Source organism: Telopea speciosissima, chromosome 6 (genome assembly GCF_018873765.1).
Source record: "Telopea speciosissima isolate NSW1024214 ecotype Mountain lineage chromosome 6, Tspe_v1, whole genome shotgun sequence".
Taxonomy (NCBI): Eukaryota; Viridiplantae; Streptophyta; class Magnoliopsida; order Proteales; family Proteaceae; genus Telopea; species Telopea speciosissima.
Window position 1 is genome coordinate 55,925,594 of NC_057921.1, and position 110,657 is coordinate 56,036,250.

General features: G+C 39.7%; 10 protein-coding genes and 1 long non-coding RNA gene across 11 annotated transcripts; 3 read left to right on the forward strand and 8 right to left on the reverse strand.

Annotated features, from left to right (window-relative positions):
• Nucleotides 1–3,053: 3,053 nt before the first annotated feature.
• Nucleotides 3,054–4,902, reverse strand: LOC122664115 (bax inhibitor 1-like). The gene is made up of 6 exons (XM_043859819.1): nt 4,588–4,902; nt 4,132–4,275; nt 3,924–4,015; nt 3,554–3,740; nt 3,279–3,434; nt 3,054–3,141 (listed from the first exon to the last, which is right to left on the reverse strand). The coding sequence occupies exons 1-6, from the start codon at nt 4,702–4,704 to the stop codon at nt 3,091–3,093; spliced, it is 747 nt and encodes a 248-aa protein (XP_043715754.1). The 5' UTR covers nt 4,705–4,902; the 3' UTR covers nt 3,054–3,090.
• A 1,798-nt stretch (nt 4,903–6,700) lies between these two features.
• Nucleotides 6,701–13,235, forward strand: LOC122664844. The gene is made up of 5 exons (XM_043860855.1): nt 6,701–7,215; nt 7,517–7,960; nt 9,836–9,928; nt 12,100–12,239; nt 12,603–13,235. Exons 1-5 carry the CDS (start codon nt 6,805–6,807, stop codon nt 13,045–13,047), a joined length of 1,533 nt encoding a protein of 510 aa, XP_043716790.1. The 5' UTR covers nt 6,701–6,804; the 3' UTR covers nt 13,048–13,235.
• A 1,029-nt stretch (nt 13,236–14,264) lies between these two features.
• LOC122663667 (cell division cycle 7-related protein kinase-like) lies at nt 14,265–28,073 on the reverse strand. Its single transcript, XM_043859283.1, has 13 exons — nt 27,345–28,073; nt 27,111–27,177; nt 26,956–27,018; nt 17,874–17,937; nt 17,701–17,794; nt 17,547–17,630; nt 17,371–17,460; nt 17,231–17,258; nt 16,178–16,702; nt 16,022–16,083; nt 14,913–15,022; nt 14,739–14,826; nt 14,265–14,657 (listed from the first exon to the last, which is right to left on the reverse strand). Exons 1-13 carry the CDS (start codon nt 28,014–28,016, stop codon nt 14,367–14,369), a joined length of 2,238 nt encoding a protein of 745 aa, XP_043715218.1. The 5' UTR covers nt 28,017–28,073; the 3' UTR covers nt 14,265–14,366.
• LOC122665953 lies at nt 28,016–32,567 on the reverse strand. Its single transcript, XM_043862075.1, has 4 exons — nt 32,380–32,567; nt 31,538–32,254; nt 28,215–28,685; nt 28,016–28,084 (listed from the first exon to the last, which is right to left on the reverse strand). Exons 2-4 carry the CDS (start codon nt 31,703–31,705, stop codon nt 28,016–28,018), a joined length of 708 nt encoding a protein of 235 aa, XP_043718010.1. The 5' UTR covers nt 31,706–32,254; nt 32,380–32,567.
• Nucleotides 32,568–37,669: 5,102 nt separating this feature from the next.
• Nucleotides 37,670–41,530, reverse strand: LOC122664746 (vesicle-associated protein 2-1-like). The gene is made up of 7 exons (XM_043860712.1): nt 41,417–41,530; nt 39,746–39,816; nt 39,565–39,646; nt 39,014–39,129; nt 38,789–38,920; nt 38,285–38,359; nt 37,670–37,871 (listed from the first exon to the last, which is right to left on the reverse strand). The coding sequence occupies exons 1-7, from the start codon at nt 41,469–41,471 to the stop codon at nt 37,737–37,739; spliced, it is 666 nt and encodes a 221-aa protein (XP_043716647.1). The 5' UTR covers nt 41,472–41,530; the 3' UTR covers nt 37,670–37,736.
• On the reverse strand, nt 40,362–47,106 carry LOC122664744 (50S ribosomal protein L19-2, chloroplastic-like). The gene is made up of 7 exons (XM_043860711.1): nt 46,944–47,106; nt 46,455–46,835; nt 46,261–46,347; nt 46,027–46,160; nt 43,658–43,825; nt 40,837–40,843; nt 40,362–40,372 (listed from the first exon to the last, which is right to left on the reverse strand). The coding sequence occupies exons 1-5, from the start codon at nt 46,965–46,967 to the stop codon at nt 43,717–43,719; spliced, it is 735 nt and encodes a 244-aa protein (XP_043716646.1). The 5' UTR covers nt 46,968–47,106; the 3' UTR covers nt 40,362–40,372; nt 40,837–40,843; nt 43,658–43,716.
• Nucleotides 47,107–51,460: 4,354 nt separating this feature from the next.
• On the reverse strand, nt 51,461–54,027 carry LOC122665954 (esterase AGAP003155-like). Its single transcript, XM_043862076.1, has 7 exons — nt 53,725–54,027; nt 53,507–53,605; nt 53,368–53,409; nt 53,140–53,269; nt 52,191–52,292; nt 52,087–52,109; nt 51,461–51,589 (listed from the first exon to the last, which is right to left on the reverse strand). The coding sequence occupies exons 1-7, from the start codon at nt 53,956–53,958 to the stop codon at nt 51,461–51,463; spliced, it is 759 nt and encodes a 252-aa protein (XP_043718011.1). The 5' UTR covers nt 53,959–54,027.
• Nucleotides 54,028–59,872: 5,845 nt separating this feature from the next.
• Nucleotides 59,873–62,028, reverse strand: LOC122663786 (esterase AGAP003155-like). Its single transcript, XM_043859432.1, has 6 exons — nt 61,742–62,028; nt 61,524–61,622; nt 61,383–61,424; nt 61,122–61,251; nt 60,094–60,195; nt 59,873–60,000 (listed from the first exon to the last, which is right to left on the reverse strand). Exons 1-6 carry the CDS (start codon nt 61,973–61,975, stop codon nt 59,885–59,887), a joined length of 723 nt encoding a protein of 240 aa, XP_043715367.1. The 5' UTR covers nt 61,976–62,028; the 3' UTR covers nt 59,873–59,884.
• Nucleotides 62,029–69,757: 7,729 nt separating this feature from the next.
• LOC122664769 (protein mago nashi homolog) lies at nt 69,758–76,530 on the reverse strand. Its single transcript, XM_043860742.1, has 4 exons — nt 76,500–76,530; nt 71,777–72,017; nt 71,480–71,656; nt 69,758–70,028 (listed from the first exon to the last, which is right to left on the reverse strand). The coding sequence occupies exons 2-4, from the start codon at nt 71,990–71,992 to the stop codon at nt 69,969–69,971; spliced, it is 453 nt and encodes a 150-aa protein (XP_043716677.1). The 5' UTR covers nt 71,993–72,017; nt 76,500–76,530; the 3' UTR covers nt 69,758–69,968.
• Nucleotides 76,531–77,030: 500 nt separating this feature from the next.
• On the forward strand, nt 77,031–82,341 carry LOC122663703 (putative glycerol-3-phosphate transporter 4). The gene is made up of 3 exons (XM_043859331.1): nt 77,031–78,333; nt 81,010–81,561; nt 82,204–82,341. Exons 1-3 carry the CDS (start codon nt 77,304–77,306, stop codon nt 82,239–82,241), a joined length of 1,620 nt encoding a protein of 539 aa, XP_043715266.1. The 5' UTR covers nt 77,031–77,303; the 3' UTR covers nt 82,242–82,341.
• A 9,616-nt stretch (nt 82,342–91,957) lies between these two features.
• On the forward strand, nt 91,958–108,177 carry LOC122663852. Its single transcript, XR_006333234.1, has 3 exons — nt 91,958–91,967; nt 95,438–95,440; nt 107,869–108,177. It is a non-coding gene; the product is annotated as an uncharacterized LOC122663852 (long non-coding RNA).
• The last annotated feature ends 2,480 nt before the right edge of the window (nt 108,178–110,657 follow it).

The following is a 110,657-nucleotide window of genomic DNA, read 5'->3' on the forward strand; positions in this document are numbered from 1 at the left end:
TTATTTAATGTTATAACACGAGTGACTATATAACAGTCCCTGATGCCAATGTTCCACACCATTATTGATGATCAGCAGGGCTAGTTTTAGCCTTACTTACCACGGATACTAGCCAATAGATAGGCCTTTGTGCAGAATTTTAATATCTCATGTATTGGAGGAATGATACAATTCATAAAAGGTCGTTGGGTTTTTATTTGGGCAGTTAACAAAAGCCAGTTCATAAACACTTGGTCCCTTAGGGACATATTGAGGTTTTATTTAATTGTTAGGTTTACTTTTGTGATTTCATTTTATTTGTTAGATCTCAAAAGACTCAAAACAACTGGAATAGACATTATGTATACATGTAAATCCTTCAGTATAGATGTAGACTGAATATTGAATAAACTTTTGAGTTTGAATTTGTGTCTCTGTTGTAGATTTGCACGAGTGTGCACTTCCTCTTTCTATTCTTTTCCTTTCCTCGCCATCTGGTGCGATCCATCCTTGTCCTTCTTCCTTTCTTTAGTTCTCTTAAATCTATTTTTAGTTCAATCTAATCTTCTTCCTTTTCTTTCTCTGTTATTCTGTTCTGTTCTAGCGGTACTGGCAGTCCAAGTTGGTTGAATCAATTTTTACTGCTTCTCCTTTTTGAAACTTTTATAGCCAGTCTCAGACCAGGTTTCATGACTTCCGCCTGGATGAGTGTCAGGGATTCTTATTCTTTTATATAACCATTATGTGATCTGTGGCTGATCGGATTTCAGAGTGTTAATGAGTTGTGATCCTTCACCTTAATCTCAGCTTGAATGGATAGAGAGATCTCTCATTAGCAAGGGCACCCTATCTCTGCTGGCTTATTGTTCTATCGCGGGTTGAAGAAGATACTGATTATTAAAAATTACAGATAAGCCCTAACCCTCTTGAAATTGATTCTGTTTATTTCCATCTTTGTTTTAATTTCCAAAATTGTCCTCCACTTCAGTAATTATTCCCAGGTGAGTCCTGAATCTGTTTTCCTCTTTCAAAAGGATCTTATACTGTTCACAATATTTACAAAATTGCCAATGCTTCTTTATATTTGGTTTTTTATTGCTCTGGTGTTTCCATAGTGACCCGGAACTAAGATTTGGAAACGGTGCTGCACCAGATTTGCTTATGTTAAAAATGCTATCTAGATGGTATATTTAGGAGACTCCTCTGGACAGTCTTCTTTTTCTTCTTTTGATCCATGATCATGGTTGACTTGCCAATCCATAACACTCTAGTTGGAGATCTCTAAATGGTTTATTTGTGCATTGCTATTGTCTCTCAGTCCAATTACGTACCCTTTAGATATGTAGCGGTTATGTTTATTTACTAATGGGGAAGATGGGAGAAAGTGTTCTCCTTTTGTGCACTATTGTAGAAAGCCATAGTTGTAGAGTTGCAGCAGGTGATGAGGTCGCAGACATGTGGTTCCTAATGGGCTGTTCCCCAAGTCACCGTGAATAAAGCATACAGAGACAGATTACCTAAACTCATCTAGATCCCAGTAGGAAACTTGAGCCCTTGACTTGCTTATGCCTAATCAAAGAAACTTTATTTCTTGCTTTTTCGTTGTTGTCGCCCTTCTCCTTTTCAAAACCCCTTCACTTCCTATGCTTTATTATTATTATCATAATAATGCATGTGATTGCAGGAACAGAGGAGAAGATGACATTAAACTTTAAGGTCACATCCCATGTTTATCTGTTCTTTTATCTTTTTCCTTCTTCTCTGTTCAACTGATGTTAGTTTTCTATCGAAAAGATCTCTACTAAGCAACGGGTGCAAAATACATTCACATCCAAAAGTCTTGCGAGCAAGGAATGACTTGGGGGTGGGTGTCAGTTTGTCCATCAAAGAACCAGAGCATCTACGAACAAAAATTACGAGTAAACGATATGAATACATCAAACTTAAAAAAAAAACAATTAAGGTGCTTGTTGAGAACTTGAGCATTAGCTAGATCTGACGAGTCTATAGGATCAGAGCAATAGGTGGAGCATCTTACAATGCTTTCCCAAATATTTGGTGTGATCCATCATCGGCTAGATCCACTGTAACAAACAATTCTCAGGGTTGGAGCTTGGAGGTTAAAAGACGGCAAGCTTGATTATTCTGAGCGAGTTGTTTGATGAAAAATCCGATTTACTACGCTAGGGAAGTAGTGAGAGCAAGAAAATATTCAAAGAAACGTGATTCATAAATCTCAATTAAGGTTTTTACATAACCTTCATATATGAAATGGTAAGCCTCCACAATTTGAAGTGCACCCTATGAAAAACTGCAGAAGGATTAAATGCCCACTGTGAGGGAGGGGAGGATCAAATCAAGGATGCTTCCATTGCATCTAATGGTGCACCCTTTGTTAACCGTTGCAGTTGACGTCTGTTGCCGCAAATTTCCAATAATAGACCTTAATTAAATGTACTAGGAACCGTTTACGAAAGATTCTAGCATAATTCTATGATTCGTGGTCATTCCAGTGTCAATTTTTCCAAATTTCAGAATCGCAAGATTAGGGGTTTCTGATACAAGAATATTGCTACTGCCCAGAAATCATAAACTGGCATTGATGCGACTTTTGGGTTGTATTTCCTACAATTGATCAACTAGAATCCAACCACACGTCTTACAAGTGCTGATTATAACCTTTGTTTGTCATCGAGAACTAGTACTATAATTGTATCAAGAATGGACCAGAGTGACATGCATAGCTGCCAATACAGAATAAGCTTCAACAACCCACTGGGTTACTCCTTATTCTTGAGAATAATTCAACCACTACTGGCTCTCCACAATAGTCTGGAGCAAAAAGTTCTTTCTAGTTAAATTATAATCTCACATTGGTATTGTTCAAGATTGGCTTTTCAACCATTGCCAATTCTTCTCCCAATCCACAAGCTACTGTTAAAGTGTTTCAAAACACTAAATGTATGAGATATCAACAACTATGTACTAGTATTAAAGAAGAAGGAAAAAAACAATCAACTTGGAGAAGGAACATTTTTTGAACAATCCTACAACTAATTGGAATATCAGCATGCATCAGTCCCTTCTAAGTGCTGAACTTGGGGTTGGTTTTCAACTCCTTCGCTTCCTCTTCTTCTCGTCCTTTTCAGCTGCATTCTTTATCTGCATCAACAATGTCAACAGAGCGCACAGGTCAACAAATATGGCATTAAATCATTAGCTTCTACCAGATAAACTGGAAACAAAGCATATCTAATTAACTGGCTCATTGCCCAGTAAGTAACAGAGATTACACCCACCATGATTATGAGAATTCGGACGAAGACCGCAGCAAAATCAGTGAAAAGCGTCAAGGAGTGCTTCACATAGTCAAGTTCCCCAAGGTGTGCCCTCTCAATTATTTCTTGTGTGTCCACCACAATGTACCCAACAAAGAGCAACAACCCGAAATATAACTGCAGAAGTTCGTTTTTTTTTTTTTTTAATAGTAACAAAACAAAATTGTTAAGATGCCTCTCCTCAACTTCAATCATCAAAAAATATTAGTGCTACCTGGTTAGATTGTAATCTTTACCTCAAACTGAAAGAGTGCTGTGGAGCCCCCAAAGATAGAGGATGCAAAGTGCAACCAAAAGAGGATAGAGAGGCCGGAGGACAACAAGCCTCCCAAGTAAAGATACTCTCTACGCTTTGCCAACATCGCCGCCGCAGAGAAACACCCAAAGGCAATCGCAGTCCCCACAAAACAGCTAATCAGGATGCTGTAATCACAACAATATTAATAATCCATGTCATTGATCCAATCTCAAAATCTATTAAAAAACCCAGAAGATGAAACTGTACAGATTGATCCATAACTCTGAAGATCAGAAGGATTAAAATTTACCATCTAATAACTGAAATGAAGAAGAGACAGAATAATTCTCAACAGACAACAAACATACCTTGGATCAATTTCTATAGCCAAGTCAATCAGAGGACCCACGGAAGCTCCTTCAAAAAGGGCCGCTGCCATTAAGAGAGTTACTCTCTTCCTCTGCAAGTCAAGAGGGATTACAAGTTCAATTGAAGCTAATCACAATGAAGGAATAAGAGAGAAGTAGGATGAAACCAAATAGAAAGCGTAACCCCGGGGGTAGGGATTCGAATTACCTCTTCATATGGTGGTGTAGAAAGTAGCCATAAAATGCTTCCTAAGCATGCCAAAGTAGTTAGGAAGCCACCAATGTTCCATAAAAGATGCAGATAAACTCCTACAGCCGAAGCTACAAGAGCACATCCCAGTGCAAGATAAACCTGCAGAAGTAAACAATAAGTACCCAAAACAAACCCTATAAATTGAATCCTCTTCCCCCAACAACCCCTCCACACCACCAAAAGAAAAGAGACGACTATCCCCAAATTTACATGAATCAGATTTTTTCCATTATTGGAAAATCGCTAGAATATCGATTTAACCAGCAAGAAATTCAAAAGTTCCAAGCCCAATTGTTGATGATCTCAAATAGTATAAACAAAACAAGCTATTAAAACCTAAAAGATACAAGATTAAAATATAAAAAAATAGCGAGACACGAAAAATGACTCAAAAAATTCCTGGATAATTACCTGTTTGAGATGATTCTGAACGACTGGAGAGATCTGCCTGAAATTCTTCAAAGATTCGTAGCTCCAACCACTGCGAGAGGTGGATTGAGACTGGAAAAAGGATGAGAAGGTTTCCATTCTTCAAGGATCGAAATCAAATTCACAGAAGAAGAAAAACACAGAAAGGGTTCGACGTTTGACAAGAAAAAAACCGTGAAATCGACAATTGGAATTAACGATGAGAAAGAAAGGTAGAGGAACCAACAATATATATAGGATTCTTTAACCTTTGGGAGGTTTTCCTTCGTTATTCCTGGCAGTTTCTGATGGAATTGGAATGTAAAATATGTGAAACTTCTGGATTTCAGGGGGCCGAAACTTTCTGTACCCTTCTTTCGTTTATTTACTAAATTGTCCGTTGTTAGTATTATATTCTTCTGGAAAATACTGCGAATGGCAGTAATTTATCAAAATAAATAGGGTAGTTTGGGAAAGAGATAAAGTTTATTCTGGAAAGCTCGCGGAGCACGAAACTACGAACAGTCTCGAATGGTGACGACTTAATGACCATTCATAGAGGTCCATGTGGAAAGAGGAAAAATATCTCCACGCCAACGTGGACTTGACATCATAACCGAGGCCGTTGGAAACTTGAAATGGTGCCACCCATGCTTATTCAATTTCACCGACTTATCCACTTCGAAAATCACAAAAGTTTCTATTAAACTTTAGCCAAGATCTGTCTGGTCGTGTTGCGGGTACACCGGCACCGGTCAATGAGAGTTATCATCCGAAGCCCTTTCTGGGTGATTGCAACAATTCTCTTCGGAAGAAGACGATTCAAAAGGAGACAGCTGTTCATTTGGCCGTGAAACATGGCCAATTGGAAATTACTACATCCTTGCTGAGATGGATTGAAGAGCTTAAAATGGAGAGCCTTCTTAGCTGGCAACACTGTATTGCACCTAGGTCCAGATCTTCTACGGTGCAGGCTGCCCGTCCTGCCATGCTGTGCAGACACAAGGCGATGCGCATTGACCGCCTTACTCCTGTCCGAGTGCCTTGCCCGAGCAGGGATAAGGCGATCATTGCTCACGGCCTTGTGTTTGCACAGCACAAGCAGAACAGGGCAGCGTGCTGTTGAAGATCTGTGTTGATTGCACCTTGCAACCTCCTTAAGACAACATCAGGTAATCCCAATTTTTCCTTCCTAGTGTTTTTGAGAATTGATCGATTCCTTAAGGGGAATTCTTTGCATTTTTTTAGTTGTCACCTAATCAATAAATTTCAAAACCATTTGATGGGTTATTGTAACATTTTGCATGGGCTTGCATTTGGATCTTTATCTTCTCAGGTTCCATGTTTGGTACAATTCGTACGTTCCTCCTATAAGGGGGCGGGAACTGTACCGGATAAGGGACCTAAGAGGATAATTTTTCTATGTCATTTATGTGGGATCTAGCGAAAGCTATTAATCCACAGCTGATGTGAGTAGTCGGCTGATACCTCTATAGGTGCACTTAGAATTTGACCGTGTCTTTCAATTTCACCTTTTTCATATTCTCAAGAGATTTTCAAAATAAGGGTAGAACGGTTTTCATACGAAGCCTAGTCGGTTCTCCTAAAAACTTCTCATGGAACATGGATGGGTTGGAGGCTTTGAAGGCATGGAACTGAACAGAACTAGACAAACCCGACCTTGGGTTGGTCTTCAAACCCTCTCATTGATTTGTCTTGTTTTTTTATTGAACTATAATCCTGTGGTTAATTGTTTGAGAATGAATCATTTGCATGTACATCCTCTAATTATTTGGTCGTATTATTTGATCGTAAGGGCATTTTTATCATTTTATCCATTAATTTTAATGTTGTTAATCTTTTTGTAATTACGTCATACTTCAGGGCCTTAGAGATACGTGAAAATTTCCAAATTTAAAATTACAAGCACCCTTGTTAGAGCCTTAGAGGTTTGAAGTGGACTTCCTTACTCGGCACACGTTAGCCCCCTAGAGAAATCCCACGGCCGTAGCCCCTGTACTGCTGTAGATTTTGTGCTCCACGTTAACATACGCAGCGAGCTCAGAAAATGTTAACCGTCAGCTAAGTTCCCGCGCTTCTCTACTTCTCTCTACTTCTCCACTTCTCGGATGGAGCATTACCTTCGTTATCTTCCTCTGTAAAAGCTTCAATTCTCACTTAATAATTAAATACCTACGCGCTTCTCTCTCATCAATCGAAATGCAGATTCCATGTCTGGACGCGTGTAAGAACTTCACGAGCTCTCAATCATTTCTAGGGTTTCGTAATCGCGACCTTTCATCCTTCTCGAGCTCTCTTGTGGTCTTCTCCGATCGAAAGCCTTCTCGTGGCTTCTCCTGCAGCTTTAATGGAGGAAAAGGAAAGCCCAGAGGAGGGGTGAAGCCGAGGAAGGACGGTGGTGGCCATAGGATGAAGGTTAAGGAGAAAGATAATGTGTGGAGTGTCGACAACAAGCTTGCCAAGGATGCAGAAATGGCAGAGAAGGATAAATTAAGTCGGAGGAGGAGGAAAGGGAGGAGAGTTAAGAATTTTGGGAAGAGGAATACGAGTTCTAGGGTTATGGTTTCTGAAGCTATGTTAATGGAGGTCGAAACCGTTTTGCAGACGCAGGTACTTTCACCTTTTCTCTCTTTTTTCGACTATCGAGTGCGGCTTTTGTTGTTATTCTAAGGGAAAACAATCGCAAGATGCTTTTAATTCATCACCATTTCTTTCTATTCGTGCAATTTGAGATGCTCTGTAGAATGGATGAAAGCTTTATTGAATGTGTTCTCCCTTTTACTGATGAATGGCTTGTAGAAGAATTTGCTGATGATTGTGATATTGAGTTCTCATAATTTAACCCCGTGGGGAAGAAAAGGACTGCTATTTCAGTAATATCTATTTGATATGGTTTTCTTCCATCCTCTAGGAACCTGTTATAAAACCGGCTTGGAATACTTTTGCAAGTAGCGTCAGTGGGATATGGAAGGGAGTTGGAGCAGTATTTTCGCCCATTACTGCTGCGATGGAGCCAATTGAAGTTGGAAACCAAAATGAATACCTCTATGACTGCTACACTCTTTCCCGCATTGAATCGGTGCCCTCCTCTTCAGGAGGGCGTCATTCTCAAATCCGAAGAAAAATAAATTGGGTGACTTTGAATCCTCATGGTGAAATACAGCAACAGGCTGGAGGCAGCAGCAGAAGGACAGAAGCAGGTAGAGTTAGAGATGGCTCTTCTTCCATGAAGGAAGCTGTGGACATGAGTGGGTTTAATCATGATTTGTCTGCATTTGAATCATTTGACTTTGGGACGAGTGATATGATGGAAGAAGATTTCATGGGTATGGAGCCTGGTCTTGTTTTCTTCGAGGTAGGATATTCCATATTTTTCCTTTAGATTAAACGCTCCCAGATTTCCTTGCAAATTGGGATGCATAGGTCTCTAAGGCATCCAGTTTGAGAATTATCTGTGTTTTTACTTTTAGATTCGATACAATTTCATGTTTCAATTTAGTTAAGATCTGAAATATAAAAAAATATAAAGTATGGTTCTATGTACTATGAAGGCTAAAATGTAAGAGAACATATTCATGCAATTGGACATGTTTGGTAGCTAATTTTGGTCTATTTTTTGTGTGGTTAATATGTCAATAATTTAATAATTTTAGGTCGTTCATTTATAAGAATACAACTCAACTCAATTCAGCCTTATCCCAACTAAATGGGGTCAGCAACATAGATCCTATTTCTCCAATCAGCTCTATTCAAAGCCATACAAGATTTCAGTTGTAAGCTATAAATGTCTTTCCTCACCATTTCTCCTATGGTTATTATATGCCTACCTCTATCTCTTTTGGCACCTTCAATTTGAAATAAATCAATTTTTTGTACTGGGGCATTCAAAGGCCTCCATTGCACATGTCCATGTCACCTCAGACGAGTTTCTCGCAACTATCATGAATAGGAGCAACACCCAGGTTTGCTCTGATTTGTTCATTCTTTATAAGAATATCCTAAAATATTTTTGGAAAAATAACTAATCATCATGAGGAAATGTCATTTGGATTGGAATAAACATGTTTAGCAACATCTACAATAGCCATCAGATTTTTTTTTATAGCGATGGGGTTTGATTAATGCCCACGTTGGTAGGGTACCAGAACATACCAGCACTATGTTCCTCACTACCAGAGCTTATTGAAACCATAATAACCTGGAGTTGGTGTTTTGACTTTGTGCAGAAGCAATACTGTGGTTCTGATCCAAGCAGAAAACGGTGGGTTCCATACTCTCTGCTTGTATGGTTGAATGTCTAGTTGTGCTATTGTAACAGTCTCTAAAATAAACATTACAAATTTTCAGTAATGTTCCATTATTTTGAATCATTAGGATTAGATTTTCTCCAAATTTTCAAAACTCCCAGTGACAACACTATCTGCACTGTCAGAATTTTGAACCCCATCCTAGCTATATAATCAATGATTGACCTCATTTTTCTTGCTTTCTCATGTTTTTGTGTGTGTGTTTGTTTTTGGAGGTGGACTCTTACTGATTAATGCATTGTTAATTATAAGAGGAATGGATCACCAAGTTGGACATGTCCTTTTATGATAAATGTGGCATCCTCCCTGTTAAAAGATGATGATTTCCTAAGTTATTATTTTGCAAGTTCTACTTAGTAATTGGCAATTATGACTTCTCATGGCTGTATTTTTTTTTTCTTTTTTTTTGTGGGGGGGGAGGGGGAGGTTTATATAAAAGAGAAAGGGTTCCCAGAGTATCGGCTGAGGAATAATTAGATTGTTGTCCTGAGTTAATTTCTTGGGCCCCTTTTTAAGTAAGAGTAAAATAGGTGGCTTATGTCGCAATGTTTTGGATTGGATACATGAGATCTTCCTCCATTCCACCTTATTTTTGAGGAATTTTTATAGATGTAGTAGATATGATGTTATGATTAAAGTCATGTGGTTGGTTCATATGTGCATGATGTCATACTATGTGATGTCATTGGGGAGTTTTTGTATTGGAAACCATCTAATGCCTTCTTAAGGTATATGTTGGAATATTAGCAAATTGGCGAAAGTGAACTGAAAAACGAAATGGTTAACGTGAATTTCACATATTTATAGATAACTGTAGCAGGTGGGTGGCTGTGCTAATACCGTTTGCATTAAATTAGTGGTCCTTCATGTCTTTGTTGATCACCTGTTATCATGGGTTTGTGATTTATCCTGCTGATCTGCAGGACGGATCATATTCTAGAGGCCCAGTCCATGTACCAGTTGGAGAAGTAGATGATTCCACATACTTCCTTTCACCAACATTCAAGTTTGAACAGGTAGGTTCTTTGCTGTATTTTGTATAATTTAACATAGCATATCTTGACTTCCTTTCATTATGTCATATGTTTGTTATGCTCTATCTTCTGTTTGACTATTATTGACTTTCTTGTTGGATTATTTGCTTATTAGTTATGGACATTATCTGAACACTGTATCTTGGGTATGTGCAAAGTCTTAAGCTTCTCCACCAATGATTTTGGTAAGCATTATTAGGTTAGGATGTGAGACGTGTGTGAGTCACCAAGAAAACCATTGATTGAATCAGGTACACACAAATTATAAAATGAAGGTTACAAGATAAGTATTTGTAAGGATTAGGGACCAGATTCAGGAGGTTTTCAATAATTAAACAAAGACTGATCAGATGGGGCAACAATCCTGGATGTGGGCTTAGTTTAACAGTGTGAACAAATCTAGAAAATTTTATGCTGGTCTGACTGTCAGATTTGAAATAACTGAAGAAGTGTATTTGAGTTAGTTACAAAAACCTTAACAACCTTCCAGAATTCAATTGCTGGATTCTAAAGGTATTGCAGAACTAATCCCGAACAAGGGAAATCCACTGGGAGATTTAATTTTAATGAACCATAAACCACAAAATTGGGCTTATTTTGGTGGAAATAAGCCTTGGGTTGGGTTATATATGTGTTTGGCCTTTGGTCCAATGGGAATTCATCATGATGGGCCACTTTAATGGCCCTAAAATATTGCTAGGAGGTAGGAACACAGGATTTACTTCGGTAGTTTAATTAGGCTAGTTTGTTCTTCTCGGGAGAAAGAAGGGACAAAAAGGATGGAAGAAGAGAGGAGAACAAAAGAGAAAAGAAGAGAAGAGAATAAATCAGGTTTGGATACCAATCCCATATGCTTTGCTCAACAGCATCAAAACTCTTAAAAAATCTCATATTCTTTATTTAAATCCCCCTTAATTGATGGTGGTGTATTACATATATAAAGACCACCTAAAATTCCTAGTCAAATTTCAGACCATTAGACTGCCAACTGCTCCTTGGGGGCCTTTAAACTTGCACATAAGCATCAATACAGAATTAATGTCTAATGCAACTACATGACAAGGGGAACGAACCAGTAAAGTTAGATGGAAGTCTAATGGTTAGATTCAAAGATATGGAGCAGACCTACTGGGAGTAGGATATAATGTAGGACTAGGGCAAAGACGTCCTAACCTACAGGAGGATCGCAAGTTCTTCAATGGATAGCAGTAGATTTAGTAATTTACCTCAGACAATAATTCCAGCAGCAGCAACAGGCCTTTGAATGGTTTCAAATGTGTATTTCACAGGTCAATAAAGTAGAAGCAAAGGAATTGATAGAAAAGATAAGAAAGATAGAAGAAGGGATAGGAAAGGGAAGGATAGGGAAGGATTTCTCACCCACAGCCTCTCTCTCCGTAGTTTTATCTCTCACCAACGGCCTCTCACAGCACACAAAGCACAAAGCTATGCTTTCTCCAAACTCCAAATCATATGGGGATAGTCCCCCTTCCTTGTATTTATAATAAAGGAAATCATTCAAAACAAAACTCCCAATGTGTGGGAAGGCTGGACAAAACAGCACTTAACGATTTAGATTCCCTTTTGAAAAAGGGTGTACCTGGTGCATGAGGCTCCTGCCACTACGGCGTCTAGGGAGGGTCATAATGTATGCAGCCTTACCCCTGCTTTCGCTGAGAGGCTGTTTCCAGAAAGGCTGTGTTTTGAGCTTGAAGCCCTCCCCCTTACAAAATAGAAAGTTAAAGAGAAAGAAATCCACACAAATAAAAACTCCTAGACTGCTATGACAATAAAAGAAATCCTACTTTCTAAAACTGAGAATAGAAACTAAATAAGCTGAAAGATTTCAGCAATCACTTTTCCAAGCCAGCTGTCAAGGTGGGACCCATGCGATAGCTGTAAAAGACCTCAAAGATCTTCTAATTTCATGTCCATGCAACTGCCCATGGGACTCACCAAATCGTCTAGAAATCTTCTTTGTCACGCCTTGATTTTTGGTGTTGCCTTCGTCGCCTTGATTTTTACCCCCTCGCTCGCCTTGGTTTGCCTAGGCGCCTTGACAACTATATTTTGAAGTAAATTTAAGATGATTGAATTGAATGCTGTGAAATACACATAAGAATCCATATCTCATTTTTTGCCTTGTGGCTTAGTGTCTGGTTAAAGGATGCCACAAAAGACTGCGTATTGTGCACACCGTAGAATTCAGTAATGGAGGTTCAGATATTCAGATTCTGAGGGTCGCTGTATATGAAGAACAATGGATCACCCCTGCTGCTCTTGACTACCAAAGGTACTACAATTCACTAACATCCGCTTTTACCACCTAGTTTGTAAATCCTCTGTTGATTTAGTGGCAGATTCAGTTTGTTTTCTGGAAAAAAGATCATTCTTGTTTCTGATTTAAAGAAAAGTTGGGGGGGGGGGGGGAAGGGGAGGGAGATCAAATCTTGGCATGGAATACCTCCATGATGGGCCTACAAAATATTGTGCGAAACCAACTGCACATGTTTGGTGTGCCTTGGCAAGTCAGGAAATTGATTACTCTGATGTCATCCATTGGTGGGTCACTAGTCACTACATTGCCTTTTCTAAATGATGGTAACGAGTTACAGTTTTTGTCTTGCGAAAATATAATCGAACTATTTTTAATCAGTGATGATCCGGAGTTAGAGCTGAAACCATTTTCTCAGCGGAAAAGAACCCAACCATCAGATTTGACTGGGCCTTGGAAGGTGTTTGAAGTTAGTGCAACCCCTATCTTTGGGGATGACACTGTGATTGAGGAAGGCAATGGTGTCCCATACGTGTATCTCTGTACAGAAACAGTGAAAAAGAGGAGCCTGCCCGAGAATCCTGTCTACTTTGGGGAGGAAGAGATGCTAGACATGCAGGATGTGACTGTACTCTGGTTGCCAGGTGGTGTTACTGGTTATGTTGACATTAAAAAGGATGGAATTCTCTGCATTGGAGTTGGGTGGTACTCAGAGGAAGGACTCAATCTTGTTATGGAGAGGGATTATGGGATGGATGGGATGCTCAAAGACGTCCGATGGAAATCTGAGGTGAAGAGAAGATGGTCAGACCCATTACCTGTGTAAAATTAGTGTTTTCTCCTTTTGCTCTCTCATTTCTGTATGTAGATCCAATGGTGAAGGGAAAAAAATAAAATAGATGCTCAAGAGTTATCCTCAAATTAAGAATTGTAAAGCTAATTTTTTGCAGCTTTTGTACTAGTTCTTGAATACTTGTACTGGTGTACTCTATCTAGGTTTGAATAGTGCTCTCAAAACCTGACTAATGGCTAGTTGATATGGCTGACAGCCTCAACTTGGGTTACATTGTGGCATTGCTGTATATTGGTAGAGGTTGTTGCCCGTTAAACTGTCACAAGACTGAAGTTGCATATGGATTGTGGAGATACCCCGAAAGGGATTAAAATATTGTATCTGATTTAATGGGGGTTGTAATTCCATTGTGTTTGATTAATAAATAACCATCCTTGTTTTATGCAACCTAATAATATAAACCGACAGAATTCAAATCCGATAGGTACAAGGTCTTAAAGGATATGTGTACTGTAGAATAGCTTTAAATAGCAAGACAAGAGGTACGCTCTTGGCATACTCCTCGTGGCAATGATAATTAAAGTAGTTGTCTGTCTGGAGCGCGACCTACACCGGCATTCCATGTGTCTCTCTCCTCGACAAAATAAACAGCAAAAGTATCTTTTTACATGGAGTGTAGAGAGATAGACACATGGAAGCACTGGGCTAATTACAGTCTTTTGTGCAAGGAGTCTGAAATTTAAAGAATATCCGAAACCGACAATGGACTTAAACATGATAATCACTCATCCCATCATCAGCCCACAACCCCCAATGGACCTAGTAACAAGTTTTAGGTGATTAGGTCAACATGGATAACCAAGCAAATAAATCCTACAGTGATCATGTGTGATGGCAGTTTTGAACTAAATCTGGTTGATGTCTAATACTCCATAGGTGCAAACCCAATCCAAGCACGGGTGAGGTCAGGACATGCCCTCAGCTCTTGAAGCAGAACTGAGGGAGATCTGGTCAAACTCATCAACTGGCAAGGAAAACTAATTTAGATGGATATTCTGGTAGTTATGAATAAGATAACAGATCTTTGTAGCTCTCATATACTTTGGCTTCAAGTTTGTACTTTCCCCCCCAAAAAAATAAAATTCCATGCAATAATTTAATTACGAAACAAAAGCCACTGGGATTTACAATTTACTCAAACGAGAGAGAGAATGGGAGATTGAGATTAACAATTTACAATATTCTACAATCAAAAAATGAAAAACAAAGGTTAGTACTACAATTGATGTCAGTTGGGACTGAGCTGACCTCAAGAGCTCTCCAATTAGACTTGCCATGTGAGACTGAAACTATCACAGAGCAGTTGACACTTGTTTAGTTGAAAGGCAGGGGCTTCCCGAGTCCAAGCTAGGCCCTCGCCTAAGAAGCCTATGCTTCCTCAAATTCTCGTGGCATGAGGCAAAAAAGTCATGCCTCAGAGCTTCTTCTGCACTGATCCTCAGTCTTGGGTTCACAGTCAAACACTTGTCCACTAGATCAAAGAGTGATCTGGGGATCAGCTCAAGGAAGTCTGGTCTCTTTGTGTTCACTTCACACCACTCCCTCAGTCCTATCGATGGTAAGGCTTGTATATCAAACAGTTCCTGGAAGAAAAAGGCACACTTCTTAACATAGGGCATTGTTGTTCAAAAATCACATAAAACAAAATTTGATGTAATGGGTACCACGGGGAATGAGGATTCTCGGTTATGCAACTTGGCTACTTCCCATAGATCTTCACTGCCCCTCAACTTTGCAATATCCTTTATGTTCCTGCTGATGAACAGTGCGGTCAGTGAAACAGAGTTGAGGAATAAAAAAATTAGCATTTATCTGTTTGTCAAGAGCAAAGATTTTACTGTTCAGGGTCACCAACAAATGGTGTTCTTCCAATCATCAGGTAAAGTAAGGTTACCCCAGCAGACCACACATCAACTTTGAAGCCTTGGTGAGCAGATCTGAACAAGACCTGAACAAGTCATTCAATACTGTGATCACTTTTCATTTAATAGCGCTGTATCTCTGTGCATGTGTGTGTGTTGTAGACATGTTTGCATGCATAAAAAATCGTTGCAAATCAAGTATAAGATATTTGTTGGTGCTGGTGACTATGGAAGACCCCCATGAACCAATTTCAACGAACTTCTCAAGCATATCAAGACACTTCTGAAACTTGAGTTAAATCAATCACCTAGATAGTGCCAATGGAAATATTAAACCAGATACCGTACGACAGATTTTGTTTTTTATTGGATAGTCAAGTTCAAGAAGTAACAGCCCTCCTTCCCGAGGGGAGAAGACTCTGGAAAGTTGGTAACCACTTAACTGCATGTTCAAGTTGTATGTCAGAATAGCTCCATAGCCTACTTGAACAAGTAAAGACTTGGTCAGTCACTCTGATATCCCTATCACATACTATGAGTCCATGACCAATGTTGGAGAACCCCATAAGACTGAATGTTAGTATGACATGATGCTCCATCACATATAATCAGAAGACAATGGAAGAATGCATGTGGATGAAAAAGTGTGAAAAAACCAAATGCATTCCTTTAGGCACTGTCCAAAACATCAAGAAAGCTCCAAGTGATCTTTTACCTTTCCTGAAAGGTCCATTATTTTCCTAAACCTCATTTCTTTTCTCTTCTGTGACCTGTTATCTGTTATAACACGCTTAGCTTCTCTCGTATAATCAAGTGAACTGCTTATTTACTGATGATTGTGAAATAGGAAGATGATTTGGGATAAGGTTTGGTATGATGAAGTTGAGTTGATCTTTATTTTTATATACAAATTTTTTTCTTCATAATACTGTAATTGTCCTTAAGATAGACACAACCATATGTCTGTGATACTGTGATAGTGATGATAAAGATGTGTGCCAAACATCAATGGTTTAAGAACAGTAAAGATTTAGGCTAAAGTAAAGATCACTACATTCACATGCAAAGGGCAAATGCCTTGTTACCTCTGGACCCCGGAAACCCTTGGTTCCAACACAAGGACCTTCTCTTTTATGTATTCCATCCCCTAAAGACAAGCAAACCATGGTCTGTATTTGTTAGAAAAGATAGAACTATTAAAATAAGTACTTCCATTATCTAATACAGGAGACAAGACAAACCTTTATTCTTTAATAAGCCAACACCAGCAACACCAGTACAGTGAAGAGGCATTGGAGTCAGGTAAACAGTTTTGCCTTCCACTTTCCCAGGAGGAGGAGCTACCCTCCTCCTTTGAGAACCTGGAATGCCTACAGCATCTTGATTCGGACTTTGCATAGCTTCCTGCACCAGACTGATCAGCTCCTTCCTTCCATGGCATGGAAGGGGTTCCCTCAACCTCTCTGCTGAAGGAGTTCTAGCGCTTGTTGCATCCTTGGTTGAGGTTACTCCAGAGCCATCTGCACCTTGGCTTCTGAATATAGTTCTACTACCCAAGTCAGGGTGGGCCTTTGGATGACCAACATCAGCCCTCTTTTTCAATTTCTTGTGTTCAAGAGATGTCTTAGTGTCCTTTTCTGCTTCTCGATTGACAGCTTCCCAAACTTTACCACTCAGCACTTTCCTATCTTTGGTAATTAGAGCAGATTTGGTACTGGGAATAGGAACGTGATCGAAGTTTATGTTATGGCTTGTCTTTGATTTGCCTGATCATGAAAAACAAAACTCTAACCTTTACTCTTCTTATGAGAAAGCATGAACTTAGAAGACATGGGAAAAGCAAATTTTAATCATCAGAATATATTGTTCATAGGGTAGGCACACATGCATGAACACAAAACACAGAAAAGCACACGTAATCAACCCTGATCCTTTTTGGTGACTAGTTAAGGAAATGCACCGGTAAGGAGTGATATGGTACAGATTAGAGGAGTCAGAAGAATAAGGAGGGTGTAGACTGAAAATGACTCGGGGAGTAGTGAGAAAAGATATGGATGGTTTCCAGTTAATAACAAAATGTGAGTTCAAATGGAATGCTAAGGTAAATAGGATCGAATTGTAGATGAGTTGGGAGTTGGGAGTTGGGACAAGGCTTAGCTGAGTTGAGATGAGTTAGATAAATATGAAAGAAGGCTCTAGTTATTTATACCAAATTGTGACACCATTGAAAAAACAAAGCAAAAGAAAAGGGGCAAGGAAGGGGGTAGAAAAGGAAAAAAGTATAAGGAACTTACTACTGTGGCCATACTTCTGCTGTAGATCCTGCAAAATATAAGGACCAAGGGAGCCATACATCACACTCTGATCAAGAGAAAATAAGCTTAGAAGAGCACATTTAAGGGGCTCTAGAGCAACCAAGAAAAATAGCACTGACCATGGCTAGGTTAAAATCAATGAGGTAACCTTTGTTATGTTTACGGGAGAAGAGGAAATTCCCAGGTTTAACGTCTCTATGCACTATTCCCTGCAAATTGTGAAAACAAAAATATAAGGTAAAAGAATACTTTTGAAGCTAGCAAATGAGTTAACCAAGACTGCAAGATTTCCTACCTGCTTATGCAGATTTGCAAGGGCTCTGAACATACAATAACCATACCATTGGAGCTGAAATATATCTATTTCTCTTTTAAGTACCTACAAATTAGGTAAGAACAGATGAGAGGGAAGATTAGCAAAGTTAACTAGCAAGCTATTCAATAATTACCTCAGGTCTGTCATGCTCAACATGCTCAAGAATGAAGCACTCTGAGTTTCCACTCTTGAAAGAGCCCTCATACCTTATTACAAAGTTCCTACCCCTGCATCAAAAGAAACTACAGATTAAATTTATAAGTTCTTGACTATATATGAGATACCCAATATATTTTGCATCCCTACCCAAATCGCTCCAACATCTTCAGCTCATTGTTCACATGATGTATGTGAGCATTTGCATGAGGACCTGCAGAATCAAAACCATGCATTATGGTATGATTTTTTTATGGAGACTTTCTAACATGTAATATGAGACTTTTTTTTTTAATGGAAGCAGTTGTGATATTTCTCCAAAGATGTTATAAGATCTTGAATATACTCATGAAACCACCAATGCAATACTAAAGAAATAACAAGATTGATATCCAATAGCATCTGAAGTCACAAGCTGCAATGTTCATCTCACCATCAAGGATTTTCTTCTATTTAAATTATTTCTACAAAATGAGAAAATTGCCAGTCTTGCAGAATTAAGACATTACGTGGTGTTTATATGGAACCATTGTTTGTTCTAGATCAACCTATTGACCCACTACTCGACCTTCCCTAAAATAAAATATTAAATTATGCTCCAAACCCGAGTTTCATTTGTTGAATGACCTATAGCAAGGCCCAAGCCAAATGAATGGAAGGAACTGGCACAATTGGGCTAACAGCTTTCTGAATACTCAGTTGCAAAAATTTGGAAATTAAAAATTAGAAATCCAATGGAAATACCAATGTTAGTTATATTGGGCCAGAATACCGTGGGGGTATTCTGGGGTTTTTTCCTTTATTATTTGTTAGTTTCTTATGTGGTTTAATCCCACATTGCTTATGTAATTATTTTTACTATTTCATTACAGTTATAAATACAATGTGCTTGGGATGAACTAATCATCCAAGCATTAACCTAATTCAAATCTGTTTCTACATGGTATCAAAGCAGATTTCGAACTAGGGACACCAATTTTTCTCGGTTTTTGTTCTTCTTCTCTCTCTCGATCTTCTTCTCTTCTAATTCTCTCCTTCTTCTCCCTTGTTCTTCATTCCCATATAGGGCAGCACTGATGAGGTAATCATGCGATCCAGTTGCTGCCCCCATTACCTCATTTATGACTTATAATTCTGTTCGATAGACTCCAATCAACACTGCTGCGATATTGGTTCTTCAGTTCCTTCTTGGAGATTGCTTCTACATCAGATACAAGGGCTCCTCTCCTCTCTTTGAAGACCAGAAGCTGCTGCAGAATTGTTGTTTTATTGGTTCAGAAATTATTCCTCAAGATTGAAGACTTCCTTGAGATCGATTCCTCCATTTTCAGGGTTTTTTTCAAAACCCTGACATCTATCGATCTTAGGGTTATTGCTGCCCACTGTTGCTGATTTTTTGCAGGTGTTTTCTTCACTTATAAGGGCTCCTTCGACAGCTATATCAGCTTCTACAGATCTGTTTTTTGGTGTGTGAAGACCTTGAGATCGATCTCATCATTACAGGGTTTTTTTAAACCCTAATTCTATCGATATTGGGCTGCTGCACCTGTTTTTTTTGGATCTGATTTTTCTGCAGATGTGTTTCTCTTATTAAGGACTTCTCTACCTCAGTTTTTCAGCCACTTCGATATTATTTATTGCAGCCTAGGCTCATCCATCGATTCCATCACTTTAGGGTTTTGTTCAAAACCCTAAAAACCATAATCGATCAAGGTTCCTTTTTGGCTGCTGGTTCTATTTGTTTGGGCCTTTACTTGAAGTTGTTTGGCCTTCTCTGCTGCCGGTATGGGTGACTCTACCAACTCTACTGCTACTTCTGTTCATGATGGCAATCACAAGACAGATTATCACAGCTTTCCACCTAACCCCATCAAACTGGATGGCTCAAATTACCTTCTGTGGTCCAGATCAGCCTCCTTTGCCATTGCTGGCCGTGGCCTCACTGACCATATTGATGGCACTATTGTTAAGCCTAGTGATAAAGGCCCTGATCAGACTAAGTGGCTGGCCAATAATGGTGTTCTCATGTCCTACCTCATAGGCTCTATGACTTCAGCTTTACAGCATAATTTTCTTCTTCTAGATACTGCCGACCAGATTTGGGCTGCTTGCAAGGAGACCTACGGACAGCTTGGCAATGATGCCCAGGTTTATGAAATTCGAAAGAAGGCCCTTCACACTACTCAGGGAGACCTTTCTGTTTCGGACTACTATGCTTCTCTCCGCAGCCTGTGGCAACAGTTGGATCATTACTCTGATTTTCACCCCTCTACAGTTGCTGATATTGCCCCTTATAAGAAACATGTGGACAAGATCAGAGTCTATGATTTTCTAGCTGGTTTGAATATGGAGTATGATCCCATTCGTGTTCAAGTGTTGGGCCATACACCTTTTCCCACACTAGAACAATCTTATGCATTGGTTTCTTCTAAGGAGAACCGTAGGGCTGCCATGTTACATCCTCCTATTACTGACAGATCTTCTCTCAAGGCTGCTGCCCCCATCACTCCTACACCTATTGGCACTGCTTCTCTTGGTGACTCTACTACAGGGACTGTTGTTTGTGAGCAATGTCACAAACCATATCACACTAAGGAGAGGTGTTGGAAACTTCATGGGAAACCAGCTGACTTTGAAGCAAAACGGGCTGCCAAGACCAAGACCAAGACCAAGACAAAGCCCAAGGCCCATCGACCGAGATCACATTACGACCCTATCGACCTCTGGTCTATCCCAGGATGAGCTACAGTGCATTTCGACGTATGCTGAGGTCTTCCGCTGCTGCTGCCTCTACTACATCAGCTACTGCCAATTCTTCCGCTCATTCAGGTTCACACTTTGCCCGGTTAGGTATTCCTTTTGGCGGTCATTGTGCTTCTGTAGCCTCCCATCCTTGGACCATAGATTCTGGGGCTACAGATTATATGACCGGTTCCTCTAGTTTGTTTCATCGATACTCTCCTATTTCTGGGAAGGACAAGGTCAAGGTAGCTGATGGTTCTCTTTCATCTATCTCTGGAAAGGGAATCATCAACTGAACTTCCTCCCTTCCATTAACTTCTATTTTGCACGTTCCTAATTTTACTACTAACCTTCTTTCCATTAGTAGTATTACTCGTGATCTTAACTGCAGAGTTACTTTCTTTCCTTCTCATTGTGTATTTCAGGATCTGGCCTCTGGGAAGACGATTGGATTGGGTAAAGTGCACGGTGGGCTGCACCTGCTTGATGATGGCCGCTTCTCTCCACCACCATTACCTTCTCCACTACACCAGAACTCCATGGTCTCTTGAACTCTACCGGTGGCACTCTAGGTTAGGTCACCCCCTTTTAGGAATTTTAGCACATTTATTTCCTAGTTTGGTCACCCTACATACTAAGGATGACTTTTTTTGTGAGGCGTGTGTTCTGCCAAACAGGCACGTTCAAATTATCCTATTTCAAATAAAAGAAGTTCTTCTTGTTTTGAGTTAGTGCATTCTGATGTTTGGGGCCCTAATCGTAAACCCTCTATTTCTGGCCATCGGTGGTTTGTATCTTTCATTGATTGTCATTTTAGGAACACATGGGTCTATCTCTTGCACACCAAAAATCAAGTTTTTTCATGCTTTCAACACTTTCATAAAATGGTCCAAACTCAGTTCCAGGCTACTCTCAAAATATTGAGAAGTGATAATGAAACAGAGTATAAAGAATCACAATTTCAAAAATATTTGGCTGACCATGGAATCATTCATCAGACTAGTTGTGTTGATACCCCTGCCCAGAATGGTGTGGCAGAAAGGAAAAACCGCCACTTGTTAGCAATGGCCAGAGCATTAATGTTTGCGAGGAATGTCCAGTCTCAATATTGGGGGGATGCGGTTATCACGGCAGCCTATCTCATCAATAGGCTACCATCTCGGGTACTTCACTCCCGTAGCCCCTCTGATGTTTTAATTGGTAATTCCTCCTGTACTGTGCCTCCCAAGGTGTTTGGATGTGTGTGTTATGCTCGAGATACTAAATCTCCCAGCAAACTTGAACCTCGAGGACTCCGTTGTATTTTCTTGGGTTATTCTCCAACCAAGAAAGGTTATAAATGTTACCATCCCCCTTCCCGCCGTACCATGGTTAGCATGGATGTTGTTTTCCATGAGTCCCTTTCTTATTATTCTTCGCCACCTCTTCAGGGGGAGAATGCTGGTGAAGATGTGGCTTTCGAGATTCCTTTACCTGAGGAGCCTCTGGCTGCCCAACCCTCTTTACCACCCACGGCTGTTGTCCAGCCCCTTTTGGATGCTTCCCATCCACCCTTGGATGCTGCCCATCCTACTTTGGAGACCTCCCAACAACCTCTGGCTATTCCTCCCTCACCTAATGGGAATCCTTTACAGGGGGAGACCATAGAAAATAGTGTTGTTAATATTCCTACTCAAGGGGAGCAGACTCCGGTCCAGAGAACTATTGGTGAATTTCAGAAGAGAATTGACAACTCCAACATGATCACCTATACAAGGGGAAGGTCCACAAGAGGGCAGTTGCATCCCACTATAGCACTAGTACCCATCCAATTGCCGGCTCCAGACACAGATCCTACATCTCCTGGTAATCCATCTCCTTCCGACCTACCTATTGCACTTCGTAAAGGTACTAGGACTTACACTTTACATCCCATATCTCATTTTGTTTCGTATAACTCTCTTTCTCCCTCTTTTCGTGCATTTGTATCTTCTCTTTCCTCTGTTTCGGTTCCTAGAAATTGGCAGGAAGCATCTATAGATGGAAAGTGGAAGACAGCAATGTTGGAAGAAATGAGAGCACTACACAAAAATAATACGTGGGATCTTGTGGCTCTTCCTCCAGGGAAAAAACCAATGGGTTGTAGATGGGTTTTTGTAGTTAAACAGAAGGATGATGGTTCGGTGGACAGGTACAAGGCACGTTTGGTTGCAAAGGGGTTCACTCAGACTTATGGAGTTGACTATCATGAGACCTTTGCACCAGTGGCAAAGCTCAACACTGCCCGGGTGTTATTATCTTGTGCTGCAAATCTTGGGTGGGATCTTCAGCAGTTAGATGTCAAAAATGCCTTTCTCCATGGGGAGCTTGAGGAGGAGGTATATATAGACATTCCACCTGGTTTCTCTGATGACAGGACTAAGGGCAAGGTTTGTAAATTGAAGCGTGCCCTTTATGGCTTGAAGTAGTCACCCAGGGCCTGGTTTGGCAGATTTCATAAGGCTATGATTTTAGCAAGTTACAAGCAGAGCAATGCTAATCACACTTTGTTTATCAGACGACTTGGTGACAAGGTTACTCTTCTCGTAGTCTATGTGGATGATATTGTGATCACTGGTAATGATGATACTGCAATCAGGGATTTGAAAATTCTTCTTGGCCGTGAGTTTGAGGTCAAAGATCTTGGTCCCCTAAAATATTTTCTAGGGATAGAAGTTGCTCGATCTTCAAAGGGCATTTTTCCTTCTCAAAGAAAATATGTCCTTGATCTATTGACTGAGACAGGGCTACATGGCTGTCATCTTTCAGATACTCCTAGGGAAGCTATTACAAAACTTAGGGAGAAAGAGGGTGAGCCGGTTGACAAGGGTGCCTATCAGCGGTTAGTAGGCAAACTAATCTACCTTTTCCACACACGCCCTAACATTGCAATTGCTGTGAGTTTGGTGAGTCAGTTCATGCATGATCCATATTCCTCTCATATGGATGCGGTCCGTCGTATTTTGAGGTACTTGAAGTCTGCTCCAGGAAAGGGAATTCTTCTATTTGCCAATGGTCACTTGAAGGTTGAAGCCTATATTGATGTCGATTGGGCTGGTTCTCCTGACAAGAAATCTATCTCTGGCTACTGTTCCTCTGTGGGTGGAAACCTTGTCACATGGCGGAGCAAAAAAGCAGAATGTTGTGGCAAGGTCTAGTGCTGAAGCCGAATTCCGCGCAATGGCACAAGGAATTTGTGAAGTTCTGTGGCTTAGAGGGTTATTGCAGGATATTGGTGTTGCTGTCCATCTTCATTGCTCATAACCCTGTCCAGCATGATCGCACGAAACATGTGGAGGTTGACTGACATTTCATCAAGGAGAAGCTTGAAGCTGGCCTCGTTTGTGTTCCCTTTGTGAAGTCTTCTGATCAGCTAGCTGATGTATTCACTAAGGGATTGAGTAGCAAGCTGTTTCATCCTATCTTAGTCAAGTTGGGCATGCATGATATATATGCTCCAACTTGAGGGGGAGTGTTAGTTATATTGGGCCAGAATACCGTGGGGGTATTCTAGACTTTTTTCCTTTATTATTTGTTAGTTTCTTATGTGGTTTAATCCCACATTGCTTATGTAATTATTTTTACTATTTCATTATAGTTATAAATACAATGTGCTTGAGATGAACTAATCATCCAAGCATTAACCTAATTCAAATATGTTTCTACAAGTTTAAGCAATTCAAGCTGTCAGCCAAAAGAAAAGTCATATTATAAGCCAATAGTAGTTGTCAACTCTCATCAGATGTGAAGTGATAGTGTACTGGAAAGTGACCTAATTGTACATTGATTGTACATTCAAGTCAGTGGGGAAAAAAATCATTATAACTTTACTATCACAATTTTCGAATATTGATTAAGAGAGAAGTTGACAATGCCTTCTTTCTTCACCATTTTTGGATCACTTAATGATTTGGGGGTTTGATACAGCTGTAAAAGCACCAGCCTACAGTTCCAATGGTTGAGGCACGCAGTCCGGTCTGGTTATCAAAACACTGGAAATCACTTTGGCAATGATTGAGGAGCCCTATTCTTATCCAAGCCCGCATGCACATTTTTATTCTTCTCTTGATTGCCATTTTTTACTGTTTACCTACCTCTTTCATTTGATAAAAGGAGAGAACATCAGGCTCACAACTAATGCCTTGAGGCTTAGTTCTCATACATTAAGAAGTCTTTGCACTGCCTAATGTGTTTCCTTTTTTGAACACTAAGTAATTAATAGAAATAATTTTAGTTATTCTTAACTCAACTCAACTCAAACTTATTACAACTAAATGGGGTCAGCTACACAGATCCTTTCCCTCCAATCAGCTGAATTAAGCTCTATTCAAAACCATACTTGTTACTAGTCCTAAGCTATGCATGTCTTTCCTCACCACTTCTTCTAGAGTCATTTTAGGCCTACCAATTCTCCCCCACCCATCTGATCCGACTGTATAAAGATCAGTATTGATGGTTCATGCATTGGCTCCCTAGGTCTAGCAGGAATTGGAGTTTTTAGAGACCAACAGGGTTGCTGACTCACTTGTGCCGTTCGGTGCCAACCACAGAAACTAAACTAACTTTAGTTATTATTATGAAGAAATCTACAGCAGTTATACCATTCTCATGATGCAGGAATTTCTAAAAATTTAGACTTTCTTTAAACTTTAACATCTCCACCATTAACAATTTATTGCACAACACATACTAGAGATTTTTGTGTCTCGATTAGCTTTAGTTGTGAATTCCCTGCAAACATCAGGTTATTGCTGGTAAACACATATAAATTAAGATATTTAAAGTACATGTATAGAGTTTAAATAGGGCGTACCCAGTGCACAAGGCTCCCGAGTCCCGCCACTGCAGGATCTGGGGTGGGTCATAATGTATGTAGCCCTACCCCCACTTCTCGAAGAGGCTGTTTCCAGACACTCAAAACCGTGACCATAATGTAGTCCTAGGTAGGAATAGTCCCACTAGGAGCCAGGGTAATAGGATCACTTAACAAGGCTGCTGGTTTGGGACAGCTTAGGCTACATAGGGCAGAATTAGGGTTAGGGTTAGGGTTTCGAGCTAGGGTTTTATTTGATAATGATGTGCAGGTTTTTAGGAGTCTATTGGTGTAGGTTTGGATTGATGGACAGATCTGAAGTTATGAGGGAGTCCTAGTTGAGGTAGGAGTACAGGTTTAATGGAGAATTAAGGTTTGATGGAAGGAGGGGGTGTGGATTAGGTTAGAGGAAGAAGGGAATAACTAAATTAACAAACAACTCACCGGATCTGCAGATCTGCAGTAGCAGCAAGTTGAGGAAGCTTGATTGAAGAAGAAGAAGAACCTCCCGATCTACAAGATGCAAGGAGTCGATCGGAGTCCACCAATCCCGTCACCTTGATATTACCCACAAGGTAGCCTTGATATTACTCACAAGGTTCACTCAACAGAGCAGAGCAGCAGCTATGGCAGCAAACAAAAGCTTTTTCATTAATTAAAATTCGTATGTAATGCTGGCCTCCCTTACAAACTTATATAGAAGACTTAAAAATAGACTTAGACACTAAAAAGGAATGGCTTAACCCTATCCCTAACCTATTAGCTAATTTAAATTGACTAGGAAACTGAAATAGACTCAAAATAGAGTCCTAATGACTTAAAAACAACTTAAACTACTTAAAATAAAAGAATATTCCCTACTAGCCAATAAGATATAAAAACTTCTTAGCCAATAGGATCACTTCACTTAAATTAGACCAATTGAACCAATTGGATGCAACCAATTTAAACCGGTTCAATTAAAAACACAAAAATAAGACTAAGTATTGGGCTAATCCCGTATGCAACCTATGTACCCCTAGTTTAGGCTCATTAAAGTAGCCTAATACATAGAAAACCCTTGGGAACAAAGGCCCAACATGTATATAACCCAACCCTAGGCCCATTTCTAAAGAAATAAGCCAATTTCTATGATGAACCTGCATCAGACCACTTTGTCACAATGGAGCAACCTTACCGTTGCACTAAAGTACATGTATAGAGTTTATAAGTTTTAAATGGAGAACCCATTTATGGTAATCAAAATGCTAAACAATGTTAAAGGGTAAAACCTAGACTGCAATGAATCTGATAAATTTCAATATTAGTAGCAGTTACCTAATTCTTGAAAGTACTTTCATTTTATCTTGTTCAATGGAATTAATTGGGATTTGTCAACTCATACTTCATTACTCAGCTTGGAGTCTCAGCACAAAAACTGTGAGCATGATTAACAAGGATCTACGTTCCTTTGTATGATTGTTAATGTCTTAAAAGTTATTTAGGCAAAAAAAAATCTTCATTATAGATATTAGACATGTCCCTATTTTCCACTCAGATACAGTACACTGATCTACTAAACAACACAGCATTTGGATTGCAGATACTAAAATATTAGAGAAATATATATATATGAATTAAAATAGTCAAAAGCACATTAATAGCTTCTCAATATCTCACATTTAATAGCAAAGGTTCTTCCATCATTTTTTCTCCGAGCCCTGTAAACAGTGCCATAGCCACCTGCATATTTGGGTAAAAGAGGTAATGATTAGCAGACTGCATCATAGTAAATTGTTCGAGCCATAAATAAATAAAAAATGATGTTTCAATACCTGAACCTTCTTCTTCCTCTATGACGAAGGATTCAAAGTTTGGAAGTATTTTTGGCTCTGAATGATTCTGCAGAGTGACCATCAATCATTCTTATGAATTGTAAAACCTAGAAGGATAAAAGGAATATCATAACATACAACCGATGCAAGAAAAACCCTCAACAATGGGACAGCCCGAATTAACCGACAGATATGTGGATGTGATACAATTCTCATAACTGGACACAAGCTTACCTTGGATATCGTTAAGGGATGGACTGCCCTGTTTTCTTTGCTATGTATGTCATAGTTACGATTCTGCTTTAACTTCTGTTTCGTGGAGCCACACTTTTGCTCTCTTTTACATTGCTCCGGCTGCTTATCAGTGTTAACAGCTTTATTAAATTCTATTGACCCAGAAAGAACATGTGATCCTACAGGTGAAGTATCTTTGTGCACAGGATTTTGCTTGATAACAGGTCTTGTTTGCTTCTTCAGGTCCATAAAGTGCTCAAATAATGGAAAAACAGCCTGCGTTTTCACCATAGCAGTTGTTTGTTCTATTCTAAAAGAAGTTAGCAAAGAATCATAACTATTCAATGAGTTCACTGGTTCCAAATCCTTTCTACGAATTTCCCCCTTTTGTGTAGTATTATCTGGTGGGACAGCATTCTCTGGATCTTCTTGGGGAACAGCACATTCACTAATATTTTGCTCCTCCCAGCCGCAAACCGCCTCATTAGCTCCTACATCTTCAACGGGTCTGCTTACAGCAGCTTCACAAGGATGATGAACTTGAGTAACAACCCCAGCAGCTGAAGCATTGCATTGCCTCTGTACTTCTGGACAAGATGCTAAAGTCAAATTTATTCCACTCAAGTCCAATTCATCCCTTTGAGTGTTGTCCTCTAACATAAAGTTTTCCATTACATTTGACAGAAGAACTGGTCGAAGATCAGGCTCACATTCTGTAATTCTTGTTGGCCTAGGAACGGCTGCATCCATTTTAATGTCGAGAAAACTATGTTGGAACATTGGTGTAGTATTATCCGGTGGGACAGCATTCTCTGGATCTGCTTGGGGAACAGCACATTCACTAATATTTTGCTCCTCCCAGCCGCAAACCGCCTCATTAGCTCCTTCAACAGGTCTGCTTACAGCAGCTGCACAAGGATGATTAACTTGAGTAACAACCCCAGCAGCTGAAGCATTGCATTGCCTCTGTACTTCTGGACAAGATGCTAAAGTAAAATTTATCCCACTCAAGTCCAATTCCTCCCTTTGAGTGTTGTCCTCTAACATAAAGTTTTCCATTACATTTGATAGAAGAACTGGTCGAAGATCAGGCTCACATTCTGTAATTCTTGTTGGCCTAGGAATGTCTGCATCCATTTTAGTGTCGAGAAAACTATGTTGGAACATTGGTGTATGTACAAGTCCGAGGAATTCCCTATGCACAATCAATTTCTTCTTGCATTCATTTCCAAATCCTAAATCGTCGTTCATCAACCCATAACTTGAAAACCCATCTGTAGGCCACAAATCATAATTCACATCCACGCTTTTGACCATATTGTCTGCAATATCAGCATGTCCCTGCATAACTAAGAAATTCAGAAGTTGCCAATAATAATGGTGAAACAATGAGTCGACTGTGTAACAGTATGGAATGAGAAAATGGATGGAGACTAAAAACAGGAAAATATTATGCTTTATCTGATTAGAAAAATGTCTAAACTTGGTTTTTATTCTGGAGGACAAAGCTACAAGCCTAAGACAGCCTCATAAAGTTTTTTCCTGGAAGATATTATCTATGGGTACACATGTTGCTGGAAGGTGACTAAACGGGAAATATGGTGAAATGAGACCTTGCAGCCTAAGATTAAGAAAGTTCAAAGGCCCCAACCGCCAAATCCTTTCTGGGGAATATAAACCTGAAATTTTACGATACATAAACCACAACAATCTAAGTGCAGAAAAAGAAATTTTCAAAAGTCAAATTTTGCAATGTTCTTCCAAAGGAAAATATTAGTCCATCTATTTTCTTGATTAAGAGTTACCATGATTAATATGATTCTAAGTATGTCAATGGTCAGCTCTTGGCTAGAATGCATTTTCCTTTTCTTGTTTATTCTAGTACTCCTCAAATTCGAACTAACAGAGAAGTAATTAACTCAAATTAAGTCATCTGCTCCACTGCTTGTGTGAGCCCTTGCCAGTTAGTTCCATCAGTGAAATATACACCATGTGACATACTCAAACTACAACAAACATAATATATCTCGGGAATTTGTAGTTATTTATTACTAAGAAACTAAGACATGGAAATATATTCCTTGAGCTCAGAATTTTGTGTCTCGTCAAAGAGTTTCATCGTGGTTATAATTTAGCTGTTCACAAACTTGGATATAACTAAATTTTGTAAGAAATGGGATGTTCACAGGTCCACCCATTTCTTTATAATAACACCATAACATCTCAAAATGATGAAAATGTACAGCTTAAGATTTAGACGTTGGACAACATGGGCAAGTGATTCATGGAAGAAAGTATTTGTTGGCCCCTCTTAAGCAGGAAGGATTAGAATTGTTTTTGACTTTTCAGATAATTCACACCTATGTAAAATAAAAAGAACAAGTCTAGTCATTAAGTATACTCAGGGTAGTTCTAAGGTAACATGGACAAAACATTTGGCGGAGTCCAAACTTTGTGGACGTATTCTCCATATCATCCTTGGCTCAACTGGAAAGTTTATGTTCTAAAGGCAAAAATATTGCACCATGTGGCACAGCCAACAGTTCAATTTTGGTTAAGATTTGAATGGCTAATGAGTTATATTAATAAGGGAAATGGTTCACTACACGGTGGGCCATATGGTTGAGCTTGACCTCGACATTTGAAAGATGATATCCACCATCCACATAGCCAGCAGCTAAAATCACCACATCAGTACTCCACTAATTTGGCAGCTGAAAATACACAGGATAAAGTGCATCATAGGGTGGGTCATATAGTTGTGATGGGCCATGAAATTTTACATGTAGACAACCTAAGGGTTGATTTAGCTATCCAGCAGTTAGTTCAACTATGTCAGCCCTCTACGTGGCTTAAATTAGTGGACTGTGAATAGAAACTCATCTGCACAAAGTGATGCAGGTCATAGCTTGTAAGAGGGGAAAAAAGAGCTTGCGGCTGCTAGAAAAACAGCATGTTCTATGGCTGCAGTTCCTCTAAAACTGAACCAGGATTTGTTCAAACTGAGCCATTGGTTCAAGATTTGGTTCAAGTTACATTTAAATTTAAATCCCCAATGCGTTATATGGGTCATGGGCAAAGTAATTTGAAATTTTTGTTGTAATGGACTTATGGACCCATTCTATAAGCCCAAATATGGGGGTTACGAGGTCTATACGAAATTAGATGTTAGTTTCTATTTTAGTTGTTACTTTAGTAGTGCTTCTAAAAGGGTTGGACAGGTCCTACATTCCAGCCATAGTTTCTGTTTTTAATGTTCTACATAGTTTCTATTTTGTAGGGAGGCTTAAACTGTAAGGGATTCCTCCTACCATACATCGGGGTTTCTTATTATTGTGATTGTTAAGGAAGTTATAAATAAAGAAGACGGCCCCTGTTTCTTTTTAACTCTTGAGTTTGCTGTTAACTATCTAATCTTTCTTCTTCTCTTAAGTGGGCAGATCTGGTTTAAGGCTTTAAGCTGATCAAGTATTTTATCCCTCCATCAATCTCCAGTTGTAACCATAGCCTAATCTAAACTCTGTTACAGTATTAACCAAAAAAAAACACTCTGTTACAGCAATAAACCTACTTGATTTCTAATTTCCTTCAGGCTTCTAACTTCATTTGCACTTAATATTTTCTAATTTCTTTACTTTCTAATTTTAAAAGCATGTTTCCTACTTGGTTTCCCCTGCTATATTGATTTCCTTTTCCTATTTTCTGTTGGGATCAAAGTCTGGTCATTATTTGGCAGTTTACCATCTCAGAGTTCCAGTTTCAGCCTTTGTTCTGGATCTTCTTGACATTTGGGAACTAATGTCTGCAGGTTATAAGATTCACTCGACCAACCTTTGTTCTGGATCGAAAACCTGGATTTCTCTCACTGCGATTCTGTCCTGTGGTTTAGTTCATAAATCTGTCCCAACATGTTAGTGAAACGCATCACAATGCCATGTATATAAATTTTTTCCTTAGACTTTTGGTTAAATGTCTACATTAAAGTTTGTATTCTCCTAAGAAGCATATGATCAGTAGAATCTATGTTATACTAACTCACTAAGGTAGCATCAAATCAATTAAAAACTTGGTTTAATTCAAAACATAATAGGAAAATAATGAAATGGACGGGAAAAAAAATACCTACGAATAAGCCAAGGTCATAGATCGATAGGTATTTAAAAAAACGAATTGCTTGAGAATAAACATAATACCTCAGCAGAATCCCATTGGATCTTGTTTACTAGAGAGAACGACATTTGGTTGTTTTCATCTGTTTCCAGTTCATTCTTATCAGTAAAGAATAAAGACAATACACATTGGATACAACTCCAAGAGAAAAGCAGCACAGGAAAGAATACACCTATGAGGCTATGACCCATTTACCATTTTCAGGAGGCAAAAGTAGTCTTCTTTTAGCATAGGAAGAAATGACAGAAAGAGCTTCTGGTCCCTTCCGCTTACGATAATATGTTTGAAAAACAAGGTCCAGTGATCTCCTCGGTTCAAAAACCCTAAGCGTGACCCTTGGAACAAAATCACCACGAGCCTTAGAAACCAATTCTTCAAAAGCCGAGAAGGCACCCGTAGAGACTGTGACAAACAGATCATCTGTCAAGAACAGAGGCGAATCAGGGATCAAGCAGAGGAACTGAACAAAATCAGGCGATGCATAGAACATAGAACATCTCGCTGCGAGTTCTCCAGGACGAGCTGGACGCCCTATCCTCAACAAAACCCCGAGTAGATACCATGCTTTTTCTCTGTTAATCTCTCTTGCACTACAGTGCTCCGTGTTGGTGAGGAGATCTACCATGGCTTCCTAAAATGAAATCACTCCAGCTCAAACTATATGAAAATTTCGAAATTCAGACTTGGGCTCCTCCGTGAAATATGAGGTTCCTCAGTTCCCATCGTTATGTATTTCAGATCTGTCGATAAAACAGGAATCTGTTTGGGGAAAATTTTAAAACTATGAATCAAAATTAGATTGATCTCCATTAAAAACTCTACAAACTAGGTTTCACAAAAAAAAAAATGTTGCAGAGAAGTTTACCTTCACAAAATTGGTGCATCGAAATATGTCGCCGTATATCTCCAGAAAATTCTGCGTATTTCAGGGCTTCTCTGATGGAGAGAGAGAGAGAGAGAGAGAGAGAGAAAGAGAAACTGTTTTCAGAGATTTTCAGACAAAACGGAAAGGGGAAGTTTGGAGCTCTGATTAGAGAGGAGAAGAGGCGCGAATACGGCCCGTGTTGTGTTTCAAGGATTAACACGTGCGCAGTTCCCGCGCTTTTTCCAAATGCGTTAATGTGAGTCAAATTATGTGAAACGAGCGAATTGGAGGATAGCGGGATGGATTGAGCACCTCTCCAGGGAGCCCAGCACATCCAGAGAGCATCTAGCCGTTGGATTGTAGCGCACATATTTCTAAGCATGTGCTGGATCCTAGCGGGATTGGGCACCTCTAAGGTGCAAGGGTGTGCCGCACATCTTGTGGCGCAATTCCGCCGCTCACCACATGAACGTTCCCTTTTAGACGGACTGGATCAAATTGGAAAAGCTGAGCCAGGTGCACATGATAAGAGGATTTTTGGATTTTGAAATCCAGATTTCCAGGCCATCCAGAGGGGAGCTTGTCTAGGTCGCGAGCCAACTAAATTATTTGGCAATTCCGAATTCGTAATTGAACCTTATGATATACTGCAAACCCTTAAAAATCGGTCTGGTTCTGGGTAATCAGTTTGGTTCTTAATCGATCCTAGTCCTATGGGATCAGAACCGACACCGATCTATTTATCTAATCAGTTCCAAACAAACTGTTTAATAGTGGGTGGGTCGATTTCGATTTCTAATCGGGCATTATCGTAATATCTAAAATTCTAAAAAATAAAACATATAACTTACCAAATATCCATATCTAAGAATACAAATAATTAATATTCAAGCAATTAATTATGGTCAAGCACACCCTAAAAAAATGGCAAAAGTAAGTGAAGCAAACACTAATTGGGTTCCCTCCTTACCTAGTGCTAAGTTAACCCAGCAACGTCCTCCTGGCTGCCTATTCCATTGGGTCTGGGAAATTATGGATTAGGAAAGGGGATGTTGGAATCAAGATTTATTGGACCTATTCTTTGACCCGGTGGATAGAGCTGAAATTTTGAAAATCCAGCTGAGTATCTTTCCCAAAGAGGACCAGCTGGTTTGGGGGGAGACAAGAAATGGCATTTTTTCAGTGAAGTCAGCGTACCATCTTCTCAAGAATCTGAAGGACAGCATGGCATCATTTCAACCATCTACTTCATATCATAACTGTAGAACTCCGGTTCCTGATATAGTTTGGAAACTTATATGGAGATGCCACACTCTCCCAAAGATCATAAATTTTTTGTGGAGAGCCTGTGCTCGAGGAGTTGCTTCTGGGGAAGAGTTGGTTAGATGTCAGATTCTGGTGGATCCTATGTGCCTTCACTAGGGTGCTTCTCTTGAAACAATAGACCATGTTCTGCTAGAATGCCCCTTAGCAAAACTGGCTTGGTTTGGAAGCTCGTTATCTTTTGTCCCACCCCCTTCAACCCCTCTCTCTATCTCCTCCTGGATACAAAGCTGGAAAGTCCTAGTGGACTAGAACAAAGGGACCAGTAAATTCACCTTGGGTCTAGGTGCTTTTACCGGCAGGTAGTTGTGGAAGGCCATAAATGATAGAATCTTCAAGACCAGATCTTGGAGTCCTGTGGAGATTATACAGGCAGCAGAGCATGCTCACCGGGAATTTTGGGAGGCACAAATTATCCCCACCAACCACACTCAAGCCCAAGGACTTTCAACCCCTCATACTACAAGGAAACATTTGGGTTAAACCCCCTGACTTGGATGCTTCCCTTATTCAAGGCCAAAACAGAGGTGGAGTTGGACTCATCTTTAGGAATCATGCAGGTCAGATCCTCAAAGCTGTCTCCGAACCAGCCTCCTTCACTGATGCTATTTTGGGGGAAGCCGTAGCTTTGAGAACTGGGCTTCTTCATGCTATCTCTGAAGGATTCGACCACATCATTGCTGAATTTGATTGCCAAGATCTAATTAGATGCTGCAATGACCACAACCAAGCCCCCCCCCCCCCCAGTATCTCAAACCTGGCACAAGATATTCGGCAGCTGGCATCTTATTTCCTTTCATGTTCTTTTAACTTTGTTTCATGATGCTCTTGCCTGGAGGGCCTGTCAGTTTCGAGTATGATAGAATGGCCTATATCCTCTCCTTGGCTCCTAGACTTATGTCAGCCAAAAACCTCGGCTCCTGTTGTGTCAAGAAATCGTCGAGCGGTCCTGCGAGTGCCGTCACCTGCAAGTGGACCAAGGGGTCAACAGAGAGAACCGGTGTGGTTCCGGCCTAGGGCTCTCCGATGCCAAAGTTAGATCTCCTGAGCAAACAGATGAATAGTGATTATTCAGTATGAGTTTTTATCTCCCTTTAAGGGTGGTGTACCTTTCATTTTATAGTAGTATATGGCGGTGTGGAGAGTCCCAGTTTGACGACGAGTGTGCCGTTGAGTGGATAGAGGCCCTGGGTAGTAGGGCTCTATCCCGATTGGTCATCTCCCCCGCGGGAGGGAGTGTCCTGGTGGTATAAAGATCCTTGGCGGGTAGATACTTGCGTGTGGTGATAACGTCATTGGTGCTTGAATCCGTCTGGGTGACGTGACCTCTAAGCTGTGGCCCAGAGTCCTGGTGGTGGCATAAGTCTATAGTGACACGATTGGGTCATAGATGAGCGGCCTCGGTGTCCGTGTACATCACGTCTGCATCCACGATGCCGTACCTGGGTGTGAGGCCATGCCTGGGTGAGGTCGCCGCCTTGGTGAGACCGCTCCTGGGTGAGGTCGCCGCCTGGATGAGGCCGCCGCCTTGGTGAGGCCGTCGCCTGGGTGAGGCCGCAGCCTTGGTGAGGCCGCACCTAGGTGAGGCCGACGCCTAGGTGAGGCCGCGCCTGGGTGAGGCCGTCGCCTGGGTGAGGCCGCCGCCTGGGTGAGGCCGCCGCCTGGGTGAGGCTGGCGCCTGGGTGAGGCCGGGGCTTGGATGAGGCCGCCGCCTTGGTGAGGCCGCCCCTGGGTGAGGCCACCGCCTTGGTGAGGCCGCACCTGGGTGAGGCCGCCGCCTTGGTGAGGCCGCACCTAGGTGAGGCCGACCCCTGGGTGTAGGCCGCGCCCGGGTGGGACCCCCGGTTGGTTCTCCTTGGTTCTGGAGCGGGTCGCTTTGTGACACGTGGCAACCGCTGATTGGTCCGATGAATCTTGGATGTATCATTTGCCCCCTACTCTCTTGGGATAGGATGTCCAAGAGAGTAGATGCCTTTACATAGTGAGGGGTCCGCTGCGAATAGACTTTCTTTGCGGGGCTTGCCTGTAAATCTAGACCGATGCAGTTCCCTAGTTCCTCTCACAAGAGGGGGGGTGGGATCCACCCGGGGCACCTGACAGAACAGTCTGCCCAGGTGGGGTCCACCCTCCTCTTGTGAGAGGAACTAGGGAATCGCACTGGTCAAGGAACCGTACAGGAAAAAAATTCCTCATACACGTCCTACTTATGAATAAATTCTCATTCTACCCAAAAAAGAAAAGCAAACACTTGTTACCCAAAAAAAAAAAAAGTGAGGCAAACACTTAAGATCCAAAATCCACCCACCCGATAGAATAATTTTTGGGGGTGAAGTCAAAGAGGAATACCTAGAATTAGATAATTAAAATTCTCCTAAACAAGTTTGTTTTCCGCGGCCTGAAACCCATTAAGTTATTGGTCCAATTCTAAATCTGAATTTTAAAATCAATTACCAAACGGGACGGATCTCCCAACGGTTTCAAAACCGAAAGACTATTTTGGAACCAACTAAAACAATAACCACCAAGATCCGTTTTAAATTTGCACTTAATCATATATTTGATGTGGATTTTGGAAATTTGGATTTTTTGGTACGCTAGTAAAGGAGATTTTCTTTTAAAAATTTTTGTTACAATTTTTATTTTTATGCTTATGGATGGATATTAGGTTGTTCATGTGATTACGTATAGATTGATTATTTGTATGCCTAGATACTTCTTAATTTGATGCATCAACAAAATGAAACTTGATATTGACCATTTGATCTTCTACTGCCGAGCTGCCCAGCAAGACCATGCTGCCAAGATACGGTGAGGCATGCAATGACCGCCTTACCCCTGCCCGAGCACCTTGCCTGAGTGGAGGTAAGGCGGTCATTGCGTGCCTCACCGTGTCTTGGTAGCACGGTCCTGTTGGGCAGCTCGGCAGTAGAGGATCCAAATTGCAAAATAACAGCTTAAATTGGGGGAAAAAATGCCCATTAAGTCACCCCTCAATTTCATCCTAATGATATCCTCATGAATGGCATCGCAGTCCAATGACAAGTTAATAAGATGTTATCTTCTTGGGGAATAGAACGCTACCTGGTCGTGCACCTTGCGTGGTGACCACGCCTAGACACAGAAACCGCCTTAGGCGAATGAAATTTCCGTCTTTACATGGGGGCAAGGCGATCATTTTTAGGCACCCAAGGCATGGTCAACATGCAAGGTGCACGGCCGGGGAGCATTCTTTCTCCTATCTTCATTTATTAATCCTTCCTATTTTACTGGATTTCCTATGCGCAGGATCCCTGGTGGCATGGAGGATGTCTAAGTCGTTTCTGCGAGGTTAACAGAACCCCAATTTTATTGACACTGTTAAGCTGCCACCCTGAGATTACCAGAGTACTTGTTCATACTTTACTAACCTTCTAACTTACCCCAAATGCTAATTGATGGAGCAGCTAATTTTCTAATCTGTTAGACATAGTTTTAAGAATCAAAAGTCAATTTGGAACACTAGCCAACAATTAAGGGGGAAAAAAAAAGAAAAGGACATCAAACTACTGGACTTGATCTGATTTCAAGAAATTTCAGTGTATAATTGAGTTTCTATTGGAATGATTCAGAGACTTCTGAGATTTTCTGAATCAGTCCAACGCTCCAACTTGCCACATGAGTAGCCTTGACTTGCAAATAAATTGCATCAGAAAGCTTGAGAAAAGAGAAGGGATACTCCCTCTTTGCTATAACGAAATTGCGAAGCATGGATCTGAAGACCATTCGAACAGAAAAGTCTTTACCATTAGACAGACCATTGATATGTCAGTTTAATGCAATTCAACTTGACTGCTCTATTGTAGTAAAATCATGGATCATGTTGTGGATTTTGCCTTGGCAGATAATATAGCTATCAAAATTCATTCTTTCTTAATTATCCTGGCGAACAATTTACAATGCACAGGTTATGGTAGACATATTTCCATTAAATAAAACATTAAAAATTACATGTGGGTAGACAAGATTATCTCATGGGATCCTGAAGAAAATTGAAGTTATTCTGTAGGGGGAGCAGACAATGCGAGGTTTAAGATAAAACCAACCAGGGCACCAATGAGTCCCACAAACAGAACAAACGTGAAGGTGAAGCCTGGGTCACTTGTCCGACGACTGAGTCTCTTCAACCTCTCCTGCACAAGAAGAAGATAGGGATGTTACTGTCATTACTCATAAGGAGTTTACCAAGTTCATCTGATTTGAAACAGAGTACCTATATGCGTTGGTAAATCAGATCCAACATCCCTCATTACTCAACTAGTTCTGTTCTAGTTAATTGGTTGTCATGTCTACCCTCAGATTTTGATGTATAACCATTGTCATCGACAGAATAATTAGAAATGATTGATAAAAGGGTGCACCCAGTGCACGAGGCTCCTGCCACTGCAGGGTCTGGGAAGGGTCATAATGTACGCAGCCTTACCCCTGCTTTCGCAGAATTAGAAATGATTGCTAGAATGCAAAATAGTCTTTTTTCATTTATCCATCTCCAAACTATATGCTGACCAAATGAAGTGGGTACACAATTAAATGCACAGATTGGTACCAGTTCATGTTGCAATAGCTTTGTTTGTTGAAGAACTGCATCTCTTTCCTCCTTCAGACGTTGCACTGCACGGGCCTACAGAAAAATAATCAGGATTAAGCCAAAGCCGAACTCGACTTAAATACCGATTCTGATGTAGCAGCTTCAAACATGCATTACCATAAAAGTACAGAAATTCAATATCCTACTTTAAGGAGACAATTACAACACATCCGTCACATTAGATAAACCCATGATCCTATACTGAAAAATACACAATCACAAACAAAGAAAGCTTGGAGTGGAGGAAAATAGGATAATCCACTCCACAGATGATGAGATGAAGGAAGCCATGAAAATAAAGCATAGATAAAAATAATTCATCAGTCTTGAGTTACTGTGCAGATGCAGTAAGGCTAATTAATAGCAATCAGAAAGAAAATTTGACTCAAAATGAATTCCATAAGCAAGAAAACAGAACCATTATTCTTCCCCAACTAGATGAAGTTAAATAGAGTATCTTACAGATTCAGCATCAGGACTTTGCTTGGAGCCCTTCATAAATGATACATCATCCCCTGAATTCTCTTGACCAGGATAGATATAAACAACCTTAAGCTTACACTCCTCTATTGTTTTTTGAGCATCTTTATTGAACTGAACATAACAGAAATCATCAATTATTTTCTTTTCTTTTGAAAACTGAAATATGTCCTAAAGAGAAGATATTCTCCAAGTAAATGATCTTACGGCATCTGGTGGGATTTCATCAACATCAATATTTGGAGGTACTATTGTACTCTGCAGGAGAAATTTATCTTTGCAGTGCATATCAGGAGGATGCTCTCGTTGAGCTTGGAGGGTGACTTAAGGTACCAATGGCATGAAAAGCAAGAAGATAAGGTAAGCCCAAAATCATTGTATTATAAGTTTAAGAAATCTAAGGTACCTGTAGAGAATACTTAAAGAATCAATTGCCATCTGGTGCACATGATGCATATGCAAGGGGCTTTTGATGGGTACCACCCACCTTTAAGATCTCTCAGATCACAAGACAACTCTGCTAAGATTATCTTAACCATCTAATTTTTAGAATTCTTTCTTACATTCAGAAGAGAAGGGGAAACACTTCCAAATATGGCAATTAGGAGGGTGCATATTTCCATTCATACAGACCTAACTGAGCTCTCCATTGAATGTAGCTCCTTGCTTTAGAAATGAACATATGCTCCATAGTCTCTATCCACAGGTAACTCAGAATTTACATGTGCAGAGAATGCGGATAGCTAACAAGAAAGTACCTGTTATGACGCATGAGTCCCAAGCTTGTATAACACCAGTATTTGGTCGTACAAAGTACTTCTTGGGTGAAGTGGTTTTCACCTAATAAGGAAACAGAAAGAAACATAAGTCCAGCAAAAATTGATCCAAAATTATCTAAACAAAAATTCAATTATCCAAAAAAAAAGGAAGCAGTAGTACCTTGAAGGCAACATGGTGTTCAGTGTTATTCACTAGCTTCAGATCACAACAGCTCTGCTTTTCCAGCTCAACTGATCAAATGAATGCTATCGATCATAAGTGACAAAAACTTATGGAGGGGAAAAAATTGTAGACAAAATTAAACAACCCCCCCCCCCCAAAAAAAAAAAAAAGGAAAAAAGAACCCAGGCCAGTGTAACAATGACCCTAACATTTTTCTGAACTTAAGAAACTGAGCTGTCTGAAACATAATTAAAAGTTGTTCCATCCTCCAAACCAAAGAATAAACATCAATGTGGCCAACTTGCCAAGATTGTGTGTGTGTGTGTGTGTGTTTTCATGTGCCCACCCAAAAAATATCGTCAGAACAAACTTGGAATTATTATAGTCTTCTCTGTTGCCTTCTCCATTTTTAATCAAGATTTTCACTGAGCTTAATTATTAGCAATTTACTCATATGCCATATGAACAGGCCCAAGCAATCATGACAAGTATGTTGAGTATACATAGTTATTTGTTTTAGGAAAATAATATATCGGTTCATCAGTTTATTGTTCTTATTAAGGAAAAGAGCTACTTCATGGCCTTGTCAAGATTAGCTTATCTTGATGGCCGGTCACTTTTGAGCTACGTTGAGGGTTCCTACTTCCTATAGTTAAACCCAGCATTGGATGAGAAGTGTCCTTCTTGGATTAACCAGATGACAAGTTCCAAGTTCTATCTCCACAATATGACCCACCATGTTGGAGTTTTATCCTTGGACTTTCAAGTATTAAACTGAAGCTTTTCCATGAAGTTTCCACATGAGAAAATTGGATCAGAATGAAAGTTTCCAGGCTGATAAATTAGAATGAGGACAACATTTTTTCACAAAATTTGGGTGCAAGAAGAGCTGTCATATGGCAGATAATTGCCGTAGTTGTTGTTATAATACTGCATTCGGCATTGGTTACAGAATTTTTATGATCTAAACTTGTATCCAACTCTGTTAATCTATCTATGTAATGTATTGGTCTATATTACTGCTACATACTGCACATGCTGTCTCGATTACCGGTGCTCAAATAGCTTACCTGAATGGGGGATCTCACATAAAATGTTTATAACAATTTATAGCTTAGAACTATTAATCCTTTGTTGTTTCAAAAATCTAGATAATTTGGTATCGAAGCTAAAGATCGAAGCAGAAAGTACATGACTGAATTTCATATAGGCAAGTATGCTCAGCATAACACTTATTCCCTCTTTTGCTTTTCTCTTCCAAATAAGGACCTGAAGCTTCCTAACACAAGAAAAGAACAGTTCATGTTGTGAAACGCAAAGTAGAGAAATCCATGGTTTAACTTATTCTCTAATTTTATAAAATTCACATATTTACAGGGTCTAATTTTAATTTCATCTCCTCGAGAGGCTTCTGAGTTTATATAGAAACATTGTAATCCGAAATAGCGGCAAAACAATCACCTAATTTTTTCTTGGATTTTTTTTATCCACCAAAATGACAAGAAACATAGAACAAAAAATCAAACAGGTCAAGTAGCATATCAGAAAAACGAGTTCAATACGTTCAAGCTCTGCACATGGAGTCGAAATTCATGTAATGGAAGTAACAAATTAATTCAAAGAAGGAACAGAAGTAAGAATGTGGAAAAAGATAAAAGTTTTGCTCACATTGAAACCTCAGCTCTTCGGGATGAACAGAGATCAAGTTGCGACCAACACCCATAATTTCGACAAGACCGATCGCAAAACCGCATCAACCCCTAAAATGACCAAAGCCCATCATAAAAAATTTCAAATAAAAATAAGAAAAACCGAAACTTGAAACCAGGATATTATTTACAAAGATTCAGGATTCAAATAACTCACCAAAAAAGAAACTGTGGCAGAAGAAGAAGAAGAATTTCTGGAACTAATGGTGAGATTGTAAGAAGGAGAAGGGGTTGCCCGGGTCCAAATCCTATTCGAACAATGCGCCGTAAATTTCTGTGTTTGAACAGAGGAGAGAATGGTTGGGAGAGGAGTTGCTTAAAATAAAACTTCTTCCGCTGCGCACAACCACCAATGGTCCGATACCATCGCTTATTGGGTTTTTGATTTAGCATGAATCGCGAATCTGGTGGATAACTGCTTCAGCACGAGGCGTGGTGTGAAAGGACACATGTCGTCCAACAATGGTGATGGATCTCATAGTACTCATTGACATTCTGCAAGCGCGGTACGTGCAGCAGGACTGCAGGAATCTTCCCAATTCCCAAGTACCTATACATGTGTGACTGCACGGTTAGTAATTTTAGGTTCTGTACTGCATCTCTGCACTGCCGCGTGAATCGTGATACGGAGAATGGGATTATGGGAATGGGAATCCATTCCCCGCAAGCTTGTCAATGTGCGTGAAAGGTATCAAGGGTATTTTGGAAACATACTAATGTAAACCCTAGGATGGTAATTGATTAGTAGAACTTTCACCCCGCAGGAAAACTTTGTCCACAAAGTATTGTGTTTATTGTCCATTAAAAGGTTATGAGTTTAACGTAAACAAGTTCAGATTTAAGACTAGGGAGAGGGTTTTCTCACGACGTCAATGTGTGAGAATCTCCCACACTATATCAATGACGGTTTGAAAATAATATCAATTATTTGAGTCTCACATGGTCAACATAGGATACAAGGAAAAAAAACACCCATGTAACAAGGCGATAATAATTAATACATTGACATTGTCTTATAGGAAACTTTTTTCCATTAGAATAATTCCAAACATCGGAAAAGAAAACTTGATTTTAGTATTGTGACCTTGTGGGAAATTTTTTCCTTAAGAATAAGGGGAAAGGTTTTATACATGGTTTACAATAAAAAGGTGAGAGTTTCACGGCATTAATTAATGGGTGAGTATTTATGACTTTTTCAACTCTTGTGTGACAGACCCTAAGAATAATTCCAAAACCTTGAAAGCAAAAGTTTGGTTTACTTTGATGGGAAAAGAGTAGCAAAACACCTGTTCTACTAAGGGCAGCTAACAAATAACAATGGCATGTTATATTGTTATGAGGAAAAAATCAGCTGCATGGTTATTGTGCTTAGACACATGAGTGTGTGAAAAGATCGTTCAACTCCCAATAAAATCAAAATTTTAATCCAACCCAATGCCTCTGGCCACTCGTTGACTCCCAAACTGGTGCAAGGGCTATACGATCAATTAGTGATCTCTTAGCTTTGTTATAATTACGAAGCATCATAAATTTTGTTTGGATGAACCAGGTGTCGCATATTTGGTGTTCAAATTTTAGCCTAAGGTAGAGTACACAAACCCCAATTCATGAGTAAAATTTCAACCAAAATTGATTTCCATGTGCCAAAATTTATGGTCAACACACGACTAAAATGTCAAAAAAAGAATAAAGAGAAGCATAAGAGTTCGACGGTTCAAAATTTACTATGAATGTCTAATGCAATGTACGCTATATGCTTGAGTTGTTTGATGAATAAAAGACATGTGATCTATCAAGCTAATGGTTCAGATTGGCCACATTCACTACAAAATGATGGTGATAGTAACAAGTAATTTGTAATACTTTCGCCGACTCCATAGCTACGAAGGCATTGTTGGTGACGTGTGTGGCAGTTTAGCCAAATTCTATTCCATGGTTGATGGAGCCTTGTAACCGGGGCAACTACGAGCTCTTCACATTTCAATAAATAGTTTAGCTTTCTTAAAAATCCCTCTCCTCTGTCTAAATATTGGAGTCCCCTTGGCTTGTAATTAGTAGTTGTAGAGATTACTCTTGAGAGAAAACATATACATGCAAGAGAAAAATATTGAACTTTGGAATTAAACCAAATCAACTTCCTATAATCCAAGTTACAATGTTACAAAATGAAAGATATCAAAGTCATGCCGAAATGAGAGCATGCAGCTCTCACAATGTTTAAGGCAAGCTCCAAAGAGAACCGAAAAGGAAGTTGTGCTTTCACTTGAAGGTTGAGAATCTGGGCAGCTTGTCCCTTAGATAGTACAACCTTGCCCTTCTTACCTTCCTGTGGCTAACAACTTTTAACTCTTTGATGTTTGGAGAGTACCTGTATGTAAGTGGAGTTAAATCTCCATCCTTAGCAAAGGATAAACTAGCATTAACAAAAGCCACATATCAAGTAACAGGCAAATCCCAAACAAAGAAACATCAGATACAATTCTCACCAGATTCTTCTTAATTTTTGTCCAATTAAGTATTGAATTCAAGAGCATCAGACAACTTGTTCATTTCTGACCTCATAATAGGGAACTTGGATCCCCAGAAATCCTACTATAATCAACCCATGGCTTTCAAAAACACAGAAATATTGCAATACTACATTTAGGTTGAGACATAGGACGATTTTCAAAGCTTGCAAGATAATGTGTGAAAGTAAATAAGCAATTATTGTTAGTGAATTTCATAATAGATGGTGAAAAAAATACTGTTTTAAAGAGAGACTAAAACTAGGATTGAAGATAGAATTCCAATATCTGGACCTCCATTATAAGTTGAGAAGAGAAGCTATGTCCTAGAGGATAGAGCGTTTACAAAAAAAAAGAGAAACAGGGAGAAAGACAGAGGCAGGCAACCAACTGAGACATGACAAAAGAAGATAACCAATCTAGCAATTGTACATTTGTACTTATGATTGGAAGAAAAAGAAACGGAGCCTGTATTTTCATAATGCAAGAGAGTTTGACTTAATTGAATGAACCAATCAATACAAGAGGCAGGTTTTTAAGGAATGACACAGTTTCTTCCTCTCTATATCAGAGATACAAAAGAATTGAGCATAAAAGTGTTAGTGATTTTTGTGAAGCTTCTACATTCCAACATCCCGGATGACCAGCTCCCAACTTATGGCCTTGAATTGACCACCCTTTTGGATCTTATGATATCATGTATCATGAATACCTAGCGAGCCTCCACCAGAAACTTCCAATTTGCAAATGTGACTCATACATTCTGCATTGTTGACCCATGAATTATATAGACCTATAAACTAAGGCTGTGTTTGGTATGCATTCTAGGTTGATAATCATAGTTGTCACAACGCCTAGGCGAACCAAGGTGGCCAAGGTGGGCAAAAATTAAGGCGACACCAGCAAGGAACCAGTCCGAACAAAGCCGCCTGGATGCCTAGGCAACGCCTTGACAATTATGTTGATAGTGCATTCCAAGAAACCATACCAAACACAGCCTTAGTCTTTCATCCATGATATTAAACATCTAGACCCATTATTTATTTATAATGTATATTTGTCATCTCAACATTTTGCGGGTCCTGGGCACCCCATCCCCTAAAGATCTCAACTATAAATCATGGTTAAAGAGAATGAACTATACATACTTTGTAAACGTTTGGAATCGTATGGTGGACTTTCTAAAATAAGGCAGTGTTTGGCATGATTTCTCGGAGTGCAATATCGACATCGAATGAATTCCAAGAATGCAAACCAAATGCAGCCTAAAAATCCTTTTAATGAATAAATAAACCTCAACAGTTTTTAAAGTAAAACCAACATATATGTCTATCATGCATTTGTGAGAGGGGTGGAAGAACTGTTATTTGAGGTCATTTTTGTTCTTCATTCCCCCCTCCCCTTTTAATGAATAAATAAACCTCAACAGTTTTTAAAGTAAAAACAACGTATATTTCTATCATGCATTTGCGAGAGTGGTGGAAGAACTGTTAATTGAGGTAATTTTTGTTCTTCGTTCCCCCCTCCCCCCAAATAAAAATCCCAAAAGTGATGGAGTTTTATTCACAAACGTGCAGCAGATACAAAAGTTAACAGAAATATTTGACCTAAACCCGCCAAACAACAAACAAATTGCAATATGGTGAGGTATAGCAGTTTCCAAATTTCAAATGAAGCATTACTTTTTTTTCCAGCTAAATAAAGAGCGATGCACATTGTAAATGAAAAACTACCTGTAAGGAGGTATCTAGAAACTAAATATTTAGACCTAAATGTCAGCATAAAAGTATAAGATCAGATGTAAACTTAAAAAATAAGGGCTATGCATGAATCTGCTACCACTGGATTTTTCCATTTATGAGGAGGATTATGCATGTTATGTGATTCCTCCTATAAATCTGGTTGACACATCTTGCAAGTTTAATCAACAAGTTTGATTCTATTGAAGCCAACCTGTTGATTATCAAGAACTAATCCTTTCCAGGACAAAACAATCTACTCATTGATCCCTGTCACATGAAGAGTATCCGCTAAAATTAACTGCTGACAATTGAATACTTACACGGGGAAAACAATCTCGACACCTATGCCAGCAACGATTCTCCGAATTCGAATAGTTGTGTGGATACCAGCATTCTGTTTTGACATGACAATACCTTTATATATAGATAATCTGCGTCTGTTTTCCGGAACTTCCTATAAATTGAACACATAAAAAAGTCACAAAATTTTCTTTTAGAATTATCAAACAGGAACAATAATAGAGCTTGAAAATGAAAACAAAAACACGATTTACCAATTTAATCTCTACAACGTCTCCAGTCCTGATGTCTGGAACTGGCCTTTCCTTCTCCGCCGCCTCAATGGCTCTATTATGCAAAATCTACACCGCTCCAGAGAAAGTATACAATATTAAAAGGCTCATCTAAAATCCAGGAACAAATCAATACATCAAAAAGCACCATTGACAGTATAAAGAGACTACAATACCCCCATTATGTCTCCAAGTTTAACTCGAGGTTTCCGTGGAGGTTTTGGTACCGCTTCCACTACAGCAACTGCTTCAGCTTTAATTTCGATTTCTGATTCTGGTTCTGTGGCAGGAACTTCAGGATCGACTGTAGCTTTCTCTTCGGCATTCTCAGTCGCTTCAACTTCTCCTTCAGAATTCGATTCTGCTCTTACGACGAAAAGTGGGTTCTTCCGTCGAGTGACTACAGGATTGAATTTTAAATCAAACCCATTTGAAGAAACCCTAGAAGTGATAATTCGTGTGGAGCAGAAAGAAGATGAACGGAAAGAGAAGAGAGAAGAAGACCCTAGCTTCTTTGAAGAGCAGGGAGTGGCAGTTCTTGGGATTGAAACGAGAGCCTGCAAATCCAAGGTTGGGTTGGATTGTTTCAGTTCAATTCATTAAAAAGAGGAGGTAACAGCAGAAATAAGAAGCAGAAAAGAAACTGACATAAAGAAAGAGCATACCTGAGGGAGTGCTTTGGAAGCCATGACTGTGAGATCTTAGGAGAGAGGCTGCTAAGTCATGGGGAGAGTGGTGGTATTGCGCAGAAGAAGCCTTATCTGTTGGCAGTTGGTACCTGGTAAGGAGGGAAATGGGGATGCTCCAGAGAGAACGGTTCGCCAGTACTAGTTTTATCCGGTTTACCTCTGGCCATGTTTGTTTGTGAAGAAATAGATAGAAAAGAAAAGAACTCGCCTAAATTGATAGAAATGAGTGAATCGGTCTCTCCTTTCATTGATTTGACCACATCATATTTATTTTGAATTAATGAATTTATTTTGATTATATCTCATTCAATATCAAATGGATTCAGATAAATTGGTGTCAAACTAAGGTGGGAGGATAAGATACTTCTTCATCTATAAAATATTACCTTGACCATGTCTTATATCATAAAAAAATACAGTGAAAGAGATTCTATCTGCTATTATCTATAAAAAGGGACATACCCTACAAAGAGATGGTCTCCTTGGTCTTGGCCTTAGACTTGAAAGTCTAAGAGTGCTTTCTCATCCATAATCATCAAATTGCAGAGTCCAAGAGGCCAACAACTTATCAATGCTCTAACCTGAGTTGTCCATATCCTCATGTCCATAAAATTAGTTAATTTCTCTTCTTCTATGAGTATACTTTCATTTCTTTTTTGTTTCATTCAATTTGCTCTTCCTAATTTGCAAGTTATACCTTTTTATGTGAAGGTATATCACTATTGTCCTAAAATTGTGCAGCAATATGCCACTAATTCATAATTGAAATTCAGTTTCCTCATTTATATTTTTATGGTTTTAGTTATTTTTACACCTTAATATTTATCCAGTAATTCTCTCATATTTTCTACCTCTTTTCTTATTTATTTTAGATTTTTTTTGTTTTATGTTGTAGTTTTTAAGATTTGCCCCTATTTTATTGTATACGTTGTTTTATGTAGGTTTTTGCATCCTTTTGATTTCAAATCAATATGATGAGTTCATTTCTATGTTCTTAATATGTCCCATAAGTCTTTCATAATATTAATTGTTTTTGTTTTTATTTTATTTTTACTTTCATTATTTCATGCATTGTAGAAACTTAGGTTATTTTGTACATGAATTTATAAATATATATTTTTTTATTTTCTGTAATATTTTCCTTTGTTTTATGTTATAATAAGTTCGTGTACCATTATTTAATCTTCTCCTGGTTTTATTTTGCTTGTAGAGATATTATAGGGTTTTAAGTCTCTTTTCAAATCGATTTTTTCATCTTTTTTTTATTATTTTATCTTGATAATTTAAAGATAAGATTTTGTAGATATAGAGTTTTTTTTTTCATTCTATTAATTTTACATGCATTCATATTAGGGTGAGTTTATTTTCTCGTTCTCTTATCATGTTTAGGTAATATTCCATAGAATGATATTTGTGCAAATATCATATACTTGTGAGTTTTTTCTTTGGATGATAACAATAGTTTAGATTTATTCTTATGTATATTATTTTATGCTTACTAACTTGCTCTTGTACACATATAGAGCATGTCTCTTTTCTATTTTCCATTAATTTCCAATTCATTTTGCAATATATTTATAATGCATGTGTTTAGGGTTAGAATACTCATTTTTTATAAAAATACCAAATAAATAAAAAGATCAATTTAACTAGGTGGACTGAGGTGCCTGACACCTTCCTTGGTCCGTAAGTTAACACATACCTATTCTATTTTTTAACCTATGTCTCCATTGGAATCATATTCAAAAGTCCTAAACACTAATTTAGGTGGCAAATCTCAATTAATTCCTTCTCTTCCAAGAGGGCGATGTTTTGCACAAGGAATATCAACATACCATGTTCCCACAATGGAGCGACAGAATACGCAACAGGTGTGTTGCTGCCGCTATGCTCCGGTGTTTGCCAAAGGAACTACCAAAGACTCCATGCAAGTGACAGAGGACAATATGCTAGATCGTTCAAAAAAGAGAGAGTATTCTCTTCTTACCAAATTTTCTCATCCATGAAGCGAGATTTTTTTCTTCTTCTTTCAGTAACGATGATAAGAAAATCATGATAGTCCTTTTGCGATTTCAAAATTTAAATTGAAATATTCTATCTACCTTGAAGCCTTCAACACCATGAAAATTGGCTCCAGCCAATATGGTTTTCTTTTCCTTTCTTTTCATGACACACCTAAATTTTCCCACCACTTATTTTATACCATTTAGCCTTGGTGGGTATGGTAAGGGTAGGTTTTTTTTTTTTCCTTTTCTTTTTCAAGCAATGCCTATATTTGTTAAAAGATTAATCTTTTTTTTTATTTTGGTGAAATGTTAAAAGATTAATCAATAATGTAACTATCTACTTAGATTTGACTGTTACAGTTTGTTCGTAAGGATAAGTGAATTGATTTCTATATAAGTGAGTATTTTTGTGATAGTTTTTTGATGGTATATTTGGTTATTTTGACTTAACTAAGTTTTATCAAGGTATAATGAATTTTTTTCATATATTACCAAAAAAAAATAAAAATTCATATATTAAATTGGGGTTCTCTTACATGTCACTATGAAGAGTGATGTAGTTCACTCCTACATGTCATTATTAATGAATAAGTGCATGTTTTGTGATAAGAAATTAGTCTAAAAGAATGAGTTTGATATTGCTTTGTAGGAGTTTCTTACCCATACCTTATGGGCTTTAGGCCGGGTAAGGGTTTGTACCATCTAGAAGGGTACACAAAAGACCAGTACCCGCCTGTGCCTACCCACTTGCAGCCCTACCTTGGTCCACAATCTACAACTAAGGGGGTGGAGGAGAGAGAGAGGTGCTTTTTTGGCACAATATGCAATCCAAGAGAATCGATCCCTTGACCTCGTGGGGGGGGGGGCATGCACTCAACCGACAATGCCTCCAACCAACCGAGCTCGCGGTTGTTTGCCCTTGGTACAACTCGTTGGGTTCATTTTGAATTCTAGGGGACAATTTGTTTCAAAGAAAAATATTTTATTAAAATTTATTTTTAGATGAATTATCAACATATTCAATAAAACACTAGAAAACAAAATGGGTCCCCATACAAGAAAGGGCTGGGGAGAGCCAAAAGAAAAACAGAATTATAAATTTAAAATCAAACCACCCTTAAAAAGGGAAATCAACAAAATCTAAAAGAGCTAGATGAATAAATCCCAAGAAAAAAACAATGAACCTCTTTCAGAGGTTATCAATATAAGCGCCATGGAAGGATTGCACCTTGCCCCGAACATCTAAGAAGATCAAATCCCAAATTTGATTAATAATTCTCAATCGTCTAGCCTATTTCTTAAGCTTCCATTCCATTCATATATGATATGGATGGAACACAAATTAATTTGTTGATCTATATAATTACATAAAATTTTGAATTAGTTTGAGAAAATATCAACATTTAGAGAATTATTTTCATTTTTTAATTTGTGGATGTTATTCTCTGAAAAAGAAGGGGATATCTTTTATTACCATTTATGGAACTATCTTCATTTTACATAAGTTTTATTTTTTATTTTTTGGTAGAACTTCATTTTACATTTGCGGTTGTTGTTTTTTATGTAAAAGAAAGTTGATGATATCTTTTAAAATTTTAATACAATTTAAATAACTATTTTCAAATTAAATTTGTGGATATTTTTTTCTCCGAAAGCAAGTAGGAAACAAATTTTTTTTTTTAAAGCATGTGTCCTTTCATTAAAAAAAAAAGGTCTTACCCAATGCACAAGGTTCCTGCATTTAGCATGTGTCCTGTAATTCTTTTTCATATATATTTTTGGCAGTCTCATTATACCGATCAACTTCTCCAACAAGGGGTTAGGCTTTAGCCATGCATGGACTATGGAGTTTGGAAGCTTTGTAGAGTGCAATTCTTGCCATCGTTCTCCTATTCAGCCCTCAAAGCATCTCTCTTTCTTGCTCGTCACACCTCATCAGTGCATTCTCTATGCCGCTTGCTTAGAGAACCCTTTCCCTTTTGTTTATAAACCTTTTTGTCTAATTGTTAAAACCATTAACTGAGCTTTCCCTAATAATATTTTATTCTCATATGTCTATCTTTCTCCTCCTCAAAACAAAGGGTCCCAGATTTCTTTTTCCCATAATTTGATATACATTTTTGTGAGTTTGAATTAAATTATAATTGTAAGTTTTCGAAATTTTCAAATAGACACCTGAAGAAAGAAAATGATTTTGACTATATCAATAATAGCAATGGGGCACGATTCCATGACCACAAACAGGATTTACCCTATTAATAAATAATTGCTACAACATACAAGCCTTAAAACGCTTCTCATCTAGCTAGTGAGTCAAATGACCACCTACACCCCCTTAAAGAGAGAGAGAGAGAAGAGGGGAGGGGGAGATGGTGACAATGATATTTGGGAGCGTAGCCTACATTGGTAAAAGCATCCAATGAGTACCGCCTGAAAGGAATCACTTCATGGGACATAGAGGTTTTTTTTTTTTTTGGAACAGGAGCGCTAGGAGAGGCTATGCTCCTGAACAGGAATCATTTCCCCCTTAATATTGAATGAAACTGCTGTCCTCTTCTTGTTTGGAAGAAGATACATCGACAGACAACTTGTGTTGAATGCTTTCGAGGAAGCCCACTGTTGCGTGAAAACCCCCCCCCTCCGATTGCTTGGTTCCGCCCCTTGGATGAACCTGCAAAAACCAAGCAATGAGCGCGAGAGGGCGGTGTGGCTCGGCCTAGGACTCTCCGATGCTCAAGTCGGTCTTCAACGCGACAGCGATAATCTAGCGTAGTAAAAAGCCGCCTATGGAATAGAGAGCTCCATACCTGGGTATTTATAGAGATGGAGGAGATGAGACGGTTGGGAGAGTCCCAGGCAGACTGAAATTCTGTTTGGAAATGTTCTCAGCTGCAGTGAGCTTAGAGTGGTGAGTTATTTTTCAGTCGGACTCTTATTAAGGAGTCCATGTAGAGTGTGATTACGTGTTGTCTTGGGATCGTGTTCGGACCCTCCTCCACGTGATTCTCGGGATGTGGCCACGTGGCCGGAGATCCCTGAGGAGGGTGCTATGGGAGCCTCGATGGAGGAGGGCAGCCTCTGACAGGTGGGGTGTTTTATGCCTCATCACCCACCATCAATTCCAAGCTCTTCTCATCTGATTAGAATTTTAGAGAAAAAAAAATCACTAATAGGGAAACTCTACATATCATCCCAACGCAGAGAGAGAGAGACATACCAAGCCTGGGTACTGTGTGGCCTTTGGGGTGATGAATCACTATAGGGTTGACGAATGAGTCCAAGAGTGTGATCCCATGTGGCTTTAGGAAGTCCGTCTCACCTGAAACATGTATCATGTGTTTGTGCTTGTGTCAATCAGCAGAATTTCACCCCCAAAAAAAAAAAAATTTCAATAGATTCGGTGATCCAATCAGTTTTGATCAATTCCTTTGATTCGGATTGAATTTTGATATCATTAGCGTTAGGATTTTTATCCTCTCAGGTGTGGTGCACTGTCCACTGCACATTTAAAGTGCATTCGATCATGGTCATTGTATTTGTGAAGATAAAAATTTACGAACATGTTCTTGGTTATCGGATGCACTTTAAAGGTGCATTTGACAGTACACTACACTTGAGAGGGTAAAAATTCTTAACATTGTGATTCACGTATACGGTTGAAGGTGTCGCCACGTAGCCAATAATCTGTATGGTGAGACTAAGAGGACCAAAAAGACAAAAACATCACATCAATATGGTTACTTCTTCATAGATTCTTCATAGAGTTGGGAATAACGAGTTAAACGTCCAACAAAGGCAATAATATAGGAAGACGCAAGAATTTACATAATTTTCTATTTGGAAAATTCAATATTTCACTATATTTTTGCTTATGGCAGGTCCAAATCTCAGGGCACGTGGGCACCAATCCCTCTTGTGAGCGAGGATTCACATCCTTTAAATGAGAAGATCGATCAATGAGCGTCCGATGAGACATCCAACAACGAGGTTGCCTGGTACACATCCTCACATTGTGCCCAGGTAGTTGGCATGAGCTGAGGGCCCAAATTAAATAACTGGAAAACTCAACTTGTTACGCTTTCTTATTCTTTCAGAAAATGATAGGAAAATTTATTGCTCCCCCCAAAAAGAGAAAGAAAAAGAAAAGTCATGAAGAGAGAAGGTACCAAGAAAGTGGAGGGAAGGACACTCAATGAGAGACGAATATGCCTTCTCTGCTACTGCAGCCGACTTGAACTTAGCTCCTCCAATTATAATCAGAAACTTTATTTTCGGAACACTCTTCAGAGCTAATCCCTGTTTTGGTTTTGGTTTTGGTTTGATTTAATAAAATATATGGAAAGAGGAAGAAAAAAAATTTTAAAAAGAGTTGAAGAATGAGTCAGAGACGGCACCTTCGCCTGGAGACCCGGCAACGCAGCGGAGAGAATTGCTCCCTGAAAATCATATGAACACCATAGCAAGCACAACGTTAGTGACAGAAAAGGTTACCATAGAAAAGAAGAAAACGAAAAAACGAAAAAAAAAAAAAACCTGAGAGAAACCCATGAGACCATCGATAGGTCCGTACTTGATGAAGCACTCTTCGATGTAAGCAAGACACTCATCGAAGTTCCTGTACTCTACAAATTCCTATTCCCAAAACCAAAAATTCAAAAATTTCAGTTTTAATCTATTAGATGCGGAGATGGATAATTAAAAAGAACAGGGCAGGGAAGGGAGAAAAAAAAAAGTTTTAATCCTTATCTTACTTTGTCAAATTGGAACCACTCGTAATAGGGAGGATCGAAGATGCCTTCCACGTCTGATTTACCTTCAGCAGGGAAAGGGGCATCAAGGTAGATCAGATCCATCTTCTCTAGAACCGATTGAGGCCATTTGTGAATCTGTTTCTTCATGATTTCACCACTTGTTCTGAAGCCGTGAAGACATAGAAACCTCGGCTTCCTCTGTTCAGACAGTTCTTGATTCCCGGTCGAACCCATCTCCTCCACACTATTGTTGCTTCCTCTCTGTTGAGAAACATTTTTTTTATACGCAACCAGGGGAGAAAACGATGGAGGGGGGTGAATGGTCACATACTTGAACGAACGATTTACAGTCGTTCAGATGGAACATTCACACAAAATAAATTCCATCTGAACGGTTTTGAATAGTTCATGTACGTGAAGATTCTCTGCACTCAAAACGAGGAACTTTGTCTTCTTGTTACTGTCGTTGTGAGTTTAGTTGTGAATTTAAAGCAGATTTTGGAACAGGCGGGCACGTCACGGGGTTGGGATCACCTGAGGCCAACCCAATGGGCAAGTCAAGAATAGATTTTTTGTGTTTTTTTGGGTAGAAAGTCAATAATAGACTTTAATTAGACTTTAGTTAGACATGTGCATACCAAACACTACCTATATTGTGTCTCCGTAAGAATGAAGAACCAGAATGGACATGGGGTATCTTGAGTGGTTGGTGGTTTATATGACTCAGAATCACACGGTGTGACCAACTGGTCTAACCGCGTGTTGAATTGGTCGATCAAACTTGGAATTAATTGGAACAAATCTTGGGATCCAGATTCTCTCCAGCGCATCCAGCATGCGTTGAGTCGATTCCAACTGAATCTAAACATTTCCCATCTGGGTCTTTGACTCAAAATTCAATCCAATTGGGCTCAATGGAGACTGATCCCGTACATTTCAAGTTCTAAAACTTAGGCCAAGTTTGAGCAAACTTACTGGACCATCTGTCCAATATATATTATTAGGCTGCGTTTGGTATATATCATTGAAATGTGTTCTAACTCAATAATGCATTCCAAGATTGAATACCAAACGCAATCTAACTTGGCCTACATCTTTACATTAGTTATAGGGGTGGCAAAACCTAGTCTGAACTCGTAAAATCAATCAGAAAAACTTGGACCGAATCGAATCAACCCTTATTGGACTGAGGAATGATAGGACCGGCTGCAAACCACTACACCAAACTGACCAATTAATATCCAAACAGAACACGAACCAAATTAAACCAATTTAAAAAACATTGATTATGAATTTATGAATATGTGAATTAATTATTCATTGATTTCAATATTAGTAAGAAGATTTTTTTATTGTACAGGAATTGTTACAAATCAATGAGTATGAGGTTATGAATAGCAAAATTGATTCGTAACAATACTTCCATTGATTTCCTTGTTCACTATACAAAATTAGTTGGACAAAAAAATGAATGATTTGATAACAAGGTTCATTTTGTGATTTCAATGACTTATTCCCCCAACAATGATAAACAATGATTTCACAACAAACTCTATTTATTCATTGCTTTCAATATTAATTATTTTTCTATGACAATCTATTCTTCTTTGTTTGGATTACAACATGAACACATCAAATCACTTTTCCTATTTCCAATTTTTTTTTCTTTTTTTAATTTGAGAAAGATGATTTAAAGTGTTTTTACCAAATATTTCATCACTATAGGATGCGAATGTAAGATTTCATTGTGTTTCAAGCTTGAAAACAAACAATCTAAACCGATATTAACTCAATACTGAAAAACTGAAATAAACAGAAGCCAAATTAGATCAAAATCGAAACCAATCGAAAACCAAAGTTCCTTAATTGCTTGATGTTGGTCTCACTCATTCCCAGAGCCATCGAAACTTAGCCGAGTCGACCATTTGACACCCCTAGCTAGTTACTTGGATGCATCGTTGTCTTCCAATCACTATATTAATCCAATACCAATCCGGATTGCCCTAAATCGGGTTGAATCCAATAGAAGAAAAAATTGGACTTTTTACTTTTTTACCTTCGGTCTACCGATCCACCAATACAAGATTGCCTCGGTATCAATATTGCTTTCTGTTGATTCATATATGAATCGCCCAATTGGAGCGATTCAATACCGATTCCTTGAACCCTGCTTCCCATACTAAAATTTCAACTGTCACTCCAGAACATATCTGCTCGTATTGGTAGTGGAGTTCCTAGAAACTGGAAAGGCCAAAACAAAGTTATCTTAAAATTCAATTTAATTCTGATCTCCGACTGTGTGAGTCTATCATCGCATATTTGAACCATTCACCCGCTTCGATCGATGGGCCAACCATGTTTTGGTAGATGACATTCTATTGCTTACTCAGCAATTTAGTTCTATATTCTATGGCTTTGTTAGTCGCAGTTGTATCTTGGAAGCTCATAAGCAAGCTGTTAATACTTCAAATTTGTTGTTTTCTCATGTATGGTTGCCTCTCATCCCCGCCCCTGCAGCTCCCTTCCTCCCCGCCCCCCCCTTCCCTTTGGATCGGGCTCCTCTATGTTCTGGGATTGTGCGGCGGTGCAGCCATTATGCTGCGTGCAATTCCTAGGTCGCCATCTCAACATATATGCCCATCCAATGGTTGGGCATCAAACTCCTTTCAAATTTGAATTTTGAACAGCATTTTTGAGGAGCTCGATGCCCTTCCATTGGATGGGCATCTATGCTGAGGTGGCAACTTGGGAATTGCACAACATGATGGCCGCACTACCCAGGCCGCAAAGGATCCAAATCCCCCCTTCCCCACCTTTGGATCATTTTGAGAGTTCAATGCCACTAGCCACAAGATTCATATCATAAAGACGTAATGCAACATCATTATTAGTTAACCAAAATAGATTCTTCAAAGCTTCTACAGAATGATAATATTTCTTCGGGGATCATCAATTACTAGTAGTTCCATTTTCACGAATCACTTTTATCCTCTTTAGGGCTCACGATCAGGGTTTTAAAACCAGGAATTGGTGTCGGAAGTCCAATTGGATCAGAATCGGTCCGAATAAACCTAGAATCGGCCTGAAATGATAGAAATTGAGGGAATCTTGCTGTGAATATTTCGATTCAGGACGCCAAAAATTGGAATCGATCCCAGTCAATTCGTATTCGATCCAATTCACCGGTTTTTTAAACCCTGCTCACGATACAAGGATGTTCACTGCAAGCCAATGTGGTCTCTGTTGGAATTTTCCGGAACCTGATCTTGTACCTCTGCAAACACCCCCCCAATGTTTCTGTCTCTAGTCTCCTGCTTCCCTCACCTTCTCCCTCCCTTCTTGTCTCCAGTTCCCCCGGCTACTCTGTCTCCTAATCTCTTAGCTCTTCTCGGGTTCTTATAGAAGTTTCTAGTGTGTTTTTCTAATGGGTCCCTTCTAGGCATCACTATGCTTGCCTAGTGAAGTATAATATTTGACTATTGCCACTTGGCAGTACATGTATTTGTCCATGTGATATTTAACTCCACATACATCTCAATGGCCAAATTTTAGTCCAAAGTAAGAAAAATTGCTCAAACTTTGATTTAAAGTTTTAGTAAAATTAACAAAATGCCATTAAATTAAGATGAATATAAAATAGAAACTGATAGTTATTTTAATTTTAGCTACTTCGTCTACTCATTTTAAACTAAAATTGTACCAATGAGATGCATGTTTGACCCTTTATCACATGGACTAACCCATGTGGCAAATGGTAAAGCGTTATACTTCACTAGACAGAAGGTCGAAAAGTGATCAATTGCCACAAGAGCTGTGATATCTTTCATGTGGCGAAGTTATGGGGAACCTGAACTCCTCAGAGAGATAAGGCAGGCCCTAGCCTTTCCATGTTCACCCCTACTCAGTACTCACCATTGCCCGTTTGTCATTTGATTCTTGAAAACACAAAGGAAAAAAATGTGCAACATATGATGGGCCACACAATTGTCCAGACTTGATGGGATGGGTTGGGTTGGATTAGCCACATCCAGCCCAATCTCCACCACTCTGTTAAAATAAATCAAGGCTTACTTTTCAATAATCTGGCCAATGTCCCCAACATGACACCACCCCACGTATTGGGTTGAAGATTACTCGCTCCTCATGCTTATTTAGCCCCACCCCCTGTCCCCTTCTTCTGCTTCTTCTTAGTACATCCCTGACCACCCTCCTCCCACCCTCCCTCTTCCCTACCCTTCCCTCCCCAAACTCCACCGCTCCACCCCTGTTCTTCATCCAAACCTACCGCACCACCCCCTGTTCCCTTCTTGAGTGAGTTTGTGTGATCTGAACTGGGATTGGTCCTGACAACTGGTCTGGTTCAAAACTAAATAAGTCAGAAATAGACAGTTACCAATCTTAGGGGGGGATCCTACCAGAGAGATTGTTTCTACTCTTATCTAACTTTAGTACTTGCTTTAACAAACCCAATTGGGATGAGATGTCCCCTGTGAAATGATTAGAATCTGCAAGCTTGAGAAGTTTCTAATGGATTTCGGGAGAGACCCGGATAGATGATTGTTTTCGAGATTTAACGGGCCTAGTTTTGATGGCACCTTAATCGGTTCATCTTGAAACTTTCCAGATAGGTAGTTGTTCTGCATCTCCATTAGTGACAACTCTGGTAAGTAAAGAAACCTATTTGGAATGGAACCACTCAAGTAATTCTGGCCCAAGCGAACTCTACAGAGTATCACACACACAATCCAATGTCGTACAGAAAATTGTTGAGCAAAATCAAGATTTTAGCTTCCCTCCATAGCAAAGAGAGCTAGGGACCAAACCAGTAAGCTTGTTAGGGGAAAGATCAAGCTCTATCAGTCTTCCATTCTGTCCAAGCTTTGGAGGAATGGTCCCTGTAAAGTTGTTCTGCCACAGCTTCAGTACTTTCAAATTTGGTAGCTCTGCAACGAAATGTGGGATCTCCCCATGGAGCTTATTGATGAATTAATCGATGCAACAAAGTAAGCTCCCTAGCTCTGTAAACTCAATTGGGATCTCGCCTGTGGGTCGATTGTTTGAAAGATCAAGAGATGTCAAGCTACTCATGTTGCCAAATTCTGGTGGAATAGAATCATTGAGTTGATTCGTTTGAAAGGAGAGTGTCCAGCTTGTTTACATTACCCAATTCAGGAGGGATCGGACCATCCAAGCCACAGCTCGATTTGGTTGGAATTGGAGTTGGATTTGGGGGAGGGAGGGGTAGGGAAGAGGGAGGCCTGTCAGGGGTGTTCTATGAAGAAGAAGAAGAACAACAGGGACTGGGGTGGGGTTGCAGAGGGTGGAGGATTTGGGTTGTCCGTTGTATGAAGAAGAAGGAAGGGGATCCCACCGATTTTCTGAGAAGAAGGGCGAGGAATGGACTCGTTAAGTTGCAGGGTTAGGCTTTTGCCATACATGGACTATGGAGTTTGGAAGCTTTGTAGAGTGCAATTCTTGCCATCGTTCTGTCCCATCCGGCCCTCAAAGCTTCTCTCTTTCTCTCTCATCGCACCTCATTAGTGCATTCTCTATGCCGCTTTTCTTAGAAAACTCTTGCCCTTTTGTTTATAAACCCTTTTGTCTAATTGTTAAAACCATTAAATGAGCAGTCTCTAATAATATTTTACTCTCATATGTCCATCTCTCTACTCCTCAAAAAACAGAGTTCTTTTTCTCATAATTTGATATTCATTTGTGTTAGTTTAATTTAAATTATAATAGTAAGTTTTGAAATTTCCGAATAGAAACCCAAGAACATAGAAAATTATTTTGACTATACCAATAATATCAATAGGGCTTACTAAGTTGCAACATCAATGTAGCCAGATAGACGATTCCAAGACCACAAACAAGATTTACCCTATTAATAAATAATTGCTACAACATACAAGCATTAAAACACTTCTCATCTAGCTAGTGAGTCAAATGACCACCTACACCCCCTTAAAGAGAGAGAGAGAGAGAGAGAAGAGAGGGGGGGGGGGATGGTAACAATAAGATTTGGGAGCGTAGCCTACATCGGTAAAAACATCCAATGAGTACCGCCTGATAGGAATAACTTCATGGGATATAGAGGTCTTTTTTTGGGGGAAGAGGAGCTCTAGCAGAGGCTATGCTCCTGAACAAGAATAATTTCCCCTTAATATTGAATGAAACTGCTGTCCTCTTTTTGTTTGGAAGAAGATACATCGACAGACAACTTGTGTTGAATGCTCTCGAGGAAGCCCACCATCAATTCCAAGCTCTTCTCATCTGATTAGAATTTTAGAGGAAAAAAAAATCACTAATATGGAAACTCTACATATCATCCAAATGCAGAGAGAGAGAGAGAGAGAGAGAGAGAGAGACCAAGCCTGGGTACTGTGTGGCCTTTGGGGTGATGAATCACTATAGGGTTGACGAATGAGTCCAAGAGTGTGATCCCATGTGGCTTTAGGAAGTCCGTCTCACCTGAAACATGTATCATGTGTTTGTGCTTTTCTTCTATTCATTCAATTTTTTTTTCTTAGGTAAAGCCATAGCAAAACTATATATCATGAGAGTGTAACGCTTCACTATTTATCACATGACAATACATAGGTCGAATGCATTATAAGGACCTTTGGAAAAAAATAAATTATTTCATTAGGCAATGCGAAGCATTATGTAAGGTTGTCAATCAGTAGAATTTTACAAAAACAAAAAAATCAATAGATTCGGTGCATCAATCGGTTTCGATCGACTCCATTGATTCAGACTGAATTTTGACATCATTAGTGTTAGGATTTTTATCTTCTCAAGTGTGGTGCATTGTCCAGTACACATTTAAAGTGCATCTGACCATAGTCATTGAACTTGAGAAGATAAAAATCCACAAACATGTTGGTTATCGTTGGATGCACTTTAGAGATGCATTAGACAGTACACTATACTTGAGAGGATAAAAATTCTTAACATTATATTTCACATATACGGTTGAAGGTGGAGCCACGTAGCAAATAATGTGTATGGTGAAGACTAAGAGGACCAAAAAGACAAAACATCACCTCAATACGGTTACTTCTTCATAGATTCTTCATATGAGTTGGGAATAACGAGTTAAAGATCCAACAAAGGCAATAATATAGGAAGATGCAAAATTTTACTTCATTTTCTATTTGGAAAATTCATCTTTCACTGTATTTTTGTTCATGGCAGGTCCAAATCTCAAGGCACGCATCCATCACTTTTGTCAGCGAGGATTCGCATCCTCTTAATGGGAGGATCGATCAATGAGTGCCCAAAAAGACATCCAACAAGTGGGTTGCCTGATAGACATCCTCACATTGTGCCCAGACAGTTGGTATGAGCTGAGGGCCCAACTTAAATAACTGGAAAACTCAATTTGGTACGCTTACCGAGAAAGTGGAGGGAAGGACACTCAATGAGAGACGAATATGCCTTCTCTGCTATTGCACCCGACTTGAACTTAGATCCTCCAATTATAATCAGAAACTTTATTTTCGGAACACTCTTCAAAGCCAATCCCTGTTTTGGTTTGGTTTGTTTTAATCAAAATGAATAAACCAGAGATTAGTAAGCACGTTTCACGGGTCAACGAAAAAATGGAAAGAAATTAAAAAACAAAAAAGAGTAGAAGAATGAATCAGAGACGGCACCTTCGCCTGCAGACCCGGCAACGCAGCGGAGAGAGTTGCTCCCTGAAAAAATTATGAACGCCATAGCAAGCACAACGTTAGTGACAGAAAAGGTTACCATAGAAAAGAAGAAAAGGAAAAACGAAAAAACAAAAAAAAAACCCGCGAGAAACCCATGAGACCATCGATAGGTCCGTGCTTGATGAAGCAATCTTCGATGTAAGCAAGACACTCATCGAAGTTCCTGTACTCCCCAGATTCCTATTCCCAAAACCAAAAAAATTGAAATTTTCAGGTTTAATCTACTAGATGTGGAGATGGATAATTAAAAAAGGATATATAGGGAAGGGAGAAAAAAAAAATGTTCTAATCCTTCTTACTTTGTCGAATTGGAACCACTCGTAATAGGGAGGATCGAAGATGCCTTCCACGTCTGATTTACCTTCGGCAGGGAAAGGGGCATCGAGGTAGATCAGATCCATCTTCTCCAAAACCGATTGAGGCCATTTGTGAATCTGTTTCTTCATGATCTCACCACTTGTTCTGAAGCCGTGAAGACATAGAAACCTCGGCTTCCTCTGTTCAGACAGTTCTTGATTCCCGGTCGAACCCATCTCCTCCACACTATTGTTGCTTCCTCTATGTTGAGAGACTTTTTTTTTTAATGCAACCAGGGGAGGGAGGGAGTTGACTGTTCATGCACGTGTACGATTCACAGACGTTCAGATGGAAACTTCCGACAAAATAGATTCCATCTGAACAGCTGTGAATAATTCATGTACGCTCACATATGTGAACATTCCCTACACTCAAAACGATGACTTTTGTCTTCTTGTTGCTGTCGGTTGTCAGTTTAGTTGTGAATTTAAAGCGGATTTTGGAACAGACGGACACGTCAAGGGGTCGGGATCACCTGAGGCCGACTCTACGGGCAAGTCAAGAATAGATTTTACTTAAACAATTTGCATTCCAAGAATACATATCAAACACTGCCTACATTGTGTCTCAGAAAGAATACAGAACCAGCATGGACATGGGGTGTCTTGAGTGGTTGGTGGTATATATGACTCAGAATCACACGGTTTGACCAACTGGTCTAACCACATGTTGAATTGGTCGATCTAACTTGGAATCAATTGGAGCAAATCTTGGGAACCAGATACTCTCCAGCGCATCCAGCGTGCAACGGATTTGATAGCATCAAGCCGAGTTGAGTCGATTCCAACTGAATCCAAACATTTCCCATCTGAGTCTTTGAGTTAAAATTCAATCCGATTGGAATCAATGGAGACTGATCCCGTACATTTCAAGTTCTAAAACTTAGGCCAGGTTTGAGCAAACTTACTGGACCATCTCTGTCCAATATATATTATTAGGCTGCGTTTGATATACATCATTGAAATGTGTTCTAACTCAATAATGCATTCCGCGATTGAATACCAAACGCAACCTAACTTGGCCTACATCTTTACACTAGTTATAGGGGTGGCAAAACCTAGTCTGAACTGGTAAAATCAACCAGAAAAGCTAAGACCGAATCGAATCAACCCTTATTGGACTGAGGAATGATAGGATCGGCTGCAAACCACTGCACTGACAGACCAATATCCAAATAGAAAACGAACCAAATGAAACTAATTAAAAAAACATTGAGTATGAATTTATGAATAGATGAATAGGTGAATTAATTATTCATTGATTTCAATATTAGTAAGAAATTTTTTTATTGTAACAGGAATTGTTACAAATCAATAGTATGAGGTCATGAACAATACTTCCATTGATCTCTTTGTTCCCCTTACAAAATTAGTTGGACAAATAAATGAATGATTTGATAACAGGGTTCATTTTGTGATTTCAATATTTGTTATATCCTCATTGGTTAGTAGTCCATTGATTTCGATATTAGTCATCTTCCCCTTACGTGATAAACAATTATTTCACAACAAACTCTATTTATCCATCTTCAATATTAATTATATTCCCCTTAAAATATATTCCTCTTTGTTTGGATTACAATATGAACATATCAAATCAATTTCCCTATTCCTAGTTTTTTTTTTACTTAAGAAAAAATAATTTAAAGTCTTTTTACCAAATATTTCCTCACTATAGGTTATGAATGTAAGGTTTCATTGTGGTTCAAGTCCAAAAACAAACAATCTAAACTCGTATTAACTTGATACTGATAAACTTAAATAAACCGAAGCCAGATCAGACCAAATTAGAAACCAACCATTTGACTCCCCAAACTAGTTACTTGGATACATCTTTGTCTTTCAATCACAGTTTTAGCATACTGATCCAGATTGCCGTAAATCAGGTTGCATACAATAGAGATGCCCATCCAATAGTTGGGCATCGAACTCCTAAAAAATGCTGCTCAAAATTCAAATTTGAAAGAAGTTTGATGCCTCCAATGGTTGGCCATCTAACTCCTAAAAAATGCCGCTCAAAATTCAAACCTGAAAGGAGCTTGATGCCCACCCATTGGTGGCTATATGTGCTGAGGTGGCGACTTGTGAGTTGCACGCAGTGCGGCCGGACAACCCCAGGCCGCAGAGGATCCATATAACCCTCCCCCTTTGGATCCTTTTGAGAGTTCATTGCCACAATTGCCCCCCTTCCCCACCTTTGGATCCTTTTGAGAGTTCACTGCCACAATAGCCGCAAGATTCAAATCATAAAGACATAATGTAAACTCACAATTAGTTAACTATAATAGATTCTTCAGAGCTTCTACTACAAAATGACAATATTTTCTTAGGGGATCATCAATACTAGTAGTTCCATTTTCACGAATCACTTTTATCCTCTTTAGGGCTCACGATCGGGGTTTTAAAACCACAACTCGTTGACAGAATTCAAATCGGATAGAATAGACCAGAAGCAGTCCGAATAACCCTAGAATCGGCCTGAAAGAGTAGAAATTGGGGGAATCTTGCCGTGAATATTTCAATTCAAGATGCCAAAAATCGGAATCGATCCCAGCCGATTCGTATCCAATCCAATTAACTGATTTTTAAACCCTGCTCACGATACAAGGAGGTTCACTGCGAGCCAATGTGGTCAATATGCAACGCTTTCTGCTGGAATTTTCCGGAACCTGATCCTGTACCTCTGCAGCCCCCCCTATGTCTCTCTCTAGACTCCTGTTTCCCCTCCCCCTTCCCTTTTTGTCTCTGATTCCCTCTGCCACTCCGTCTCCTAATCTCTCAGCTCTTCTTGGGTTCTTTCAGTAACCTTCTAGGCATTACTATGCCTAATGAAGTATAATGCTTCACTATTTGCCACTTGGCAGTATATGGATTTGTCCATGTGATACAAAACTCCACATACATCATCTCAATGACTAAATTATAGTCCAAAGTAAGCAAGGAAAGTTGCTCAAACTAGTAAAATTACCAAAATGTCATCAAATTGAGATGACTATAAAATACAAAATGTCAGTTTTTGTAATTTTGGCTACTTTCTCTGCTCATTTTAAGCTGAAATTGAACCAATGAAATGCATGCCTGGTCCTTTATCACATGGACTACCCCATGTACAACCATATGCCAAACGGTGAAGCGTTATTCTTCACTAGGCATAGTGACGGGAAAAACCCCTCAACAGCACTATTGTTTCACTTTCTTTGATTGTTCGTAATATTAACAAATGGGTTGCTGAGCTTGAAAGCGTACTTGATCCCTTGATCCCTCCTATGATACTAACAGTCTTACTTTGAACTATATGCCACTTAATTATCTACGATGGATGTTTAGGCCCAAATACTTCTACATCTAGTTGGGCTGCTATTATTCTATTTGACTCTCAATTTTACTCTGCTTCTATGAGTTATGGAATTTCAGGGAACTTGTTGGCACTAAAGATCAGAAGCATCTTGCAAGGTCTGCAACAAACGATAGACAAAGGGTTTCAAAGAGTAGCGATTTGGATGCATGATAAAGAGATAGTAAGGTGGTTAACATAAGGAATCAGGCTAGCTGGCTATGGGATTTGTTTCGCGTTTTCTTAGAAATCTCCCCATTAACTGTGATAATGAATGTAACTTATTTTAAGTTAAAGGATGGAATAGCTTTGGGGATACAAGTTACTGATTAGCCACTGAAAGGGTCAGCTCACAAGGCTAGAAGTGCTAAGTTGTAATATTTAGTGAATGATATGGTTGAGCTTTTTTATTTAGTTAATTCCTTCTGTCAAATACTGCTTTCTTCCATCGTTCTTTACCATAAAAAAATTTGAAAAAAACAAAACTATTAATCAAAATTGGATCAGAAAAGTAGAATGAAACAAAAGGTCGGAAAGGGATTAGTTGCCACAAGAGCTGTGATACCTTTCATGTGGCAAAGTTATAGGGAACCTAAACTCCTCTGAGAGATAAGGGAGGCCCTAGCCTTACCATGTTCACCCCTACTCAACATTGCCCGTTTGTCATTTTGATTCTTGAAAACACAAAGGAAAAAAATGTGCAACATATGGTGAGCCACACAACTGTTCATACTTGATGGGTTGGGTTGGTTAGCCATATCAAGCACAATATCCACCACTCTATTACTAAATCAAAGCTTACTTTTCAATAATCTGGCCAATGTCCCCAACATGACACCAGCCGACGTATTGGGCTGGATCACCTCCCGATGCGGGGAGAGGATTACTCGCCCCTCATGCTTATTTAGCCCCACCCCCTGTTCTCTTCTTCTGCTTCTAGTCAGTACATCCTTGGCTACCCTCCCTCTTCAAACTCCACCGCTCCACCCCCTATTCTTCATCCCAACCCACCGCCCCACCACCTGTTCCCTTATTGAGTAAGTGAATTTGAGTGATCTGAACAGGGATTGGTCCTGACAACTGGTTCTAGCTCAAACTAGATAAGTCAGTAATAGACAGTAACCAATCTCGGGGGGGATCCTACCAGAGAGATTGTTTCTACTCTTATCTAACTTCAGTACTTGCTTTAACTAACCCAATTGGGATGAGATGTCCCCTGTGATATGATTAGAATCTGCAAGCTTGAGAAGTTTCCGATGGATTTCGGGAGAGACCCGAATAGGTGATTGTTTTCGAGAGTCAACTGGCCTAGTTTTGAAGGCACCTTGATCGGTTCATCTTGAAACTTTCCAGATAGAGAGTTGCTCTGGATCTCCATTAGTGACAGCTCTGGCAAGTAAAGAAACCTATTTGGAATGGAACCACTCATGTAATTCTGGCCCAAGCGAACTCTACAGTGTATCACACACACTCCAATGTCATACAGAAAATTGTTGAGGAAAATCAAGATTTTAGCTTCCCTCCATAGCAAAGAGAGCTAGGGACCAAACCAGTAAGCTTGTTAGGGGAAAGATCAAGCTCTATCAGTCTTCCATTCTGTCCAAGCTTTGGAGGAATGGTCCCTGTAAAGTTGTTCTGCCAGAGCTTCAGTACTTCCAAATTTGGTAGCTCTGCAATGAAACGTGGATCTCCCCATGGAGCTTATTGATGAATTGATGCAACAAAGTAAGCTCCCTAGCTCTGCAAACTCAATTGGGATCTCGCCTGTGAGTCGATTGTTTGAACGATCAAGAGATGTCAAGCTACTCATGTTGCCAAATTCTGGTGGAATAGAACCATTGAGTTGATTCGTTTGTATCGGAGAGTGTCCAGCTTGTTTACATTACCCAATTCAGGAGAGATTGGACCATCCAAGCCACAGCTTGATTTGGTTGAAGTTGGAATTGGAGTTGGGGGAGGGAGGGCGGTCAGGGGTGTTCTATGAAGAAGAACAAGAACAGGGGGTGGGGTGGGGTTGCAGAGGGTGGAGGATTTGAGTTGTCTGTTGTATGAAGACGAAGAAGAAGGGGATCCCACCGATTTTCTGAGAAAAAGAGCGAGGAATGGACTCGTTAAGTTGCAGTGGTTCCCTTGTCACGCGTTGGCTAAATAAATATGAGGGGTGGGCAATCCTCTCCCCCACATAGAGGAGTGGTTAAATTAAAGAAGAGTAAAGATTAAAAATGAACAAAAATCTTAAGATCATTGGAAATGATGGAAACCTGCCCTCATTAAAACTAGGGAAAGGTTTACGCTTAGGTCATGCCAGCAATTCTATCTATCTACCCTGATTGGTGCATTTCCTTATACCGCTAGCTTAGGGAACCTTCTCTCTTAAATAAACTAAAATTAAGGGAGGAGAATGCTGCCCGGTCGCCTGGCCCCTACACAAGTGCGAGGGCCAATGAGGGGACATGTGGGTGTCTCGATTAGGGGAATTTTTCATTTTGTAGGGGGTGGGGCGGTCATTTCAGGGGGGCTGTGTTTGGTCGCAGGCTGCAGGCGACCAGGCAGCATTCTTTTTCCCTAAAATTAAAAAGGGATTGAGTCCTATTGTGGGAAGAGAGATAGACACAAAGAGGTGCTAGCATAGTTACACAGCCTGGCAGTGTTCTTTCTCCTTTTTTGTATTCATCACGCTATGTCGCTACCCCTACATTTCTTTCCTAGGTTACATTACTATTTGGTTTTCCAGAAACGACTTAGTTTTTCCATGGAAAATGATGACTAGGAGTGCCCCTGTTGATGCATATGAAATGTATGTTGGGACAAGAGTACGGGACCATTTGGGTTCTCTCTCTCCTACCGAGTGGTTGTTTACCTAAGCTATAATGTTTATCTTAGCAAATTTCAAGGAAGGAGTTTAGGCTTTCCATCCCTCATTATAATCACGTACATATGGTTCTATGGGACAGGGGTTTAGGTACTAGCCCATCAAAAGAAGGCAAGGAGTACATATTTCAAAGATGTTGACAAGAACAAGGTTAAGTCAATTAGAGTCCTGGTCTGCCACGCAAGAAGTCGTGGATTCGGTGGAATAAGTCAAAATTATGGGATCCTAGGTAAAACTATACCACAACTACATAAGGAAATGGGAGAGAGAACACCCCAAGTATGAAGGAGATAGACCATCCACTGGCATTTCCTCCCTAAGCTTTTCTTCCATGATTTATACTCAGTGATTGAATAACAAAATAAGGCCTTTCCATTTTTTGTAGGTTGACTATAGAAGGGAGCACAGATGACTGATGGCCCTCTCTCTCTTTCTCTCTCTTGATGGTACCAAGCTAGCAAATGGTGATGAACTTTCATCCAAGGCAAAGAGTGAAGAAGAATTACCAACGGTTATGGTGTTTGCAAAGCCCTGAAAAAACATTACCAATACTTTGTCACAATGGACCCTAATTCAAATAAACTCAACTCAGCTAAGCCATTTCCCTGCTAAATCACTTCAGCCACATGGATCCTGTTTTGCCATTCCATCTCGAGTACAAACATGTTTGTTGTCAACCAAAGCTATTCATATCCTTTCTCACAATATCTGAAGTAATTTTCAATCTACCCCTCGATAATTCTAGCTTCTCTAACCTGCATCATATATGACTCCTTCCCTCTTGGTCTTTATTGCAAAACCCTGATTCAAATATAAAGGCCAAAAACCCATGCAATCAGTCCAGAATCCTAATCTTAACCTAATACCAAATTATCCATAATTAATCAGCTAATCTCTAACAGAGCCTTGAATCAAGATTTCAACAATATGTCATCTTTTCTTATGAATCTGTCATTCATAATGAGTCTTCGAATCCTGTAGCGCTAGACAATTAATGTATGTACTCAACAGCTTCACTAATCATAACACAACCTAGATATTTTCAAGCCCAGAAACATCAGAAGACTTCCTATGATCCTATCACAGTCTATCCATCTTGGTATTCTTATGTGACTGCTAATCACAATGTACCTCCATTGCCATCTCCATTATAATGGTATACAATTAACGTACTTACTCAATCTTGCATTATCTGGTTCAGAAAAAATACTCCTGGTAGGGTATTTCATAAGAACGTTTATCAAACCTATACCCCTGGTAGGGTATTTCGTAAGAACGTTTATCAAACCAAACTTGATCCACATTATACATGCACAAGTTATAAAGATCCCTCCCAACATCATCAGGCAACTGTGTCATTTTCGCCTAAAGAAACAACAAACTTGTTGAATCATATATCAAATACAGAAGGTTTTGTTGTCTTAAAGAAAACATGGTTGCTAAATGCTAACATAATTTACATCATATTATGCTATTATTTATTTTTAAGAAATTTGTTACAACGTGCAACTACTCTACTCTATAATTAGCATAATCCCTCGTTACCAAAAAAAAATTAGCATAATCCCTCAATCTAGTGTTTTCACCTTTTGAATTGTCTGACTACTAAAGAAATCAAAGTTACCTGATTTCCTACCTACTCGCTAATTGCCAATTGGTCTGAACCAGTTTCATGGGATGCATCATGAAGGGGCTGTTTTCGAAGAATTGCGGACTTCCAATTTCATAATGACAAAGACAGACATAGAATGGATTATGTAACAACTCCCACACCACCTTCTCCATCAGTTAAATTCAAAAGTCAAATATATCAAACCCATACTTGAAAACATAGGCACAGAGGAACATCTAAATGTAAGAACAAAACTGACACGGATGCTTATATTTCCTGGTGCCTATCAAAACCAAATTATAGTACCACGGCAACTTACTCAGATCATAGCACCAAAAGCTGTGCTCCTTGCTTATATTGGCTTGATCTTAAAATGCAGAGAGATAAGAGAGAACACAAAGCACTTAAGGTCCTGCAAAGCAAACAATGAGAAGCATGTATTATGAACTTGCAGACATCAACTCCATATAATTTAATACTAAAAAAAAAAGTCAGGGATATGGCATTGCAAGGCTTGAATCTGAATAAAACCAAAACAAGACAAAATTTTCCAGGAGTCAGAAGACTCAAAACAGGAAAGATATACTCAAACAAGGGGTATCTGTGCACATCAATTGGGAGAGAAGACATTCCCACACCAAATGGTGAGACTGTCAAAAGAGCACAATAAACCTCTTCAAACAATGTATCAAGCATACCTGCTCAAGGAAGTGTAGGAAGGATATTCTGAACCACCCATTCAACCTAGCTTGGCTGATTGAGCCTCTATACCTGCCACAGGTTAACCACCCAACAAAGAAATCTTGCCCAGCCCTCCTCTACTGGCTATGGATTTCAGCCATAGCCTGATTTTACAGTGCACCATGTAAGGTGTGTGCAATTTTGTATCAGTTATAATGTGTCCCTCTCTCTCTCAGTGGTCTCCAAAGGCCCCAACTACAAGGGCACCCCCCAACTTGAGGATGCTAGTAGACCTGTCTTCCCAAGGCCTCCGTACCATTCAAACCCATCCCCACTAAATATGCACTGGAAGTGAGCCCCTGGTTGCAGACTCTGGTCTTTGGTTATTCATTATTGTCAGTGGAGACTTGTCAGGGGATCTCTAAGCTTGTCCTCACAGCTTTGTTGTAAATTTCATTTTATTTTGCAAAAATTCATTCAAATTTCAGTTTCAGTCCCTCGACAAATGGAAAGCAACTGCATCAAATGCAACAACCAAAGCCAAGGAATTGAACCTAACGAAGCAGTGAAAATATATATTATCCATTTTCTTTCCCATGTAAACATGTTTTTGACCCCTCTAAAGAGGGTAAAAGATTTACAGGATTTTATAAACAAAGAATAAAGTAGCTATTCTTGGACTTCTGCTAAACTATGAAATGAATAATACAATGAATAATTACTCAAGCACCATGATCACACATTACATGTTTTAGAGCACAGGTATTACAAAATAAAATAAAGAAGAGAAATTGAAATGTAATTATTTCAAAGCAAACCTTGTGGATAGATATCTGTGTATTAGACAGAAATTAAGCTGTTCCAAACAGTTACTTCTACACTAAAGAGTTTACGTAAGAGGGAAGGATTAAAGTTGTGACCAATCTGTTAACCCACTATGGGCCGGGATAGAGGTGGAATTCTTATCGTATGCTCCAGAATTGCAATGGGTACCGCCGATGTGTTTTACATTGACAAGATATAATTCACATCTGGCCAGAAGAGCTACGATCCTACTATAATAAATTTAGCCATGCAATGAGGAATGTTTTTAAAATTGACCGAACCGTGGAATGAAAAACCTGATAATATAAGGAAGACACAAACCCAAACATCTGAAAAGTAAGTAAATAAATAAGTTACCTGGACAAGGTAATAGAAGAAGCGAAGTCCTTCAGGATCTTTGCTGCTCTGAACATCGACGAGAGAGCCAATCTTTGAAGTGGTGAAAGAGATGTGCTCATTCCCCATCACAATCTCAAGCTCCTGCCGCCCAACTCGGTCGGGTTCCGGCCAGTTGTTATCATCTTCCTTCATTATCTGAAAATAGCACCAAATATAATCGAATTTCACAAACTCGTACAATTAAAAATAATACAAATAGGGAGTTTCAAAGAAAAAAACCTTAAAAAGGAAAAAAAAAATAATAGAGAGAGAAACCTCGCTTTCGGCAATTATTCTGCGGCATTCCTTAATAACAGCGGGGGTGAGGAAGACTTCCTTACGGATCATAGTGTCGTTCTTGTAGTTAGAGTTGTTGGCGTAGCGAAGCTTCCCATCGGGACGAAACTCGAACTCCAAGAACTCATGCCCGAACTTCCCTTTGTGCCCTACGTAGTACCTCAAATATATCTCCCCGTTGTCTTCGACTGCCATTTTCCTCTCTCTCTCTCTCTCTCTTCTTCTGCAATTATACTTCGAAGAACAGAGATCAGTACCTAAGAACTTGGACGCAATAGAGCCTGCATTTTTTGAAGTACTTCACTTTGCCGCGAAGAATATCTGAAAGTTCCTTCTTCAGGGGATTTACAGAAGTTGGGAATTCGACTTTATGGTGGTAAAGATGTCTGGTTCGATCCTGGTTCACTTCATGATTACAGCAATCCGGTTCAATTTGAACTAATAAAACCCGGCCTGCTGTATATGATAATGTTGGAACTGATCCAACTGGAACAGATCCAGTCCCAGTCCAGTTGGGATTTGATACGCAAAATAATCTCAATGGGGTGGATGGACTTACGCCAATTATGGCTTTCCTGATGAAAATAAGGACCTTTTTTTCACATGCCATCTATTTTTTGCCATGTAGACAAGATGATTTGGCATTCTAATCGTTGAATGGACTGACAGATAATTACCTAATAAGCTATATGCCAAATTTGGTGACTCATCTCAACCTAATGCATCACGTAAGATGTTTGATTGTTACAAGAGTTTTTCAATGTATTCAGTTCAAAAGTGCTTCTTTCATTTGATTCCCTCAGCTACTAATACAAATATTGACTACCCACAAACGTTCTCATACCATAAAGAATCTATTCCGTGACATAAGTCATGTGATAAGACACCCAACTCATATGATAGGAAGTTCTTGTAATTGACTATGATCACCGGTTCACCATCACATAGTGTATAGTTTGAGATTTATTTATACCTCAATTCGATTCACTATGTTTACCACTTCACCTTCACTTAGTATCTAGCCATATAGGTTTTTCCCCCGCCCGTTTCATTATGTTGAGTACTTTGCCTTCACGTAATGTCTAGCCCAATAAGGTTCGTACCTTGACTCGGTTCACTATGTTGACTTAAACAGTCCCATTTTATCAAACGATGTTCAAAACATTATAGCGACTTCAAAGAAATTTCTTTTTTTTTATTCTTCAAGCAAGGAGAATTCCATTACTTACAGATAATAGTATTACAAGTATGGATCATTATCCTCTTCGGTTCCCTGCCCGAAACAATTGTCTAGTTCCTCTCATAGGGGGCCGGAAATGACGACCTAACCCCCTGCCCGAACACTGCCCAAGTGAGATTAAGTCATCATTTTCGCCTCCCTATGAGAGGAACTGGACTACTGTACCGGGCAGGGAACCGGACTGGATAAAAATTCTTACAAGTATAAGCCGTTACAGATGTAGTGGGCTGAGATTTAGAAGTAGAATGAAACCTATAGGCTATGGATCGTCCTCCTCTTAGGTTTCCTGCCCGGTCAGGTTCGCAGGTTCCTCTAATAGGGAGGCAAGAATGACGACCTCACCCCCTGCCCGAACACATTGCCCGGGTGGGGTGAGGTCATCATTTTCACCCTCCCTATGAGAGGAACCTGCAAACCTGACCGATCAAGGAACCTGAGAGGAGAAAAATTCATAGGCTATAGGCCTCAATAGGCTGACTAGACAATTTTTAATCCAACCTGAATGATGGATCTGACCAGGATAGTTTGAGCAATTGCCCATTGCCCAACTTGCTCCACTATGGGCCTTTCAAACAGACCCATAGTGGACAATTTCTCTTTTTTGTATTTGGAAAAAAGAATTCTGTTCGGGACAGTGGCCTACATCAGTACTCTCACGAGTTTCTCTCTCTCTCTCTCCTCCCAATATGAAAAGACAGCTATACCTCCTTGTTTTGAGGAGCATAGATAGACATGTGGGAGTACTGGCGTAGACCACACTCTTGGACAGAAAACTACTTCCCATTATATTTTTTGTAAATGGGCAAAACCCTTGAAGAGAGATTGATTATGATGATATGATGACATCTCTCTCTAAAAAATAAATGCATCCAAAGGTCCCTATGCCATAATATCTCAACCCCCCCCCCCCCCCCGTCCCACCTAAATCTAATATTTATTGTTGACCCTCCCACTTGTTTACAATCCATTGTTTTAATAAAGCTAATAAATAGGAAATCTAAAATCCCTCCCCAAACCCTTGAGGCATTAGAGGTACAAGAACAAGCAAAGAGGTTACCAGTTGAGAAGCTAGTATCTACTATCCAATCTAAAACAGGAAAATTGATTCTTATTATAGAATGGCCATTTGGAGAGCTCTTTGGAAGGTTAAGAGCCATCCAAAGCTCCAATTTTTATTTTTTTTATGGAAAAATTAAATGAAGTTGGAAACTCTTTTTTTGTTGGATATTCAAACTGTTATAAGATCTTATGACTTTATAACATTTACTAAGGCCTTATTTGGTATAATTTCTATTTTAATTTTGGATTAATTTATGAACTAGTCAACAAATAGATTTTTGGCCAAGAAATTGAGACTATTTTGGTTGCATCGATCTGAAAATATTTCAAGAATAAGAATTCCATTTAGTAGTTTCTCTATATTTCTTTGGGAGAAGGTGGTAGTGATGGTGGTGGTGGTGGCGGCGTGGCAAAATGTGGTGGGGGTATGGTGGTGGTGGTAGGGAGGTGGTGGCGATGGTGATGATTGTGGTGGCGATGTGGTGGTGATGGTGTTAGCGGGGAGGTGGTGGTAGCATAGTGGTGGTGAGATCATCAACAAAAGAAGAAGGGTGTATTTTATTTTTAACATGAAATTACTTTGTCCATCAAATTAACCATGTGCTCGTTAAAGAGCAAGGATGAAATCAATTTCAAAATTGAAACAGCTCCTCTGTGCTGTTTCAAAATTTCTATTCCATTTGATATCTAGTTCACTACAGTAGGGTACAAAAATCAAACCAAACACTTTTCAAAATAGAAACCACCACGTGAAATTGAAATGGTGTTTTATTTCTAACATGAAATTACTTAGCCCATCAAATTAACCGTGTGGTCATTAAAGAGCAAGAGTGAAATCACTCTCACTTTCAAAATTGAAACAGCTCCTCAACTATTTCAAAATTTCTATTCCATTTGATTTCTAGTTCACGAAAATAAGGTGCAAAAATCAAACTAAACAATTTTTCAAAATAGAAATTACCTCATAAAATTGAAATACAAATCATACCAAATTAAGCCTAAACAATCCGGTCTTTATATTTCAGTAGCCCACGCTGGCACCGTCTATCTAATGGATCTTTGTTCCCTCCAGTTCCCAAGAGCTTGTAATAAGAGGGGCACAATGACCACCCTACCCTTGTCCAAACACTCTGTTGGGGTGGGGTCCACCCCCTTATTGCAGACACTAGGGGAATTGGGCCAAGGAACTGGAGGAGATTATTTTCCCTATCCAATAGGTATTAAAATCCTCTGTAGTACCGGCGGGGCAACGATGCACATCTGGCGGCACAGCAGAGGTCATGTGTGCCATGTGTGCCACTTGGCCTCTGTTGTGCCGTCGGATGTGCATCGCCGCCCCACCGGTACTGCAGAGGATCCTGGTGGGCTAGGAACAGCTTTATTGTCCATGATAATTTATTTTAGGGGCGTTGTTCTCTGTGTTGCAGCACAGCCTATGCCCAAGTACATAGGGGTGGGTGCAATGACCACCCTGCCCCCCTGCGGCTGCCCATGTGCCTGGGCGCAGGCTGCAATGTGACACAGAGAACATTCTCCCTTTATTTTAATTTGGTTAATTTTGTAATGCATAAAAAAAAAGAGGAAAAATTACATGATTAACTACTTTTGGGTTTTCATTTACAAAACTGTCCACCCTATGTTTGAGTTAACAAAAATAGACAAAAACAAGTTTAAGGTTTACAAAACTGGACAAAATAGTGCCTTTCCCTCCCAAAATTATTTTTTTAGACATTTTTACCCCTGCCATTGCCTTCTCACCCATGCATCCTCCGTTGCCTGCAACCCAACCCTGTCCCCGCCACTGCCATTCTCTGCTACTCAAACCCGCCCCTCCCTTCCCTTCCCTGTGATTACCTAGGATGCCTGGGCGAGAAGACAATGGCAAGGGTAAAAATGTCTAAAAAATAAATGAGGGAGGGAGAGACACTATATTGTCCAGTTTTATAAACCTTAACTTGTTTGTGTATATTTTTGTTAACTCAAACATAGAGTGGACAGTTTTGTAAATGAAAACCCAAACGTAGCTAATCATGTAATTTTCCCTAAAAAAATGGCGGTCACATTTTCTTACTCTATTTGCAGTTTTTTTTCTAATGTATAAATAAATAAATAATGGCGGCAAAAGTCCAAACACCTCTGGACCTCGAAACAGTGGTCGCATAAAACCACGTGGCAAAATAAACTACAGAGCTGGCGTAGTTAATACTTAATACCAACAATGGAAGAGTTTCCACGTATAGCATAGAAGTCGCATGTTAAACAAAAAGCTGCCACGTAAGCCTGCATCTTAGCTCTCTTCCCCGCCCTAGTAGAAGCTTCAAAAGTTCTGTAACCTGCAATGCAGCAACGTCAGGCCTGAGAGATTGATCTTGGGCATAGCACTGCACTAAGTCAGTAGAGCACTTCTCTCTCTCTCTCTCTCTCTCTCTCTGTACCTCTTGTCCATTTGTCCTAAAGAAAGGCACTACTCACTAGCCGCACTACTGACTACTTCCTCGCTGCCTCTTTCACTTGACTTCCGCCATTATCGCATCTCTTCTATGGGCCACGCGTTTCTTCTTCCAACCACATCAACATAACGAAATTTCGTTATAATTCGATCCATTGAGGGTAGTTTTGTTGGAGTGCTTCCAGATCTTGGTTGTGTCAACTGGTGTTGTCAGATTACGAAGATCACGGAGTCCGGTATGCTTTTTTCTCTTGGCTGATTCTCTCGTAATCTTATGCTCTAGGGTTGAATAAATTTGATGAATACTAGGATCATTTGTTTCTTAATTGTTCATTTTGATGAAAATGAAGGACTTTTTTGCTGGAACAGATTACTTGGGAGCTGAAATTCTTATAAGAAGTGATCAGATTTCGGGTTGATGGTTGGATTTTTGGTGTCGATCTTATTGGTTGTCTGATTGCCCGTCCAGGAGTTAAGTGGAAGCCTCTGAGCTCATTTGTTGTAGTATTTGGAGTTTTTTTCAATTTTGAGTGGTTAGTTATCTAAAATTTTGTCTCAAGAAGGTTGATTTTGATTTTTTGTTTTCTTGAAAGAACAAAGCTGTAAGTGGTCGTTATTATGTCCTGATGTCGATCATTTGGATTTATTGGTGTTTATTTGTTAAGATCGTCTGCAGAGCTGGGCCTTTCCAATTCGTTGCTTGTGGATAACTGGTGAGAAGTAGAACCTGACCCGAATTAGAGGCTTTAATTAGCAAGATGAATTTAATGCGAGGTCCCCCACCCGGAATTTTGCTTATAAAAAAGCTTCGAGGCAAGGAATGGAGCCTTAATACGTACAGATATTTTGTTCTGCTTCTTACTTTTATTGCGTATGCTTGCTACCATGCTTCTAGAAAACCTACTAGTATTGTTAAGAGTGTTTTGGATCCAGAGCCTGTCAAGGTTGGCCGTTCTTATCCTTGGCCTCTCGGTGAGGTGTTCATTAAGGAGGAAGGATTGACCAGTAATGGCTCTGGATTGCTTGGCAAGGGATGGGCCCCCTTTAATGGAGAGGATGGGACTGTGAAATTGGGTGGGATTGATGTTGCATTTCTTGCTTGTTATGCTATGGGGATGTATGTAGCGGGGCACCTTGGAGATAGGCTTGACTTACGTCTGTTCTTGACGATTGGAATGATTGGGAGTGGAATCTTTGTTGGACTTTTCGGTATGGGTTACTTTTGGAGTATCCATGTGTTCTGGTTTTATCTGGTAATGCAAATGCTCGCTGGATTGTTTCAGGCCACTGGGTGGCCTTCTGTTGTTGCTGTTATTGGTAATTGGTTTGGGAAGAGAAAAAGGGGTTTGATAATGGGTATCTGGAATGCCCATACATCTGTTGGGAATATCAGTGGGTCCTTACTTGCTGCTAGCGTCTTGCAGCATGGTTGGGGCTGGTCATTTATTCTTCCTGGTGCATTGATCATTTTGGGAGGGATAATGATATACTTATTCCTGGCTGCTTATCCCGAGGATGTATTCCTTCCTTGCCCTCATGGGTTGCACTCACAGAGCAAGGGAGATGCAGTGTGTAAAGATGAGGAAGCTCAGATGCCAAAAGGGAATATGGTGGAAGCTGAAACAAGTAGTCTCAGTCGAGGTGGATCAATGAGTAGAGGCAGTGCCGTTGGGCTCATTGAAGCTTTGTTCATACCAGGAGTGATACCATTTGCAATGTGTCTTTTCTTCTCAAAGCTTGTGGCATACACATTCCTATATTGGTTGCCTTTCTATCTGAGTCAGACAGGTATTTTTTTTCTGTCCTCAAAATTTGAAACAGATGACTTCTTTAATTTGATTATTTTAGCGTACTGGTCAAGCTCTTGCTTTTGGGAAATGGCATGAACTATTGTCTTAGAGTCGGACATTGGACAATGTGGTTCTTATTTGTGCAAAACTGACATAAAACTCTATTGGCTAAGTAGAAGAAGTCAGAATAGTCAAAATACAGGGGAACTGTAGTATACATCAAAACTATGTAGGAAGGGGGTACCAGCCTTTAAAACTTCATTGTTCTTTGCTGTAACAGAAAGAAAATTCGTCTCCATATATCTGTTCATTTTTGTTGAGAAGAAATTATATTTGAGGCAAGCTGATAATTTTCATCATTACAATGAACAAATTTAGTTACAGGTGTTAAATGGACACCCATTGCATGATTACCTCATGGATGTGACCCTATTAGGTAGAATGCTTTCGTTTTTCGGGGTAACTGTATGCTTTGTGGCATTGTGCTCATTTTGCGTTTCATTGTTGGGTGGAGGATAAGTATATGTGAACATGAAATCGGTAGTACAGAGAAATATGATTTCTGATTCCTAGTATTTTCAGTTATTTTTATTTGTTATTTTATTATAATTAAATTAAGGTAGTGTTTGGATATGCTTTTGGAAAGTTTTTTGGCTTTAGAAAACAAGAAAGCAACAAATCTTGCTTCTGGACGTCAATGTTGCTTCCAGAAGTTTACACAAACATGGCCTTAAATTTTGGTGCTTTTCAACTGTAGCAGTTATGGTGTAGGGTATTCGATTATGTTCCAGCAATATGGTGAACATGGTCTGCGGTTTAAAGCTCGGAATTGAGTATGGGATCGATCTCCATCGATTCTGAGTCGAATTGTCCCGGAATTGGCTGGGAATCGGCCGGACTCGACCTGACTCGGTTGGACTCAGGTACACATAGAAATAGGTTTAATCAGAATCAGACCCGGTCGATTCCGAGTCCATTCGGCTGATTCAGCCGATTACAATCAGAGTTTTAAAACCATGACTGGGTCATACCATCTATCCTGTACCCAGATCTAGAATGATGAGACTTGACAAGGCCTGAAAGTCTGAAACCCATTAATGCTCCTAAGGTGCCATCTATCCCATAACCAGACTTGGAGTTGGAGTTGACAAAAACTGAACCCCATTGATATTCCTGAGTTTTGTATCTATCTAAAGCCAGATGGTTAAATACTGTCTACCATGCTTAAACCTGTGCGCTCAGTTTCTCTTTGGTTCCAGATTTCACTGGATGAAGTTTAGTAAAAACTTTTCTGGTTTCATTTATTAATCTATTTGGTGAAATTTATTGAAACTTTCGATGTTACTTCTGTGGTCTATATCCTGCTTTTTCTCACTAATTGGAGTAGAAGTTACTATATTTGGCATGATTGGATGTCTGGTCGCTGCATCCTTTACACTGCTACTCAGGTATTTCAAGTGCTAGAATGAACCATGCTTTATTCTCTCCAATGTCTTTCTGGTGACTTACATGTTTACATTTTTTGTAGTTCTTGTGGAAATTGGCTAACTACAATGGTTTCATTATCACAAAATGAAGGGGTGGGGGAACTGATAGTTGTTATGCAACAAAAAATGGGTGAGCTCTTTTAGGTTTTATCAACAAAGTGAAGATAAATTATGGTATAGAGAAATTAGGTAAAGATTGAATGATTGTGAAATTTTGGGCTGCTTGAATCAATTAAGAGATTGTTGATTTAATAAGCATTATCCACTGAGATTTCCAAGATGAGTATGACACTTTTAAATGGTATTTCCAAAACCAGGCTTTGTCCTGCATGTATAGTTCTTGCCTTATTATCGAAAAGGTTGAAGGGGAATCCTGAAGAAATGAGTGTTATAAGAATGGGGAACAAAAAATTACAGGTACGTTTAGAGGACCTAAATTCTATATCTATGGTTGGAGTCATACATCGCTTGATCAAGTTTGGTATTGTATACTTGATACAACCAACCAACCTAGATTCCAGATTAGGAATCAATCAAATTGGCTGCTCCATAGGCTCAGGTCTGATTTTTTGATTAAACACGGTTGAAAAGGCATTCTGGTTTGTTAGTTTCAGTAGCCTGCAATAGGAAAAGAAAGAAAAGATATATGGGGCTATCACGGGACAGTGAACAATACTTGTGAATAATAGTAATAGTAATAGTAATGGTTTATATCCTATGCTTCGTTTATTATATGTTGGCTTTCTCATATTAGGTCACTACTAGCAACTATTATGGTGTATCCATATAAGCATAATTATATAAAATTAATATTGCTATATAATATATAGTCATATACTACGAGCCTAGGTGGGCACCTTGTTGCCTAGGCACCTCTTCAACACCTTGGGTCACCTAGTCTCCTTGACAACTATGGTTCTGATATAGAATTTGTAGGTAAGAGGTGGTTAATATTGCCTATATTCCTCAGTATGTAGTTTTAACCAAATCTTCCTACCAGCTGCAAGAGGATGCTTGTTGCTTCTTACTTCACCGTTCAATTTATCGTGCATGTAATGCTTTATTGCCTTTTACCAGATATTGTGAAGGACATCAGTGGCTGTTTTTATGGGCAATTTATGTTTGTGAACTTTTTCTTGAGTCTAATATATTTGTTTGTATGCTTATATGCCATTGTTATTTTGCAGAGATTGGAGGAGAGTATATGTCAGTCAAGTCTGCTGGAAATCTTTCTACTCTGTTTGATGTCGGTGGAATAGTAGGTGGAATCCTTGCTGGCTACATATCTGATAGACTTAAGGCTCGGGCCATTACGGCTGCTAGCTTCATGTATGCTGCAATTCCTTCTATCCTCCTGTACCGCTCATATGGGAGTATTTCTAAGTCCATGAACATTGTATTGATGATGATTACTGGTTTATTTGTGAATGGGCCCTATGCACTAATTACAACTGCAGTTTCTGCTGATCTTGGCACCCACAGCTCTCTGAAGGGTGATGCTCGAGCACTTGCTACCGTGACTGCCATTATTGATGGCACTGGATCAGTTGGTGCCGCACTTGGGCCTTTTCTTACTGGTTTTATTTCAAAAAAGGGATGGGATGAGGTTTTTCTTATGCTTATTATTGGGGCTCTTATTGCTGGTCTTCTTTTATCACGATTGGTAATGGGAGAAATTCAAGAAAAAACTGGCAAACAGAAGCCTCATTCTGGTGTTCCAAGGCAACAGGGAGTTGAAGGTATTATGCAAACACTTGTTATATTTCTATTTATTTCTTTTGGTTTGTTATATGTCAGTATAATTGAAATCTTGTTCGTTTCATACTACAAAGAGGAAAATAAACAATTTTATGGAATTAGTTGTTATTAGCCCATTGATCTCGCGGTGTTGCCTTTTAAATCTTTGATTACGGGCTTGTGAAGTCAAATCAAGACCAGCTATTATCTCCATGAGTAGACTGCTTTAGTGGGATATGCCCTATGTGCATTGATGAGATGATCATAGTCATCAGAAAAGAACCTTTAATGGATCATAAGGTGTAGAAAGGTGGTGAGATTCGTTTTGTTCTTGGCGATTGAAGAGTCTTTGTGCCTGGACAATGGGTTCTACCATCAATTGTGAGTAAGGAGTAGATAGCCCGAAGCCCCTCTACGATGGGAGGAGGTTCCCCTTATTTTTAAGATATGAGACGTAGGCTCATGAGCTGTATTTACAAATCCCTTTTTTGATTCATTATGTATTATTTTCTTTTTTGAGTAATCTATAATAATGGAGAATATAGCTGTTCTAATTTTGACAATATCTTCCCTTGTCCTTTGATTAAGTGTTTAGGTTTTGCTGATCATATCCGTTCTTTTCTTCTCTTATTCTTTGTTTTCAGTTTCTGCATCTCAACCTCTCTTGAGGGATCAAAGATGACAATCAGGTATGGAGCCACAAGCTATTTCCAAGAGTCAGGAACAGGTGGCAAACAAGAAACAAAGGTATAAAGCGTATGCATGAAATAATGAATGTTTGGGAAAATTTTTATGGCTTTTATTGTGTAGTGGGACATTGTGTGTTAAAACTGTATTATATATATAATTCTTGATCTGCAGTATCATGTTCCTTTTTACTGAGATTACTACATTTCATTATCATGACCTAGTTATATTTTGGATGATACATCTCTCTGTGGAGCTTTCATTACTTTTCTTTTTTATTGATATGAATTTGGCAGTACTGCTTCAGAAGACTAGAAATCTTTTGTCAAACCAACTTTCACACCATTGTAGAATCTTAGATTCTACGATTCTCTTCCCTCCCCAAAAGACTGATCAACGGATATAGAAGAAAAGAGATGAAAATAGGGGGGGGCATTTCAGTTAATATCCCCCAAAAGGCACTCTAGTCCAGCCAATTTGCAGTAGCAATTATTAATAATTATGGTTTTGGATGTGGTCCATTGGGGCAAATTTTTCGAAGAACAAGCTTTGTACAGTAAGTGACCTAGATGATAGTTGAAGAACACTATGAGGTTGATTTGGTGACGGAATGAATATCATCAAGTCTCCCAACAGAAGATGTTCCAATTAACGGGGTATGCATCAAAATCTTTGGGACCCGGTTAGTTGGGAGGATACAGGTCAATTCTTTTCCACATTAACCCTAGTCTGGCCCATTTTTGCATTACATGAAATAATAGGAAATTTCAGATGTACTCAATTTTTTCTTTGGTTTTCTTGGCAAATTTCTTTGATTTTATTTGTTCAGTAAGGATTAAATTCTAGTTTTGGTGTTCTTCATATCCTGAATTCGCAGGACTTTGATTGCACCGATGATAAGATTCTGGGTATGGAAATGTGGATGTCCCCCTGCCCCTCCTCCCCCAATCTGAATCCGATATGTCAATGCACCTAGGCTAGGATAGATGGTTTAGGACAATTCTCCCGGGAACACGGTTTAAAAAATTGGGAATCAGATCTGTGAATCTGCTGATTCTAATTGGAATTGGCGATGACCCATTCCAATTCTGACTGATATGATACGGCCAATTCATGCCAAGGAACCCTAGAATCGGTGTGTTTTCAAATTTGAGGGCTGATTCTAGGGTTCTTAGGACTGAATCAGAATTGGCAGGGATAGATTTGATCCCAGATTTTGTATTTTAAAACACTGCCTGGAAAGCATCAAATGAGCATTTACTGTAGATGAATCCCGAAAGTTCATCTTAAGTTTAAGGTGTTCTTAAGGAAAGTCTTAGGTGGTGGTGTTTAACTCGAAAGAAATCACCTTCCTTTGGTAATTTTGATGCTACTTGTGTTCTTTGTAATCCAGAAATTGAATCTGATTTGCATATTTCTCTCTTGTCGATTCTGTAAGTATGTGTGATTTGCAAGGCCTTTGGGTGTGAGGATAGAAGCTTTCCAAACACCTTCTATATTGCATCTTTTTCACTCTTTTGTGTCTGATACTCTGATATCAATGGGTCTAAAGAAAGTATGATAAGTCCAATTTATTTGTTGCTTCCATAACTTTCTATTTCTTTTGAAATGCCCATAATCTATATGTTTTCCGTCATGCTACTCCTAATCCTTTGGCTTTGGCTGTGTTATCTAGTATTCAGAAAGGGACTGCTGTTTTAAATCTTTTTCAATTCCCCACCTTCCCAGTATGAACAATTTTCATCTCCCTTGGGCATTTTAGACCTACCAACCACGGATCATCCACAATCTTAATCTCACATGGCTTTTACGATCCATTTACTGTTAAATCTGGGTGGGCTTCTATTATATTGTTTCATAACTTTGTGTGAGAATTCTGGATTTTGACACTACAGGATGTAAGGAAGAAGCTCTAGTCAAAGGACTTCAACAGGGATTACAAGGAGCAATGCAGATTTCAAGATGGTAGAGATATGGATAGACTCGACAGAGGAGGTATGGTTGTTTCATCACATTAATCATGCGTGTTGGCCATGGATGCTGGTTTCACTGATTTTGATTGTTTCACAAAGGTTGACTAAGTTCAGTTCTGTAAATATATATGTACTAAGATTAGTGGGATCATGTTCTTAATTTCTCAGTTTTTTTTTTTTTTGTTTTTTTGGGGTTAATTTCTTAGTTACGTTAAAATGAGTAGTGATTCTTAAAATTGAGAAGTGAATAAATTTTGATTTGACACATAACAGCTTCAAAGGAGCAAAAAGTCTTATAAGACCTATTTTGAAGAATCAAATGTGTGATAAAAATTCTAGTAAAAATTGGTTTTTAGAGAAGCAAAACCCTTGGAAATATTCCGAAGATGCGAATACAGCAGCCATTGGCTGGTATCAACAACCGTGTAGAATCAAAACCCATAGAATGAACTATGACTACTCATTTGACTTTGGGCATTTATTGGTACAATTTGAGCTTAAAATGAGTAAAGGAAATAGTTAAAAAAAAAATACAAAAGTCATTTTGTATTTTATATTTATATTCATTTAATATAAATGGTATTTTAATAATTTTACTAAAATTTTGAATCGAAGTTTGAGAAACTTGTGCAGGCATTGGCATATACACTTTCATGTAGTAGTCTTCCTACAGAGCTGGAATTGCAGAGCTATATTTTGTCACTTGGTTGGCTCCATTTGATTGGAAACTTGACAGGTGGGTAGGGATCTTGTGACGACCCATCTGTCTATAAAATTTGGGCCTACACCTCAAGCCATGTGTCATGGCAAACCACCAGATAAATTTATTTGGCCCATTAATAAAAATTTAATAATTCACCGTAAAAAATCAATTAATATTCTATATATCATTTTTGGGAGAATGTTCTCTGTGTCGGGGGCACAGGCTGTGCTCAGAGACATGGGGGGTGGGCGCAATGACCACCCTACCCCCTTGAGTGGCAGGTTCATGTGTCTGGGCGCAGCCTGTGCTGCGGCACAGAGAACATGAGCCCATTATTTTTTTTCGTGTTGCAACCATAATAGATAGGGGTGCAAGTATAGTACAAAAACTCGTTTCGTTGAGATTGAGATTTTGAGAATTTTGAGTATATCGGTCGAGTTAAAACGAAATGCAACATCAAATTGAAAAAATGCAATGTTTTAAAAATTTTGGAAATTTTGGTCATCTCGTTTTGGAAATTTCGGTCATTTTGGCATTTTAAACCCATAGAAAAAATATCATATTTTGACGAAATTTCGGTCGGACCGAAACACCAAAACGAAATGAGATTTTAAACCTTGGGTGCAAGTGTGGCCTTGTTGGCCCAAACCTGTCCTAAGCCTAAACAGGGCCTGTTCTGAGATACTTGGCCAGAGGGTAGGTCAGGGCTGTAAATTTCTGGCCCTGAGTCAGGGTTGAGGCCTCAAGCTAAGCCCGACCCTATTTTAAGTTATAATATAGAATATGAGAAAAAGATCTCTACTTGGTGGTGTTTCCTACGCCCTCTCACAGGGTACTTTGAGATGACGCCTTTGCCCCTTGGGTAGATACCCAGGCGTGCTCACCCATTGGCCCAGATGCTTTTGCTGAGACTAAGAAACCAAGTAGAGATCTCTTGCCCATAAAATATGTACATTGTTATATTATAAACTTTAATGTCACATATATTTTGTTATATAATATATTATATATGAATATAATAAATGATAATATATTTTATTTTATGTAAAATTAACAATTTTCTCCCCTACCCGGCTAACTCAATCCTGTCCATGCATCTCTTCCTTCCCTTACTCCATGATCAGGGCCAATCACGGTCAGCCCGACTTGACCCTAAGGGTGGGTTAGGGGTTAAATTTTCAAGGCGTTGAGTCAGGGTCGGGTTGGGCCTGGGCCCAGCTAAGGGGACTTAGGGTTAAGCTGGGGCTTTAAAAAGCCTAGCCCAATCCGATCCTGTTGCGTCCCTAATAATAGACATCACTATTCCCCAAAATCATCGGCTGGGTGGAGTCATTAGTCACAGTATTATTCATCGTCCTACGGTGCTACCCTTCATGAGGCACCAGGTCATTATAACACTGCATAGTATGTAGCCCATGGTTCCCATATGATAATGCATGCATGGCATGTCTGTAAAACCTAACACTACGCAGAGAAGAATGGAAAAAATGCAAAACAAAACTCACACAGTACGCACAAGGATTTACGTGGTTCGATAAGGTTGGCTTACGTCCACGGTGAGATGAGATCTGTTTCACTATCAATGGCGAATAGCGTTACAGTCTCTCGTCCTCACGCCTCTCTCAGATTTTCGTTATAGAGAAAGAACTCTCACTACAGGTTTATAGTGAAACCCTAGCGGCCCATGGAGATTCCACACAGCAGTCCAATCATCAGAAAATCAAGGCACCAATCCTCAACATGAATAACCCCGATTCTCTCAAATTTGTTTTTTGGACATCTATTTTCCACTAAGAAAAACCACTCGGGTGAATCTGGGTAAGCCGAATCAGCTACTACGCTCCGCTCTCCCAACCCCATCGTCGAACCACACACTGTTGTGTCCGCATCATCATCCTAGCAAACCAACTTCCCAGCTTTGCCTACATTGAACAGGGAAGAGGACTCTCACAGTAGCTTTTAAATCTCATTGAATTATTCGAATTAATGGAAAAATAGAAATAAATAAATTCAGTTCCTTCATAAAATGAGAAGCATGATCTGAGAAATATTCATTAAATTAATCAAGGACAAATAGAGGAAAATGGTGATTCCTGTGAATCCTTGAGAAGGTTCTGATCTCCTGGACAAACAGAGGAAATGGCTGGTCATAATCTGTTCTGCTTCCAAAAAGAGGTTCTATGGACAATTTTATTTTTGTAAGACCTAAAATAGGAAAAATTGAAGCACTATGGATTGGTCTTGAATCAGGTTAGTCTTTGAGAACACATTTCATGTAAGGTGGGGAATTTGAATTTCTTTCATGGGTTTAACCATTGATAAGAACTACGAGGTCAAGTTTCATTTAAACTAATTATTTTGACGGACTGTTTTGACGTAGATGGTAAGTAAAAAGACAGTAGGAACTAGAACCAAGAGTGCATTAGCAATAAATACGAGATTATTTATTTCCATAATAGTTTTTCATTGTTTTTTTTTTTTTTTCAACTTCACAACTAACTCGGGATCTAATCCCATAGAGATGATAAATCTTTCTCCTGTAAATTCAATGGGATGAATTGCATCCCATGTTTGTTTGAAATATATACAAAAATGGTTCTGGATTATAATTCGATTTTTCGGATCCATCTCACTCCAATCGCTCGATCCTTTCCACCTATAGGTAATTCTAGACAAGTTTTCTTTGAAGTGGATACTTGAATGCCACGTATGGCTAATAATAATCTATCTTCCGGAGCATATAATGATTTTTTCGCCATCTGAAGCATTAATTTACCTACTATAATATCACCCCTTTCTATCAAAATCATTGCAATGGATGTTCGATCTCAAAGAAAAAGAAGAGATTTTCGGAAAATAGGGTATTATGACCTAATAAAGAATCAAATTTATTTAAATATTCCCTTTATTCTATATTTACTCAAAAAAGATGCACAACTTGAGAAGCAAAATTAGATGGGAACTCTCTTAGAAAGACGCCTAAGTCCTTGGCCAAAGAACCCCATCGTCTTATGAGTACGAGGGGGAATGGAATATACCTCCTTTAAGGTTGTTTGATGCCCTGTCTAGTACTTCACTACCTCTCCTACTTATATATATGGTTTTTTTTTAAGGCAAAATCCTATTTATTATTTGTTATAACCTTATTGGGGAAAAAAAGTAACGGTGTCCTATCCCCAAAAGGATCCTGTCCAACACCTTGCCCGGGTTGCATGTGCAGCGCGGACACAGTGAGGTGTGAAAAGACCGCTTCACCCCTATTCAGACAAGACGCTTAGGTAAGGGTGAGGCGGTCTTTTCACGCCTCACTGTGTCCGACGCTGCACTTGTAGCCCGACAAAGTGCTGGACAGGAGCCGAATCCCTCCTATCAAACTTCAACCTAATTAAAACAACTGTTCTTCAGACCACTGTACCCCTGTTAGCGTGTTCCACCCAAGTAAATCAACCCAATGTATTTGATCCACACTTATGCTCTAACTGCGACGTAGAACCTGGGTCACAAAACCCCGTTGCATTTGCTAATAATGGGCCCACCCATGTAACACACGTACGGCTCGATCAACAATTGGAAGGAATGGCAAAACTGTAAATATTTCAAGTTGTTAGGGGAATGGCAGTCTTGTGTAACACCAATTTCTAAGGTTTAACTTGGTAAGTAAAGAAGAGGGTATATAACAGGAATTAATATTTATTGTTCACGGACAGACTAGGTGATGACACAAAATAAGGATAAAGGCTGAATTAGTTAGGCACAAACGAAGGAAGTGTCAAAGTAGAGATGTCAATCGATATTTGAAAATTCGTATTTGATTTGCGTTTGTAATTGAATACGAATATGATTATAGGGGTGGCTTGCTTTGGGTTTGGTGCATTTCATGTAACAGGCTTGTATGATCCTGGAATATGGGTGTCCGATCCTTATGGACTAACCGGAAAAGTACGACCTGTAAATCCAGTGTGGGGCGTGAAAGGTTTTGATCCTTTTGTTCAAAGAGGAATAACCTCTCATCGTATTGCAGCAGGGACATTGGGCATATTAGCAGGCCTATTCCATCTTAGTGTCCGACCACCCTAAGGTCTATACAAAGGATTACGTTGCCCTTAAGACTTTCTAAGAATCTCATGAGTGACGAGCCTGCATCGAGCGGTTGTAGGCTAAAGTTTCGTTCTAACTCCGAGAGGATGCTTCAAATCCCAAGCGAAAAATCTTGTCTGGCTCAAAAGAACCCCTATCCGAGTGATTATTATCCGATTCATTTAGCAATATGATGGTAATAAAATCTCTGAAATATATCTTTATGTCCGTCTATCCTTTTAATTACTTTGTTGGATTTTGTTATCTTATTTATACAATTTTATAAGTTAAGATAATGTGATTCTTTTCTATATTTCTATTGGTTTATATATATATTGTTTTATGCAATGTGATACATGGAATCACATAGCTATGTGAGAAAATCAAAGACTAAGAAGAGTAGAAGAAAGGGTAGTTGTTGAGCTCTCAAAGTCTCAATCGTAGCAATCATCATAAAGACGCTAAAGATGTCAACGGATAATCGAAAACTCATATTTGATCCGCGTTCATATCCATTTTAGGAGAATCCGTATTAAAAAAAATCACTATCCGGAAGCTATCTGAATCCGTCTGAAATCCGATAGGATATTTTTCGAATTTGTCGGAATATAAATGGATACGAATATGATAATGCCACTATCCCACCGAATTCGATCTGTTTACATCTATCGCTACTCCCTTCCCTCTTGATGTTCGATGTCGTTTTTAGTTCCATAAAAAATAAAAAAAAAAGGTTTGGTTTCATGGTTGGCGGTGAAGTGCAGATTAACAACCAAAAGGAAGGTAGCACTATGGGGAATGGCCGTTGACACTAGATGTGTTCTGTGCAATGCTGGAACAGAAACCATGGATCATATCTTTTTCAATTGCCCATTTACTACTATGATATGGAAGGAGATTCTGAAAATAAATGGGCATGAAAGGGAATCCCTTGCTACCTGGGTGGATGAGGTCTCTTGGCTATCTTCTCATTTTAAGGGAGACTCTCTCCTTTGTAGTGTGAAAAAGTTCTTCTTTGTGGTGACGGTGTATCGTGTTTGGCAGGAACGAAATGCAAGAGCCTTTCATGATGAAGCGAGCTCACCATTGTCGGTTCTTCATCAGATCCTCTAGGACACTAGAGGGCTTTTCTCTGAGTTAGACTCTCAAGTCCAAGACAACAATAGAAACCATTTTTTTTAGCAGATGGGGCATCCATGTATCTCTTAGTTTATGTCAGGTTGTTACTTATACTTGGCCCTGTCCACTCGAGGAATGGTTTGCAATCAATTGTGATGAGCCAGTGCATGGTGAAGTTGGAGGTTATGGTGCCATTGGGTGAAACTCCTCAAGCGCTGCGGTATTCATTTGCTCTAGCAGGGGGTGTCTACGAGAAGAATTGAATGTGGTGATAACTGAGCTCCTGGCTATTAAGTCAGGGTTGGTGAAAGCCAAAGCGTTGAACCTATTGCAAATTCAGGTTCGTTTTGATTCCTTGTTGGCTATCCGAATGATCACGGGGCACTATCAGGTTCCATGGTTTGCCATGGGGTTGATAGAGGATATACACATGTTGAGAGATTCCTTTCGCAGCTATAGCTTCGCACACCATGTGAGAGAGATTAATTGTTGTGCCGACTTCTTAGTTGGCTTCCTCTAGTCGTACCAAAAAGTCCATTTTTGTATTGACAGCCTTCCAGAGGCACTTTCCAATCTTATAAGAAATTATGCCAATGGAAGGAAATACTAAAGATTTAAATCCTATCTTCAAAGTATTATTAATATAGGGTTTTTAATTTGGTCAAATGCCCCCCTAATTTCAAAACATTGTAGCACTTTGGTCCAGTCTGTTAATGTGGGACATTAGACGTTAGTTTTAGGGAATCTAATGACCAAAATACCTTTCTAATAAAACCCACCAAAATTAAAGAATAAAATGGCCAAATTGCCTTCATCTTCCCCAAATGGTTTAGAGTTTGAAACTAAAAATAAACCCTAAACCATTTGGGGGAAGATGAACCCTAAAATCAAACCTCCAAAAGTCTCAACTGAATGCTGGAAAAGAGGGGAATAAAACCCCATGATCTTTTCCTTCCTTAGTTCATATGGTTCTGAATAACCTGCCATTATCGGGGGCAGATTTGCAGTTCTCCACTTTTAGTCCAACTCGCTAATGGTTAAACCCAATGGTTTATTTGTGTATTAAAAGTAAAATAATTTTACTTCTTTCAGAACCCATCAAATTATATGCAGCTGTAAGGCCAAAACTACTTCTATTATTGCTTTTCTTCTTTCAAATACAGAAGGTGATGTCAACCACAGGTGCACAGCCTTCTAATTCTCTCTCTATATATATATGCATTTGTTACATTTTAAAGTGGTGGAGTTGTTGTACCAGGATAGATGGGATTCAATGGAAGAATGGGCAAATTTTCTGATTATAATCGAGATCGAGTGCTTGTATCAAACCGATCTTGAGCATCCAACCAAATATGGAAACTCACTTTCTCTATGGCAACCAATGGAAATAATTCACTTACCATACATAAAGATCATCACCAATATTTGTTTCCATTATTCACAGCGGACTAGGGCATTCTTTGTACTTTTTATATATATTCTCTACATTGTAGAGAGATGTCAATCAATGAAATATCACATAGCTTATGCGTGAAACATTATGGTATCATGAACGCCTTTTTTCTGCTCCGCTAAGCGTTGGTTCTTCTAACTCCAACGAGCTTTGTGATCCTTTGGCCTCCATAGTCGGTGTCATCAGCACTCATGGCCACCGAGCCCTCCTCCACCTCTTCTATTGTTTGAAGAGCACAGGAAACACTACATGAATTGTATACTTTGAAGCCCAAAGCCCATCTGTATATATAGGCCCACTAGTATCTGTACGTATGTACATGTACAGACATGTAAACCCTCATATACAAACCCCTCTATGTATAAGTATGTGTACATACCAGGTCCCTACGCATGGGTGCATGTATAAAGAATACATCATATGAACCCACATCCACACCCACACCCGCCCCGCCTAGACCACAACCACGGCCTGGCTCGGCGCACGCGCCGAGCGTGTGTGAAAAGCACCCCGGACCCCAACCTCACACACGGGACAAGGGAGACTTTCCTTAGAACCCTATGTCCCTTATAAGGAACATGAGCTCATATTAGCTCACTTTTCTACTTGTCCCTAAGCAATGTGGGATTAAACTTGAAGAGGTACTCAAGCCTTTCCAAGTTTCCTTACAAGTTTATACAAGAGGTCCTTGGTTCAAACCACCATGCACACACATATACAAGTGTTTCCAACAAAATCAAAATAAAATGGAGGGAAAGAGTTTTTCATATTTGAAACTTATATTTCAAAAAAGAAAGTTTTGAAACACTACTTTTTGAAAACATAAAATACAACACTTGTTCCTCTAATCTTGGACAAAGAAACAAGTTATGAGTGCTGGTCCAAGCCTCAAGAGGCTTACAGTTCTGCCTCCACTACTCACCTTATGTCCTTGCATCTGGATCTTCAGAACCTTTGCTAACAGCCTGGGATTGTCACCTCTCTCCTTCAACATGCCAAATTGATTTCAGATGAACTTGCTGCCTCTGGTCATGCTCTCAAGCCAACCAAGTTTAACATTCATATTCTTCGCGCGCTTCATGATGACCTCCAGGACGTTGTCTCTAGTATTTTGAATAGGCCTCAAATACCGTCATACATTGAACTCCATGGCCTCCTTCTCAGTCATGAAAGCATGCGGCTTTTCGCAAGCTCTCTCTCTCTCACAGATACTCCAACCCCTGTGTCTGCTCCTACAACCAATATCGTTCAACAGTCCCCCCAACCACTAATGACTCCGCCTCTTCCTCTATAGGCTGGGGTTCCCCTCGTGGTCATGGGGGGTGTGGCAGATTTGGTCGAGGACATGGTGGCCGTGGCTATCCACAGGATGGTCGTTTATATTGCACATACTGCCATCGGACAAATCACTTAGTCCAAACTATTTTTATTGCCCATCCAACCCCTACCCATCCCAGCCTTCCTATAATACACACTATAATCCTCAACCGTATGCTCCCCAAGTCCATTATGCACAACCCCCCCCCCTTTTCCTTTCACACCCAACCTCCACCATCCTCCCTACCCTGGTACCCTAACACAGGCGCAACCCATCATGTAACCCTTGACCTACACTCCTTGTCCTCCTATGATCCTACACTGGATCCGATAATCTTCACGTTGGCAATGGTAAGGGACTACCTAACTCACACATTGGTAATGGCTCTCTTTCTTCCTCTTCTCTCTCTTTTAAATTATCTAATATTCTTCATGTTCCCTCTATCATCAAACCACTTCTTTCTGTTCAACGATTTGCCACTGATAATGGTGTATTTTTTGAATTTCACCCCTCCTATTTTTGTGTCAAGGATCAGGTAACAAGGGCGACCCTTCTTATAGGACCGAGTAAAGATGGCCTCTACATTTTTCCCTCCACTTCTCCCCCTCCGTCTGTTAGTATTGTTGAACGTACCAGCTTGGATAGGTGGCATTCCCGTCTTGGTCATCCCCATGAGCGGCTTCTTCGTACCCTGTTACGCGTCAATAACTTACCCAATAACATACCCTACAGCTCCTCCTATCTTCGTGATGTTTGCCCAGCTTGTTAGTTAGGCAAGGCTAGTCGTCTTCATTTAAGTGAAACTAGTTCCCATTGTCAATTTCCTCTTGATTTAGTATTCAGTGATGTATGGGGGCCTTCCCCTGAACTTTTGATTAATGGACATCGTTATTTCGTTATATTTGTGGTTGATTTCTCTAAGTTTGTTTGGTTTTATCCTTTGAAAAATAAATTTGATGTCTTTTTGATTTTTCGCCAATTTCAATTGCTTGTTGAACATCACTGACTTTTGGAGGTTTGATTTTAGGGTTCATCTTTCCCAAATGGTTTAGGGTTTGATTTTTCAGTTTCAAACCCTAAACCATTTGAGGAAGATGAGGGTAATTTGGTCATTTTATTCTTTAATTTTGGTGGGTTTTTATTAGAAGGGCATTTTGGTCATTAGATTACCTAAAACTAACGTGTAACGTCCCACATTAACGGACTGGATCAAAGTGCTACAATGTTTTGAAATTAAGGGGACATTTGCAATTAGAAAAGTTGTGGGGGGGGGGAGGGGAGTTTCTAGGGTTCCACTACGAATTATCGAACTATTAGCTAAGGGTGTCAATTTGGACCGGAACCAGGAACCGTCCCAATACTGTCCTGCTAAAACCCGGTACCGGACCGTCCCATTAGTAAATGGGACGGTACTGGTATCTGATTTTGGTACCGAATGATAAATGGTACGAGATGGTTCTGGGATGGGATTCCCAACGATACCAGTACCAAAATACCAATTAGGTACCGGATGGTACCAAAACTACTAGTACCGTTAAAAAGAAAGAGTATATAAGATGTTTTTTTTTTTTTTAAAAGAAAGGGTATAAGAATTACGACTCATTAGGGTTTCACTAATTGCCTTTTGAATATGAAGAGGAACAACAGGTCAACAGTCGTAGCTTGAAGTCTCTCCTCACAGAATCTACTACAGTGCTACTCCTTCCTCCCTCCTCCCTCGACCAACTACATCTACCAGGTTCTTCCTTTTTACACTTCGTACTTCGTACCATACTACCATGTGACATGTGTGATAAATAGAGTTTTGTTTGGAAAAATCAAAGAGGAAACACAACGGGATTCTTCCATTTTGTAGGACTTCTCTAGATTTAAAAAAATTAGAAGCTTATTACATATGATCTTAGGGAGTTTGAAGAAGTAAAACTATGATTTCATAATTTAAGTTGCTTTATAAAAAGCAGTAGACAACTTAAATTTCATGATAGTGAAAAAATTCCACAACACTAATAAACCCGCCTTGTTAGAAACAATTAAACTTCTTCTCCCTTTTTCTACAATGCCTAGAACTGTTTAAGAATCGGTATCGTCCCATCCCGCTAGTAATCGGGACTGGGATCTAGGTTTGGTCCCGATAACTAAATGGGACGCTATTGGGATTGACACTTTAAGTACCGGTACCGGTACCGTCCCGTCTCAAATACCGGGAACCGTCCCAATTGACACCCTTACTATTAACTATGAACTATAAGCTAGCTCCCTTCAATCCCAAAGGAATAAAAAAAGAGGTTTGATAACTGTTTTTATTGATTGGAGAAGCAAAACAAAAAGTAGTTACAATTATCTGATACCCATTTTTAGGTTATCAATATCACCACCATTGGAATAGACAGAATTTAAAATTGAAATTTCCTAGCAAGACGAGCTTTATTAGAGTTACACAAGCTTTGCTGAGTCATTCTACGTAGCAGCTTCATTTGATCTCGTAGAAACAGCAAGAAGAAGGTGAAGGTTCGTAACTGAGAAGGATCTTCTATGTTTTGACGAATAGTAAGTGAGAAGGATCGTATGTCTTTCAGAAAAAGCCTACCATTAATTATCTTTATTTGTTGGCGTTCTTGGTTTTCTTTCTTCTTTCTTGCCTACTAATTCCTGAGTTTCTTTCAGTAGACATCAATCGTTATATTTATGTACTTTTCTTTTCAAGCTTTTATTTCTGTGCTTTTCTTCTTTTTAATATTTCTGCATTCGTCTAAATAAGATTTCCATTTTTTTGGCTTCAACGTACACTTCCGACCAAAAAAGAATTTCTACTCTTGCTATTTGAATATATTTTGTCTTCTCCTCTCGATCTCACTCTCTCTTACTAAATCTTGTTCGTTCGCTCTCACTCACGATATATGTCACCCCTCCCCTGTGTGTGACAGGTGTGGATTCCATAATTTCAAATCTCTGCAATCAAGAATGAACTACATACCCAAGCTAGCAAAGCTCCTTCAACAGTGTATCTGTAAAGGAGAAGGACACGTGTCAAGGTTGTTAAGCATCTCCTATGTTACTTGTACAACTGTTCTAGAGTCTTCTGTACACATCAGTCGATTGTAAACTATATATACTGTAACAACTTTTGATTAATTTCAATAGTGGAGAACATTAAACTCCAATATGGTATCAGAGCTTTTGCTCTAACGAGTTATCTTTTTCTTGGTTTTTCGTTTCTTGAAACTCACGCTTCTTGAAACTCCTGGCTTTTCTTGGTTTCTTGGTTTTTCCTTTTGACTTCTTGTTTTTGTTCTTCGCTTTCCTGAAACTCAGCTCATGTCGTCTGATATTTTTGGCAACATCACTTCCTCCGCTGCCACTCCACCACTCATCTCGGTGAACACAGCTCCATCTCTGCCTCTGAAACTTACCGCCACTAACTACCTTCTCTGGCGCACTCAATTTCTTCCCCTGTTGCGTGGCCATGATTTGCTTGGTTATGTTGATGGCTCATTCCCATGGTCGAGCTCCTCTCTTGATGCCTCTCGTCTGTGGGATCGCCATGACCAGCTGATTCTCAGCTAGATCATATCATTTTTGTCGGAGGAAACTCTTCCACATGTTATCGGCGCCTATACTTCACTTGAGGCTTGGGAGACCTTGAGTCGAGTCTTTGCTCCCACTTCATGATTCAGGGTCATGGATCTGAAGGATCGCCTCCTGCATATCCAAAAAGGTTCATCGACTATGACAGAATTTCTTCTGGAAGTTTGTTTGATTGCTGATGCTCTTGCAGCGATCAACAACTCTGTCTCTGATGAAGATCCCGTTTTGGCTGTTCTCCGTGGGTTAGGAGATGAGTTTCGTGATTTTGCCACTTTGATGCTCATTCATGCAGAGCCGATTTCATTTTTAGACCTTTCTGGTCTCCTGCTCAGCCGGGAATTGTATCTTTCCTCCACGGAGAACCCTGAATCTTGTTCGCTCGCTCTCACTCACGATATATGTCACCCCTACGTACCCAAGCTAGCAAAGCTCCTTCAACGGTGTATCTATAAAGGAGGACACGTGTCAAGGTTGTTAAGCTTCTCCTATGTTATTTGTACAATTGTCCTAGAGTCTTCTGTACAATCAATCGATTGTAAACTATATATATTGTAACAACCTTTGATTAATTTCAATAGTGGAAAACATTAAACTCCAATATGGTATCAGAGCTTTTGCTCTAACGAGTTGTCTTTTTCCTGGTTTTTCATTTCTTGAAACTCACGCTTCTTGAAACTTCTGGCTTTTCTTGGTTTCTTCATTTTTTCTTTTGACTTTTTGTTTTTATTCTTCGCTTTCTTGAAACTCAGCTCATGTCATCTGATATTTCTGGCAACACCACTTCCTCCGTTGCCACTCCACCACTCATCTCGGTGAACACAGCTTCATCCATGCCTCTGAAACTTATTGCCACTAACTACCTTCTCTGGCACGCTCAATTTCTTCCCTTGCTGCGCGGCCATGATTTGCTTGGTTATGTTGATGGCTCATTCCCACGGCCGAGCTCCTCTCTTGATTTCTCTCGTCTGTGGGATCGCCAGGTCCAGTTGATTCTCAGTTGGATCATATCATTTTTGTCGGAAGAAACTCTTCCACACGTTATCAACGCCTATACTTCACTTGAGGCCTGGGAGACATTGAGCCAAGTCTTTGCTCCCACTTCACGATCTAGGGTCATGGATATGAAGGACCGCCTCCTGCGTATCCAAAAAGGTTCATCGACTGTGACAGAATTTCTTCTGGAAGTTCGTTCGATTGCTAATGCTCTTGTAGCGATCAACAACTCTGTCTCTGATGAAGATCTCGTTCTGGCTGTTCTCTGCGGGTTAGGAGATGATTATCGTGACTTTGCCACTTCGGTGCTCATTCGTGCAAAGCCAATTTCATTTTTAGACCTTTCTGGTCTCCTGCTCAGCCAGGAATTGTATCTTTCCTCCACGGTGGCTGCGGCTACTACTCCTATACTGACTGCAAACGCTGCTTCAACTAATGATCGCAACCGATCCGGATCCTCTACCAGATCTGACCGTTATGTGAATAACAAAGGCTCCAGGGTTAATTACAGAGGACGCTGCACTTGCTATCGTGGCTCCAACAGTTACAGGGGATCTGGAAATAATTCCAGAGGCTATCACAACAATAATTACTAGTCCTATTCTTAGGACAATGGAAACTCTGCAAATGGTGATGGTTACCAAGGTTCTCGCGGCACCTCCAGGGGCTATCATGGCAATGGTTACCCGGCTAGTTCTAATGGAGATCTCTCCTCTAATGGTGACCCTTCCTTTCTCAATGTACCACGCCATACTAGTCAAATCTGCTGCCTCGACTGCCACATTGCTGCTCAGTGCCCTCAAAGGTTTAATCATGCCTATCTTGGTAAAGCTTTTTCTTCTACTCTCAATCTCCCTCCGTTTCTTCTTCCTTGTGGCTATTAGATAGTGGCTCTAACAACCACATCATTGCAGACTTGTCCAATTTTTCTATTTGTGACCCTTACTCTGGTTCAGACAACATAGTAGTGGGGAATGGTCAAGGTCTGTTCATTTCACATTTTGGCTCTGCAATTTTTTCTTCTTCTGGTCATTCTTTTGTTCTTGCTAATATTCTGTGCGTTCCTGGTATACATTGTAACTTGCTTTCTGTTTCTCGGTTTTCCTCTAACAATTGTGTATACTTTGAGTTTAATTCAACTTCTTTTGTAATCAAGAATTGCAACACTCATCGGACTCTCTGTCGTGGCCGAAGTGACAATGGTCTTTTCTGGCTGCGCCTCTTGGTGACTCTAGTTCTCTGTCTCCTTCACTCTACTCATGCCCAGCTCTATCTGTCACTGACTGGCACAGACGGCTTGGACATCTCTCTTCTCAGCGGCTGCTTTGGCTTCTTCCTTCTATTTCCAGTTCAACCACTGGTACTTTACCTCTCTGTGACACCTGTAATTGTCCTAAGGCACACAAATTACCATTTACTTCTTCTAGTTCTACTAGTCATGCTCCATTAGAGCTTATACATACTGATGTTTGGAGTCCATCCCTTGTGATTTCATTTGACAATTTCCGGTATTATGTGATTTTCATTGATGATTTCACCAAATATTGTTGGTTGTATCCCATGCACAATAAATCTGATGTCTTAGCAATATTTTCTCGCTTTAAATCTCTTGTGGAATTATTTTTCCAAAGGCCTATTAAGAGCCTACAATCTGATGGTGGTGGTGAATACACCAAACTTTCTTCCTTTCTTTCCACCTATGGCATTACCCATCGGTTCTCATGCCCACACACCCAGGAACAGAATGGAGTGGCTGAGCGTAAGCACAGACACATTGTTGAAACAACCCTGACACTCTTGTTTCAGGTTGGCATGTCTGATGTGTTCTGGACTGCTGCCTTTCAAACGGGTATTTATCTCATTCATAGGCAACCTCTTCCTTCCCTTCGACATTTGTCTCCCTTTGAGAGACTCCTTCATACTTCACCAGACTATCCATCTCTGTGGGTGTTTGGCTGCCTATGTTACCCTTGGCTTCGGCCTTATTCCAAAACCAAACTATCACCACGTTCTCGCCCTTGCCTTTTTATAGGTTACTCCCTTAACCATAAGGGGTACAAGTGCTACGACCCATCCACCAAGAGGATTTTTGTCTCCAGGCATGTGGTATTTGACGAACAACAATTTCCTTACTCTTCTCTAGCATGGTCTCGGTCTTCACCTCTGCCCATGTCCTCCTGGCTTCCCCATCCTCTGGTGCTTTTTCCCTGTTCAAGACCACTGGGTGAGTGTACTGTAGGTCACAACACTGCTGGTTCTGGAGTTGTACAGCTCCCTGCTTGGTGTGTACCAGATGAGCATGCCACTGTGTCTGCTGCTGGGGCTACTATTCACGATTGTACGCCAATTGATGATTCTCTTATTGTAAATGGGCATGTAATTTCTACTGCTGGGCATGTAATTCCCAATGATGGGCTTGTAATTTCTAGTGATAGGCATGTAATTTCCGATAGTGGGCCTAATAATATCGCTGGGCCTGCAACTCATATGTTCGAGACTAATACTGGGCCTGATAATAGTAGCCCCAACGCTGCCCCACCTGGGCCTCAGCGTTCACACCAGATGGTCACTCGCTCGCGTACTGGTGCTCTCAAACCCAGAGATTGATTAAATCTGGTCACAACTACGGCTTCTGCTGATTTTGTGCCCACCTGTTATAGCCAGGCTGCCAAATTTGCTCATTGGCGTCTTGCCATGGCTAATGAACTGAATGCTTTAATTAAAAATGGAACTTGCGTCCTTGTACCACCTTCACCGTCACAGAATGTGATTGGGTGCAAATGGGTATTTCGGATCAAGCGTCGTCCCGATGGTACAGTTGAAAGTTACAAGGCTTGGTTGGTAGCCAAAGGGTTTCACCAACGCCCTAGCTTTGACTTCGATGAGACTTATAGTCCGGTTGTTGGTTACCGCTTGGCCCATACGCCAATTGGATGTCTCTAATGCCTTTTTACACGGTGATCTCGTTGAGTCTGTGTTTATGACTCAACCACTTGGTTATGTGGACAATGCTCATCCCTCTCTTGTTTGTCACCTACGGAAGTCTTTATATGGGCTACGTCAAGCTCCTCGTGCCTGGTACACGAAGTTGAGCTCCTTCATTGTATCCCATGGCTTTGTTGCCTCGTGCACCAACACGTCTCTATTCATCTATCGCTCATCAACGGTTGTTATTTACTTCCTCATCTATGTTGATGACATTCTTATCACCGACGACAATGCCAGTGCTATTACAGCTTTGATTATAGCCTTGTCGAATGCCTTTGCTCTCAAGGATCTTGGAGAGCTGCATTTTTTTCTCGGCATAGAGGTCCAGCGCACCACTGCTGGTATGCATCTCACACAAACTAAGTACAACAGATCTCCTACATCATACCAATATGGCTTCCGCCAAGCCAATCTCCACTCCCATGGATTCTCCTTGCTGGCATCTGGAACAACTTGACACGAGACCCTGGATTTATTGACCTGCACCTGAAGAGGAAATCGAAATTGATGATGCACGACGACATACCACAATCTCATCATCTCATCCTTAGATTATCAGCACTCGACACAGACATAGATGTCAGAAGGGATACGAAAAGGAGCTTGTTTTTGATAGATGATGGGATTGAAGAAGTTGGGAATGGGAATTGGAATTGTAAAGCTAGAGAAATTCAAATATATTATTCGCAGAAGACTTGGTTTGTCCTCGTTGGCTCTTGTAATGGATTGGTTTGTTTGGAGCCAATGCGGCCGCAATTTCGTTCTATCATCATCTATAATCCAATTACAAGTGAGAGCTGGCGTTTGCCTAAATTAAAACCTGCATATGAGTACCTTAGCTTTTATGATATGAGCATTCCTGAAATTGGTTTTGGCTTTGATCCTGCATCGGGAAAATATAAAGTGATTCGATTCTTGTATGATGATAAAAACCAATTGGTGGGTGAAATCATCACTTTGGGTAAAGGAGGAGGTTCATGGAGAAAGTTAGATATTCCAGTACTGACCAAAGGAGGACATTATGGACAGTATCTCAACGCATCAATGGTGCTGTCCTTGAATGCATGGGTTCCTATATTGGATAATCACAAGGCATGCAGATGATGATGAGTTATCGAGGAACAACGATATTATTAATAAGGAATTTATTCTTGCATTTCATATTGGGAGTGAAAAGTTCCACATTATAAACTTCCCCCCCTGCTAGTCTTCCTGAAACAAGAAGTTCATATAGATTAAACTTGATAAACATCAAGAGTTCTTTGGCTCTATAGTCATGGAGATTTATGATAAAAACTACATTAATGGTGTGGTGATATCAAAGATATGGCGACTTGTCGGCGGCGGCATCAGCAGCAGGGCAATGGGATTGGGGGGGTTCTGTTTGCAGCTGGAATAATCTAATTCCTATTAATGGTCATAATCTCTCTTTTCATAAGGATGAGGAATATGGTGAGTGTTTATATGTGTTGCTCAACGATGGCACATTGCTACTCAAGTTGGCAATATGGGGAGGCTTTGAAGAAATTGCCAATGCAGCTACCATTATTACCGTTCACACCAACCCTTGTTTCCCTCAATTATGATGCTGCTAAGGTTGTGGTCACGTCGATTGTCTCAACTGCGGGAACCATCAGCCAGGCTTCGCCGACCATCACCAATCCGCATGATCGATTATGTGTGAAGTGAAGTGCATGGTCTCATCCATCAGTTACATCTGAGTTATCATTGTTATTCCAGCTGTCGTTCCATCTTAAAACCAAAACCTAAGCACATTCAATTCCTTTTCTGCAAGCACATGCTGGATATATAGAAGAACTATACTTGTATTTTTCTGATTTTGTGAGCAAATTTGCAATAGAGTGAGTGAAGTGAGAAAATGGCACACCTGATCATAAGAATTGGATGAGAATGGTCTTGTGTAGGGGAAGATCGAAATGCAAATAAGTGACTCTATATATGTTATATACTATGAGTCAAATTTCATAAACAAAACAGAGCATCAACAACTCATATATATATATTACAAGCATAGAATTAGATCCATATACTGCAATGCCAACTCCTTCCCTTGCTGCATTTTCACATGAAAAGCTTAATTAAGATGATTATGACCATAACTACAAAGGTTTTAATTGGCACAGTACTAGTAATTAAACATACAATATTGGCACAACCTCAACATTTAGGTATATAAACAAACAAACCCCGGTAGTGGTTGGTTTCAAACTAGGAAAAAAAAAAAAAGGAGGGTGGGGGGGGGGGGGGGCTGGGGGAAATAAAACCGGTTTGAGTCGATCAAATCACCATAAATCTCAAAACAACCCAACCCAACTCAACCACCACTCATTCTCACAACCTCAACTTAACCCTCAAAATCGTTTTGAACAACCCTACTTCCCAAATCGAACATCAAACTGCCGTTGCTGCTCTCAGACCCTTCTTCTCCCATGAACGAAGCTGCTCAAAACGATATCTCATACCAATTGCTCCTCTCATTCCGACTAACATGCAGCGGGATAAGACACCATTTGCTATTAAGAGAGACCCGTTTGAGAGGGTTTAAAAACAAAGCAAAAACAATTGGGAAACCAAATGGACTTGGTAAACTAATTGCAGGATCTTCACTTGAGCTTGAAAAAGTGCACCTCAAGAAATTGTTGGACGGAGAAACTGGTCACGGAAGAGATGGATTAAAGCACATTAGGAATAAAATAATTGAGAAGAAGGAAGGAGAAATGGGGAAAATGGAAATGTCATAAGAATAGAATTAATAAAGTGATACAGAAACCGAAGTAAATGAGGTGATAAGACGTTAAAAGTAAACAATCAAAGGCAAGGAGCAGAGACCATGAACTAATGAAAGCCCTTCTTCATCAAAACGAAGAGCTGCGATGGGGAAGAAGAACAACAGAAGGTAGCAGGAAGGTTTACTCAGCAGCCCAGAGGACAAAAATATGAAATCAAGAAGATATGCAGATTGGAGGAAATTTTTTAAGAGCTGTGAATCTGCAATATCTCCCCTTTCCTTTTCTTTACTCTGCCTCCTCTCTCTCTTTCTCTTTCTCTTCCCCCTCTGAGTTTTCGGAAGAAGAGGAGAAGAGCTGCCTTTGTCGGCCGAGATATTCGATCTTGAGTGCTCTGAGGTTCTGCTCTGCGATTCATGGGAAGAAGAAGAGTGTTGTATTATTATTTTAAAAAATACATGTTTAATGTACTATTTCAAAAAGTATTTTTTTTAGAGTCATTTGATACAAAGTTTCAAAATGTGTATTTTGTTTATTCTCTTTTTTTTTATTTTTTTCCATCTTTAGTTTGAATTTGTTGTGCTCTCTTGTGTGCAAGAGACAATATTGAACTCAAGAATAGTCTCACATTGGTTGTGGGAGAGCAACTTGAAGGGTATATATATATGGTTGGTTCCTTAAGGTGTGAGCCTTCTGGAGAGGTAGTCACTATACCCTCTAATGTGTGGGGGGTCCTTGGGGTGTTTTTAAATCACGTGCACCGAGTCGGGCCAAGGCCGAGGTCGAGGTCGAGGTCGGGGTTGGGATTGGGGTCAGGGTTGAGGTGTAGGCAAAACCTTATTTTTTGGTAATAGGAGTTTTGTACTTTTGAGTTTTAATTTTCATTTAAAATTCGATTTGGTTCATCCATGGTTCATCTATATGGTTGAACCGTACGTGTCTATTCGTACATATATATGAATAGATACACCCCCTCCCTGTACATGAAGGAAATATGTACTGTCTGTATGTAGGTCACCTGTTTTCGTATGGATATATCCCTTCATGAAAGGGTACTCCAGCATTATATATACACCATGTCATGTCTGCCATTTGACATACACAACCGATTTTGTTTTCTGTCTCTGCAACTGTTCATTCCAGAGACAGTTTAACCTTACTGTATCTTCTATAAACAGAGGGCTAGTATAGCCGTTTGGCATCCTTAGTACTCGTATCAGGTTTTGCAACCTATGCGTTTAGGAGTTGTTTCATCTTGGAAGGTTAGGTGCAAAGTCAACTCCGTTACAGAAGTGGGGGCATCTAAAACCTTAAGGAGAGTATCTGTCAAGATACGACTCAACTCATCCTGTTCGTGACTATTTCTGTTCGTGCTGTTTGGAGTTCTCCTCTCTGGTTAGTGTCTCGGTACTGATACAGGTATTTTTCTTATTACTGTGTTACAGTTTAGTCTTACAGTATATGCCTTGGATAACAAAGAGAAGAACAATACAGACTATACAGTGATGGAGCTCAAGCTGAACCTCTTCGTTTTGGGGAAGAAGAAAAGAAGATCGATACAGTGATGGAGCTCAAGCTGAACGCGTTTTTTTTGGAAGAAGAAGATCGAACTAGCCAAATCTATTTGGGGCTTTTTGTTTGAATTGTTTAAATCCTAATTTGGTTTAAGTTTTGGTTGGGCTGGGTTCGGTTTGAGTGATGATGAATCGGTTTAAATGGGGTTTAAGGTGGTTCAATTATGACATGGGTGAAATTCAAAAAATCTTGAATTAGTTCCTGTATAGCCTTTGGTTGCTCAAATGACAGACGACGCTCTCATAGGGCTTAAAGGTAGGATGAGAATACAAGCGAAGGAAGTAGAGGATGTGAATCCCAACGGTAGCAACCAAAGAGTTCAAAAACAAAAGATAGCATCATAGCATACCAAATAAACCAGTTAATATGGAAAATAATTACCATTCAATTAAATATCCAAAATAAAGCTTTGAACCAACACTTTTCATTGGATACCAAGGTGACCTAGAATTAATCAAACCAGGTCCTGGTGGTCATTTTAACCATTAGTAGTGAATCCTTGAAAATACAATTGGTCATTCGATTGAGCCAATCCAAGTTTTTCACTTCAACCATTTTAATTTTCCCAATTGGCATATCATGTGGCCAAAAAATTTGTGTTAAGCTATACTCCACATCTATACTATAGGGCTTGCACCTTATTTGTGAGTAAGTTTTGCCAATTGATTGGATCCGGTTAATTTCGTTCGAGTTAACCTAGGTTTTTACTACATGGGCCAAACCAAAACCAATTGATAGTCCTATCGGTCCTCAAAGTCCAGATTGAAAGTGACTCATAATTTGTCGGTTGATTTTTAGTCTATAGTCGGTTGGGTTAATGTTCAGTCATAATATGATTGAAAGAATAAATCTCTATTTTATGGGGGTTTTTTTCCTAAACCCGTGAATTTCATTGGATCTAATAATGAGACATTGGAAATTTTTTGATCGTGTAGTGTTTTCTGTTCCTAGACACAGGAGTGCACAAAAGTACCATCCTACCCCTTAAGAAATCAAAATTTGCATAAATAGTGATGTTTTTGTGCACTCATTAGCTCCGTCATGCTAGTGCAATTGTTACACACTCAGACAACAATCTTTTGCTCCAATCAAAATAATTGATGTATAAACTTCAGAGGAAAAGGAATGTCACCTAGTCACGCAGTGCGGCATGTCCTTGCACCTAGACACAATCGTGTGTGACATGATCAGCACACTCCCATGATGCATCGCTTATTTCACGCGCAACTATACACTGCGCTGCACAACTAGGTTGCATTTTTTCCCCCAAACTTCAATTATTAGCATGTTATAATAACCGAGACCAAAACATAGTAATAACGAATTTGGTCGATATAATTTTGGTAAGAAGACCTAAGATTTTTTGGCACTGATTGTTAAAGTGCGCATGTGATAACATTGTTAAATTCTTACCGGCCATCGGGATATGCTCTTCGCAACATCTTTATTCCCCACCACAATAGAATTGCGCTGCTGTGATTAAAGCTAAGAATTGAAGCGAAGTCCACCTCTACTCACCACTCACCAGTTGTGCGGTGTAGTTGGTGGGAATTTTTTTGCGTGTAAGCATCGAAAGCTTCACTACTTTCAAATCCTAACAGCCAACGCTTGGAAAATCGAGAGAAGAAAGAGGATTGGGAATTTCATGTTGAAAAGTCGAATAGATTTTTTATTAAAGATGAAATTCCTCCTTGGATTCCTATCACCATCATTCTAGTGGACCCCCTCACGTCATATCTTATAACTTCATAGATTGCAATTCACAAGACTACTAGACCTAAACTGGTCTGGGTATTTGGTCGAACCAGAAATTTCTTTGAGAACTGCCACTCTGACCGGTTTGTTTAGAGTGTGGCGCCCGGACTCAGACTAAAACCATGATTTTCAATCTGATTTGAAGTTGTTCGTATTGTTTTTTTTACAAATAATTGCAGAATTAGATGTGGTGGTTGGGTGGCCGGATTAGACCAAAATTGGCCCCATGAATGGTTCAATCTCTGGTCTGATTTTTAAAACAAAAAAAATTAAGTATGATTGATTAGTTGGTAACCTTGTAGTTGTTGGAATTTAGCTTGTTTCCGGGAAGTCCAGCACGGCTAGGGTGCTGCTAGCGCCCTTTGGGCTGGGCTATGCTGAACATATCTTTAGAAGTGCATCGAGATATGTATGGCACAGCTCAACCATTGGATGCCGTGCCCTGGGCGCTGGGCTCCCAAGAGACGATCCTGATGCGTAGTTGTTGTGTGTGGCATAATTGGTAGGGTCCATTGAGAATCATGGAGCTTAGGTACAACATAATACACACACACAGTAATTAATTAGCCTTTTATCAATTGGGGAAATGGGGAATCCATAAAAAGAAGAGGACAAGAAGGGCAACAAGAACTATTAAGACTTTTCTTTGGCAAAGCCAAGTTAATCGCCACCACAACCTTCAGCCTCTCTACCCTTCATTTCAACTGCACTTGCTTGGCAGCTGTCCCTGCTCTGCTCTGCTTTGCTATGCTGTGCTGCCCTCCTCTCTTTGGCTCTATATATTATCACCCCTGACCCTTGACCTTATCTCGATCTTATCGTCTTCCTACCTGTAACCCCCCTTTCCTCTCTTCCTTCAAAGTCCTAAAACTCAAACCAATCTTCTGTTCTCAATTCTCCAAAAGATTGAGCTAGCCATGGCTCTCAAGGGTGCCATGCTCGCTCTCACCATTTCTCTTGCTCTTGTGGCCTCTTGCATTGCTCAACCTTCAGCTGCGCCTACAACCACACCAGTGGCCATACCGCCGACCATAGTGGCCACACCACCTAGCACAGTGGCCACACCGCCCACCCCAGCGGCCACACCACCTACAACTACTGTAACTCCACCTACTGTCATGACTACACCACCCGCGGCCACACCGACACCAGTTTCTACGCCTCGCGTGGCCCCACCGACACCAGTTTCTTCGCCGCCGACATCATCTCCTCCGGCGTCTGTACCAACAATCTCACCACCTGCTCCTTTGGCCCCTTCTCCTAGCACTACTGGAGTACCACCTACGCCTAGTACTGTGGCTACGCCGCCTAGTGAAACTCCGACGGCGCCTAAAAGCGTTGGATCTGTACATGGAAGCAGCATGGCCTTGCTAGCATTGTTGGGAGGAGTTGCACTTCTTGTTTAGGGGGGGGGGGGGGGTAGTACAATTAATGGGTTCTTTGCTTTTGGATTTCTAGATAATTTTATGTAGAGATTAAGGTAATTATTTGTGTATTCTTTTCTTTTCTTTCCTTTTTTTTTTTTTTTTAAATGGTAATTTTTGGAGCTTCATTTGTGGAGATGATTGGAGAGATTGATCGGATATTACTGCTCTTCTGTACCATTTTATCTTTAGATGAATAAAAGATTCGTGATTCTTATTTGGGTTTCAAGTGTTGTTAATTCTTGTTAACAAACCCATGATGATTGATGTCTCTCATGTTCATTTCATGTTTGTTGGGGTTGCAGTAGCAGAAAATGCACAAATAACTGCAATAGAAGGAAGGAAGAAAGAAAGGTTGTGACTTCCGAGAGAGAAATTAAAAGCAGTTAAGGGTGGTCTGAGGGGTAGATGGAAGGGAAGAGCTAAATCTTGGTGATGAAGGGTTAAAGGAATGAATTGAGATATGGAACTTTTCCTTTTGGGAAGGGTAAAGTAATTAATGGAGGAAGAAGAAAAAGTTAAGTGCTTAGCTGGGTCAGTTGGAATCATGTGGAAGAAAGGTGATGGGGCGGCCTGACCCCAAGGGAAGGTCGTGGGGTGAGATGTGGATGCTTTTGGAAAGGTGTAGACTCGTGTAGGGAGGGGAGTGATATATCTTTTGGTTCTTCTTGTGATCAGGGCAGGGCAGGCTATAACTGTGGACCTTTTATGAAGGCGGCTTTGAAGATGGCTGGGTTTAGAAAGCCTTTATTATGATGGTGGAATCTCATTGTGGAGGAGTAAGGTTGGTGGTAGTAGTAGTAGTAGTGGTGGGGGGCCAGATAATGAGATAGACAAAGTAACATTGAGTGGGAAAGCGAAATGCACATGTTGTGGCTATCCCAGTGTCCCACACGCCCTCAACTCTCTTTAATTCTAGAGAGAGAGAGAGAGAGAGAGAGAGTGTGGATGAATGATGTGTTCATAGTGTTATTTGTGAAGAGTATGGATGGATGGATGATGTGATCAGTGTTATTAGTGAAGCCTGATCTTCTTCTAAGCCAAGAAGCATTGTTCACTCTTTCTCAACACCATCGGAGATGTATTATTGGTTGGGGGCTAATTTTGTATTTTTGAGAACTAGGATTTGTCTATATTATAATGCATAAAACTCTAAATAAAGAGGGTTATTTTGTGAGGCTAGGGGTGTGAGGGTTTTGTAATTTCTTCAATACAATGATAGAAGTTTTGATTTATCACTCAGTCGGTGAAGTGAATCATGTAAATCATTGTGTTATTTTTGTATGATTCTCTTTTATTTTTCTTTTGTTATGTTTTTTGATGTGTAGTCGTGGTTATGCTTAAATACAAGATCATGTGAAATGATCATCACGTCATTATGATTTCCACATTTCCATAAGGGTATGATGATCATTTAATGCAACTCTGTGTCTAGGCATAGGGGTTGTGCATCGCACACGATGATGTAGCGTTTCTTCTCCCTAATTCTCTTAACACATCGTAGAGTAAATAAAGAGAGATATCGTTAACAGACAAAACATTTGAGAGAGAGATGGATGTGATGTGTCAACAGCAAAGAGTAAGTAGAGAGATCACGGGTTAACAAAAACAAATTTGGTTTTAAAGGTTTGATGGATCCATTCTAGACTAAATATCTGATTGCAATTCAGGTTGGATTTTAGTGATTATGGGTAGAGCTTACTAGCTATGGTCTTTGCTTTTCACACACCATCATATGAAACCCATTACTATATTTTTGATAGCTTCATCCGATGGGAATCTTTCCCATCTTCTTATTAAATGGGAACCGCATTTTGAAGAACAAGATTTGATTATTAATTCAATCAAATCACTGATTTAAAGATGGAAACAGAAATTAGCATGTATACAAACTATTAATTAACATACGCGCGCGACAGAGTTCATCCACATTAAGATATTTTGCGTACTTTAAAGCAATTTTACTTCTGTAGAATTTCTAGGACAAACTGGATGTGTTGTTGTCGAGATTCGACGGAAATGTATGGGGGAAGGGGGGATTTTTCGATGCCTAAGTCAGATCTCAGAGGATCAGCAATTGTGCAGCCAAGGACAGAAGACTAATAGCAATTTTCAAGAGTGATTGTTTAAGCGAATCGGATTGGATTGAAGCCCTTGAACCCCTTATTTTGATCATTGTAGTCCTATTTATATGGTTCTAAAAGAATATCCCCTCTTGGTGTAAGCTCCTCCTGGCCTCTAGATCACGTATTATTCGGGGTTTTCTATTGGGAGATCTGAGAGAGGATAGTTAATGAAATTTGTCCGTACTTGTAGGTAGCATCGTGGGAAATCTCCAACTGACTGGCCACATGTAAAGTATCTAATTCACAAGTTTGGCATGAGGAGTCGAGGGTGAATGGTTTTCTTCCTATCCAGGCTTGTTACTCGTGTGTTACCTTTGTCCCAAGTTGATTACATGTGTCGCTTTGTCATTGGAGGTTTAATTTTGCATAACAAAAGGTTTGGCTATTTGCCCCTTCATTCTATCAAAGCCATGTTTGTTGTCAATTATGAGGCTTGTTCATATCCCTTTTCTTACTAAGTTTATTAAAAGCGAGCGGTCAGAAAATGGCATAGAAGATTGCACCAATGAGGAAAGAAAAAATTGAAATTCTATATTAGAGGGTAGCAAGGTTATTTCATGTTACAAGGAGAAAGA

Excerpts from the sequence above, each read along its gene's own strand:
- LOC122664115 (XM_043859819.1), bottom strand. The coding sequence starts at position 4,704 with ATGGAAACCTTCTCATCCTTTTTCCAGTCTCAATCCACCTCTCGCAGT. Across the intron at positions 3,741-3,923 it reads GCTATAGAAATTGATCCAAG|CATCCTGATTAGCTGTTTTG; the intron begins GTATGTTTGTTG and ends TTGTGATTACAG. Across the intron at positions 3,142-3,278 it reads TCCGAATTCTCATAATCATG|ATAAAGAATGCAGCTGAAAA; the intron begins GTGGGTGTAATC and ends TTGTTGATGCAG.
- LOC122664844 (XM_043860855.1), top strand. The coding sequence starts at position 6,805 with ATGCAGATTCCATGTCTGGACGCGTGTAAGAACTTCACGAGCTCTCAA. Across the intron at positions 7,216-7,516 it reads AAACCGTTTTGCAGACGCAG|GAACCTGTTATAAAACCGGC; the intron begins GTACTTTCACCT and ends TCCATCCTCTAG. Across the intron at positions 7,961-9,835 it reads CTGGTCTTGTTTTCTTCGAG|GACGGATCATATTCTAGAGG; the intron begins GTAGGATATTCC and ends GCTGATCTGCAG.
- LOC122663667 (XM_043859283.1), bottom strand. The coding sequence starts at position 28,016 with ATGGAAAACTTTATGTTAGAGGACAACACTCAAAGGGATGAATTGGAC. Across the intron at positions 17,938-26,955 it reads AAGAACCTTTGCTATTAAAT|GTCCTCATGCAAATGCTCAC; the intron begins GTGAGATATTGA and ends TTGATTCTGCAG. Across the intron at positions 15,023-16,021 it reads AGGGTTTCCGGGGTCCAGAG|GTCTTGTTCAGATCTGCTCA; the intron begins GTAACAAGGCAT and ends TGACTTGTTCAG.
- LOC122665953 (XM_043862075.1), bottom strand. The coding sequence starts at position 31,705 with ATGGGTCATAGCCTCATAGGTGTATTCTTTCCTGTGCTGCTTTTCTCT. Across the intron at positions 28,686-31,537 it reads TCCAATGGGATTCTGCTGAG|GGACATGCTGATATTGCAGA; the intron begins GTATTATGTTTA and ends TTAGTTATGCAG. Across the intron at positions 28,085-28,214 it reads TTGAAGGAGCTAATGAGGCG|CCGTTCCTAGGCCAACAAGA; the intron begins GTTTGCGGCTGG and ends AAATGGATGCAG.
- LOC122664746 (XM_043860712.1), bottom strand. The coding sequence starts at position 41,471 with ATGGGTGTTGGTCGCAACTTGATCTCTGTTCATCCCGAAGAGCTGAGG. Across the intron at positions 39,817-41,416 it reads CGAAGAGCTGAGGTTTCAAT|TTGAGCTGGAAAAGCAGAGC; the intron begins GTGAGCAAAACT and ends TCATTTGATCAG. Across the intron at positions 37,872-38,284 it reads AGCTATTGCAACATGAACTG|GAGAGGTTGAAGAGACTCAG; the intron begins GTACCAATCTGT and ends CTTCTTGTGCAG.
- LOC122664744 (XM_043860711.1), bottom strand. The coding sequence starts at position 46,967 with ATGGCTTCCAAAGCACTCCCTCAG. Across the intron at positions 46,348-46,454 it reads AACTTGGAGACATAATGGGG|ATTTTGCATAATAGAGCCAT; the intron begins GTATTGTAGTCT and ends GGAGCGGTGTAG. Across the intron at positions 43,826-46,026 it reads GTCGAGATTGTTTTCCCCGT|GTACTCTCCAAACATCAAAG; the intron begins GTAAGTATTCAA and ends ACTTACATACAG.
- LOC122665954 (XM_043862076.1), bottom strand. The coding sequence starts at position 53,958 with ATGGGTTCGACCGGGAATCAAGAACTGTCTGAACAGAGGAAGCCGAGG. Across the intron at positions 53,606-53,724 it reads AGTGGTTCCAATTTGACAAA|GAATTTGTAGAGTACAGGAA; the intron begins GTAAGATAAGGA and ends TTTTGGGAATAG. Across the intron at positions 52,110-52,190 it reads CCACACAGTACCCAGGCTTG|ATGAGAAGAGCTTGGAATTG; the intron begins GTATGTCTCTCT and ends AATTCTAATCAG.
- LOC122663786 (XM_043859432.1), bottom strand. The coding sequence starts at position 61,975 with ATGGGTTCGACCGGGAATCAAGAACTGTCTGAACAGAGGAAGCCGAGG. Across the intron at positions 60,196-61,121 it reads TCCTTCCCTCCACTTTCTCG|GTGAGACGGACTTCCTAAAG; the intron begins GTAAGCGTACCA and ends TACATGTTTCAG. Across the intron at positions 60,001-60,093 it reads CCACACAGTACCCAGGCTTG|CAGATGAGAAGAGCTTGGAA; the intron begins GTCTCTCTCTCT and ends TAAAATTCTAAT.
- LOC122664769 (XM_043860742.1), bottom strand. The coding sequence starts at position 71,992 with ATGGCAGTCGAAGACAACGGGGAGATATATTTGAGGTACTACGTAGGG. Across the intron at positions 71,657-71,776 it reads GAATAATTGCCGAAAGCGAG|ATAATGAAGGAAGATGATAA; the intron begins GTTTCTCTCTCT and ends TGCTATTTTCAG. Across the intron at positions 70,029-71,479 it reads TCTTCTATTACCTTGTCCAG|GACCTTAAGTGCTTTGTGTT; the intron begins GTAACTTATTTA and ends TTTGCTTTGCAG.
- LOC122663703 (XM_043859331.1), top strand. The coding sequence starts at position 77,304 with ATGAATTTAATGCGAGGTCCCCCACCCGGAATTTTGCTTATAAAAAAG. Across the intron at positions 78,334-81,009 it reads TTTCTATCTGAGTCAGACAG|AGATTGGAGGAGAGTATATG; the intron begins GTATTTTTTTTC and ends GTTATTTTGCAG. Across the intron at positions 81,562-82,203 it reads AAGGCAACAGGGAGTTGAAG|TTTCTGCATCTCAACCTCTC; the intron begins GTATTATGCAAA and ends CTTTGTTTTCAG.